General features: G+C 39.3%; 1 non-coding gene across 1 annotated transcript; it reads right to left on the reverse strand.

Moving 5' to 3' along the window:
- Positions 1-96,509: 96,509 nt before the first annotated feature.
- On the reverse strand, positions 96,510-96,615 carry LOC126025163 (U6 spliceosomal RNA). The gene has a single exon (XR_007501208.1). It is a non-coding gene; the product is annotated as a U6 spliceosomal RNA (small nuclear RNA).
- Positions 96,616-144,179: the final 47,564 nt, after the last annotated feature.

Raw genomic sequence — 144,179 nt, forward strand, 5'->3', positions numbered from 1 at the left:
TCTCAATAACCATGTAACTAGCTTCGACTGATGCAACATTCTTTTTTTTTTTTTTTTTTTTTTTTTTTTTTTTTTTTTTTTTTTGTGGTTTTTGGGTCACACCCGGCAGTGCTCAGGGGTTACTCCTGGCTCCATGCTCAGAAATTGCTCCTGGCAGGCACAGGGGACCATATGGGACGCCGGGATTCGAACCGATGACCTTCTGCATGAAAGGCAAACACCTTACCTCCATGCTATCTCTCCGGCCCCGCAACATTCTTTTTGGTTGCTTTCTTGAAGAAATCTTGTTGCCTCATTAGACATGCTTTAAGACTGGCAACCCGCTTGGCTCTCTCATTTCCTTGACATTTTGCACATTCCTCAGCATGTTTATTTGAATAATGGCATTTCAAGTTGTATTCCTGTGCACTGCAACTTTCTCTGAGCAAATAGGACATGTGGCGATGCCCCTGCACTCAACAAAGAAATACTGCATCTCCCACTTTTCCTGAAATTGTCTATGCTCATCATCAATCTTTCTCTTCACTGCAGGCTTTGATGAAGTCATGATGAAGGTATGACAAAATCTAATTCTGTAATAAACTTCTCTCCCTTCTCTCCCTTAGGCCTCAGATAATGCAAGGGACAGCAGGAAGGAGCAGCGAAAATGACGTCTGCACTAGGTACAAAGTATTCGCGATTATTCGCTTACTGAATATTTGCAATAAAAAATCGCATTAGTAAGAAAAAATCGCAAAATATTGCATTAAACATTTGCATACCCTGAACGTAACTGCTCAGGGTATGCAAATGTTTAATGCGATATTTTGTGATTTTTTTCTTATTAATGTGATTTTTATTGTGATTATTCGGTAAGCGGCCCTCAGGCCACCGAGTTTGAGACCCCTGCTTTAAGTCAGTCATTCAGACTGTCCCCCTCATTCTTCCTAGGTAACTTGACCTTACCTGCAAGACCCCACGCATTTCCTGGGAGGGGTCTTGGAAAGGGTAGATAAGGATTTGACCAGAGAGGATTAAGCCCTTTTGTCTTTTGCCAGCATGGAGGTCAAAGGGAAGATGGCTAAAAGGAGTTAAGATGCAGGGCTAGCTAAGAATGGCTGAATGCTTAAAAGGTTATGATATAGGCCACACATGTGGTGGATAGGGCATGAATAAAGTTGATGCTTCCTGATGCCTGTCTCTGGATGAGTCTGATTCCGCTGTTCACCTAAACCTGGGACCCGCCAGCTGAATGGGGATTGCGGAGCCACGTGGCCTGGGATGGCAGAGAAAAATCCCTCCATCCATCCACCTCAATCCAGCAACAATCACTAATTATTTAATTCTACAACCAACAATTGTTAATTATTTAATTCTACACTACTCCTCTGACATAAACCTTGCCAAGTGTGGATTACTTTAGGAATCTTTCTCATCCTCACATGTCTGAACACCATCTACTTTAGTCATGAATAAAATTAATCTAAGATTTGAACAGAAAACAGTTTGTATTAGGGTATCCTCAGAACTTTTCCTACCCCCCATTATGACTTCTCAATGCTATCATATGTGGGGGTGGATGGGAACAGTGAGGGACCAGGGAGAAAGCTCATAAGGTTGGTGGCTAGGTTCAAAGTTTGATCTGTGGCACTGCATGTCCATCTCAAGTACTACTGACTTAGTCCACGGTCCCAAGTAGTGCTTGTGGCCTCCGAATCACTGGAATTAAGCAATGCAGCACCACAGGACTCAGTCACTGAACTATAAACCTTTGCAGAAAAGTAGCACATAGACATGAGCAGACCTAAGACCCTGAGCACCACTTAAGAGTGCCCCAGAATATAAAAAATATAGTAAGATGCCACTGCAACTCTCTGAGCATGACCTAATTCAGAAAAGACAACACTGTACAGATGTGGCAATAATTGCACTCATTTATCACTAGTGTAAATGCAAATTAAAATAGACACATTGCACTTGTGGTCCCTTATAAAAGATATGTTATTATTACCATGTAAGCCAGCAACCTGGGTCTATAATATTTATGTAAAGAGATTAACACAATGGCAACATAAACCTGCAAACATGTTTATGATGTTTTATTCATAAATGCCCAAACTTGGAAGAATCTAAAGTGTGCTTGTTAGCATGCAACTGTAGAATTAAACTATTGTACACCTAAACAATAGGATATTGATGAATATCACAAACTAAATGAGTTTTAAGTTATGAAAATACACAAATGAAACTCAGATGCATATTAGCAAAAGAAGGTAATCTGAACAGGTTATAGGCTATATATTTCCCTCCTTTTCCCCTGGGACATTCCTTCTACTTACCAGATGGGCTGCATTCAGGTGGAATGGATGAGAGGCTCCATCTAGAACAACTTCTCATTCAATCTTTGTTCATATTTCTCCATCAAAAATGCCTTCTGTCACAAATAGTTCTTAAGATATTGGAGATCATAGTGTGCAGTGAAGGTCATTGTAGCTTCAAATAGGGAAAAGTTACCACAACAACACCAGGAAGAAAAGAGTGGAAAGCTTACAGATTTTGGAGCCCAAATAAATTAGGTTGATGTAAGGGTTAATCCACAGAGATGCAGGAGCTAGAATGGGTTTAAGAGGGGTTCCCAAAGATATGACATCAGCAATTGATGCAGAATGCAATGCTAAGTGAAATGAGGAAGCATCAGGTACATAATGATAAGCCCCAGTGCCCCACTATATCAACGTTTCTTCATTCAAGTGGATGTCACAGAAACTGAAAAGCCAGCATGAGTTCATAGCCCTGGCCCCTTCCCAAGTGCTGTGATATACAAGAAGAATCCTTCTCCATGAACTTCTTACTCTGCCATTTTAGAGGAATCAAGTATCATGAGTGTGGGTGGCCAGGGTTCCCCATGAAAGGAGGAAGCAGAAGAGAGCTACAGTGGAGGTCTCTCTTTAAGAGGTCTCTACTTTAAGAGGAGACCCATTTCCACTCCAGAGCTCAGCCTACGGGTAAAGCTTCCTTCCCCCAATGGCATCTGCCATAAAAGAAGAACAAAGGAGTCCTCTACAGGGTCCAGGACAGGACCCCACAGGACAATTTGAAGCCTCACATCTTACTCAGGAGAAGATTAATATCCCCAGGCAGCTGTCATTGTGATCCTGATGCTAGAATTCTGTTCTCCTGGGCCCTTTACTGCCTTCATGGATGTACTTCTAACTCCAACTTTACTTTCTGGTTCTCAAGGACACACTTTTCAACAGTAACTCTGTACAGAGATCTATAGAGATGTGTCAGAACTTGGGGGTCAACAATGTGCAGAACATAAAAGAAATTCAAGCACCACTCTGAAAGTACCACAAGTAGTGTGTTAAGCAGGATGAAATGGAGTCAGTGAACTCAGTAAGAAGTCTCCAGGAGGAATGCAAAGGAGATGCTTGGGAAAGGGGCTGGAAAGAGAAGAGAGATTGAGATTTCAGGGCTGCCCACCCAAACATGTTGTCGAGAGAGTACCCACAGCTACAGAAGGCTTGCATAAACATATATAGAGAGACATATTGTATAGATAATAGAAATGTATCCCTTACACTTTGGGAAGCTGAATACCCAAGGGCAAGGCCAGCAGGGTTCACTGCTGGTGAAGAGACCCTCTCTTTGGCCATCTCTAACTAAGACCTCACACCTCTCCTTGGGGAGACTGTGGGGAGGAAGGAGGCACTCATGGGTTTCTCTTTAAAGTTTCTTAATTCTGGCACCACCCATCACCAGATTTCACCTAACTATCTCCATATTTATAAACTGTAGTGCTAAAACAGCTTCAGAATTTAGGTTAACACATGAATGTAGGGGGCACGGGCAGAATAAGAGGCTGACAATTCAGTCCACAGCAGGCAGGTGGGTCTGTGCATCTACCCACATAAGATAGGGGATATTTCCCTAAAATTCAGGCCTTCCCAGACTTTTCCCATCACACCCATAGAACCCATGGTCCCTGTTAGCTCACTAGTCACTAGTCACAAATTACTGTCCCAGTATTGACCCTGTTTTCCCTGTTTATTGTGAGGTCAGTTTGCCATCTAGTGGTTGTTCTGTTATATATCAACATAAACTATTTTATGTTTTTGATCCCTTAACACCAATCTTTCACCAATATCTAAAGCTGTTACTATGAATTCATCACTAGAACAGAATCTATAGAAGAAAAAACTATTCTCCTCAATAAGTTTGTCAAAACACTAAGAAAAAAGACTTGAGGGGCCGGGCGGTGGCGCTAAAGGTAAGGTGCGCCTGCCTTGCCTGCGCTAGCCTTGGATGGACCGCGGTTCGATCCCCCGGTGTCCCATATGGTCCCCCAAGCCAGGAGCAACTTCTGAGCGCATAGCCAGGAGTAACCCCTGAGCGTTACCGGGTGTGGCCCAAAAACCAAAAAAAAAAAAAAAAAAAGAAAAAAGACTTGAAAATCAGAAGAATAGACAAGCCTCTGTGATCCACATAAAATAACCAAGAAGTATTCTTTGAAAAAGATATTTGAGTAAAAATAAGGCTGGAAAACTTATGGGCATAAGAGTAGTAAGAGTGTAAGAGGGGGTTAGCTGGAAATGTCTGGAAGTGGCAGAAATCAAAGGGCTCATGAATCATCTTCTAAATTTGTAATCCCAGCCTCATTCCTCTTTGCATCAAAATTCCACACATCTGGACCAGTAGTGATGAGATCTCTAGGGCTATCAGCACTCAAGATCATGGCTTGGTAAGGTTTGTAGTCTGAAATATAACCCCATGACTGATCAAGTAATTTTTTACCGGGTGCAAGGCAAAAGCCCTACGCCTGCGCCACCACTCTGGCCCTGTGTAACCAAGTAATTTTGAATATTACTGACTAGTAGTGCCCTTTGTTACTAATTTTGGAACTAATAATCAAAACTGGGCCCTCTCTATATTTAAATATCCTTTAAAATCTGCTATAAGACAAGACTGCCCTCTCTTTTCACTCCTATTTAACATAATACTGGAAGTACTTGTCATAGCAATTAGGCAAGAAAAAGATATCAAGGGCATCCAGATACAAAAGGAATTAGTCAAGCTTTCTCTATTTTCAGATGATGTGATGATACTATATACATATATATATACTATATATACTATGATACAGCCCTAAAGATCGGGCTGGAGAGGTGGCACAAGCCATAAGGAGTCTACCTTGCATGTGTTAGCCTAGGACAGACCACGGTTCCATCCCTCGGCGTCCCATATGGTCCCCCAAGCCAGGAGCAATTTCTGAGTGTATAGACAGGATTAACCCGTGAGCATCACTGGATTTGGCCCAAAATAAAAAAAAAACTTAAAGACTCTAGAAAGAATAGACTTGTATAGTAAAGTGGCAGGATACAAGTTAATATACAAAAATCCATGGCTTTTCTTTACACAAATAATGAAAGAGAAGAAAAAGATATATTAAAAAATTCCATTCACTACCATGCCTCAGAAAATAAGGTACCTTGTCAACTACCTAGTCAATGTACTTAAAGAGGTGAAAAGGCTATATAAAGAAAACTACAAAACACTGCTTCAAAATATAAAACAGGACACAAGGAAATGGAGACATATACCCTACTCGTGGATTGGGAGGATTAATATAATTAAAATGTCAATAGTTTTTTATAAAACAATGTGGACATTCCTCAAAAAGCTAGACATTGAGCTCCCATATGATTCATCAAAACCCTTCCTAGGGATATACCCCAGGAGCACAAAAACACAATGTAAAAAATGCTCTCTTCATTGTTATGTTCAGCACAACACTATTTACAATAGCCAGAATCTTGAAACATTCCAGGTGCCTGACATCAGATGAGTGACGAAAGAAACTGTGGTATATCTATACAATGGAATACAATGCAGTGATTAAGAAAAATGGCATCATGAAAATTTCCTATACATTCATAAACTCAGAGACTATTTTGCTGAATGAAATGAGCCAGTGGGAAAGGGATAGACATAGAATAATCTCAATCATTTGTGGGACATAAGAAAAACAAGATATAATATGGTAATAATACTCAGAGACAATAGAGACAAAGGTCAGGAGGTCCAGCCAGGGTAGAATGCTCACCACAAAGAGCAGTAAGCGTAGCTAGAGTAGAGAAAATTCTATTAGGACAGTGATAGGTGGAACTGTTCTCTCTGGACAAGAACATGAAGCTGAAAGTAGAGAAATTAATGGGCAAGGCACTCCTCCATTAACAATAGTGCAAACTACAGTGCTAAGAAAGGAAAGAAGGAAAGAGAGAGATAGAGTGATAGAGAAGCAATTTGCCTGCCATATCACAAGCCAGGAATGGAGGGAGGGGAAATGGGAGGCATCGGTAATGGTGACAGGAAGGGTGCATTGGTGTATTATTGTATGTCTTAAATCCAGCAATGAACAATTTTGTAACCACAGTGCTTCAATAAAGAAATTTTTAAAAATAGCCAAAATTGCAAAATAAAATAAAAATAACCCAAACTCTGCTTGTTCACTACTATATGTTCCTCAAAACCTAAACTAGTTCCATATCAGCAGGAAGCTAATAGAATAGTCCTAAATCTTAATGCCTCAAATGGAGGAATAGTTTAAAATTAAGTGGGGAATGAGCCTTTGGTTCTAAGAAGACATTTTTCATGACTGATCAGTTGGGTTAGATAAAAATCATTCTTATTTCATGTTTGGTTTTACAAAAACAACTTTGTGGAAGCACCAAAAGTTTTTAAATAATAAAATATACTAGAAAGCAGTTTTGTAAAAGTCAAGTTTTAGTAGAAGTAATCAAGAACTAGAAATTTATTCTTCTATGTTCTCTACAATTCCAGGTCATTTTTATAAAAAAAAAGAGAGACTATATGACCTGTTACAAGTAGGGTTCATGTGGAAATGCACATAATAGATAGAATCATACATTTTCTACTCAATACTGGCTTTTATTTTTACTCCACATTTTGTTTGCCAGAAACTCACCACCTATTGATGTTCTTTGGGGGTGGAGGGAGAACAGAGCTCAGGATTTGCTCTTGGCTATGTGCTCAGGATTAACTCATGGCAGTGCTCAGACAACCATAGGCGATAGTAGAGATCAAAACAAGTCAGTCCTGGATAATGCAAGTGACTTATACCCACTGTACTATCTCTTAGAGTTATCACTGTCTATTTTTTAAGAAAGATACAAGATTTAAGTGCAAGTCCAAACTACTGCCTGTATAAAAATTCCAGGGGGGGTAAGGGGGAGAGATGGGCAATGAGGTATATTGGATCATTGTTCTCTTTCTAATTTGCACACCATATGGTAATAGAAGCTTTTCACTTACAGCAAAAGCAAATATGAAGTTTTGTCTATTTAAATCATTCCATTGTGACCCTTATTTGACTTCACTGCAGCCTCTTTCTGAACAAGTAAAATGAAGAGGCTTAATGTGGTTTGTCCAGGTGCAGAAGACCCTAAGAACTTGAGCCATCATCAGTCTATCCCAAAGCCTCTTATGTCTACCTCTTACAAGTTCAAAGACAGCGTTTGCTTGCCAAGATAAGATAGTAGCTGTGTCAGCCAAGAGTGAAGTTTTTGCTCAGAGCTCAATCACTGTGGGAGGTCATTCTAAAGTTTGCTTACAGTCATAAATACTGACATTCCTCAGCTTCCACAGTGCTGATGCTCGGTGTGAAGTCCATACCTGGCCCACTGCAACTAAACCAATCTGGGGGGTGGGGGGGGAGCTGGTTAAAAGCAAAACTGATCAGAAACCTTAGTGACTAGCCTGGCTTCTGCAGGTACCAAAACAAATAGCTCTTCCCATTACTCAACAAGAGGTTCTTACTAGACCAACAGGAGAGAGGGAGCCAAATGCTCCAGGGCCTTTAGGGAGAGCAGAATCTGGGCCACCACAACATCCCCAGTGGCTCCTAAATTAATGAGAAAATAACAAGGTATGCACAAACTTTATCAGACACTTTCTATAAACTTACTCTTGGTAACTATTTTGAAGATAATACTTTGAATATTTTTGGTTAGGATGTTGGGATCGGGGTTCTGGACTCTAGCAAGTACCCCCAAATACTCTATTTGCACCAAAAGAATTGAAAAATGTATATTGGGATCTAGAACACCCACATTCCGGTCCCTTGCTGAATCACATTTGACACCAGAGAACATTCAATCCCTATCTCTTCTGGGTTCCTCTTAGTTCTCATAGATCCAACACCACATGCCCTTTTTCCAGAGAGCCAGAGGTCTTTGAAAAAAAAAATGCATGAATACAGATATTCCTGAAACATTAGCCTCCATCTCCTGCATGTTTAGTAAGAGCCTCTGTCTAGTAAAGAGAAGGCCTATTTGTTTGGGTACCAAGAGAAGTGATGTCCCACACTCACCCTCCGTGCCCCATTCTCCTTTCTCCTCTGTCCTCTGCCCCGTACCCAGGATGCAGAGCACCAGCAGCCTCAGAAACTAAGCAGGGAACCTCATTTTGAGAAACTGAGTTGATGCTTCCCAGGAATTCTAAACTTAAGAATTGGCCTGTTATCTTTGACTTGCAAAGGAAAAGGGGAGGGTTCTCCCCAGAAGTCACTATGCAAATTGCCTGTGGGTACAGCTGTGTGGAGAGAGCCCAGGGGAGAGAGCAGGTTCTCCTGAGAACAGTTAGATAAATGTTTCTGCACAAAGGAAGCTGGTATGACTTAATCTACGCTGCCTAAATTCAGGACCTGAAAGTAATAGCAGTTAGGTACTGCAGAGGTCATCAAAAAGGAGATACTGATATAATTAAGGGAAATAGCCAAGCAAAATCATAGCTAGGAAAATTGCCCTTAATTCTTGGCCAATTAGGGAACTTATACCCTAGCTATTCTACCAAGCAGAATACTCTGAGGAAGAGGAACAAAAGCACTGCAGCAAGGTTTTCAAAAGAAAACTAGTAATTTAATCTAGCCTATCTAATCGGTGATAGAAGGCTCCCCACAGTTTTCTAGGTGTTTAGAATTTTAATAACCAGTATCTTTATACTGAGCATTAGTGGGAATGAGTTTCCCATGAAATTAAAAAGGAATTTCAAGTTCCCATGAAATTAAAAAGGAAGGTATCATTTTTGTTTAAAATTTGGCTTTTTTGCTTGTCTAGATACAGGTGGGGGTGGGGTGAGGTGGAGGGAGATTTGGGACATTGGTGGTGGGAATGTTGCACTGGTGAAGGGGGGTGTGCTTTACATGACTGAAACCTAATCACAATTATGTTTGTAATCAAGGTGTTTAAATAAAAATATTATTAAAAAAGTTGGCTTTTTAACTTTTTTATTTCAATGAGATAAAACATGTAAAAGACAGGTGTGCTATTTAGAAACTGAATAATTTTAAGCCTTTTTAGTAGGTTCATAGACTCATTTTATTCTTGAAAGATATAAACTAAATCATGAACTATCATGGGCATACTGGCCTCAGAGCTGAAAATTGGCAAAATCTGCTGTAGATCTGAAAGTTGCACCCACAGTCTACAATTTCTATTCCCTCATTGGCCCAACTTTATCTATTTACTACTGATCTCTGCAGGGATGCGTGGCATTTGGGCTGAGACCACCAGGACTTTGTCAGAGTGAGTGCAGAAACCCTCCCCCTCTACCACCTTCTTATACTTCAGAAGACCTGGCCGTTGTAACCATGTCTCAAAACTGCAGCCATATCAGCCAAAGAAACAAGGCAGCCTCATTTGTGGCTGTCAAAACGTCCAAATTTTTCAATACTGTTGTCTAGAAAAATGTAAAATTTAAATGTCAAAGTAGAATAAAAGGCACCTAAGGTTAATAAGCAAAACCAATAATAGAATGATAAACTAGCAACCACAGCTTACTAAACCTTCAGACAATGAATGACTCAACGACCCCCATTGTTAGATATAATAATTTTCACAAATTTTTTCCTTTAGGTTTCTTAATCCTTTCATTACCACTTAACTGTAAACAAGCAATATAAATTATTTCATACCTGCAAAGGAGACAGGGGTAGGTGTGAATCAGAGAACAATGGTGGAGGGAATTTAACATTGATAGTGGGATTGGTATTAGAATATGAAATGGCAGAAACAAATGTATTATGTAGTCATGAGCAATTATGTAAACCATGTGTTTAAATACAGTATTTGGAAAAAAGTTAAATACAACTTAGAAACTCTTGACTTACAGAAGGTGCAGTGACAGTTTGGTGACTAGTGATTTCTTTTTGTAGTTACTTGCCCTTTTCTGTCCTTCAAATCCAAGACCGAAAGGGTCCTGTGCTGAAGAGCTTGTTGTCAGAGAAACCCAGACATCAAACTGTAAACTTATCAGCAACCAGGAAACAATGGGATTAGATATACAGAAGAAACTTAGTCTTGAAATACATGAATATATGGAGCTTGGTCGTTCCATATATCATTAGAAAATCAGAGCCAGTTGACGTCAAACAAGTTGATGGCTCTGAAGATTTAAATTTCTTCATTTTTTTGTTTCTTGTATGCAGGTAGCTTTCCATTCAAATATCAAAAAGTATAAAGAGCAACTGGGCTTACAATAGTTCCTGTTGTTCCAGTAAAAACACTAAGGGAGGTGGTTTACTCAGGTCCACAAAGCAAGATCTCCGGAGATACTGACACTGCCTTCACACACCAGCACACACAAGACCCTGCCATAAGAGCACATTGCAAGCTCGTGCACTTATGGCAAGGAGAACAAAGGGTAATTCTTTGAAACCATGCGAGGTTGTGGACAGATGGCATTATGGAGCCCTCTGTAAACAATCATCATCACATAATATCAACAGGGATTTTTGATTGAGAAGACTCTGAGCTTACCTATATAATGGATATCTCTTCCTTTTCCCACTTACCAATGGCAACACACCATTCCTACCCAGTACATCTTGATCTTCTCCTAGGGGAGAAGCTGCTCTAACACATGTACACTGAAGGAAGATTCTTCCTATTCAAGAAGGGTTGAGTTCATAAAGAGGTATGTACCCATCCTACAGAACTAACCAAGATATCCCCTGTGTTCCCCTGAAATTCTCAAGTCCAAGTTATACTGTCCAATCAGGAAAGAACATCCAATATTCATGCTGGCATCCCTAGGCAAAGGATCATATCTGGATCTGGTCCTGATTTTCCAGCTCCACTGAGCTCAGTAGTACTTATTCTTTTAAAAATACATATCTAGAGGCCGGAGAGATAGCATGGAGGAAGGACATTTGCCTTTCATGCAGAAGGATGGTGGTTCAAATCCCATCATCCCATATGATTCCCTGAGCCAGGAGCGATTTCTGAGCATAGAGCCAGGAGGAACCCCTGAGCACTGCCTGGTGTGACCCAAAAACCAAAAAAAAAAAATACATATATGACTATGAATTACTATCCAAAATATATAAAAGTGCTTTCAACTTAACATTAATAAAGCAAACTGATTTAAGTTGGTACCAAATATTTATAGACATGGGTCCAGAGTGATAATACAGTAGGTAGGGTGCCTTCCTTGCAATGGCCAACCTGGGTTCAATTCTCCAGGATCCTAGATGGTTCTCTTGCCCTGCCAGGAGTGATTCCTAAGTGCAGAAACAGGAGTGAGTGAGCCCAGAGCACTGCTAGATGTGACCTAAAAACAAAATAAAAAAGAAAATGTAAATTAAAGCAGCAATTAGCTACCACTACAAATCTATTATGGTATCTGACTCGAAACATGAAAACACCCTATTCATACTGGCAGCAGAAAGCTTGTACATCTTTAATGGGAATGCAAATTATTACCTCACCCTTTAACCACAGACAGGTGGAGTCAAAGAAAATTATTCATGGTCCATTACATGGCCCATACCAGTTCCTTGGTATGTATTAATCCATACTAAAAATTAGGTTTATATATATATATAAGCTTGCACATGGTGTTTATTTTGTCAAAAAATAGTCAAAATTAAAAGCATTTTAGGTTTATTGAATAACTAACTGGATATGGAACCTTCACTAGTTTTTGCTACCATCAAAATAAATTAAAGCTAACTTTTTTACTGGCTCTTTCTTGCACCTAAAATAACATTTAGAACCTTAGCTCTTAATCAATTACATCAGCCTTAAAGTATGAGAATAGTATAAGTATAATTATTACTACACACATAATTATTAAAGGCTTATCAAGTTATATTCACATTCCACATATTCTTTCATTCCAAGACATCTAAAACACAGGAACTGTGAACTTTACAGTGAAATTATTTTGTTGTTTTGAGTGATTGGATGCTTATCTCTAGTTCTATGAAAAGGTATTTTCTGTAGATTATTAAAGAGAAAACAATGACAGTTGAATGGTTTGGGCTTCAGAAGCATATTCAAGTTTACACAGGTCAGTTATAACTGTGCCTGCTATTCTAGAATAATCTTAAATAACATGCTTCTCAGTTCTAGTGTGCCCAGGTGTGACAAGTATCATTGTCATCCCATATATCTTGCATAAATGACTTAAATTTTTGAGCAGTGCATACATATTCTCTTCCAAAACAATAATTTATTCACATCAAAGTAAAAAACAAACAAAACAACCCCACTCTTTTCTAAATACCTAAAACATAGTAAACAGCATGACTTCAGAAAACATTGAAATGGAAAGGAAACTAGATAATAGAGCAAATTTCAAGTTTCTTCATACAGTATTCAAGGCAGTGATTTTTATATTATTTAACTTGGAACACAGTTATTCACAACACTATTGATGACAGGGTTTTTGTGCACTGAACCATCCATTCAGGTGGATTTTTTTTTTAGACTAAAGAAATATCTCTCATCAGGATGATTCAGAGATAAACAATCAGCCATCATCCATACCTTAGGTTCTAACTTGAGACTTTACTAAGTAAATGTTAAATTTTAAAAATTCTGGGTCTGAAGACAGCAACTACAGGTCTCCATTTCATACTAATTCTAATATACTTTAAGGTTTTACTTTCCCTTTCACCTCCATCTTAACTTATTTTTGTCTCTTTCTTAATTCTGTTTTATTATACATTTTATAATAACCTACTGTGACATAAATATTTTTAAAATATTTTTAAACATTTTTTTAAAAATATAATTTTTGTTCCTTATTAGTTTGGGGGCCACACTAGCTGATGCACATAGGTTATCTTCAAGTATGTACCTGCACACATACCTAATGCTTACAAGACTTTGTGGTTCTAGCTATTAAACCCAGATTTCCCTCATGCAAAATACATAAATCTTATTTGTTTGGTTTTTCTAATCTTTGTTTCAGCCTAAAAGAATTGGAAGAAATGCTCCTGTAAAGACTCAGTGGTCATATTCAATTGATTCTCTCAGATTTATTGATATAGTGATTTCAGTTGTGTTCTCATAAACCTCTCAACTTTGAGAAGCTACTAGATTCTAATTAATATTATTTTCATTATGATAGGCCATGAATACTAGATCAACCAAATCCAGCATGGGTTCAATTAAAATACTGTGTATTTTAAGAGGTGAAATTTAAAAAAGGCAGATATGGAAATCAATTCTCACTCAAAGCAATAGGGTCCCAGGTCTCAGGAGCCCAATCTCCCCTCCTCATTCTCCTTGTTTGTCTGTCCTCTACCTTTCTCAAGAATCCATAGACTTAGAAGACTCAGAAACAGAGCAGGTACATAATTTTGATAAACTGAGCAGAGAGCTCTGATTAATCAAAGCAAGAGAGCTAAACTGCTAACTAGCACAATGGAAGTTTCTCCTCCAGTTTGCAAATCACTTGATTGGGCAACCATGTGGAAAGTGTCATAATAAAGGTAAGATTTAGTGGCTTTTTAATATTTCACTACTTAAAAATAATTTGTGCTGCTCAATCTACTTTGCAATATGTGTGTTTATTTGACCTTTTTAGTATACTAATTTTGGAACTTACGTTGGCTTTGGTAGTCCTAGTTAATTATACCAGGAGAGAGAAACATAACTAGATAAATAGAAAAAATTAGTTAAACATTTTAAAATTCAAATAAAAATAGCACATTATAACAAAGTTAAATCAATGCTTAAAGAACTATTCTGAAAAGTGGGATTTTTTTTGTACTGTGAGTATGGTAATTTATTTCTGGATAAATAATTAACAGATATCTGTAATTTTTAAAGAAAGAAATTATTAGAACATTCTTTTACAGAAATTTTAAGATTTTATTTTAGAGAATATTTCTCTCTCTGAAAACCAATGATAAATCCTTTTTAAAGTCTGGATTTTCAATTGGTTACCTCATAATCTGTTGCCCTTAGGAGTGCAGCAACTAAAAAAGCTTGTCAAATTATTTCTTCACCAGTAAAGGCTTTAAAGTTTTTCACACTATCTATAGCATGGAAGTATAATTTCCTAATTTGTAATAGGAATCAATCTCATGTAGAACAATGTACATGCTAACGCTTAAATATTATGTCAAATGTAAAAACTGAACACATGGATTCAGGCTGAGTTTAAGTATATAAGAATAATTGTCATTTGAATTTATCTGGGTAGTGGGTATTAAATCATGACCTTTATTAACCAAATGTAACGGACTTTTATAGATATTTTTTGCTCGCTTCTTTTAGAAAAGTCTTTCTGACTTCTCTATTGCCAAATATTGTGTGGGGTCTGTTGAACTGGAAGCAGTGTGTGAACTTTATGACTCTGGAAAAGACTTTTTAATTTTATTTAATGTATTTGTTTGTACCCATATTGGTGGAGTCTGTAAATGGGGTGAAAGTATGACAGATTCTTTGGATGGGGGTTGAGGAATTTGGGGACCACCAAAGGAAAATGACCACAAGGCAGCAGAAGAATGTCCAACCTTTATGAGATGAAGCTTTGACAAGCTTATTGAAGGAAGTCTCTCAGCAGAGGAGGAATTGCTATAGAAGAAGGAAAATAAGAATAGTTTGGGGAAAAACAGCACTGGAAAGGTGGATTCTGTGTACAGGTGAGGCAATAAAGAATACATGGGGATCCACTGGATTAGCATCCAAAAGGCAACCAGTTTGGTTTTTCAACGCCTAGAGCTTATCACAACTATTCCTGACAGATAGGGATAACATTTTCTGAGTATGAAAAGCAAATATCTACAAAAGGTTAAAATTGTGTGAGGTTTTGGTTTTCTTTGGAAAAATTAAATGATAGTTAAAGGGGCCGGAGAGATAGCGTTTGCCTTGCTTAAGAAGGACAGTGGTTCGAATCCCTGCATCCCATATGGTCTCCTGAGCCTGCAGGGGGCGATTTCTGAGCGTAGAGCCCCTGAACGCTGCCGGGTGTGACTCCCCCCCTCCAAAAAAAATGATGTTTAAAGCTTTATTTTTCTTACCACGGTTTAAAAAAAAGCACTTAGGAATAAACAACATAGAGGTCAAAACACAAAGGTTATCTTTTCTTCACTTTTGGGGTTTTGTTTGGGGGCCACACCAGGCATGAGCTCAGGGATTGCTCTTGATTCTGCTCTCAGAGATCAGTCCTGGTGGGCTTAGAGAGAATCCTATATGGTGCCAAGGATCCAACCTAGGTTGGATGCAAGGCAAGTGCCCTACCCGCTCTCAGACCGCGCGGATTTTTGTGACAATGTTCCATTTCTGAGACTTTATAAATCCAAACACTATATGCTAAACTGTTTTGGGCTAGAATTATATATACATAAAAAATCTCTTCCCTTTCTAATTCCAAATGGAGATTTTGACCAAAGATGACTTTATATTTGTGTGAAAATTGAAAACGAATGATCCAGCAGAGGGTGCACTCCTGTCGCAAGATGACCTGAGAGGATTGAAACAAATCAACTTACTTTTTTTTTTTTTAAACAAGTCAACTTTCTAAAAATAACAAAAGTGAAAACTGTCATAAATCAGAGAATAAAGCTTATAAATAAAAGTTTGGTTTCCCTGAATCAGAGATCTTTTGACTTGTGTTTCTCTTCTGAGTTTGCCTGGTCCTTCAATACTATCCTGAGAAATAAATTTTATATGTTCAACTGTTCTGGATTCACAAATCTTACTTTCAATGCCCCTAACATTAAATTATAGTCAATGTTTTAAATACTTTTCTTTCAACTTTCTTAGAATGAATACAAAGTTTATATATTTACATTACTGAAACATAGACTTAGTGGAAATATATTACTGGAAATGAAGGTTCTTTATATTTCTAAATGTTAGTTTATTTTATAAAAATAGGAAAGAATGTTCTTTAAAAACTCAAGAGTCCAGGAAACCCCACCTGCAATTCTTAATCATCTAGACCAGAGGTTCTGTTTTTGTTGGTTTGGTTTGGTTTGGTTTATGATCAAAATCCCACAAGGGCTCAGTGCTTACTTTTGGCTCACTCTCAGGAATCACTACTGGCAGGTTTGGGGAATCATAAGGAATGCGTAGATCAAACTCAGGTTGGTTGCATGCAAGGAAAATGCCATACCCACTGTACTATTGCTCTGGTCCCAGACTAGAGGTTCAATGCAAGGGCTTAAAGATGTCTTTTTTTTTCCTTCCAAGTGCTGTGAAGTACCTGGATCACCTAAGTGGTGCTGAGGACTACCAGACCACATCTGGGGACAGTATGGGGACCAAGTGGTGCCAGGAATCAATTAGGCCTGATACATACCTAATATAGTATTATCTCCTGGCTCCAAAAAGTAAACTGTGTACTCAACCCATTCTATCCATTTACATTTGACACAAAGCAAAAACAATTGCTTGTTGTCTCAAACAATTAAAATAACCAAAATGACTGTCTGAAATTTAGTCTAAAAATAAGTGAGATGGAGATTTGAGGCCATTTTAAATTGAAAGAAAACATGGCGCATAACATTTTGGAGTAGATGAGGCATATTTGTTTTGCTAATCATATATATGACTTTATCTGTAAAAGTCACACTATACACACCTCTGCTTATATGCTATAAAATATTAAAAATATTTATTTTCCACAAAATGTCATTACAAAAATTGAGTCAGGTGTCTTTTTAGGAATGAACTTTTTTTTCATTAGTGTGATATGAAAAGCAATGAGCTTGTTTACTCTTTCATTTGTTTCTTTACTTGGCAATATAGTACAAAGACCATCATCTCCAAGTCATTAATTAGATGCAAAGGAACCTCATTGCCCAGCAAGAATATTGGAGGTAAAATCATATTAAAGAGTAATAGGAAGAAAAAGACGATTATATGATCTTAAATTAAAAACTAAAAAAAGCATTTTCACACACAAATATTCACCTAATTTTTAATTATTTTCTAAAATTAAAATTCTGTGTTATTTCCAAATTATTTTTGTGTAATTTTGTGAGATTATAAATTGTGACTTTTCCAGAGAGAACAAAATAGGAAAAGAATCAGAAGAGCTTTGATTCCAAGAACAACCTTTAAAATATGATCACTTTCTAAAGGGCAACATGCTGAAATCTGAGTCAGTGGACAGAAAAAGAATGATGGTAAAATTCTCCTACCCAGTGTTACTTCCCTCAACATATGCCTGATGCTACACAGACAATCCTACATATGTTTCAACTGTGACAATTTACCATGAGCTCCTCTGTTGATTTGAGCCCTATAAACTTCTGGATGATAGAATGTTAGTTGTCTGCTGGATATCTCCTAGACCCAACCACAGGATCATTGCTGGATTGCCTCTAGGCAAGTAAGGTTGTAGAAGTTTTCATTAACTGCATACGTTTAAACTGGATCTACAGCCACAGATGCACCTGCTGCTCCAGGTCAGTCACCCTTCTCCCCAACTCCACCCCCTGACTGCACTTTGATCTGGGCTCATTCACCTCAATTCAGTTTAAAATGACTTCTTTTTTTGACATTAGACTAACTGTGAAAACTGTGGTAAGTTGATTATGTGGCATGACCTATACAGGAGAGTCATGATGACTTGGAGAATTTCAGAATAAAAATCCTGTTTGTTTTACCATTTGTCGGTATGTTTTGGGCCACAGCCAATGGATCTCAGGTCTTACTCCTGGCTCTGTACTCAGGAATCACTTCTGGTGGTCTCAGGGAACCAATGGAGTACAATTCTTCAAACCAAAGTCAAGTCATATCCAAGACATATACCTAATCTGCTGTACTATTGCTCTACCCCACTATACACCACTTTTCTAAGAAATGTTCAGCAACCCAAGCAATATATGGTGACTTGACAGAAGTTTCCTTAACTATGTGATTGTACAGGGAAAAAGCATTTTACCTTCTCTCTGCATTATTAACACCAGCTTCCACAAAAATTTTCAACCCAAGTGTAATCCCAAAAATGTTAATGCTCAACCAGTTGGGGATATCTGATGTGTTCTTTCACATTCCCATTCCTGTAATTTTCCACAACTTCAAAAGCCTTGCATTTTGAGAAAGAACAAAGTTCATTTTATATTCTTCCAGAGTGCTATGTGGAAATTCTAGTTCCTATTATTCAGACATATCTTTTTTATCCTATTATTTTATTTTATTATATACTATTATTCTTTATTATTTATATTTAGTTATTAAGATTATATTTATTTATTATAATACATAATTTATTATTATAATAATTTATTGTATCATTTATTAACATCCTATTGTTTATCTTATTATTTTTTATCCTATTATTTAGACAGAATTTTTGTTTGTTTGTTTGTTTGTTTGAGGGTCAAACAGTACTATTCAAGGGTTTCTATTGACTGCACTCAGAAAAAAATTTTAGTGCCCTTAGGGGTCCATATTTGATGTCTGGAATCAAATCCCAGTTGGTCACAAGTAAGGCAAGTACCCTACCATTTATACTATCTCTCCAGCCTCACTTTTTTTTGTCTTTAAACTCATTTTTTGCAAGTTGGAATGTTCAGTTTCTTCCTGCAACATAGTTTTTTTTAAATATACATTTAAAATATAAATAATTTTAAATTATGTTTTTAAAATATAATTTATCAACTATGAATTGACAAGACTCTATGGACACTCATAAACCAAACATTTAATGGATTACTCTGCTATCTACAATTGAGAACATTTATGTAGATATTTTCCAGAGAAGGTTAGTGAAGAAGTTCAATATTTTTACAAAAGAAGTAGGATGCTAGAAAAGTGAGGGATGACCATTTAGAATATTATAAAAATAGTTTCTTCTTTAAAATATATTCCAAATTTCTGAATCCAGCATGTATTTAACTTGTGACAAATTAGCCTCACTTGTGTGCCTGTTGTGCTAACTAGTTTGACATTTGTTTAAGAGGCAGAAGTAGGAGGAGCTTCCATTCACTTCTTCCCTTCCCTTTGACTGTTGCTTGGCAACTGTGAATGTTCTCCCATCCTGGCTCTGTCAGAACAAGACCAGGCAGCTGATGGGGCCTTAAAAGGTGATGCAGAGGTGGAGCACTGTCACTCATGAGCTATAAACTATAACCAAATACTCCAACCTTTTTCTCAGTCATACAGTGATAAATGCCTGAATGCTCCCAAATAATCACCACTCATGACAGTTGGGTCACACAAGAGGGGCTTTAGGTGGACAGAGCTGCATCCCTGAGAGAGAAAGGTATAGTCTACTGGCAATAATAACTCCAACATCCTCAGATGTCACTTGATTGATTTTAAAGTTAAAATCAGTGTTTAATTCATTCTCACTGTTTGGAACCCCAGATATCTGCAAATCAATTCACTCACCATAGGTCAGGAGGCTTGGGGACTGGCCTGGCTTTTTGAAAAAGTCTGTTGAAAGAGATAGATCCATTCCTGACTCTGGGTCATCACACCCCTTTTCAGAGGGTAGATGTCCATCTAAGACTGATGGAAAGATATAGATTCTTGTGGAAGGAAGTGATGACTTCACAGCTCGCATTCCTGGCCCCCTTCTCCTTTCTCATCTCCCATTTAATCTCCCCTGGGCCACAGAATTAGCAGCACTAAGAGATGGGCAGGGAACCTCATTTTGAGGAGTTGTACTGTATTGAGTTTTATTGATAATTTGTATTTTCAGATTAGAACTGACTTGAATCTCAGACCTGCAGGGGAAGGTCCTCCCCAAAGAAACAATATGCAAATACCCTAGTGGTAGAAGCTAGTCACTACCTAAGTAACAAAGCTGTAAGTATAGATATAATGCTGCACAAAGTTAAAACCAGAGATGAAATCTGTGTGACCTAATGGGCAAAGACATACAGTCCAATGTATCCTCTATTACTTTTTTAGCTTTTCTAGAACTTTTTAAATAGTACACTTCACACTTTTTAAATAGAGTTAAATTTATATATATGTATATTATATATATATATATATTTGATCATATTTTTAATGAGTTTTGAGTCACATCTGGCTGTGCTTAGGGTTTATTCATTTCTCTGTGCTCAGTTCTCACTCCTGGCTGGCCATAGCAGACCTACGAGGTCCCAGGGATCATACCCAGGTAGGCTAGATGCAAGGCAAATGCCATAACTACTATACAATCTCTGCCACATTTTACCTTATATTTCCTTTTACTTAAACACCAAGGTTACAAAGATGTTCATGATTGAGTTTCAGTCTTAGAATGTACATCACCCTTCATCCATGAACATTTACCCCCACCAATTTTCCCAGTTTCCCTCTCGCCCTTACCCCTCTAAGACAGGCATTTTACTCCTTTCTCTCCACTCTCCCTCTCTCTCCTCATCTCTCTCTCCCTCCCTCCCCTCCCAAGACTGAGGTATATATGTGCTCATCAGTGATGCTGTCTCACTCTTTCCCTATTTCTCTATTTTTCTTTCTTTGCTTTGCTTTTTTTTGTTTGTTTGTTTTATTTGTTTTGTTTTGTTTTGAGGCCTCACTTAGTGGTGCTCAGAGGTTACTCCTGACTCCGCACTCAGAAATTATTCCTGGCTGACACAGGGGACCATATAGAATGTCAGGGAGTCAACATGGGTTGCAAACACCCTCTTCACTGTACTATATCATTCTGATCCTCTTATTTTTTACTTTCAATAAATATTTTAATAAATGAATATGAGATAAACAGTTACAATGTTGTACTTGATTGAATTTCATTCATAAAATATTCCTTTCCGCCTGTCACGTCTGTGAGGTTTCCAGAGGCGGCACCAGGTGGGATACTGTCCTTTGCCTCCGCCCCCCCCACATTGTGTCTGTGAGGTTCCAGAGACAGCACCAGGTGGGAGACCATCCTTTATCCCCCGCCCTTCTCCCCTGTCCCCTCCGTGAGGTTTCCAGAGGTGGCACCAGGTGGGAGACCGTCCTTCGCCTCTGCCCCTCCCTCCTGTTGCAGCTGTGAGGTCTCCCGGGGCAGCAGTTGCCAGGGGACTTTCTTCTGCCTCCGCCCCGCCCCCGACCGTGTTTCTGAGGACTTCAATGCCCCCAGCTAGAATGAGCTAGGACCCATAGATGAGAGGGTTTTCCAACAGAAGCCTGGAAGAGGAGGAGCTCCGCTGACTTCCAGGTAGGGGAGGAGAGCAAAGGAGCCAGGCTCAACAGTGCCCCCTACCATTGTGGCTTGGAGCGGTACTACACTGGCTGGCATCAAGAGCAGAACACTAACCAGGCTCCCACTAGAGGGCCCGGTAGAGGCCAAACTTCAGCCAGCCCACCCAACAGTCCCACCCAGAGCTGCAATCCAGAGAAGGGACCCAGCCCCACATCTCAGGGAGCAAAAGCAAGCTGAAATCGGAAGACACTGCTCTCCAAGCCACACCAATAAATATATAAAAACATGGGTAAACTGAGGAGGAACCTAACAGCTGGAGATACAGAGAGAATTCCTACTAAGTTCCCAAGTCCACCAAAACTCACAGATCCAAGAGATGAAGATTTAAAAGCAGCCATGAGAAAGGAAATGCAAACCATGGTACAGGAAATGAGAATCTCTAGCCACCGAGTACAAGAAATCCATGGAGGAACAAATTAGCCAAATTAAAGAAGATCTGATACAGAATATGAGAGACCCCATACAAAAGCAATTAAAGGAGTTAACAGACACCGTAAAAAGCCAGACAAGCAGAATCACAGAGATGGAGAAGCACATAGTAGTACTTGAAGAAAAACTGCAAACCAAAAATGACCAGGAAACCAACAAGGAATTAAGAGGCAAGGCACGGTAAGGAATGAACTTAATGAACAAAGACAAAAGAAATAATCTAAGAATTGTAGGTATACCAGAAGGTAAGGAAACAAGGAAAGGGGACAAACAAGTAGTTAAGGGAAATAATAGCAGAAAACTTCCCCACCCTTTGGAAAGAGGACTCTGTGCAAATCCAGGAAGTGAAAAGAGTTCCTAATAAAATAGACCCTAATAAACCAACACCAAGACATATTATAATCCAAATGGCAAAGAAAAAAAGAAAAAGATGAACTCCTTAAAGCAATAAGGGGAAAAAACTCAAGTACAAAGGAAGGGACATAAGAATCAAACCAGATCTCCCATTTGAAACAATTTAAGCAAGAAGACAGTGGAATGAAATATTTAAATGACTGAATGAAAGAAATTTCCAGCCTAGGGTACAATATCCAGTAAAACTGTCATTCATATGGGATGGTAGCCTAAAGACATTCTCAAACAAAAACAAGCTCACAGTATTTGTGCAAACAAAACCGATCCTAAACGACCGATTCAGAGACGAACTACACAATCCAAACCCCCAATTATAACAACAACCACCCTACACAACACAACTGCACAACAGCACTCTCTGTCAATAATCTCCCTAAATGTTAACGGACTAAACTCCCCCATTAAAAGACACATAGTAGAGAAATGGATAAAAAAAGATAAACTGGACTTCTGCTGCCTGCAAGAAACACACCTAAAAGTACAGGACAGGCATAGGCTTAAAATAAAAGGATGAAAATCAAGCCTTCAAGCCAATGGAAAACAAAAAAGAGCAGGGACAGCCATTCTTATATCAGACCAAATTCCATTCAACCTCGAGAAAGTGATTAGAGACAAAGAAAGTCACTACATACTAATCAGGGGAGCAATAGATCAAGAGGTACTAACCCTGATCAATATTTATGCACCTAATGTAGAGTCAGCAAAATATGTGGGGCAGTTGCTCACTAACCTAGAGAAACACATGAAGGGAAATGTGATAATAGTAGGAGATTTTAATACTCCACTATCACCACTGGACAGATCCAGCAGACAGAAAAATAGCAAAGAAATAAGAGTAGCCCTAAATGAAAAATTAGAAGATCTAGGGCTAATAGACATAATTATATAGGGCCCTCCACCCGAGAAAACAGAATACACATTCTTCTCAAGCCCTTATGGAACCTTCTCCAGAATAGATAATGTCTTAGGATACAAATCAAACCTATATAAGACCACAAATGTAAGGATTATTAGAAGCACCCTATCAGATCACTATGCAACAAAGGTCAAATTTAATTGTAAGAAGTAGCAATGGAGAAAAATTAATACCTGGAGATTAAACAACACACTGCTCAAAAACAGCTGGATCAAAGAGAAAACCAAGGAAGAAATAAAAAGATTCCTTGAGACAAATGATAATGAAGAAACAACATGTCAAAATTTGTGGGAAACAGCAAAAGCAGTAATTAGAGGGAAACTCATAGCAATACAGGCCTATGTCAAGAAACAGGAAAATGAAAAAATCAACAGTTTAAAGGATCATCTCATGGAATTGGAGCAACAGCAGCAAAGAAATCCAACCACAACCAGAAGGCAAGAAATAGTAAAAACCAGAGCAGAAATAAACAACATAGAAACTAAGAAAACAATACAAAATCAATGAGTCCAAGAGTTGGTTTTTCGAAAAAATAAACAATATAGACAAACCACTGGCAAAACTCACCAAAAAAAGAGGGAAAAATTTCAAATCAGAATCACAAATGAAAGGGGAGAGATTACAACAGAACCCCAAGAAATACAATGTATTATGATAGCATATTATGAACAACTATACTCAATTAGGCTAGAGAACCCAGTAGAAACCGACAGATTCCTGGAAAATTACCATCTTCTGACACTGGAAAAGGAAGACCTAGAAAGCCTAAACAGACCAATCACTTCAGAGGAAATTGATGATGTAATTAAGAAATTCCCTAAGAACAAAAGTCCAGGCTCAGATGGATTTACAGGTGAATTCTATCAAACATTCCGAGAAGACTTACTGCCACTTTTCCACAGGCTCTTCCAAACCATTGAAAAAACAGGAATTCTTCCCAACTCCTTTTATGAGGCTAATATCACACTCATTCCCAAAGATGGCAAAGACACCACCAAGAAAGAAAACTACAGACCAATCTCTCTAATGGACATAGATGCAGAGATACTCAACAAAATCTTATCAAACCGAATCCAGTACTTCATCAAAAAGATCATACACCATGACCAAGTGGGTTTTATCCCAGGAATGCAAGGTTGGTTCAACATACGCAAACCAATCAACATCATACATCACATCAACAACAAGAAAATCAAAAACCACATGATCATATCAATCGATGCAGAGAAGACGTTTGACACAATCCAACACCCTTTCATGTTGAAGACACTTAGCAAAATAGGGTTAGAAGGAACATTCCTCAAGATAGTTACAGCAATTTATGAAAAGCCCACAGACAACATTATCCTTAATGGCGAAAAACTAGAAGCATTTCCACTAAGGTCAGGAATTAGACAAGACTGTCCACTCTCTCCACTCTTATTCAATATAATCTTAGAAGTCCTTGCAATAGCAATCAGACAAGAGAAGGCAATCAAAGGGATCCAAATTGGAAAAGAGGAACTCAAACTATCTCTTTTTGCAGACGATATGATGATATATATGGAAAACCCTAAAGAGTCCACAGTAAAACTCCTAGAAACAACCAATACAGCAAAGTGGCTGGATACAAAGTCAATACACAAAAGACAGTAGCGTTTTTCTATACAAATAACGAAGCTGAGGAGAGAGAGATTAAAAATATAGTTCCATTTAAAATAGTTTCAAAAGATATCAAGTACCTAGGAATCAACCTTACAAAGGAAGTGAAGGATTTATACCAGGGAAATTTCAAAACACTTCAGAAAGAAATTGAAGAGGATCTAAGGAAATGGAAGAACATCCCATGGTCATGGGTAGGTAGAATCAACATAATCAAAATGACGATCCTACCCAAACTTCTATATACATTTAATGCAATCCCCATCCAAATCCATGCATCATTCTTTCAAGACTTAGAACAATCAATCATAAAATTCATCTGTAACCACAAAAGACCCAGGATAGCCAAACAGATACTGAAAAACAAGAAGTTGGGTGGCATTTCTTTACTTAATCTCAAGCTATACTATAAAGCATCAAAACAGCATGGTACTGGAACAAAAACAGAGCCTCAGACCAGTGAGTTAGAACAGAATTTCCAGACATAAATCCCCAGATATACAGTCAACTAATATTTGACAATAGAGCCAAGAACTTGAAATGGAACAAAGAAAGTCTCTTCAACAAATGGTGTTGGTACAACTGGAAAACCATCTGTAAGAAACTGAAAATTGGCCCATACATCACTCCTTATAAAAAACTCAACTCAAAATGGATTAAAGACCTTGAAATTAGATCAAAATCTATAAAGTTTATTGAGGAAAAAATAGGCAGAACACTCGAAGACCTATATATTAAAAAAGTTTTCGAGGATGGAACACCAATGGAAAGGATTTTAGCATCAAACATAAACAAATTGGATTACATCAAACTAAGAAGCTTCTGCATGGTGAAGGAAACCCAACTTAAGGAAAGAAGACAGCTAACTGAATGGGAAAAAATTTTTCGCACTCAACACATCAGATAAAGGGTTGATAACCAGAATATACAAAGCACTCAGAAAGCTGAGTCCCGTAAAACCAAATAAAGCCATAGAAAAATGGGGAGATGAAATGAATAGACACTTCTCCAAGGAAGACCAAAAGATGGCCAGCAAACACATGAAAACATGCCCACCTTCACTCATCATTAGGGAAATTCAAATGAAGACAACAATGAGGTACCACCTTACACCAGTGAGGATGGCTCACATCAAAAATAATGGGAACAATCTGTGTTGATGGGGATGCAGTATGAAAGGAACTCTCATCCACTGCTGGTGGGAATGCCCCCTAGTCCAACACCTATGGAGAACAGTCTGGAGAGTGCTCAAGGAACTAAGAATTGAGCTCCCATTTGACCCAGCAATCGCTCTCCTAGGTATCTACCCCCAAGTCGGAGGGACATTCATCCCAAAGTTTGTGTGCACCCACTATTTATTGCAGCACTAAGTATAATAGCCAAGTCTTTGAACCAACCTCGATGTCCAACCGCAGATGAGTGGATCATTAAAATGTGGTATCTATACACAATGGAATACTACATGGCAGTCAGAAATGATACAATCACAGACTTTGCAGCAACGTGGATGGACCTAGAACATATTATGTTAAATGAAGCAAGCCAGAAGACAAAAGATAAACACAGAATGATACCACTATTCTGAAGTACCTAGAATATACATCAGATATACATACAATACCCCATGATTAAGTAACAGGGTATAACAGGATAGGAACCTCAAACACAGTAATAATCACCATATACTGGGGAGTATAGCCCAAAACAAAGGGAAGAGAAACAACACAAAGCCTGACTACACATTATATCATAAAGAAATGAGCAACAACAGAAACAGCAGCATAGAGAGAACACGTATGTAATTAAAGGTCCATAATAATTTACTAGGGATTATATACAGGATTACAGGTAAAGATTATGACGGGAACTTACTGAATCCAATGGAAACACTTCAAAACTTTATATTTGAATGCCTTAACCTTACCACATTTAAAATAACCTCTCAGTTTTTCTGTCCTTAGGGGTTCCTGGATAAAAAATGTGAACACCCTATGGTGGTACCTCGGTGCTCAGTCACACGAGGCACCATACTCTGCTTGAAGCATGAAAATGGCCAGATAAAACTCTTTAACATACCCTTTATCTCTAGATTATGCCTTCTTTTAGGACCTGAAGCACAGGACCAGCCAGATCACTGAAGCAACAACAGAGAACTACAGATTTTTACCTCAGGGCCCAAGCATCAAATCCTTTCAACCATACTAACTTGCTCTTGCTCTTATAGCCTCTCTTCTCATTACTTTGCATTTTTGTTGTTTTTGGTGTTTGACTGTTGGTTTGTTTTGTTTTATCTTGTTTTTCCTATTCTCTCTTCTTGTCTCCCTCTTCTTCCGCCTTCTCCTCTTCACTATCATCAACTCAATCTATGTCAAATAAAAACCACATGGTTACCTCCTCTACAGGAAAGGAAAGCTGACATATAGGGTGCTGTGGACAAAACTGAAAAGGGTAAACACCTATATAGATAGACCTCACTAACATAATGGTCAGTACTCGAGACACGAAACCTATACATACCCAAAAGTTGATCTATTAGTTTCCTTTCCTTACAAGTACTATACTTATAAGTGTACTCAGTGCACCTCTAGCACTCCACACCTCTCTACATTAATATACACCTAAGCTAACTTCTATATGTTTATATATGTGCAGAAGCACACAGAGATAGGAATTCTCCTTAAGGGACAAACCTAAACCACAAACAACTCATACCTATACCCTATATAACCCCTCCTATATATTATTCCCTCTCCCTCCTCCAGAAATCCGACTATTCCTTCACCCCTTAATCCTACCCTCGATATCCCCACCACACTCTAACTCTTCACCCTCAGCTCTTAATCCACTAGGCACCAAGAAAGACCTCCTACCACAACGAGCCATTACCCACTAACCAAGTGAAGAGACACCCACTCAAGCTCTCACCTCGTTCCCGGAAGAAAATACAACCAACACCTCGACAGACTCATGCAGTGTGGCCCTCCTAATCACCTCTCCCTAATGTGGACTGTGGCTTGATACCGGAACTAGCTCCAAAGGACCCCCATTGCAAGAACTCTACCCAAGACCTCCCTGCCTGGACCCCACACCTCACAAGGAAATCTCAAAAGACAAGGGGGGACCCTATTCTTTCATCTTAAGTATAGACCTATATAACACTACCTCTTATCCTGTTTCTCCCCAAATGTAAAGTGATCTCCTGTATCACTTTCTCCCCTTTTCCTTTGGTTTTTTTTTTTTTTTTCGTTTTTCTTTTCTTTTTTATTCTTGTTAGTTTCTTTTGTTTTTATGTTTTGTCTTGTTTTAGTTTTTTATTTGATTTGATTGGTTTTTTTCTTCTTTTGGGTCACTCCTGGTGGTGCTCGGAGGGTGCTCCTGGCTCTATGCTTGGAGAACGTCCCTGGTGGGCATGGGGGACCATGTTATGCCGGGTTCTGAGCCACCGCCCTTCTACAGGAAGGACAGGCGCCTGATCTTTATGCTATCTCTCTTGGCCCCACTTTTTCCCTTTAATTACATCTTTTATTTAATCTTCTTTTTTTTTAAGAAACTGTTTTTCCTTTAGATATGTGTGAGCATATATATTCTTAGTTTTTGTCGGGAGTCTGTTTTCTTTTCTCTCCACACCCCCAAATCCACCAGCAATATAATGTAACACCACTTCCTCCTGCAAAGACATATTAAACAAAGGGGAAATTGTACATATAAAAACAAGCTCTTATCTACTAGGGATAGGAACTCATACTTGTTTACAACACAGAGACATCTCCCACCCTGAATATATGTCCTGTGGAAACAACTTAGGTTCCAGGAAACTAGACACTGACCGTTCAGCCTTAACTCCTGGATCCCAGACATAGATATGACAGAGCTCTCCACAACAGGTCCAGGAACCAAATCCCCTCCACGGCATTTACAATGCTGCTCTAACACCAACATGAGCCAGCTCTAAATTGATAACCTGACAATGAGGAAATGGGAACAACTTGATCTAAATGTAAGTTGTCCTTCCTCATCAGCTATCAATAAGACAAAATCAGAAAACATGTCACCCTTTGATCTGTGCAAAAGCCAAGATCGCTATATACAGACGACTGGTTGTTGCAACCAAGACTGGACAGTACACATCCAGGGACTACCACCACCACCAACAACAACAGCAACAAAAAGCTCTAGCCTAGCTTTTGGTCTACGATTTGTTCAACAAACAAGAGCTCCAATTTCAGAAGTCTGACTGAGACAACCGCAACTGAATGGGTCTTCCGGAAACATAACAAAAGACTTTATCCCAGGCTCCATTCTAGGAGCAACATAACGACCAAGAACACCAACTACAGAAGATGGATTAAAACGACATTGAAGAAGCATAACTGCTAGAACCACAAAGAAAGACTTCATAAACTCCATTCCCTGAGCTGCACAGCCACCAAGATCTCTAGATACAGAGGTCTGATTTTACCATCCAAGACAAAGCAGAAGTCTTCCACACACCACGAGAGCAGCAAGGGGAGAGTAAATGTTCATACAAGGAGTCTAGAGTTAATCCCATGACAGTATACTTCAGGGGCGGAGAAATCCTGTATCTCCTAGGTCAAGGGAATTCTCTCTACAATATCCCCAATAGTTACTGTGCCAATGCAGGGGGATAAAGAAAAGGAGGGGAAAAAAAGCACAAAACCATCATTTTTCCACATGTTTATTTATCAATTGATCAGTTTTTTGATGTCTTTAATTTGATGTAGAGATAACGGTTGATATCTCCAATATTATTTTATTTTATTTTGTCTTGTCTTTCTCTTTCTTTTTGCACTCGAGTATGATTTGATTTCAGAACCGAGACTATTGTGTGGTGCCTGTCTTTATTGCTGTAGTGCTCACCAGTTATTTAATTCGATATTTCTTTCTGTATTGTTGTGGTATTTCAATTACCTTTTTCATATCCTCTCTCAAACTGAGGTTGGAAGCCTCTAGAGGGACTCAGCCCATTTTCAGCATATTTGACTTTTGACTTCTTTTTTTTTTTTTCCTCTTATTTTGTATCCGAATCTACTGCTTTTCTTTCCTTCAAACAAAACCACATACCTCGATTTTTCTAGCTCTGCCTCTTAAGTAGAGGGGGAAGCTAGGGAGGGTTCCAGGACCAAACAGATATGTGATCACTAATAGTAAGCCAGACAAAGAGGGGTCCACCTAAACTAGCAGCCCGGGGGGTGATGGTGGAGTATATGGATTATAGAAAGGGAACTGGAATGGGGGGAGGACATATTTGGTGATGGGTATTCCCCTGATTCAATGTTAATATGTACCTAAAATACTATTGTGAAAGATATGTAAGCCATTATGGAAAAAAATTGAGTTTTTAATCAGAAACTTTCTTTGACTTACATGTATTATTATATCAATTATGTTATATGTTATGTTATGTCACTATATTATGTTATGTTAGTTTACCTCATTATGTTAATCAATCTTGTCTCTTGAATAAATTCTTACAATAAAAGTCAATAAAATATTCCTTTCCAACACCCATCCCTTCACCAGTGCATATTTCCTTTCAACAATGCCGCATCACTTGCCCACCCTCTTTGCCACTACTTGCTTCTATGACATATATTTTTATGCCCTCTCACATGCGCTCTCTCTCTCATTCTCTCTCCCTTCACCTTTTTTTTTCTTTTTAGGCACTGTGTTTTGTACTAGTGCTACTGAAAGGGTACTGTGCATAGTAATTTATCCCATTTCATCCCCAGTGCTTGTCCAGAGTGATCAGTTCTAACTATCATTGTCAGTGATAATAGGATAGTGGTCCTTTCTTTACCCTAACTGCACTGCTCCACTATTTATGACAGGCTTCCTATCATGGACTTACTCCTGCCTGGAAGAGTAGTTTTCATAGCCCCAATTGCTTGCATAAACGGCACCAACAGCAAAGTTCACTGTCCAAGACCCGCCCCTATATACTCTGCTCAGCACCATGACCAATGAAGAAATTAAAGAATTCGCCTTTATCAGTGGAAAGGCCCAGGGAGATTTTTATTTACATATATATGATCCTACATCAAAACTCTAAACTGCTAAATGCCACTCCTGGCCATCTATTTCAAGGGCTCAAAAACTTCAGAAAAGGTATTTGCTCTTTTATATTCATTACATTACTATTCACAACTATCAAAATGTGAAAATAAACCAGTAACTAAATCCAGATGAGCACAATAAAGACTTTTCATATGGATACACAATGGGATAAGACTCCACTGTAAGAAATCATGCAATTTGCTACTACGTGATGGAACCAGAGAATTTCGTGTTATGTTAAAATCAGCCAAAAAGAAAGGGAGAGATACTGAATGATTTCTCCCATGTGTGGAATATCTCTAATATTTATAATACAGAGAAACATAATAAAGACATATAATAAACTTTTAATAATAAACATAATAAATTTTTCTGTGGCCAAACAAACAGAAATTAAGTACTGGTTTACAGAATGAAGCTTACTATGGTAGTGAGTCATTGGATACAGGGATTGTGAGGCTGGGAGGGAGGAATGCTGAAAGGTGGATACTGGACAATGATGAAGGAAAACAGAAACTCTGGTGTGAGGGTGTATGTTGGAACACTAGGTGCATCAAACCCTACTATTGACACTATATTAAAATTATATAGTATGATCACTAAATTAAAATAAATAAATAAAACATTAAAAATCAAAACTTTCTGTAATAGACTTTAGAGCAAGATTCCATCAAGTTTTAATGATCTAAAAAATTAGACAGAGATCAATAAACTTGCAAAAAAATCTTATGAAAAACAGTGAAAGAACTCATTCAAGTAGAAATAAAGTAGCTAAAAAAGTGTGGTAAATCCCAGGTGCAGAATGGTAAAACTGAAGTTTGAACCGGTGTCTTTGAAGACAAGGTACTCAACTTCAATCATACGATGTACTGAAAAGAAAGTGAGGAAAAAATAATGAAAGGTACTTAAGAGACAGCCAATAAACTATCAGAAGGAGCAATCATAGAACCACAGACATTTCAGAAGAAGAGGACAGAAGGAGAAGAAAGGCTGTTTGAAAAGATACTAGCTAATAATTCCCCTATTATGAATAGAGATTGATGCTCTTTAAAAGAAAACCACATTTTTCTCCAAATGTCTAAGACTATATCTAGTAAAGTTTGATTGGTCCTTCATAAACATGAGAAATAATTACTCCTAAAAATAACTTGTATTAACCACTTGTTCTTCAACAGGGATCCACAATCTCAGGTTTTCATAAATAATGTTTCCAATGTGTGTATGTGGATGCAGCACCAATATAATCTTAAGCTATTAAGATAGAAATGTCCACTGCTTGCTGCCACTAGGTTTCTGGAAGAGTGATGGTAGAAACTTATTTTCCTTTACCTATGAATTGATTTTAATTATAGACACTCATTGGCTATCTTTATTATGTTTTAATAAATTAAATTCTTTTTTATTTTCTGCAGGTTTTCAACAACCCATTAGCAAATGGTTATCAGAGACTTATTTGCCACTTAAGAGACATGACTTGGGGCTGGAGTGGTGGCACAAGCAGTAAGGCATCTGCGTGGCCAGCGCTAGCCTAGGACGGACCAAGGTTCGATCCCCTAGCATCTCTTATGGTCCCCCTAGGCCAGGAGCAATTTTTGAGCGCATAGCCAGGAGTAACCCCTGAGCGTCACCGGGTGTGGCCCAAAAACCATAAAAGAGAGAGAGAGAGAGAGAGAGATGACTTACATTACAATGTATTGCATTGTATAAAAGTCTTCATAAGTACTAAGTACTATGGTCTGACAAAAATTGATAAATGACAAATAAGAGAGTAGAAAGAAACCAGAAATGAAACATACTTTCATTGTTTGTTTGTTTTTTATTATACTGAGAATTTATTTTCTGGCTCCCTCAACTGCAGATCTCCTCGCTGTACCAACAATGTGACCTCGCTTCCCTTTGGACATTCGATCAGCATTAGATAAAATTCAAGACAGGTAAAGTCTAAACTCCCATGATAGACATTATACTGATCCTTACCTTGGTTGGGGAGGTTTTAAACCGCTAAGTGTTGGAGGTAAAAAATTGGAGTATTTAACTTTATTCCAACACTGAGTCAAAATAAACCTATTCAGTCGTATAAGAAAAGAAATTTTGTCAGTTCTGTATTTGTCATAATTCAATTATCAAAATAGAAACCAATTCTTTTTAGTAAGCAAAACTCTATAAACATTTTCAAATAAATATGGAAACTCCATACTACTAAGTACAGTGTAGTTGTACTAGCTGATAAGATTTCAAATGTAAAACTGGTAGCAGAAATACTGAATTTGGGTGTCTTCACACATCAGGCAGCATAGATTATAGATTAAATCATACAAGCTTCCTTTGTGCAGAAACATTTTTTCTAACTGCTCACAAGAGAACTTGCTCTCTCTCCTGGGCTCTCTTCACACAGCTGCAGCCACAGGCAATTCGCATAGTAACTCTGGGGAAGACCCTCCCCTTCCCCTTGCAAGATTGAGATAAAAGTCCAGTTCTTATTCTGGTTTAGACTTCCTGGGAAGCATCAACTCAGTTTCTTAAAATGAGGTTCCCTGCTGGTGCTCTGCATACCAGGAAAGGGCAGAGGGGAAAGGTGAATGGGGTACAGAGAATGAGTTCTGGGGCACCACTTCTCTTGACTTTACTTGACAGGATGCTCTTAGTAGACATGTAGGAAGGAGATGGAGGCCAGTGCTCTAGGAATAGCTGTACTCGTGCACTTGTTCAGAGACCTCTGGCCCTCTGGAAAGGGCATGCGGTGTTGGATCTATGAGACATAAGAGGAACCCAGAAGAGAAAGGAATTGAGTGTTCTCTGGTGATTCAGCAAGGGACCTGCAGTGTGGGAGCTCTAGATGACATTTTTACATTTTTTCAATTCTTCAGGTGCAAATGGAACATTTTAGAGTACTAACCAAAAATATCCAAAGCTTTACCTTCAAAAACAGTTACCAAGAGTAAATTTATGGGAAAAGTCTAATAAAGTTTACTCAAACAGTGTTATTCTTTCACTAGTTTAAAATATACTGGGGATGATGTGGTGACCCATACTCTCCTCTTCCTGACAGTTGTCTCTGAGAGACAGTTGTCTCTCCTGTAGGTCTAGTAAGAGCCTCCTGTTGAATAATGGTTGACTCATTTGTTTTGGTGTCTGCAGAAGCCAGGCCAGTTACCAAGGTCTAGGATGACCATAAATATATCAGGTAATATAAAGTTCAATTTTTAATATATCATAAAAGATAGGATTAACAGTATATAAGGATCAAAATCTCTATGCAACAGTAATTACTGAGTTAACACTCATTAGAATATATGCATAATGAGTGAGAGAAGTAGAATGCTTGTCTCAAGTACAGGCAGTGGGAAGGAAGGAGAGAAAGGAGCCTTTGGTGGTGGGGATATTGCACTGGTGAAGGGGGATGTTCTTTTTATGAATGAAACACAACTACTAACCTGTTTGTAATCATGGTGCTTACATAAAGGTATTATTTTAAATAAAAGGATATCTGTACCAAATAAGTGACCATCAAAATATGTAAAAAAATTAAATATGTAAAAAATGTAAAAAATGTGAGGCTCTTGCCTTGCAGGAAGTTTACTGGGTTCAATCTCTAGCACAATGTTTAAGTCCCTTGAGTACTGCCTTGAGAATCCCTTGAGTGATTTTTGAACACAAAACCAGGAGTAAGCCATAAGCAAGCACTGCTAGGTGTGACCCCAAAACAAACAAAAATATGCAAAAACAACTACTAGCAGGCCTGAAGAAAAATATTAATAGCTACAAAAGCAGTAGTAAGAGGTTTTATTTTAACTTTTATAGTTTAGGTAGTTACAATAGTACTTACAATAGTATTTATGGGAAGCATAAATAAGTTTATGACATCTATGTATAAACTTTCTTCACCCCACCAACAAAAATGCCAACAACCATCTACCACTTTCCCTACAGTACCACAAGTTTGGTCTTCTCCCCCTCCCTGTCTCCAGATCTTACCATTATCACCAGATAATCAGTTTTGTATTCCAAGGCCAATAGTTTGTCATGATTCTACACTATCTATTCCTTTATTGATGAGATTGTTTGATATTTGTCCTTCTCCCTCTTACTTATTTGATCAAGGTGAAATCCTTTATGTCTATTCATGTTGCAATAAACTGCATTTCATCATTTTTGTAATAATAATTTTATTTAGCCACTGTAAATTGCAAATTCACTTATGATTGAGTTTCAGGTAAATAATATTTCCACTCCAATCTCTTCACCGGTGTCCACTTTCCTCCACCAATGGTCCACTTTTTTTTCTTTTTTTGGTTTTTGAGTCACACCCGGCCATGCTCCTGGCTCTGAGCTCAGAACTTGCTCCTAGCAGGCACGGAGGACCATAAGGGATGCTAGGATTCGAACCACCATCTGTCCTGGATCAGCTGCATGCAAGACAAATGTGCTATCTCTCTGGCCCCAACAACCAGTCTGCCTCTATAAAATGCACTTATCTCTATAACTTTTGGCATTCTTCTTTAGAATACTATTGCTAATATGGTTTCATGAATAACACTTTACCACTTTTCAGCTCCTTCTGCGTATCATATTTTAATAAAGTTAGAATAAGTATTCTGTTGTATATATATGTGTATGTATACCACATATATATATAACTTTATCCATATATCTGTAGTTGGACTATGGAGTTGCACTCATATCTTAGCTACTGTGTATAAAATTGCAAATAGATAGACAAACGCAGTCACCATGTCTACACAGGGCCAGCTCCATAGATTCACTTTGTTCTCAAAAGAGATATAAATCAAGCAGTGAAAAATCATGGATACACTGACCATAGAGTTCAGGAGGAGAGGGCTGGCCAAGCCCACATTCTGCAGAAGCCATCCCTGCTGCACCCATCATCCATTATCACTGCTTAGCCCAATGCTTCTCAAATAGTGGAGCATGCCATGTACAAGGCAAACATGTTTTTGCTATCCTACCCATTGTGCTATAGCTATGCCCCTTATAAAATATTTTAAAATAAGAATCCTTTATAGCACCTTCTTTGAAGCCAAAAGAACCCTATTAGCAAAATCAGAGAAAATATTACTAACAAAATGTTACATACTAGTAGCCATGATGAACATGAATGCAAAGATCTTCAGCAAAATCTTATTAACAGTATAGTGAATCATAGAACTTTAACAATCATAGAATTTTAATGAAATTCTGTTAAAGGATGCAAAGAAATTTTATTACAAGTAAATAAATTAATGTACTATAGCATATCAACAACAAACAACACACTCAATGTCAAAAACTTAAAACCTTTTTTAATATCAGTTCAAAGGATAAGAATATCCACTTTATCCACTATTATTCTATATAATTTTGAAAGTTTTTCCATATTAATGAGGCAAGTAAAAAGAAAATATACCCTTATTGGAAAAATGTTAACTATTAATATTTGCATATGACATGATCTTATACATAAAAACCCTAATAATTCCACTACAAAACTTTATCAAACAACAAAGCAATAGAGCAAAGGAGCAGGCTACAATACTGGTAAAAAGAAATTAGTTGCATTTATATATGCAAGCAACAAATGAAGAGAAAGAAATAGAAGAGATAACTCAATCTAAAATAGCACCTAGAAGCATCAACTCTCTAAGAATAAATTTAACAAAGGATGTGAAAGTCATACATAGAAAACTATAATTCAGTATTGAGATAAACAGAAGAGAACACTAGAAAATAGAAAATTGTTTTATGTTCATGGATTGAAAGAAATAACATTGTCAACATGACCATCCAATCCAAGGCATTATATAGATTCAATCCAATTCCCATCAAAATTCCAATGATGTTCTCTAATGTCTTAGAACAAATGCTACTAAAGTCTGTATGGAATCATAAATCTCCCTAAATAACCAAAGCAATTCTAAGGGGGGAAAAGAAGATAGGGGTATTATATTTAATGACTTTAAATTGTACAATAAAGCTATGGTAATCAAAACTGTGGCACTTAAATAAAGACAAACTCTGAGACAAGTGGAAAAGAATTGAGAGCTGAAAAAAGCCCTCAGATTTATGGACAGTTAATTTATGACAAAGGAATTTCAGTGCAACAAGTGAAGCAAAAAGAGCTTCTTCAACAAATTGTGTTGTGAAAACTGGACAGTCACATGATATGAAAGAAGAAAATAAATAAAGAAGATATGGGAAAATAAAGAAATTGAGTAGGGTAGTAAAAAAAATGACAGAAGGTCATTCAGAGAAGGGAGGTGTGGTATATCTATATAAATAACACCAGATCTAAAAGCATTAGAGCCAAATTACAGCAACTAAACTTAAAAATATGCTTATCAAGCAGGTAGGTTGGGGTGGGGGGGGTAAGTGTGGAAACTGGTGACACTGATGGAGAGAAGTTGACTCTTGGGCCGGGAAGGTGGCACTAGAGGTAAGGTGTCTGCCTTGCAAGTGCTAGCGTAGGATGGACCGTGGTTCGATCCCCCGGTGTCCCATATGGTCCCCGCAAGCCAGGGGCGATTTCTGAGCACATAGCCAGGAGTAACCCCTGAGCATCACCGGGTGTGGCCCAAAAACCAAAAAAAAAAAAAAAAGAGAGAAGTTGACTCTGATGGGATTGGTGTTGAAATATTGTATACCTGAAACTCAACTATGAATAACTGTAAATAAATAAAAAGAAAGAGAAGGAAAGAATCAAAAAGGAGAAGGAGGATGGAAGGAAGGGACAGAGGGAGGGAGGGAAGGAAGGGACAGAGGGAGGGAGGGAAGGAGGAAGGAAGGGAGGGAGGGAAGGAGGAAGGAAGGAAGGGAGGGAAGGAGGAAGGGAGGAAGGGAGGGAAGGAGGAAGGGAGGGAGGGAGGGAGGAAGGGAGGGAGGGAGGAAGGAAGGGAGGGAGGGAGGAAGGAAGGGAGGGAGGGAGGAAGGAAGGGAGGGAGGGAGGGAGGGAGGGAGGGAGGAAGGAAGGGAGGGAGGGAGGGAGGAAGGGAGGGAGGGAGGGAGGAAGGAAGGGAGGGAGGAAGGAAGGAAGGAAGGAAGGAAGGAAGGAAGGAAGGAAGGAAGGAAGGAAGGGAGGAAGGGAGGGAGGGAGGGAGGAAGGAAGGAAGGGAGGGAGGGAGGGAGGGAGGGAGGGAGGAAGGAAGGGAGGGAGGGAGGGAGGGAGGAAGGGAGGGAGGGAGGGAGGAAGGAAGGAAGGAAGGAAGGAAGGAAGGAAGGAAGGAAGGAAGGAAGGAAGGAAGGGAGGAAGGGAGGGAGGGAGGGAGGAAGGAAGGGAGGGAGGAAGGAAGGGAGGAAGAAAGGAAGGAAGGAAGGAAGGAAGGAAGGAAGGAAGGGAGGGAGGGAGGGAGGGAGGGAGGGAGGGAGGAGGAAAGGGAGGAAGGAAGGGAGGGAGGGAGGGAGGAAGGGAGGGAGGAAGGAAGGAAGGAAGGAAGGGAGGGAGGAAGGAAGGAAGGGAGGAAGGAAGGGAGGAAGGAAGGGAGGGAGGAAGGAAGGGAGGGAGGAAGGAAGGAAGGGAGGAAGGAAGGAAGGAAGGGAGGGAGGGAGGGAGGGAGGAAGGGACGGAGGAAGGGAGGAAGGGACGGAGGAAGGGAGGAAGGAAGGAAGGGAGGGAGGAAGGAAGGAAGGAAGGAAGGGAGGGAGGGAGGAAGGGAGGGAGGGAGGGAGGGAGGAAGGAAGGGAGGAAGGAAGGAAGGGAGGGAGGGAGGAAGGAAGGGAGGGAGGGAGGGAGGAAGGAAGGAAGGAAGGAAGGGAGGGAGGAAGGAAGGAAGGAAGGAAGGAAGGAAGGAAGGAAGGAAGGAAGGGAAGGGAGGGAGGGAGGGAGGGAGGAGGAGGGAGGGAGGGAGGAAGGAAGGGAGGGAGGGAGGAAGGAAGGGGAGGAAGGAGGGAGGGAGGAGGAAGGGAGGGAGGGAGGGAGGAAGGGAGGAAGGGAGGGAGGGAGGAAGGGAGGGAGGGAGGGAGGGAGGAAGGGAGGGAGGGAGGGAGGGAGGGAGGGAGGGAGGAAGGGAGGGAGGGAGGGAGGAAGGAAGGGAGGGAGGAGGAAGGAAGGAAGGAAGGAAGGAAGGAAGGAAGGAAGGAAGGAAGGAAGGAAGGAAGGAAGGAAGGAAGGGAGGGAGGGAGGGAGGGAGGGAGGGAGGGAGGAAGGGAGGAAGGAAGGAAGGAAGGAAGGAAGGAAGGAAGGAAGGTTTTTTCCCCAAATCCATGCCAGCTCTGTTGTTTTTGTTCTTTTGTTGTTTTTGTTCTTTTGTTGTTTTTGTTCTTTTGTTGTTTTTGTTCTTTCGTTGTTTTTGTTCTTTTTGATGAGGACAGTTCTTACTGGTATGTGGCGATTTGGAGCAGAACAGATACAAGGTGACATCTCTCATCTGTGGGATATAAAAAGCAAAATAAGAGAGTAAGAAATGGCTCAAACCCACAGAGTCTGACATCTAGTCTACAGAACTGAATCTACTGACCTTACCAAGATGGACAACTTCTTACTCTTTGACCTCTTGTTTTTAAGCTTCCTGTGTCTGACTTCCATTTCTCAAGAGGGGAGACAAAGGTGGAGTGAGGTAGACACTGGTGTTTGTGGGGAGGGGGGTGGAATGTTGTATTCACAAAACCCTCCATTATGATATTGTGAATCACAATGCCTAAAATAAAAGAGAAGGAGATATTTTTAAGAAAATAATACAAACTTAAGACTAATACAGTACATTCAGAGAATGATTTCTTTGCCTAGCTAACCCAACAGAAGCCTGAAGAGTAGAGTGTGAACTGTTTATGCCTTTGTGGACTCAGGCTGGGCAGGGGTTATCCTTAGACCAAAACAGCACAAATACCTGCTCTCAGCCCTGCATAAAGCAGGAGATTATGAAGATAACAGAGGAGGAAATACCCCAGTTACTCCCGTTTCTCAGAGAAAACTCTCCCACCTTTGCTTTTTAGGTCTCTCCCAGCCATTGTCACTCTACTCATGACTTTGTCAATCTTCTTCTCATTGATTCCTTTACATAAACCAACAAATATGATGAAATATCATCCTGCCTGCCTTTGACATTGATTCCCTCTGTCTCCCTGAATATTCTCAGATTTCTTTTTCTTCTGGTTTAGAACAATTGCTTGGAGATTTGTCCTCATTGACTTCCCTTACTTTCTTGACAACTCTGCAACTTTCTTGACTTCCCTTACTTTCTTGACAACTGCAATTCATGCATCTGACTGCCACCTCCCCAATTCACGGAAACTGCAAAAAATGTCACTGCTAAATGATCTGTCAGTATGCTATTGTCCACTCCCGTGTCTTCTCCCTTCTCTACATTTAGTTCTTGAATTCTATTATTTTACTCATTGATTTTTCTCGTTGAAATATACATATTATATATATATATGAATATATATAAAATATATATATAAAATATATATAAAATATATTTTTACTCAATGAAATGTGTATTTACTCTTATAACTATTTGTTTTTGCTCCTTTTAATATAAGGAAATTGAACGATACATTCTCTATGGTTTCCCCTACTTCATCTCATTCTATTTACAAATAATGTAGGGTTTGTTTGACAAGCTGCATTTCTTCACTAACGCCACTAGATGGCAAAATAAGACCGTTATAAAGCTGCGTACTTAACTCTTTTGGTATTTCCTATTTGGTCGCTAGGAGGCACTCGAACTTGTGCTTAAAGCTGACTTGCTGACTTATTTTATTTTTTTGGTTTTGGTTTTAAGTTTGGGGACTTAGGAGTCATTCCTGGTGGTGTTCAGGGAACAATATGAAATGCTGAATATTGAACCCTGGTCGACAGCATGCAAGTCAAGCCGCGTGCAAGGCAAATGCCCTACTGGCTGTGCTATCACTCTGGATCAAAGCTGACTTCTTTAAAGCAAAGCAAAGAAGCCTTAAATTTTTCTCCATTTTCTTCATCGTCAGGGATTTCAGAAAAAGTAAAAAATTTTCCAATTTATTATGTAGACAGAACCTTACATTATATTCAAAATTAAAAAAAAAACTAGCATGAGCTAATTGTGACTAAAACCTTTTTAAAGTGTTACATATATGATGTTCATTTTACTTCTATGACTAGAGATAAACTACTTGTTTCTCAGAAGTAGTTGTGTTAGGATATTGTTCCCAAGTCCCAGAATAGAACAGTAGAAGAAAGTATGTTTCTATAAATATAAATAATAAGTCACTATAATAATAATAATAACAAAAATGAAGACATAAGAGAAACTTACAGATCACTTAGTGAAAAAAATAAGTTAGCTTTAAGATCATTATATTTCATTATGTACCGAAACCTACCTCCTGCCCCAATAAGCCACCACCCAGCTCCCAAAGCTAAAGAACACCCTCAGTCCCACATCTGCACCCCAGCAAGAGATTGCAACCACCACTTCAGCTGACTCATTCTATGTGGCCCTTCTTCTCACACTCCCACTAAATGGCTTCATCTTTGGATCTGTGCAAACACCAAGATCACTAATTAGAAGAGACTGACTATAACAACCATGACAAAGCAAAACGTCTAGAACCATAAAGAAAGACTCGTTCCTAGACTTTGTCCTATGATCTGTGCAAATACCAAGATCTCTAATTACAGAGAACTGATTTTGTCAACCACAACTGAGCAAAACATATCCTGGCACCATAAAAAGACCTTGGGGTTCTGCGGAGCAGTGGTATGAAGTGGAAAGGCATCTTTCTTGCCGATGCTAGCCTAGGACGGATTGTGGTTCGACCACCGGTGTCTCATATAGTCCCCCAAGTCAGGAGCAATTTCTGAGTGTATAGCCAGGTGTAACCATAGAGTGGCCCAAAACAAACAAAAAAAGGCCTTGGGGTTCTATAATAAGCATGTCTGGAGTATGTAGTTGTTCCCACGACAGTATGCCTCAAAGGTAGAGAAACCCTGTATCTCTTAGGCCAAGGTAATTCCTTTCTAATTTTCTCAATAACTACTGTGCCTATATAAAACACACACACACACACATACACACACACACACACACACACACACACACACACACACACAACCTTGCCACACCAGCCCTCTTCCTTTTTGTTCTTTCTTGTTTTTGCCATTGTTTTTTTATTGCTTGTTTTGTGTTATTCCCCTTTCTTATTTTAAATTTATATTGATAGTTTCTAGATGAACTCCTCCCAGCTTCCTTTTTTTACTCCAACAGAATTTGAATTATCTTGTTCTGCTCATAAATTGAGGGAGAAAAAAGTGGATGGTACCAGGTGCAAACAGTAGCATTGAGTGAAAATAAAAAATAATCAGACCTAAACACCAAACCCAAAGTCAATGACAACAGAATCAAGATACACAATTTGCAACAAGCTACACACAAAGAGGAACTGTTACACTAGCAGTCCAGGGGTTATTGGGGTGGTATATGATGCATGCTGGGAACAGGGGAGGAGGGAGGTCAACACTGGTGGTGGGAATTGCCCTAATTCACTGTCAATATGTACCTTAAATATAACTGTGAAAGACTTGTAATTCACATTGGTCACAAAAAATTATTTAAAAATCATTATATTTTATTATTTTGTTTGTTTGTTTTTTGGTCACACTCGGCAGCACTCAGGGGTTACTCCTGGCTCTATGCTCAGAAATCGCCCCTGGCAGGCTCAGGGGACCGTATGGGATGCCAGGATTCGAACCACCATCCTTCTGCATGCAAGGCAAATACCTTACCTCCATGCTAACTCTCCAGCCCCTGTATTTCAGTCTTGACTATAGATATATAGTGATAACATTTTAAAGTTTAATCCTTCGTGATGGTATTGTTTGCTACCTTGCAATGTTACTTTATTATGTGCTTTTTCAAATTCACCAATATTAAATTTTATTTTATTAAATTAAATTAATATTATTTTTGTATTTTAAGAAAATAGTTGGAGTAGGGAGGAACTTGTGATGTATGTCCAAGGATATTTGATAGATGATTCTCCTCTGTTTTTCTGAAATCAACAAATACTAAATACACAGTTAGTACCACTCATTGTTGGGCTCTTTCTCTAAAACACCTATGAGAAAGAAGGACTTCTTTAAGGGGCATTTGATATCAATGCAAATTTCTGATTAAATATCCATTTAAATATAAATGTAATATAAATATTTGTAATATTTGTAATTTTAAATAATATTTAAAATAAATGTTTGTCTAATTACTAGAATTCTAAATAGCATATTATAAGTCAATGATTTTCAGTGTCTTGCAGAAAGTAAAAGCTTTCCTTGTCATATAAAAGCCAATACTAACACCAACAGATGTGCAATTAAGAGAAAATAGAGCCTAGGAGCAGAAAATAGAAAGAATAGTGCATATGACCTTGCATATAACCAATCCAGGTTGGGACCCTGGCACTGCATATAGTAAATCTGATATAGTAAACACAGTAATATGTGCCTGGCCCCTTTTAATGATAAAAATCTATAACAAAGTCTAGAAAGAGGTAATATAGCCAACAAAAAAGAAAAATACCACAAATAACCTATTTGCAAAAGTTGAAATTGTTTCCTTCTAAGATCCATAGCAGAGTAAATGCTCACTTTTCACATTTCTTTTCAACACAGTGCTCAGAGTCCTAACTAAAATAAATATGCACTAAAACAGAATGGAAATAAATTTTTTATGTGATCATATGATCTTATGTCTGGAAAACTCTTCAAATCCCACAGTTTAACTTTGTTAAACCTAGTACCATAAAGATAGCACAGTGGGTAAGGCACTTGCCCTGCAACTGAAGACCAGGGCTCTATCCCCAGCATCATATATGGTCTTCCAAGACCCACCATGAATGATCTGTGAACAGAGCCAAGACTAACAAATCACAGCTAGATATAGGCCAAAATAACAAAAAAAATTACAAATAATATTGTAACAGTACAATATTGCTTTTGTAAACAAAAGCAATGGAATACTAAATAATAAAGAGAAATAACTTTATACTTAGACTATAAAATACTGATAAAAGAAATTTTAGAATATATGAATAAATTAAAAATATCCTAAATTCACAAGCCAGGAAATTATTTTGCACAAAGGTCATATTCGCCAAATATAAAGATTGAGTGAAATCTTTCAAGATCCAATGGCATTCTTTATCAAGATAGAAAACACAACCCTAGAAGTCATGTCGAGTCAAAAGCAAGATCTAAAACTGTCAAAGCAGCTTGAAAGAAAGAAACAAAAATTAATATATCATATATCCTGACATTATTATATATCCTGTCTTTATTGTCATTATAAAGTCACAGTAATCAAGAGTGTGGCATTGGTATAACAAGGCACAAAGGCAAATGTAAGAAAATACTGAGCCTAGAAATAAGCTCATAGGTAGTCAAGTGGACTGAAGTTCAGCATGAGTGGAAAGGTAGAAGTAGGAGAGTAGATAGGGCATTTGTCTTATGTGCAGCTGACCCAGGTTAGATGATTCCTGAGTACAGAGAAAGGAGTCAACCTTCAGCACCACAAAATGTGGCTCAAATCCTCTTCCGCCCCCAGCAACACACATATGCCAACACACATCAACGCACTCAAATGGATTGAAGATTTAAATATAAATCTCATTACTCTTAGGAGAAAACATAGTGAAAAAAAACTTAAAGCAATTATCCTTGGAGATAATTGCTAGAATGTGACACGGGAGGAAATCACTAGGCAACAAAAGTAGAAACAAGCAGAAGGACTTGCACAGAACTAAAAAGATGCTTTCACAACAAACAGAATGATGAACAGAGGGAAAGGCATTCTATGGAATGGAAGTAAATATTTGTAAAACATTTGTCTGATAAAAATTAATATAAGATGCAGAAGCAACACTACAACTTGATGACAAAAACAAACAAAAACAAACAAAAACAAAACAATAAAAAACACCACTATCTTGGGGCTGGAGCAGTGGCGCAGTGGTAAGGTGACTGCCTTGCTTGTGCTAGCCTAGGACAGACCAAGGTTTGATACCCTGGCGTCCCATATGGTCCCCCAAGCCAGGAGCAATTTCTGAGCACATAGCCAGGAGTAGCCCCTGAGTGTCACCCTATGTGCCCCCTCCCAAAACGAACCCTATCTTATAAGGATAAATGATCTGAAAAGAAAAAGAATTTTAAGAAAGGGGAATTCTTGTAGTCTGTGGATTGGAATGCAAATTCGTCTAGTCATTATGAAAAATAATATGTAGTTTTCTCGAATTAAAACAAAAAAGAGCTACTTTATAGTTTAACAAATCTATGAATGAATCCAGAGGAATTAAATTGAGTATCTAGAAGAGATGCCTGCATTATTTTATACACTGTAGCTTTATTCACAAGACCATGGCTTAGAAGTAACCTAAATATCACGGATATATGAAGGAGTAAAGGAGATGTGTAATTCACATCCTGTAAAATAATGAAATCCTGTAATATATGTATATATATGAACAATATATATGTGCATACAATAATTATGCTAAGTCAGTCAAAAAATAACAAATACAATATGCTCTAACTTACAGAAGAAAGCTCAACTAGTCAAACTAGAAAAACACAGTTGCTGTGTTTGCAATTCTTTCAGCTCCATAGGCTCACTCATTTTGTTCTCAAAATGGATTTAAATCAAACTGTAAAAAATTGTGGTTACAATGGCCAGACGGCTGAGAGCTGGTAATATTGGGTGGAGAGGTAGAGCCTGCTGATGCCATATCTTCTGCACCCCTCACCCACCCAATTGCAGCTTTACCAATGGCCCTGCTTCACCCCTATTCTAAAGCTCTCTGCAGACACCAATCTGACCAAAACTCCTGGTATTCCAGTATTTGTGCTGATATCACCAGGACTCTTTAGAGTGAGTGCGAGCACCTTACCCTACCCCTCCCGCTATCTTGTGCTTCCAGAAACCCTGGCATCTAAAAACAAGCTTTACAAAATCCACAGTATTAGCAAGAGCGTTTGGAATTCCTGGACCATGATACCATGATATCTTCTATTTTTCTAATACTGTTATCCCCATAGGAAACACTACTTTAGACATCAACAAGTATCTGTAGTCACCTAATGTTTAGAAACAAAAAGAAATGACAGAATTATCAACTACCAGCAAGAGATTAATAAATCTTCCAACAATGAACTAATGACCTAAATGCAAAATACAAAAATTTTTATAAACTTTCTTTTGTTATATCTTTTTCCTTTCTTTTTTCTTATGATTTTTTAAATTTTTAATAATTTCACTCCCACTTACCTGAAAACTAACGTATTATGATTGACTATGTCAATTATATGATGCATGGTCTTTAAATAAAGCATATTTTAATAATAATAATAATAAATAGCCAAACTAAAGAAGAAAAAAGTATAAAGGTTTCAGTTAGGTAAAATAATTATCTTAGAAATATGGCATATAAAAATTATAGTTGCAGTTATATGTCACCATAAACAAAAGGTGTTGGGCATTCACTTTATGTTGCATTTTATTTATTTTGTATTTTATTCAAATCATTGTGATTTTCAAAGTTCTTCATATTCTGATTTCAGACAAACAATTAATCAGGACCAATCCCACCATCAGTGTTGCTCTCCCTCCACTATGTTCCCAGAGTATAACCCAATCCCCAAACTTTGCCCACAACCTGCCAGTAAAATTTAGATTTTTAGAATTTGGGTCTCTTCAACCTCTGGGTCCCCGTTCTCATGCATCAGCAGAGAACTACAACCAGCATGCCTGCTGATTCATGCTTGATGGCCCCTCTCACCCCCACCAAATTGTGGACTGTTGCACGATATAGGAATCGGCCTCAGCAAAACTCCCAGATCAAAGACACTATATGGTCTCCTAATGCAGCAAAGCATCTCTCAAACTCAATCCCAAGGCCTGTAAATCGAAAAGTACCTTGGCTTTTACTCCGCACAAGAATATATCAAAAGACTTAATTGGGAGTCTTATATTGCCTATGGAAGCTCAATACCTGTATAACAATACATCTTTTTTTATAACAATACATCTTAAGATGTGTATTACTAAATATACAAGTAGCCTCCTCCACCATTTGTTTTATTTGAATACCTTTTCTTTTTAACTCAGTTTTATTTATTTGTTCCATTTTAATATATACATTTTTCTCTATCCTTACCATTTTTAGTGGTGCTTGGTACTAAAAGCCTTGACTGGGATAAAAGCTCAGAACAAAACCAGATGACCAAGACTGTGTGTGCAGCCTATCATCCTTACCCAGAATAGCACCAGCAACATAGTATGACACCATACGTTTTTGTATGGGCACAGTAAAAAAGGGGGTAACCATAGACACAGAAACAAGATCTTATCTTCTAGGGATAAGAACTCACTTTTTATAGCAGAAGGGTGCCTCCCATCCTGAACATGTGTCATGTGGATACAATCATCCCCAGGAGGTTGGACAGTGTTAGTCCAATCCGAAACCCCAGATCCCCGACGTAGAAATGATACAGCTCCAGGCAACACCACCAGAAACTAAGCTCCATTGGGAGATTTATAACATTACTCTGGCACCAACTTGTGCCAGTTTTGATATGACAATGAGGAAAGGAAAACTTGACCTAAGACCAGGCTGTCCTATCACATCATCTAACACTAAATGGAAATCAGAAGAGATAACGCCCTTTGAACTGTGAAAAATAATAGCACCAACAACAGAAAACTGACTTTGACAACCGTGACTGAACAGAGCCTACCTTGGGACTAATAAGGAAAACCATACCCTAGATTGTAGCCCAGGACACATAAACAACAACAAGATGTCTTACTGCAGAAGTCCAACTTGGACAACAGAGACTGAGCAAAACTTTTGGAACCATAATATCCTAGGCTTCAGCTTAGAGACTGAACAAAAAAAGAGAACAAGTGTTACAGAAGACTGAACACAACAACAATGATGGATAGGAACCTCTAGAACCTAGAGACTCTATCCTAGACCCTGACCTATAACCTGTGTAAATACCAAGATTGTTAGCTACAGTGGCTTGATATTCTCACACACAACCAAGAGGAAACTTTCCTGGCATCACAAAAAAGCCTTTGGGATGGGGTAATGAGTATATATGGAGCCAGGGGTTGATCCCATGATGGTATGCTTCAAGGATGGAGAAACCCTAAATCTCTTAGGCCACGGGAAATAATAATAAATTGCAAAACATACTCAATGAATGAGCACTGTAGCAAGAGTCTATGACATGCATTATTCCAATGGTTCCTATTCCAATGATAAATGTGTACATAACATTAGATCGTAGTATGAGACATAATCAAATGATAAATGAATAGATTAGAATAGGTATTTGTGAAAACATGATCAAAAAAGTACACTATATTTGAATTTAATATAGCACTGTAATACAAAACTGAGGCAATCGGGGCCGGGCAGTGGCGCTGGAGGTAAGGTGCCTGCCTTGCCTGCGCTAACCTAGGACGGACCGCGGTTCGATCCCCCGGCGTCCCATATGGTCCCCCAAGAAGCCAGGAGCAACTTCTGAGCGCATAGCCAGGAGTAACCCCTGAGCCTCACAGGGTGTGGCCCAAAAACCAAAAAAAAAAAAAAAAAAAACTGAGGCAATCAACCTGTATCTCCAAGAACCACTATGAACAAAAAGATTAAAGAGTTATTATAAACATATTAAAATAAAGACACTAAAACTTTTTATTTGGTTTTTGGGCCACACCCGACGTTGCTCAGGGTTACTCCTGGCTGTCTGCTCAGAAATAGCTCCTAGCAGGCACGGGGGACCATATGGGACACCGGGATTCGAACCCATCACCTTTGGTCCTGGATCAGCTGCTTGCAAGGCAAACACTGCTGTGCTATCTCTCCGGGCCCACTAAAACATTCTTTTTTTTTTTTTTGCAATTTTTTAAATATATTTTATTTAAACACCTTGATTACATACATGATTGTGTTTGGGTTTCAGTCATGTAAAGAACACCACCCATCACCAGTGCAACGTTCCATCACCAATGTCCCAAATCTCCCTCCTCCCCACCCGACCCCCGCCTGTTCTCTAGACAGGCTTTCCGTTTCCCTCATACATTCTCATTATTAAGACAGTTCAAAATGTAGTTATTTCTCTAACTAAACTCATCACTCTTTGTGGTGAGCTTCCTGAGGTGAGCTGGAACTTCCAGCTCTTTTCTCTTTTGTGTCTGAAAATTATTATTGCAAGAATGTCTTTCATTTTTCTTAAAACCCATAGATGAGTGAGATCATTCTGCGTTTTTCTCTCTCTCTGACTTATTTCACTCAGCATAATAGATTCCGTGTACATCCATGTATAGGGAAATTTCATGACTTTATCTCTCCTGACAGCTGCATAATATTCCATTGTGTATATGTACCACAGTTTCTTTAGTCATTCGTCTGTTGAAGGGCATCTTGGTTGTTTCCAGAGTCTTGCTATGGTAAATAGTTCTGCAATGAATATAGATGTAAGGAAGGGGTTTTTGTATTGTATTTTTGTGTTCCTAGGGTATATTCCTAGGAGTGGTATAGCTGGATAATATGTGAGCTCGATTTCCAGTTTTTGGAGGAATCTCCATATTGCTTTCCATAAAGGTTGAACTAGACGGCATTCCCACCAGCAGTGGATAAGAGTTCCTTTCTCTCCACATCCCTGCCAACACTGTTGATTCTCATTCTTTGTGATGTCTGCCATTCTCTGTGGTGTGAGGTGGTACCTCATAGTTGTTTTGATTTGTATCTCCCTGATGATTAGTGATGTGGAGCATTTTTTCATGTGTCTTTTGGCCATTTGTATTTCTTTTTTGTCAAAGTGTCTGTTTATTTCTTCTCCCCATTTTTTGATGGGATTAGATGTTTTTTCCTTGTAAATTTCTGTCAGTGCCTTGTATATTTTGGAGATTAGCCCCTTATCTGATGGGTATTGGGTGAATAGTTTCTCCCACTCAGTGGGTGGCTCTTGTATCCTGGGAGCTATTTCCTTTGAGGTGCAGAAGCTTCTCAGCTTAATATATTCCCATCTGTTAATCTCTGCTTTCACTTGCTTGGAGACAGCAGTTTCCTCCTACTAAAACATTCTTATAGTGAGCAGTGGGAGCCCATGGCTTCCAAGCACATTCTGTGCCTGTTTCTGTAGATAAAAGCATTAGAATTTATTATAGACACCTATAAAAAGCAGATAATTGAATACTTACTCAATCTAAACAGCTGTGTCCATTACTGCAGTTCTCTTTGAAATATAAAAGAGAATATAAGCTTTTATATTTCTCCTGCTCCACTCAGTTATATTCCTTCTCCTCACTATACTCTGAAGCCAATGGTGTTCAAAACAACTACCATTTAGACCATTGTATTTCTTTATGCAGTTATTCTAAAATAACATATGTAAGTTATATCATTCTCTATTTGTCCTTCTGCTTACTTCGCTTAACATAATATCTTCACATTCCATATGTTGCTGCAACTTGCATGATTACATCATTCCTTACAGCTCTGTAGTATTCCATTGTATATATGTACCACATCTTCATGATCCACTTGTCTATTGTTAGGCATCTGGTTGATTCCAAGTGTTAACTATTGTACTGAGTGCTGCAATGAATAGTGGCATTTATACATTATTTTGGATAAATTTTTTCTGTCCTGGGTATAAATACCCAAAAGAACTATTTGATAGGGATTTTAAGTTTTGTAGAGTTGCCCTTTGTGAATAATTTGTATATCCTAGATATCAAACCTTTATCTGATGGTTGAGTGCAAAAATTTTCTCCTATTCAATTAGCAGCCTTCTAATTTTAGCCCATGCTTTTTTGCCATACAGAAATATTTTAATTTTATGTAGTCCCATTTATTCAGGCTTGATGCTATAACTCTTGTCATTGGTGTTCTATTATTGAAAACTTCTTTGAGGTCTAAGTCTTGGAGTATTCTGCTTATGTTTTCCTCTATGAACTTTATGGATTTGGGTCTAATCTCAAGGTCTTTTTTTCCTAAATCCTTGAAGAATGTTGTCCGAATTTGAATAGGGATTGCATTTAATCAATATAGTAGTTTAGGTAAAATGGTCATTTTAATGATATTGATTCTTCCAATCGATGAGCATAGAATGTTCTTTCATTTTCTTAGGCCTTCTTATATTTCTTTCTGAAATGTTTTGAAGTTTTCATAGTTAGGTCTCTCAACTCTCTTGTTAGGTTGATTCCTAGGTACTTGATAGATTTGTATGTTATTTTAACTGGGATAGATTCTTTTATTTCCTCTTCTGAGTCATTATTTTATAAAGGAATGAAAGTGTCTTTTGTGTATTGACTTTGTAGCTGGCCACTTTGCTGTATTATTATTTCTAGGAGCTTCTCTATGGTCGCTTAGCGTCTTTGATGTATATCATCATGTCATCTGCAAATAAGGTAGTTGAAACTACTCTTTTCTAATTTGTATTCCTTTAATTTCCTTCTCTTGTTTTATTGCTATTGCTAGGACATATAATGCTATGTTGAATAAGAGTAGAGACGGTGGAAATCCTTGCCTAGTGCCTGACCTTACTAAAAATGCTTTCAGTTTTTTGCCATTAAAAGTAATGTTGGCTGTGACGTTTTTATAGATAGCTGTTACTATCTTGAGGAAGGTTCCTTCCACACTTACTGAGTGTTTTCATCATAAATGGGTAATGGATTTTGTCTATTGCTTGCTCTGCATAGATTGATATGATCATGTGTTTTTTGACTTTTTTTTGTTGATATGGTGTATGATGTTGATTGATTTGCATATATTGAAACACCTTGCATCCCTGGAATAAAACCTACTGGTCATAATGTGTAATCTTTTGGAGGTGTTGTTGGATATCGTTTGCTAAGATTATGTTAAGGATTTTTGCATCCATATTCATTAGTGAGATTAGTCTGTAGTTTTTTTTCTTGGTAGTATCTCTGTCAGTTTTGGAAATGAGCATGATATAAGCTTCATAAGGTATTAGGGAGGATTCTCATCTTTTTGTTATTTTGGAAGTGTCTAAGGATCAATGGTAGTAACTCTTCTCTAAATGTTTGATATACCCATAAACCCATATATCCTGGACCTTTATTCTTGAGGAGTTTCTTAATTACTGTTTCAATTTCTTACTGTTAGTCTGTTTAGGCTTTCTACTTCCTCCTCACTCAATATTGGGAGATGTAATTTTTCTAGAAATCTGTCCATTTCTTCTAGGTTCTCTAGCTTAAGTAAGTACAGTTGTTCATAATAAGCTCTCATGATGTCTTGAATTGCTTAGGGTTCTGTTGTAATCTTTCCACCTTTCATTTATGATCTGATTTATTTTAGTTTTTTCCTGTGAGTCTTGCCAGTGGTTTTTCTATCATTTTTATTCTTTCAAAAAGCCAGCTCCTGGTCTCATCAATTCTTTGCATTGTTTTCTTTGTTTCTATATAGTTGATTTTTGCTCTAGATATTTTTTATCATTTTTTTTCTTCTGCTTGTGATTGGGTTTCTTTGCTTTTGGTTTTCCAGATATTTAAGGTGTCCCTTTAGGTTGTAGATTTTGTCTTTTTCTTTTTTCCTATCACAGGCCTGTATTGCTATAAATTTTCACCTAATTGTGACTTTTGATATGTCCTAAACATTTTTGACAATTTGATTTTATTATTATTATTACAGCTTGTTATAGGTTGGGTATCTATTCTGTTTGGTGTTCCAGTCTGGTCATTTATGATATGTCCTAAACATTTTTGACAATTTGATTTTATTATTATTATTACAGCTTGTTATAGGTTGGGTATCTATTCTGTTTGGTGTTCCAGTCTGGTCATTTTTTACTTACACTACGTGTTCATATGACTGGTCCTGGTATCATTCTTTCCCCCCTTCAATTTATGAAGCTGAATGATTCAAAATATGCTATTCTGTCAGAGATAAAAAGGTTAAGGAAAAGAGAAGAAAAAAACTTGGTATCAAATACTAAAATAAAAAGAAAAAAAATCACCAAATAATATCCACAAAAGTGAAAAAGAAAGAAAAAAGTGGAAGAAAAAAAGAGAAGTGAAATAATATCAAAAACCAAAAAAATAAACCAAAACAAAACCAGAAAAAGTGGTGCAGTGGCAGGGCTTGGTGTTACCCCTTCATTTTTTTTTTTTTGTATAGGCACAGTAAGTATTGGGGAAGGAAGGAAATTTCCCGTGGCCTAAGAGATTCAGGGTTTCTCCACTCTTGAAGCATATTGTTATGGGAACAACCACTGGCTCCATACATTCTCATTGCCATATCTCAGGGTTTTTTGTTGTTGTTGTTGTTGTTGTTGTTGTTGTTGTTGTTGTTGTTGTTGTTTTGTGGTGTCAGGAACCTTTCCTTTCGGTTGTGGATGAGAAAATCAGGCCACTGTAGCAAACAATCTTGGTATTTGCGCAGGTCCTAGGACAAGGCCTAGGATAGAGTCTTTATGGTTCTAGAGGTACTGTTCCAACATTGTTGGTGTGTTCAGTTTTTTGTATCATGTGCTCCATGTTTTTGCTCGTTCCCTAAGCTGAAGTCTAGAAGATTATGGTTCCAAAGGTTCTGCTCAGTCTCTGTTGTCAGAATTGGGCCTCTGCACTAAGAAATCTTGATTATTGTAGGAGACCTGGGCTATAGCCTAGGGTAGGGTTTTCCTTAATGGTTTCAAGGTACGTTCTGCCCAGTCATGGTTGTCAAAGTCAGTTTTCTGTAGTTAGTGTTCTTATTTTTCATAGTTCAAAGGACGATACATCTTCTGATTTCCACTTAGTGTTAGGTGATGTGATAGGACCTCCTGGTCTTAGGTCAAGTTGTCATTTCCTTGCTGTCCTCGTTGTCATATTAACACTGGCACATGTATATCTCCCAACGGAGCTTATTTTCTGGTGTTGTTGCAGGGGTTGTTTCAGTTCTACGTCTGGGATCTGAGATTTGAGAATGAACTAACACTGTCCAATCTCGTGAAGACTGAGTTGTATTCACATGACATATGTCCAGGATGGGAGGCACCCTTGTATAAAAAGTGTGAGTTCTTATCCTTAAAGTATAAGATCTTGTGCCTGAGTCCATGATTTCCCCTTATTTACTGTGCCTATACAAAAACATATGGTATCCTTTTGTATTGCTGGTGCTATTCTGGGTAAGGATGACAGGCTACACATACAGTATCTGTGGTGTGGTCTGAGCTTTTGTCCCAGGCAAAACATTTTCTTAGATTTTGTACTAAGCAGCACCAAAACTGGTGAGGGTAGAGAAAATATGTATAAATATATTTTGTGACTTTTGATAGTAGAATTTACTCCATTGACATTTAAGAAGAATACTGACAGAAAGGGTTGCTGTGCCATTGTATTGTGTAGGCTTGTTGCTGTTACAATTCGGTATTTGGTTTCTATAATTGATCTTTGAGTAGCTCATTTAGAGTCAAATTTGTTAGTGCAGATATTGTGAGTTCTTTCTTGTGAGTTTTATTTTTACCATATTTCTTTGTTTATATAAAGTCTTCATTTAATATCTTTAAACATGATTGTGGTTGGGTTTCAGTCATAAACAGAACACCCCCCTTCACCAGTGCAACATTCCCACTACAAATGCCCCCTTCCTCCTTCCCAACCCTTGCCTGTATTTGAGACAGACATTCTACTTCTCTCACTCATTAAGATTGTCATGATAGTTGTTAGTCTATTTAGTTCCCTATCTGCACCACTACTCTTTGTGGTGAGCTTCACTTTGTGAGTCGGTCCCAGAGACAATAAAGATGAGGGCTGGAAGGACTGACTCACAATCTGAAAATGTTTTTAACTTTCCCTTCCATGTAAATGAGAGGTTTGCTGGGTAGTGGACTCTTAGGTTAAAAGTTTCTTTCATTTAGTAGTTTGAATATGTCATTTCACTCTTTTCTTGCTTGGATTGTTTCAAACAGAAGATATGGCTATGTTTTTCCTTAATACTTGGGATTTTTCTTCTCTCTTACTGCTTTAAAGAGTCCATCTCTCTCTGACCCAGGACAGACATGGGTTCAATCCCCAACATCCTCTGGTCCCCTGAGCCAGGAGAGATTTCTGAGCACAGAGCCAGGAGTAAACATCTCCCCCCAGGAAAAACAGAAAACAAAGAAAAAGAAGTCTATCTCTTCCTTTGTTTTTGTTTTTGTTTTTTTTTTTTTTTTTTTTTTTTTGTCATTTGGATTACTATATGCCTTAGCGTTGTTTTGTTAGTGTCTATTTTCTTTGGCACTTTTTTTTTTTTTTGCCTCTTTTATATGTACAGCAGCCCTCTTCTAGAGAGTGGAAAATTTCTTGCTATTATTTCCCTCACTACTTGTTCTTCCTCTTTCTCTTTTTCCTCCCCTCTGATATTTCTATAATTGGAGGGATTTTTTATCTTTGTTCATTAAGTACCTTAAATTTTCTTTCATTGTTCTGTCTCTCCTTTCTTTATTTTACTTCACTATCAATGTTCACTAGTAATTTGTATTCTAGTTCATGTATGCATTCTCCACCTGTGTAATTCTGCTACTGTGGCTTGCTAACATGGCTTGTAGTTCCTTCAGTTCCATTTGTATGGATCCTCTCAACTTCTAAAGAGTTCTTTGAGTTGGTTAAATTGTTCATCTATAGATTGCTTAATTTCACATGCTAGTGACTTCTTGATTTCTGTTGCTAAAACCTGAAGTGTTGATTTTATCTATAAGATCATTGGGGGCCAGAGAGATAGCATGGAGGTAGGGTGTTTGCCTTGCATGCCTTGCATGCAGAAGGACAGTGGTTTGAATCCCAGCATCCCATATGGTCCCCCGAGCCTGCCGGGAGCAATTTCTGAGTGTAGAGCCAGGAGTAATCCCTGAGCAATGCCAGATGTGACCCCCAAAAAAAAGACTATACGACTCAGGCATTTGAATGAATTTAGAAATTTGTCAGTATTTCTCTCCATACTCCTGACTGCAGGTGTTTTGCTTGGTTTCCCATTGTTCTTTGCATTAAGTGGGTTAGAATGCTGGATTTTCAGGATGTTTAAGAAAGTGATCTATTGAACTGGTTGTATAAAAGGAAGCTAGAGGTATATCTACTTTAGAGGTTATTTTCCTATACAAGTGATGTTATCTAAGTATGATAAAAAAATATTTGAAACTAATTCATTGGTGTATTCAACTGAGTTTAGAGCTGTATATTTCTAGGAGAAGAAAGTGCAAGGCACAATATGCCTGGAAATATTTGATATACCATATTTTCCGGCATATAAGATGACTTTTGAAACAAAAAACAGTCAACCGAAAATCGGGGGTCATCTTATACGCCGAGTATATCCCGAAAAATGTTTCAATATGCCGCTAAATGAAAATTGTCTGAATATTGCCACAAAACGAATTTTCCAACTCGATCCTGCACCAATCACTGCAAGGCTGCTCAGGCTGCCTCTCTAACTCAGCCAATCCAAGCAGGCTTTTTATGCATGCAAATTAGACAATGTTCTGGACCCGAATATACACTGTAAAAAGTTTGTTTATATTGACCAGAGTCAGAGAGGAAGTCTATTACAGTATAACCTTTGAACCTTTGCTTGTTGTGATTGGCTCACTGTGGTACATACAGTTGCAGCACAGGAACGTTCTGTCTGATACAGAGAATATAGGCCTAAAACCTATGTTTTAACTGCAAAATTAGGGGGTCGTCTTATATGCCGGAAAATACGGTAAGTTGAAATTTCCTTGTGTGGACATTCTAGTGTCCTTGCAGTTTGGGAAGAGTAAGGTTTATTGGAGAGGTCAGAGGGTTCCTCTCTGCCCACACACAAACCTTCAATGAGGTGCAGGACTGCAGGGGGGACCTGGGCAGGGTCAGGATGCAGAAGGGGCTGAGAGAATATACTGTAAGCAGCACCAGCTATGTGTGTATCTATGTTGTATTTTTATTACAAAAAAAAAAGCAGGAAGAAAGATAACTTTGGAAGTATTTATGATATTTATGATGCTGATATGAGCAAGATTCTTTTTCTTTCAGCCACAGACATGTACTTAGGTAGGACTTACTTTTGTCTCTGTGCTTATGTATTGCACTTGGTGGTCCTGGAGGACCATTATGCAGTGCCAGGGTTCAAACACAAGTTAGTTCAATGCTAGTCAAGCACCTTCTTCACTGCATCATCTTTTTGTCCATATGGTCATGATTTCCTAGATGCACAGTTATCTCTAATCTCATCAGCTTATACAAATTAAATAAGTACAGCTCTGTATACCTTAACCATAAATTAGTGTAGTAAAATATTAAGGGTTGCTATTATCCAATATACAAATAGTTTTTTAAGTTGATTGGGAAATAGATCAACAAAAAATATTAAATATGTGCGAAGAGTTCATTGAGAAATCATTGAAAATAAATTTTCAACAGACTCCAATCTCTTCTTATTGGTATGTGCAGCATCAATGAACACTGGTGGAGCAGGCCAGGGATGGGTCATCAGGTCATTAATGATGAGGTCTGCAGGTCATTAATGATGAGGTCTGCAGGCATCATGATGAGGCATAAAATTTAAATATGTAGGCTTCTGTGAAAAAAATTCACTTTCAACAACTAACCATGGAAACTATGCAAGTCAACCCACCACTCACAGTACAGAGTGTTTGAGCTGGAAACTCTGAAGCATTCATAGAAGGAGACAGGCCAAGTCCCTGCTCTCCCACAGCCTTGATAGCTGCTTCCACACCCTAGAGCCACTACTATGAAAATAGCCCAACTTCAATGTTTCACTACTATTCTCTGAAGAGATGCCAAATAGATGAAACTTCCAGGTAACTCAAACTTTCAGGTACACTGGTATCTTCTCAAGTGAGAACAGGCAGCTTACTCCTAATCCCCAGCAACCATACAACATTACACAGCCACCATGTAAAAATGCCCAGTTTCACAGTTTCATAACTAATCTTGGAAGAGATGCAAGCTAAGCTGTCAAAACTCATGGGAATATCTGGTATACTGATTGTCAAGCTAAAAACCTGGGCCTCATCATAAAGGTGGTGGGCTGAAAAATCATCCCAGTTGTACAAAATCCTAGAGCTCCAGGAGTGTGTGGCCACCTATGCCGATTCATGACACTTTAATTTCCACAATATTGACTGCCTAATAGGAACACAATAAGGTGGGAAAGTAGAATAGAATCAAACTAAGTTTAGTAACAAAATTAATAATACAGAAGGCTCAGCTAGCAGCAAACATTTCAGTAAGCCTTCAGACTTTAATGATCCCTTTGTAAGATATAATAATATTTTTCAAAACTTTTATTTAATGAAGTATTTTTCAATAATTTCATTACTATTTTGTTGTAATAAGTAATAAAAATAAATTAATGTGTGCCTGCTAAAATGATAAATAAGAGAAGGTGAATAATAGTGAAGGGAAGGTAGAATTGATGTTAGAACATTGAATGCAGGAAAGATTTATGTTATGAATTATTTTGTAAACTGCAGTATTTAAACAACGTTTAAAAATAGATCAGCAATATTGGAAAGTTGTTCAACATTTTTATAATTTGGGTCTGGAGCAATAGCACAGCAGGTAGGGCAATTGTCTTGCATGTGGCCCACCTGGGTTCGATTGCTGGCATCCCATATGGTCCCCCGAGCCTGCCACGAGTGATTTGTAAGTGCAAAGCCAGGAGTAGCCCCTGAATGCCACCAAGTGTGGCCCCCAAAAAAACATTTTCATAATTTGATTTTAAGTTGAATAAATAATGTATACTCATATAAGTAAACAAAATAAAATTTATTTTATGAATAAATTAGTAAATAAAATCAAAATCATGACTTTAAGTTAAAATCAACTCAAGATGTTACATTACATCTTCCCTATAAAAGTTTCACAACATTTTTCTATTGATTAGCCTGCAAGGAAATACATATTTCATATACTTTATATATTCTAGAAGCAATACAAAGGTGAAAGTACAATGCAAAGGGAAAATATTTTGACAATGTCTAAAAATATTACATACACATGTTTTATTCTGTCTCTACATAGCAAATTCATTATTTTCTTAGTCAATTTTTGGGGATGAGTCACACTCTGTGATGCTCAGGGGTTACTCCTGTCTATGGGCTCAGAAATCGCTCATGGCTTGGGGGACCATATGGGACACCGGGGGGTCAAACTGTGGTGCATCCGTGGTCAGACATGTGCAAGGCAAATGCCTTACCACTGAGCCACCACTCCAGCCCCTGTCAATTTATTTTAATCAATTGTTTTTCTCAATGTTTTTGATGCTTATGCTTTTCTATTTGGATTTGATATCAACCTGGTATAAAATGGCTAGAATAGAAAGAGACTTTCATGTGTATTTTTTTTATAATTGCCACTGGTCTTATATAATTTCCTAGCTTTCTGATATGAAAAGTATCTCAGAGTAGTTTAAATATTATCTTGCTTCTGACTGGCAGTTAGCAATTTTTTTTAAACATTTTCATTTCTTAGTGGAGACTGGTATTAAGAAGACCACATGCTGGTTCTGGACTCACTCATTGTTATTGGATTGTTACTATTTCTCAGCTTTGTGCAGAAAAAGAGGAAAAATGGAAACAATTCACTGGATAACAAAGAAAGTAACTGGCATACCAACTAGTTAGTAAGAAAATTGGCAATTCAATGAGAAAAATAAGCTTTTATCCTTTTCGTGTGAATTACATGAACAAAAGAGTTCTAGATGATGAGGAAAACTGTTATGACAAGAATGAACAGACTAAAAGATACCATTTTCAAAGTCAGTAAAGAAAATTTCTCGGCAATAATTGTTCATTGCCTAAGGCAATGATTCTCCTTAGCACCACTAAAACTAGTACTACAGCTATTGAAGTTCTCTCTCTCTCTCTCTCTCTCTCTCTCTCTCTCTCTCTCTCTCTCTCTCTCTCTCTCTCTCTCTCAGCACCTGGGCTGGTCAGAAGCATAGTATTCTTACAAAAGAACTTAAACATAAATTTAGTAAGACTGTACATATGACTTCATTTTAGAAGAACCAAAGAAAACCGGAAAGATGTAAAAGGGCATTAGGAAAAAACTAAGTAGACAAATCCTTGTAAAATCCTTGTAGAAAGACATCAACCTACTTAGGACAATAAACCTGATGTCTGCAACGAGTGGATGAGAAGGGGAATAGGAAAGAAAAGACTTGGACTTAGAAACGGGGAGCCATGGCAACCAACTTTAATTTGTTCACCTCATTTGGGTCCTTATGCTTACAAGCCAAGTGTAAAACAATTTTATATGATTGGGGAAATTCAATTATGAGCAAGGTAATAAATTACAGTAATAAAATAATGTCTATTTCATTCAGAGTGAAAACTCAGAGTCACTTTATTGCTCCTGTGAGTTCAAAGGACTTTTATCTCTGCAGACCCCTTTTCCACAGAAAAAAAATATTAGATAGTCAGATATTTACCGTATTTTCTGGAGTATGAGAGGACTTTTTAACCCATGAAAAACTTCTTAAAAGTCTGGGGTCGTCTTATACGCCAGTACATGGCATGATGAAACTTACTCTAGCTTCAGGGACAGTGATTCTTCACCCCTCCCCCTTACCGCAGCATCCCATCCAGCTGCCAGGCGTCATCACACAGTCCTCTGCTTGTCCTGATTCATCTTTCAGGTCACACAGAGGAGCTGTGTTATAGATCGCCGCATCTCATCCAGCCACTTGGTATGTGGCTTCCGGTGCTCAGTCCTCTGTTCAGCTTTATGGGACACAGAGGAGGCACTCTGTCTTTTGCTAGCTGTCCTACTAATCACTGCACCCCAGCCAGCTGCTCTTGGAGGAGCCCCTTCTCCCTGCTTTCAATTTGGAACACAACTAAAAAATCAGAGTCACTCACTACAAATGACAAATGTAAAATTATTGTTGGCACTCCAAAGTCTAGCTTTAGTAAACATTTACTGTTAACCTTTGAGGGTTCTACTCTTTTTCTCTTACATTTTTTAATTTCTATTTGGTGTGCATTAAAAGAAAGGTAGTCTTATATGGCAAATATAGCCCAAACCCTATATTTTAACAGGAAAATTAGGGGATTATCACATACGTCATATTATATGCTGGAAAATATGGTAGATGCTTTCCTTGCATATGGCCAGCTCACTATTTCCTGGAAGCCCTTTCTAGTTTCTTTAGTTTCCACTTGTTCTCTTAAATCTCTTTGGACATGAGGACGAAAGAAATAACTTGGACAGTTTGTTCCTGGCCTTTTATTGGTAATTCTTTCTTGGACTGAATTGTCTACAGTTCAAGTAAGACTAGTTTTATACTTCCTACTTTATAATGTCTTTTATGACAGTATAAATATATTCATGTTGTTTATTACTTTATTTATATTGTTAGAAAAATATGATTTACTTTCAGAGAATTGTTAGAACATCGTGAGCTACTATACCCTTCTCTATTTCAATTCTTTCCTAGCTATACATCTGTGATCCAAGAAATTTATAACTTCCATTAAATATATACATTTCTAAGTCGATCCTAAAAGGTAAAGAAGACCTTATTTAATTACTACATCTTTAATTCAAATTTCTTTGATTCCTCTGATCAGAATCTACCTCAAAACTCCCAAATAATTTGTGATCTAATTAATTTGGGTTACATTTGAGTTATTGCTAATTCAAATGCACTTGAGTTATATTTTATTGTTCTGTATATGTATTTTGGGTTTTTTTGGGGGGTCACCCCCTGCAGGACTCAGGGGTTACTCATGGCTCTACACTCAGAAATCACTACTGGCAGGAAACAGCACTCTCCAAACAAGTGGAAGCACACATAAACAGATGGGAGTATATTAAGCTGAGAAGCTTCTGCACCTCAAAGAAAATAGTGCCCAGGATACAAGAACCACCCACTGAGTGAGAGAAACTATTCATCCAATAACCATCAGATAAGAGGCTAATATCCAAAATATACAAGGCACTAACAGAACTTTACATAAAAAGTCTAATCCCATAAAAAAAAATGGGGAGAAGAAATGTACACTTTGTTAAAGAAGAAATACAAATGGCCAAAAGGCACATCAAAAAATGCTCCACATCACAAATTATCAGGGAGATGCAAATCAAAACAACCATGAGATACCATCTCATGCCACAGAGATTGGCACATATCACAAAGAATGAGAACAAGCAGTGCTGGCTGGAATGTGGAGAGAAAGGAACTCTTATTCACTGCTGGTAGGAATGCCATCTAGTCGCTTTATGGAAAGCGATATGGAGATTCTTCCAAAAACTGGAAATTGAGCTCCCATATGATCCAGTTATACCACTCCTAGGGATATACCCTAGGAACACAAAAATACAATACAAAAATCCCTTCCTCACACCGATATTCATTGCAGTGCTATTTACAGTAGCCAGACTTTGGAAACAACCAAGATGCCCTTCAACAGATGAATGGCTAAAGAAACTGTGGCATATATACACAATGGAATATTATGCAGCCATGAGGAGAGAGAGTTATGAAATTTTCCTATACATGGATGTACATGGAATCTATTATGCTGAGTGAAATAAGTCAGAGGGAGAGAGATAGACACAGAATAGTATCACTCATCTATGGATTTTAAGAAAAATAAAACATTTTTACAGTAATTTTCAGAGATAAAAGAGAGGAGTGCTGGAAGGTCCAGCTCAAGACATGTAGTTCACCACAAAGATTGATGAGTTCAGTTAGAGAAATAACTACATTGAGAACTATCATAACAATGTGAATGAATGAGGGAAGTAGGAAGCCTGTCTAGAGTACAGGCGGGGGTGGGGTGGAGAAGAGGGAGATTTGGGACTTTGGTGATGGGAATGTTGCACTGGTGAAGGGGGATGTTCTTTACATGACTGAAACCCAACTACAATTATATTTGTAATCAAGGTATTTAAATAAAGATATTAATTTAAAAAAATTGCTCCTGGCAGACTAGAGGAACTATATGGGATGCTGGGATTCAAACTACTGTCTTTCTACATGCAAGGCAAACTCCCTACCTCCATGCTATCTCTCTGGCCCCTTTGTATATGTATTTTACACCTTTGTAGGACCCAAATATTACAGTATTTTCTTTTCTGGCATCAAAAGATCCTAAAACAAAGGGACTGAAAAGAAATCATATATATTTTAAGTCTGAGGCAATTAATTCTGTGGGCTGATCAGAAGCAACATATGTGATATAAGTGAAAAGGGTTTGCAACAAAAACCCTCAGGTATCAGGCCTATGTCTGGAAGTGATAGAAGAGAGGGGCAGGAAAGTAGCTTCTAATAACGGTGATATTTGCATAGGGGTGAGTATTAGGGGCCTAATAGATTTTCTTTTGTTGTTGTTGTTTTGTTTGGATTCACACACACCTGGCTTGCTCTAGACTTACATCTAGCTCTATACTCAAGGACCATCTGGAGACCTGGGGATTGAACCTACCTATTGTACTATCACTTTGGCCCTCAAGATTGGTCAGAAAGTATAGAGTCTCAGTGATTTGGTAGTAATGGGCACAATCTTTTGTAGCAGTTACATGGTATATAACATGAGAGAAAAATATGGCTTTCCATAATGATGCTTCACTTTCTCTACTTTTTATATTGAATCACCATGAGATACACAGTAACAAAGTTGTTGATTGTTGAGTTTCAGTCATACAATGTTCTAGCATCCAACCTCACTTTTTAAAATATGATAATCACCTTTTAATATGAGTTAATATTCTCATAATAGTCCTTCTCTCTTTTTGTTGGTTGGTGAGCCAAGCTAATTTTGTCATAGTTTTAAATAAAGAATCAAATCATGGTTTCACCCTTGGGTTAATATATGTCTCTTTTAATATATTACACATATTAAATATATTAAAATATATATTTCTCTTTTATTTCTTTTCTTGTTTTTCCCTCACTGTTACAATTAGTTTCTTGTAAGGGCTGAATGATTTGTTGATTTTCTAACTATCTTAAGTACTTCGTTCAGTGTTCCATGGAGAATTATATCTTTCTTTTTAAAGTCCATTTGAAAGTTACACATTTCATACTCCTCTATTTCATGTATAGCACTGGCTTTTATCTCTTATATATAGATCATCTCCACATAGTTATTTAAGGTCTTTCCCTCTTTACTTGTGACTATGGTATTATTGGGTAGGTGTTTTCACTCTTTGTGTTATGAATATTTTGAGAAGGATGGAGCTTGAAGTATAATACTGCTCAGTGACCACATGTGAAATTATCCTCCTACCCTCTCTATATTCTTTTTTGGGGGGTGGGCAGCTTAATTTAAACCAGTTAGTAAGAGAAAAGAGCAAGCCTAATATCCATGCTGTGAAGCTACAAAGTCATTTTGGATAAAATAATGGTGTATACTCTGAGCTAAGGAAGGGAATAAAGACCTGGCACTTTAAGAACAGAAGAAGGGGACTATTGTTAAAAATTTACCTCTATAAAGTTAATAGGACTGGTACTTTAGGTCCCCACCCAGTGAGCATTCTGACCAGAGAATGAGACAAACACATGGAGACAAACACACAGGACTGTCCAAGTTCTAGGACTTCCTGAATAGCCATGAGCAAGCCCACACTCTGATTATATATTCAATATAATATCACTCCCCCACCCAGGTTCCTAACATGTGACTATAGTTTAACTTGACAGAGATATTCAGCACATTAAAATTCAATAGGTGATAAGAGGTACATCCCTACCCACTCCATTGTTACTGCACCCTGTGCCACTTCTCCCTGACTCCATGCACCAGGAAATCCCATGCCTGCTCTTGAACACAGGACATGCACCAAGGAACCCATAATGCAGATGTCAACTTCTTGTGTCATATAAGTGCATCAAAATCCTGATCCCAGCCTGCCCCACTGTTCCAGCACCATGTGCCACTCCTCCCTGGTGCCCCTGCCTATGCCACAATTTCATCTCTTCCACTCCACTAACTCTAAATGTTCCTGATTTTTATATCTTGCCTCAACTGCCTCCACAATTGACCACTATGCAAGTAGGATTATTAGTTATTATTAGGATTACATTATTATTAGGATTTTATTGTTAGTATTATTATTAGAATTAATGAGGAAAGGAGAGGAAGGGAGGGGGAAGGACGAAAGGAGAGGAGAGGAGAAGAGAAAGACTAATGCTGTCAAATTATCAACCTTAAACAATGCCTCAACCTTCATCAATGAGAAAGTTAGAGCAATGTTTAATGTAATGGCTATGAAAATAAGACAATTGTTTGAAGAGCAATTCAACCAACTGAAAGATGAACTCATCCACAATTTCAAATAGTCCATACAAAGGAAACCGAAAGCGTTAATATATACAGTAAAATACAGTAGTCAGCCATAACAAGAGAATGCAACATGTGGAGGACCATATTAGATATTGAAAACAAATACCAGTCATTACCAAGAATGAAGTATCAAAAGAAAAGTCAGAAAAAGAAATAGAAGAGAACTAAGATTTGTGATAGATAATAGCAAGATAAATAGCCTTTAAGTCATAGGAATATCAAAAAAAGAGGAGAAAGGGAAAGAAAAGATTGGCTGGCAAAAGAAATAATCACAGAGAACTTTCCTGCTCTCTGGAGAGAAGCTCCTGCACATTCAAGTGGCCCAAAGATTATCACAGAGAATAACCTCAAACAAAACAACACAAGACACATAGTATTCAAAAATGGTAAAATCAAAAGACAGAGGTAGATTACTTAAAACAACAAGAGAGGAAAAATCTCTCAAATATAAAGGAAATAATTTAGAACGAGCAATAGTCCTTCCATATAGTATCTTACAAGCCAAATAAGAGTGTAATGACAAATTCAAATTATTGGATAAAATAAAATTCCAGTCTAGACTCCACTACACTGTGAAACTATCCTTTAGGTTTGAGAGAAGGATAGGAAACATTCAGACAAATAAGAACTGCCAACAACTGCAACAACTAAACCAATTCTCCAAGAATTACTGAAAGACCACTTATAAAAATAAATTCTTACATAAACAGCTAGATTCCACAGACACGTACACAAAGATGCCAACACAGAATTACATATCATTAATCTGTTTCTCAATGCCAATGGACTAGCTCCTCTGTATAGAAACACAAAATAGCTGGATGGGTCAGGAAAGAAAATCCATTTATTTGCTACCTACAAGAAACACATCTAAACTCAATACAGAGTCAGAGTGAAAGGATATAAAACGATCATACAAGCCAATAGAAGGAAAAAAACTGGGACAACTATACTTATATGAGACAAAAGTAGAGACAGTAATAGATGCTACATTGTTTAGGAACAATCAAGAAATACTACCATCAAAATTTATGCACCAGGGGCCGGAGCGATAGCATTGGTGTAGGGTGTTTGCCTTGCACATGGCTGACCCAGGACAGACCTGGGTTCGATCCCTGGCATCCCATATGATCCCCCAAGCCAGGAGCGATTTCTGAGCCCATAATCAGGAGTAGCCCCTGAGCGTCACTGGGTGTGTTTCAAAAAACAAATGTATATATATATGCACCAAATAAAGACCCAGTTAAAATTCATAAAGCTTCTTCTATCAAACCTAAAGAAACAAATTGACAGAAGCATAATGGTAGTGGGAGATTTTGACACTCCACTTTCTCCACTAGACAGATAAGCCAAACAGAATATCAGTAAAGAGACAAGAGCCCTAAAAGAGAAGCTAGAAAAACTGGAATTGTTAAACATATATGGGGCTCTTCACCCACCGAAGAAGAATACACATTCTTTTCTATGCAGATGGAACATTCTCTAAGACTGATCATATATTGGGGCATAACTCAAATTAGTGAAAATTTACAAATATAAAAATTGAACAAAGTATCTTCTCAGACCATAATGGCAGGACAGTAGAAATTAATCAAATAAAGAAAATGATAAAAAAAAAAACTTCTAACATGTTTAAGTTGAACAAAACACTATTAAAGTGCAACTGGATCAAAAAGGAAATAAATTAAGAAATAAAAAATGTCATTGAAACTAATAACAATGTGATGGTGTCAGAATCTATGGGATAGAACAAAATTTGTACTATGGTGAAAATTCATAGCAGGTCTACATTAAAAAAGAAGAAAAAGCCAAATCAATAACCTAAACACTTATCTCTAAAATCTGGAAAATGGGGCCCAGAGAGAGAGCACAGCAGTATTTGCCTTGCAAGCAGCCGATCCAGGACCAAAGGTGGTTGGTTTGAATCCCGGTGTCCCATATGGTCCCCCGTGCCTGCCAGGAGCTATTTCTGAGCACAGCCAGGAGTAACCCCTGAGCACCGCCGGGTGTGGCCCAAAACCCAAAATAAATAAATAAATAAATAAATAAAATCTGGGAAATGAACAGCAAATAAACACAAAAGGTAGTAGAACAAGGATAATTATAAAAATGAGAACAAAAATTAACAATAGAAACCAAGAAAGCAATTTAAAGAATAAGTGAAACAAGAAGTTGGTTCTTCAAAAGAATAAATAAGATAAACTCTCAGCTAGATTCATAAGGGGAAAAAAAGATAAAATGTTTGAATAAACAGGATCAGGGATGAAGGGGAAGAAATTATAATGAAACTTTTGGCAATTCAAAATATTATGAATCTTTTTAAGATCTTAAGCAAGAGAACCTAGAAGAAATGGATAGATTCTTAGAGTAATATAATCTCTCAAAGCTGACTGAAGAGGAAATAGAAAGCCTAACCAGGTCAATAAAAAGTAAGTAAATTAAAACAGTAATTAACTGAACAAAAGTCTTAGTCCAGATGGTGATAGAACTGGTGAGTTCTTTCAAACCTTCAGAGAAAATTCACTACCTTTACTTTTTAAGCCTTTCAAAATATCAAAGATACAGGAATCCTTCCTAACGTTTTCTATAAAGCTAACAATGCATTAATACCCAGAGATTTCTGGAAAAGAAAATATGAAGCTAACATTACACTAATACCCATACAGAAACATTTCGAGAAAAAGAAATTTTCAAAAAAAATTTCCCAGATGAACCTCAATGCTAAATGATCCTTAATAGGATCTTAGCTAACCATATCCAACAACATAACATAAAAGTCATACCTCACTCAAAGATGATTAAGCCCAGGGATGCCAAGATGGTTCAATACACTCAAACCAACTAACAAAATACACTACATGAGTAAAAGAAAAGTTAAGGACATATGATCATATTCATTGATGATTCATGAAAAGAAAGCTTTTGGCAAAAAATCTAACATTCATTTATGATTAAAATCCTCAATAAAATAGGATGGACGAAACTTTCCTCAAAATAGTAAGGGCCATTTATAAACAAACCCGTAGACAGTATCTTTCTTAATGGTGAAAAAATGAAAGCATTTCCTCTAAGATCAGGCATAAAGCAAGGATGTCCACTGTCTCCACTTCTATTCAGTATAGAATATGAAATCCTGACTGCAGCAATCAGGCAAGAAAAACAAATGAAAAGAATACAAATTAGTAAAAATGAAGTCAAATTGTCACTATTTGCAGATGACATGAAATAGCCCACTGAAAAACTCCTAGAAACACTAAATCAATAAGTAAAGTAGCTAATTTTAAAGTCAATACAGGAAAATTGCTTACATTCTTATATACAAAAGATAAATCAGAAGAGAAAGAGATCAAGGAATCCATTCTATTTAAAGTAGTATCCAAAAACATCAAGTATCTAGGAATCAAATGATAAAAGACATAGTAGATATGCACCATAGACAGCCTCTTTAACAAATGCTTCTGGGAAAAATGAATACGTACATGTAAAAAATTAAAACTTATTTATATTTCATGCCCAACACAAATGTAAATTCAAAGTGGATTAAGGACCTAGAGATATGACCAGAAATTATAATGTACCCTACAAAAAATATTAGAGTCAATACATTCCAAGATTTAGGCCTCAAATGTGACTTCAACAACAAAATCAAAAAACAAACAAATAGGTTTGCCTTGCATGTGGCTGACCCAGGATGGACCTCAGTTCAATCCCCGGTGTCCCATATGGTCTCCAAGCCAGGAGCAATTTCTGAGCACATAGCCAGGAGTAACCCCTGAGCATCACCTGGTATGGCCCAAAACAAAAACAAAAATAAAAAAAACAAAAAACAAACAAAAATAATTGGATCGAATTCAAGAATTTCTGCATGGCATAAGAAACATGGGCTAGGCGCCAGAGCGGTGACACTAGAGGTAAGGCATCTGCCTTGCAAATGCTAGCCTATGACAGACCATGGTTTGATCCCCTGGCATCCCATATGGTCCCCCCAAGCCAGGAGCGATTTCTGAGCACATAGCCATCAACAGGTGTGCCCCCCCAAAGGAAAAATGGGCGAAAACTAAAGACAACTAACTTATTGGGAAAAGTATTTGTATTACTAACTTCCCATAATTGTTTAATATCCAGAATATATAAAGTTCAAAAACAAATTCAAAAGTCCTATCAATAAATAGGAGAGGAACAGACACTTTTCAGAGAAAGATAAGCAAATCTTGCCTGTGGCATAAAATTGTATTAGGATAGTAATATAGTAAAGGGGGGATGCCTAAATTACCCTGGACTCCGGAATTTAGGAAGAAGAACAAATAAGAAAGCAAATCAGGAAGGAAGGTGAGAAAGAGAATAGGCATTTGGGCTTCAGTTACATTGGGGATTAAGTAGAGTGGTATATCTATATATACAAAGCACATACTCAGCAACACTGAAAACATGAGATCTAAGCTGAAACCATAGAACAGAACTTTAATGTACCTGCCAATATGGTAGGTAGGGATAAGAGAGGTTGTTTGGGGAGGTAGTATAACAAAGAATGGGAGCACTAGTGATGGGAGTTAACTGGTCGTGCAATTAGTGTTACCTGAAGTTCAAATATTAAATAAGACAATTTTTGAAAACTGAAAAAAAATCTAATACATACATTAAGACCAAGACAGAGGCTAGCTGTTATTGGAATTTGTATGAGTGAAACTCAAGCATCAACAGCTTTTAAATCTATATCTCACTATATTCAATTAAAAAAAGAAAAGAAAGAAACAAAGAGAGGTAAAGAGAATGAGAAAGAGATTGGGAGAAAGAAAAAGGAAGGAATGAAGGAAGGAAGGAAGGAAGGAAGGAAGGAAGGAAGGAAGGAAGGAAGGAAGGAAGGAAGGAAGGAAGGAAGGAAGGGAGGAAGGGAGGGAGGGAGGGAGGGAGGGAAGGAGGGAGGGAGGGAGGAAGGAAGGAAGGAAGGAAGGAAGGAAGGAAGGAAGGAAGGAAGGAAGGAAGGAAGGAAGGAAGGAAGGAAGGAAGGGAGGAAGGGAGGGAGGGAGGGAGGGAGGGAGGGAGGGAGGGAGGGAGGGAGGGAAGGAAGGAGGGAGGGAGGGAGGGAAGGAAGGAAGATTAAAAAACACCAGAGACTATTATTTTTCACATAACCAATCAGCAGACACCCTCAAAGTATGGAATAAAATTATAATAACTTCCTGTTCCATTTTTGCTTATGTTGCAAATGAATATAAGCACCTATTCACCTAAAAGATCATAAAGTGTATTATTCTATACTTTTTTGGGCACATATTTGCTGCCCGGTTATCTTTTGTATTCTTTACTAAGCCCATGTTTTCTGCCCTATTATATTCTAAAATACTGAAAATATATTTTCCAAAGGACCATCCCAACCTTGGAAGTTTTTTCAGGGAATTGTTTCCCATATCATCAAACAAAGGTCAGAAGCTATGTGATTAGAAGTTTGTGCTGCCATGTAGATAGATTTCCCCCATTTCTAGGGCTGAAATAATAATCATACAGCATGAAAGGTATTGACTTGCATGCAGCCAACCTATCTTCAAACTCTGACATCCCATATCATCCCAGGAACCCTGCCATAAGTGATTGCTGAGCATAAACCCAGGAGTTAACTTGAGTAATGCTGGTTACCCGAAAGCAGAAACAACAATTAGAAATGTTATATCTAGTAAGAATCCAAATTCTGGGTAAAACCTCCCAATTTTTATTTTTGAAAAGTGATTAAAATGTTTGTCTTGAACCTAAATGAATCTGTTTATCTTCAAAGTGATACATCTTGGGTGACCTACTTGACCTTCTTGGGGAGGCCTCTTCTTCATAACCCAACATAAACATTATCCCATCTCCTGTCCAGGAATTCTCAATCTTAATAGTTTGCCCTCCCGTCAAAACAAAGACTCCTTTGTGGTAGACTAAAACTCCCTACACATCTTCAAGCAACCTCTCAGAAAACTCCACCAAAGTTCCTGAATTTTAGCAACGATGACTTAAAAATCAAATAAACAAACAAAAACCCACCAGATCTCCTAGAACATAAATACTTTTTCACCTAGAACCTGATAACTTTTTCACCATCCACACAGATTAGAATGTTGAAAAGATTAGCTAGCACCTGGGCCACACCATGGAGCATCCAATCAGATCTCAGGGGCAGGGGTCAGCTCTCAGATTTGCTGTCAGTTAAACCAACCAGAGTTGAGAATCGGAGCAGGTTATCTAAAGTGGGAAAAGACTATATAAGAGCCCAGCGAATGAATGAAAAGTATGGTTGAGGGAGGGCGTTTGAAGCCACTATAATGACATTTCACCCACTCAGATGCTGTGGGTCAGCATAACGGCCTCCTTTATATGACAATTTCTTCAGGACAATCATTTTATCAACCTGATTATTTTGAAAATAAAAAGAAAAAAACAATGAACTTCCTTTAAAAATAAAAACAATGTTAATTTTGTTGTCCTTTTTCCTCTGTAGTTCTTATAACTTGGAGGTTAATTCTCTTTGATAAATGTTGAAGGCTGCCAATCCAGTGAGGAAATTGCACTTGTATGACTTATGGAAATTATATTTCTTGCTTTCTGCTTGGTCTCTTTCCCTAATGCTCTAAGTGTATTCTCTGTTACCCTTGCTTGGCTGTTAATAACTTCCAGTTTGTGTTTGAGGTTCTAACTTTATCACGTTTTTCAAGTACAGAAACCAATTATTCAGAACTTTTATGTAAAAGTGAGAACACAAATACCCTGGGCTAGCTTTGTGGTCATGGACAACACTGCCAAACTCCAAGGGCCTCTTTTCCTTTCCTAAGCAAGTGGGTGAGTGGTAGATTGACTTTAGTAAGCCAGTGGGTAGTGAGGACTTAAGGAGGAGGGTTCTCCAAGTCTCGTGTTGTGCTTACCAACAAAGCACAATACCAGTATCATTGCTGCTAGAAAACCTTTTGATATGTCTTTCTATCTGTCTTTCTGCCTTGCTTGATTTACTCCCTCTATCCTTTCATTTCTTTTATTTCTACCTCTTATTCTTTCTTCCCTCCTTTTTTCATCCTCCTCATTCACCACTATCTCTTCTTCCTCTTCTCTTTCTCTCAGTATTCTATCTGTTCACTCTTTTTCTTTTCCTTACTTTGTGGCATTTTACTCTCTCTGCCTTTTTCACTTGACTTTAAAATCTAGGCTAAAAAATACAACTGCATGTTTGGTCATCACAAGCTGTAAGTTGAATCTTTCACTACTGATAGCTTCCTTGATCTTAGTTCTGCATTTCTAGATGTTAGTAAAAGAAATTTAGATATTTTCTTCTAAAATCAGATAGATCCCAGTAACAATAGGTTAGTTGACAATGATGTTTTGCATACTTGCAGGTGCTAAGGCCTCTTTTTACCTCTAAACCCAGACACTGCCTAGCTAATTCCTCAATATTTCCACCTTCATCAGTTATTTTTGCTCATAAACCTAAGCTTGAAAACTTGTGCTTTCCGTTTGAGGACTCTGGTTGCTATTGTTAAACTGAGTCTTGCTTCCCTTTTCTCAAACCTTTGAGTAATTCCCCTGCTAAACAGCTAGTTTCTAGTTTGATTTTAATGCCCATGACTGCATCATATCCTCATCACCATCTATAATATGGCATTGTCCCAATTTAAATAAGTTGAGACACCTATACACCACTATGACCATATTTCAGGGAGGATTTATTCTTCCTCCTCCTCCTTGTTACTGTGGATAGTCATTTACCCAGAAAACCTTGTATTGGACTTAAAACTGAGGAAGTGAACAAGAGAGCCAATCCAGCTCCAGTGTATATCTAATCTGAAACCAGGCAGTCAAGTTGTCTGTCATTCAATGACATGGACACTTATCATCCCTCAATTAATGGGGTATTATACTCTCAGTGCATCTCAAACTATTTAAGATCAGCACAAGGTTACCCAACCTGATCACCAAGACAAGGGAAGTGGCAAACTCCACATTTTCTACCATGACAAAACATGATTAGTCTAATTGCACATGAATCCATCATCCCTGGTTTAGAAATAATTACTTGTAGTGAACGCTTCTCAGAACAGAACCAGGACTCAGACCTATCCAACCAGAGTCTTACTTGTCCCTGGCCAGAGTAATTAACTCTGGGATTCAGGCATATATAAAGCTACATCCCTAATCACCCCTCCATTATGTAAACCTATAAATTTCCTCTTTGTTTTAGTAGTTCTGGGTTGGGTGTTCTGCCACTGCATCCATATGAGTCCTGATAATCCATGAAATTTTGGTGCCCACAAAAGTATGCCAGGAGCAAGGAAAACTTTACCTAGCCAAGTAGTCAGAGAAGCTGCTTTGACAGAAGACGTGTAGCAGAGGATGCAGCTATGGACACATAGCTTCTTAGTGAGGCCAAGGCTGGTGTCGGGCTGGGGTGTCAGAAGCAGCTATCAGAGGATGCCTCCAAATCTTCCCAAGACCATTTAGTTGGTTCTCTGTGCTGATTCCATTTACATCTGTGTGTGTGCACCTCTATCCCCTTTGCTGTGATAAATCAACCATGCAGATGTTTGTGCCCCCTTTGAGTCCCATTCAGATTCAGCCCGGCTCTTCTCATCAATACCCAGTGTCACAAAACCAGTTTCTTTCTCCTCTTTCACCAAGTTCCCCATATCACAATTCTCACCCCCCCACACACACACACACCACATGAGCCTCCTGGAGCCCAACTGTGCATCCAGTCTGCTGTCAACCAGCCTTTTCCCTCACTGAGGCAGCAAGTCTCAGCACACAGTAGGTCTCAGTCCTGATAAAATAGAGGTGTCTTAGAAGAGATCAGATGGAATACAGGACCCAGAACCCAGCTACGGGGATAAGGAATGTTTTTGTTATTTTATTTTATTTTATTTTATATTACTTATTTATTTCCACCCTACCCCTGTTGATTTTTAATGCAATATTTTAAGATTCATTGAGAAGCATTTCCACAGACCTTCATACCACTTGCTCAATTCAATGAAAAATTCAGGCACAGACCAGAGGTACGTGCCCTGAATCTCATTGGGAAGTTTCTCTCTCTGTTCTATACATACAATCAGTTAGTCTCATCATGCCTGGGAGATCTTTTCACAGGTCTGATTTCTGCTGTCATCAATATACTTTCAAACTTTTGTTCCAGGATTACAAGATATCAACTTATAACACACGGTGGCAGCACACAACCATTCAACTGAAGTTTCTCCTTGAACTCGAAAACTGCAGTGAGAAATAAATTGTAAGTGCATTTTAGAGCAATTACCAGGCCACTGAAAAGGCCTCCGTCTTCAAAAGCATCCTACCCTGCCTCAATTATTCAGTCCTTAGAGTGTGCACGCCACCCTTAGATATGATGTTTATGTATCACACATCTATAGTGCAAGTATAATGTTTTCCCAAAATTTGGCATAACTTAAAAATGATTAAGAAATAACTTAGCCCAGAATATAGTGGCGTGAAGAAAATAAAGTGTGAAATAAAGGGACTTTCAAGACTTTTAAAGGTGAGAAAGTGAAACTTTCTGGAACGTTTAGACTTTCTAATTCACTGATATTGATTGCTCAACTCTACTAAACCTACCTTGCAGACATAGTTAAGGGGTATAAGCCAGATTCACACATTTATTACCACAATAGATAATAATAATGATATCTTTGATAGTTTTATATCTCCCCCTTTTTTCCAGGCCAACAAGTTCACACAGTTAGAAACTGAGCTTGCCTTGTAAAAAGGGAAAAGTAGAAACGGCTTGGGGAAAAAAGCTGAGTTTAATCTTGCTGGACAAATATTTGTCCATCTCTGCATATCAAGCTTCAGCTGTGACTGGTACTCCCTAGTTGTCTGTTGAATAAATAAACATGTTTGTAAAGCAGAAGGAGTACCAGTGATCACATGGATTAAGTGAGGTCATAAATTACAAAAGAGGGATTGGAGAGATAGCACAGCAGTAGGGCGTTTGCCTTGCACATGGACAACCCAAGAGGGACCTGGGTTCAATTCAATTGCAGGCATTCCCATATGGTCCCCCAAGGCTGCCAGGAGAGATTTCTGAGCACAGAGTCAGAAGTAAGCCCTGAGCCCCGCTGGGTGTGCCCCCCAAAATAAACCAAAATAAGTAAATAAATAAATAAATAACTTACAAAAGAGTTTTGTAATTCAAAAAATGCTGTGATATTGGGTGTGTTATGATTGGAAGCTACTTGCATGACCAAGCAATCCTTAAGAAAAAAAGGAGGGGTTTTGGACCCTGGTGATCCCAGGGATCAAAAGGGAGGGGAACTGATGATTAGGACCACTCCCCCCAAAACAACCAGAAAATCTGCTTCCAGGAACCATCTCCCAGGGGAAGGACAGATGTGGGCCCTTGTGAAGGAAATTTCTGTGTGAAGAAACAAAGTCCAGATACTTACTTGTGGTTGGATTGGATCCTCTCCACATGGCTGAGAGATGCTTTCCAATAAATTGGATCTAATCATTTTTCTAGTAGAGTTCCTTGAATCGCCCACCCCCATACATATTAGCATCCTTAGAAGAAAAGCTCATGATCCATTTAGAATCTTATTATTCCCTCTATAATTATTACAGTTATGACAATCATTATAGGAAAATCATCCCCATGCAGTAAAGTGGAGGAAGGAGGAGACGCTGTCTCAGAGCAAAGACCACAAAGCTGATAAACAGGGACAGAACTATTAGGGGCTCTGTTCCCTCTCCAGAAACACTTTGTGAGAGCCACAAGATCGAAGAAAAATTAAGACAATGGTACCTGGTCAGAGGTACACTTTGCTTCTGCTCCTACTCACAGTTCAGTCCATTTTCCTCCCATACCAGTCACCTAACAACAATCAACTGCTCTTTATTTCCTTTCCTTTTCTGTGGAGAACACTCTGTAGGACTCTTGCCTGAATTATCACAATACACCTATACTCTATCTCCCAGCCTGGGGACTCCTGAGACCCTATAGTGTACATCACAGAGCATTTCCACTAAGTAAAATGTGTCATTTCTCTCCCCTGTTGAAATCGGCAGAAACTACTCATTGCTTAGAAGATAGAAACAGATGCACATACCTTGTGCTCTATAACTCTATTTCTGTCAGAACGCAAGTGAATTTTTCAGTCTGAATTCAGGAGACATCTCACTGTCCTTCCTCCTGCCTTTCAATGTGCCCTAGTTCAGATCTTCACCTCCCAAGATTTTCAGATGTTTTCAGGATCTCCTTTGCTAAATCTTTTTATTTGCAATTAGGATAACCCTGGCTTGGATCTAAGCAACCAAATTTCCACTGAGAATTTCTTCAATTATATTATTCCTGGGAGCCTGAAATGTTGCCTGGTGGTTATGCCTCACAAGTGTGTGAGGTCCTGGGTTTGATCCTGGCATCAAAAACCAAAACCAATGACAAAACAGCACTACAATTTTTGAAGGTCAGTCTCAGTACCTAAGCTACCCTTGCTTTAGTATTTAAAGCTCACAGGAGCTGAGTAAAGATCTGGCATATGGAAAACCTTTTTATCACCCTCCCGTTATGTGTCCTTGCAGAGACACTGGGAGATGCATGCATCAGGATAATGGCCATGAACCAGACAGCAAGTGATAGAATGGGGCATGGAGACAGGCTCTAAAAGCAAAGGTGGATCCATCCATAGTGGCAGATCTTGTACATGGAAATGTGCAGAGTGATACCAATGAGTCACAGCAATGTGACCAAGTGATTAAGAATCCAGACACTGTCTGGTTCTTTCATTTTTTCTCTCTATGACCCTGGAGAAGGTTCTTGTCCTCTGTTAACCTGTTTTCTCATATAACAATGTCCTCATAGATTCCAGAGGAGAAATTATTTTGCATCAAATGTCTCTAACTAAACCAGGGGCATACTGGTATGAACCTTGTTCTTGCTACATATGCACTCTAAAAGCATTGAGAAAAAAAAACTCAGCAGGCTTGAATTTTTCTCTTGTACCCAGGAATAACAGTGAGGAGTCCAAAGCACAATCCCAGAAAAAGGGAGGAGAAGGAGAGGATGGAAAAACATCCCCTGGTTGTTTGAGCACATTCTCAAGATACCAGGCCACACAGCAGTATTTCCCAAGCCATAGTTACCCTGAGAAAGTGAGCAGATTGAGTTTATTCCATGAGCTAATGTTTCTTTTTTCAGACCACATCAGACCCTCATCAGGTGTTTGACACTCAGAGAGCTGAGTACCAGTCATGCTGGATACTTTTTGGCACTCAAGTGAGGGAGGCTCAGGAAGTGTTAGCATCTATGTACGGATAAGATGCTTCCTTGCTCCTCTGAATGCTGTCAACTAAAAGGAAGTGAGGACACAGAAAGAGAAAGTTAAACCAGAGAGGGCAAATCAGGAGAGCATGGCTCCTCTGTGGCAGTGACACAGACTTAAAAAGTTCCTACCCTAAAGTTTATTCTGCCTTTCAAAGATCAATCAAGTCTGTCTGAGCCTGACAGCAGGACCTGTTCACCTTTCATGTCTCTCTCTTTAGCTGGGAAAAGTTTGGATTCCCATCACATTCATGTGAGCCACATTCTCAGCTGTCCACACTCCAGTCACCTCAAGTACCTGAGTTTAGCTGGCTTCCATTCTGCAGGTGACTTTGCTGCTCTGCTTCCAACTGTTTACCACCCCAAGTAAGAACTTGTCTACATCCCACCTGGAAGAACATGGGAACTCATGGTACAGCTGTGAAGCAAGTAAGAGAAGAGGGGGGTGGGAAGCAGTATAGACATGATACCAGAAAAGTGGGACTGAGTGCAGGTCCACTGACTCACTGATCAGAGTCCTTGAGTTTAGAGACCTGGTGTCCAGCCTGGCAACACATAGCAGCTCAGTACGCATCCACTTACGCATGCCCTGTATTGATTTTGGCTAGATATTTTTTTATTGTTCTCAAAACCACCCTGAGAATACTGATGTTTAAGATTAAGGAGCTCACATTTCTGCCATCTTTCTCTGCTTTGGGCAGAACTTTGGACAAGGACTGAAGAAGGGAGAGACCTCTCTAGAGCCCCAGTCAGACAAATTTGTGTTGAAAAGATAAGGCATTTGGGAAGCTCAGTTCATTCTGACTCTCAGAAAAAGTGATCTCAGAATCAAACTTCCAACACCTAAGACCAACCAGGACCATTGGATTTCAGGCCTGGAGCTCTGGAGTTTGTGCCCTAGAGACTCTTGACCACCACCACCTCATTTTCTGTGGGCTGGGATGTGGAGTGGGAAGCAGGCAGTGGAACTGCTGTGTGAAGGAGTTAACCCAAAGGTCAGCAGAGGAGTGGAGGGCAGCAGTGGGGGCAGGATGGAGTCTGAGAACCAACTTCTCAAATGGGCTCCACAGCTGACTGTGTGGGAGGCAAAAAGTCGGAGCCACTCCTAGCCATCCTCAGACTTCAGTTAGAAAATTGACCAGATGAGTAGTCTCAAACTTGAGCAGGTATCAGAACTATCATCTGGATGATTACAATATGGAATGACTGGGTGCTGCCACCTTACCTCATACACACACACACACACACACACACACACACACACACACACACACACACACACACACAGCATTCATTGAGAGGCACAGGTCTGGAGTAATGCTGAGACTGCATTTCTAACAAGTTCCCTCATGGGGCTGCTACTGCCCCAGAGAACATGCTTTGAGAACCATTGGCCTAAAAGGTGACAGCTAGAACCTGCTCTAGATTTTATTAGTTTTTGCTTGTTTGTTTGTTTGCTTGTTTGGAATTCACTCAGGTGATGCTTAGAGGTTACTCCTGTCTTTGCACTCAGGAATTACACCTGGGAGTTCATGGGGGACCATATGGGATGCCAGGGATTAAACTAGGCCAATCTTCTGTACTACCACTCTGGCCCCAAGTTCTAAGAAATCTATTTCTATTACAGGAAAGAAAAAAACTAAGAAATTCAAGAGAATTCTAAAGAAGAAAGAAAGGAACATTTCAAACATCTCCCTAAGCTATGGCAGAGGGCAGGACTTGCCCAAGTCTGGAAAAAATGGGGTCATAGGCTGAGGGACTGGAGCCACTTTCCTTGTTCAGTTCTGGTCCTACTGGTCCTAGTGGAGAATGGATTCCATAAGAGCAGCTGTTTGAATGTAATGAAATACTTTATGAGTCTGCATTGTGGAAAATACACAGTGGAAGTGGTATTTTTTAACTTGTTTATCTTTTCTGCTTTATCTCCTTTAAAAGAGCCTATTATGGTTCTCAATAAAGGAAGAGATGTGGTTGCTGGGAGAGAGTTGAGTGGGCTGGAATGGAACTGAAAAGAAGTAAGTAAGAGTTGCATTATTCCTTCTCATAATAAGCAAACACTGAAAGAGGGTAGAGGGAGGTGGAGAAGACTTGTTCTAAGGACAGGGAGTGGACAAGGTGTAGAGGTTTGTTTCCAAAGAACCAGGAGGTGTATGGAGCCAAGTTCTTCATTTCTTGGACTAGTTCTGGCTGGATACAATGCCTTGGGGCCTGTAGTCAGACTGTTCTAGGAGGGGCCTGGTCTCAAATGATAGCTCCAGCTCCTTGACCTCTGGCTAGAGTCTTTCCCAACTTCTCCATGTCTTTCCCTGGTCCTACCTAGGACTACAGAGCTCCTTAAATGTGCATCCACCCATTTTAAACAGTCATCATTTATTTGTTTTTATTATAGCATTTTGTCTTTTCTTTATATGTCCTCTATATATCTGTTTGTTCCAGTTATCCTTCCACACCCAGAAGATTTGTAGGAACTAGAAAGCAATTCTTACTTGAGCCCCTAGAATAGCCAAGGTCTCCATGACTATGAGGGTTCTGCTCAGGCCACTGAAGCTATGCTATGATAAGGAGTCTCAGGGTTTGGGGGCACAATACCACCTCCATTTAGATGGTACATACCTGAATTTGGAAGGCCAAGGACAGCAGTTGTGAGAAGCTCAGTGGAAGTAGCAGAAGTCCCATAATCAACTCTTCTTTTCCAGTATTCAGATTAGGGCTGGGACTTGGGGGCAGGGTAATCCTTAGAGCAGCCTAAAGAAAACTCACTCAAGTATCAACTCCACAAAGGAACCACCTTCTCTTGTATTCGAAGAGATGCCAAAGGGAAGCAAAGAAAGCCAGGATCCTGGCCAAGCCTCGTGGTCTGCCTCCAAGTCTGGCAGAGTTGCTCAGCCAGGTGGGTAAAAGGCTACAGAACCCAGAAGCCTCCAAGAAGGCATCATTCAAGGATCTTTCTCAGACAATCCAGCCTCACTCTTCACCAGAGTTGTTTCAAGCCAAGATCCTGGTGGCTCCTGAGAACCCTCCTAAGTGGACTTTCCGGCCAGGGTGGCGCCAGGCTTCTCAGAGTCCAGGAGCTCATGACCTTCTCCTGACCTCTGCCTAGAAACAGGTTGAGCAGAAGGCCCAGATTGAGCCCACTGAGCATCAGAAGGGGGGGTACACTTAAGGCACAGAATTATTTCTGTGGGCATGGCTAGTATTTAGACAGACAGAGGCTGATTTTTTTAATGACCCATCACACAAACTGGTCTTGAATTCTGGCACCCAAACACCTTTGAACAACTATGGAAGAGCCCAGTAGACCAGATCGTTAAGACCTTATACTATCTGCGTACCACAGTTTGTGATTGTCAACAGGCTGCTAAAATAGAAACAGAAAAAAAAAAGGCAATCTAAGATTGCATTAACAGAAGTATAGGTTTCAAAATAAAGGAGAAAAATAGGTGAGGCCACATTTAACATATTGGGTTCTATTTCAGGTACCATTTAAGCAATTTTTAATTGCATTATAGCAATTGCATTGTAGTATAGCACTTACATGGGTTTCAGGTTTACATGCTTATAAATCAGTATTTTTATATATTAAGGCAAACACTTTCAGGACCCTAATTACAAGTCAGAATATGCTCTAATTGGTAGGATGGGTTTGGTGAGTTTCTGAAAAAGTGACTTGTAGGGGACAAATGAATATAGTACATTGGTGATGTTAAGTAATGACAGTTAAATATCAAAACCACAGAATCAATAACATTGAAACCATGAGCTATAACAAACCGAGCTATAACAACCAAACTTAAAAATGTGACTATCAAGATGTGAGGCTGGGAGAGGAAGGTATGGAAAAAAATCTGGGAACATTTTTGGAGAGAGGTTGACACTGGTATTGTGATTGTTGCTAGTACATTGTCGCCTGTCACTCAATTATGAATATTGTAAATAACATTGTTTTGATTAAAAAAAGTAAAAGAGTAAAGAGACTACACAGACACACACACACACACACACACACACACAAATAACATGCCAGCTGGTTCTCTGGTGGTTCCATGTGTGTGTAAGTCTGTGCAAAACATGGGATCAAACCTGTTTTTTTTTTTTACTGATGAGTAAAGATTTATGATGAAAAGACTGAGGCATAAGCACAGAGTCAGAAAGCAACATTTTTTACAATGAATCTTTTTAGATACCTGTCAAGGGCTGGTGGGTAGTGGGTTATAGGAGAGAACCTGGGAACAATGGGGGAGGGAAGTTGACACTGGAGGTGGGATCAATCTTGGAACATTATATGTCTGAGACTCAATTATCAATAACTTTGTACATCATAGTGTGTTAATGAAAAAAATGTGTCTATGAGGAATAGAGAGATTATATTGTAGGTAGGGCATTTGCTTTGCATGTGGCCAATCTTGGTTCAATTCCTGGAACTCCATATGTTTCCCAGGGCCCCACCAGGAGTGATTCCTGAGGACAGAGCCAGGAGCAAAACTAAGCTCCACTGGGTGTGCCCCTCTCCCCGTCAAAATTAAGGTAACTGTGGCAATGGGGAGTTAGCTTTGTGAACAGGAGAGTATGCACCTCAAACCTCAGAACCACACGGCATCCCCAGCACTGCCTGGTAGAACTAGGATGACACAGAGTTCCACCAGGTGGTACTTGTGGCCCCCAGTACTGCAGCATCCAAGCGTTTTCATATCCTCAAGTTCTAGCTTTGTGAGGATCTCCAGGAGTAGCTCTGAACCCCTTGAGCACTGTTAGAACTTCCAGCACACAAAAATACAGCTTTGGAAGAATGTTTTAGAAACTGCCTATTTAGCTCATAGGAAGTATGAATCCATAGAATTGAGAGCTACCTCCAAACTTAGGTTCATCCTATGTAAACAAGTTTTTTTTTTTTTTTGCATCAAACTAAGTATAACAGTGTTAAGCTAAGAAATACCATCCTCCTCTTCCACTGGACACGTACACAGCCTCCTGAAGTGGGCTGCACAAGCCTTTCCCAGTGGATGTGAACAGACACCCCCAATGAACATGTATAAACACTCCCAGTGGACTGTACAGTCTTCTTGTAGACCAGCAGATTTCTCAAGGTAAAGGCCCTAAAAAAGTCTCCCATACTTTGGTCTAGAACTCTATGGCAAATGATTTCCCAAAGAAGTAAATTCAAATGTGGTAAAGTCCTTTCTTCAGTGATATTTACTGCTCTATTGTTTTTAAGACCAGGAAGTTAGAAGCAGTCTAACTGTCCAATGTTAAGAAAATAATTGCTCACAGTATAAGGCATCTAACTCTTTTCCTCCTTCCCTCACTTCCTCCCTTCTTCCCTCCATCTCTCGCTCTCTTTCAGTCTTTCTCTCTCTCTCTCTCTCACTCACACACACACACAAGACTCACACACATACACACAACTCACTTTTACAAATACAATTTCATTGGGTTGAGCACACACTTTGCAAACAAGGAGCTCTAGATTTTATTCCTTTTGATGTTCCCCTGAGCACTGTCAAGAGCAACCCTAAGCACTAAGTCAAAAGTAATTCTTTTCTTTTCTTTTCTTTTCTTTTTTGAGGGGCCACACCAGGTGATGCTCAGGAGTTACTCCTGGCTATGTGCTCAGAAATTGCTCCTGGCTTGGGGGGCCATATGAGACTCTAGGGAACCAGCGCATGCAAGGCAAATGCCCTACCACTTTACCATCACTCAGGCCTGGGGTAGTTCTTAAGGACCTCTGAGTTTGCCTAAAAATGAAAAAGAAACAAAAGTTTTCAACAGCAATTTAATTGAGAGAGTTTCTTAATGTTAGAGAAAAGGAAAAATCAGGGCTTAGACTTTGGTTGGAAAGTAGAGGACTCATGCATGTGTGAAGTCATGAGCCTTCATCCCTAGCATCAAAAGTAAGAAAAACAAACATACACAAAAAAGGATACAAACCCTGAAGTCATTAAGATTCAAATCCCAGAAACACAAATGATACTTATCACAACATTAGTTCTCAGTGCTCACTTTTCTATGGTCTTTGCATTTTTGGCAATGCATATATGTATGTAGCATCCTTGTAACCAAAAAAAAAATTGTGAAAATTGTTTGAAGAGAAGCAATATGCCTAGCAGGTCTGTGTAGCAGGGCTGGGAAGAGGTAGAGCCAGCAGCTTCTAAGAGTGAAAGTCAGGGCTGGAGTGACAGCATGGAGATAGGGCATTTGCCTTGAATGCAGAAGGTTGGTGGTTCAAATCCGGGCATCCCATATGGTCCCCCGAGCCTGCCAGGAACGATTTCTGAGCGCAGAGCCAGGAATAACCCTTGAGCGCTGCCAGGTCTGACCCAGAAAAACAAAAACAAACAAACAAACAAACAAACAAAAACAAAAGTGAAAGTCGATGGGTGAAAGGGGGCAATGCATGTCCCACTAGGAACCAGTTTCTGTGTTCTCTGTGTGACATTTAGAGCTTGGCAGCCTCGATAATGACCTAAAGTTGCTGTGAACTGAGTTGGAGATGCGATCTGATATAGTCTACTCTGCTCTCTAGGTCATATTTGAATGAATCTCTTTCTGCAGGGGTCAGGCTGCCTTGATTACCTGTTTGTAAATGTAGCTGTAGCCTGTCTTGCAAAAAAAAAAGAAAAGTGGGAAATCTCCTAATTTGTCACAGAGGCTTGTCCCGTGAAAGCATGAAAGACTGATGACATTTTAGAATGGAGACCTATCAGAGTAAGAGATGCTTAGCAAATGGCTAGGACTTGGCACCCTTAGGTTCTTGTGTTCTCCTGTCTCCAGGTATTTTGGATGACCACATTATATGGACTGAAGCCCCAGCTGATGAACACCTTCTAAGTATGTAGAATAGGGTCTCTTTTAGGCCTAGAAACTCTTCAACTATAATGATCCCATTCTCCCTTCATATTTACCAGTTTACTCATCTGAAATCTACTTGGCAAAGGTATCAAAGACGTATATAGCTCTTCTCTTTTCACAGAAGGCAAAACTAAACTTGCCAAGAAGACCTAGAGATCAAGAAGCATAACGTAACATGGGGTACCTTTGAGAGGTCAGATATCAAACCTAGGACAATGATATGTTTGTTCCTCTCTAATACTTTAGACTTGCAGAGAGTTACTTAAGTAAGCGGGGGGGGGGGGGAATCTTGCAAATAGTGACTGTTTCCAGGAAATGTCTTGTTCAACAGTGAGAGGTGAATGTCCTCAATGGCCAAGCCCCTCTAGGAGAACACCATTGCCCTAGGAAGGAAGGTATATGATTTCTGTTTGTAGACACCTCAGTGTGTCAAAGGACTGTGGCTCTGAGGTTAAGGTCACCTGCATAGTTTATAGTTTACTCCAGAACTCAACTGCTCTTCCTTCTCAAAACAGTGACAGTAGTGGGAGAGGGTAAGAGGGAGCATTGTTTCTTTGGTTTGAGATTCTAGAAATTTTAAAGAATTCCTTTGTTTTCTTAAAGTAAGCCATTTCCCCAATATCCTCATACATTTTGAAATATTTTCTAAGAAAAATCAATGTTTGACCATCAAAACAAATTTATGAGTCAGAAAGTCAAATCAGACCATTTCATGCTACAGAGAATTCTTCATTGCCAACCTCTATAATATTATCTCCAGAGAATCAAAACATTACACTTGAACAACCGAACAACCTGAGAGCCTAAGATGGGTTCTAGATGCCATTATCTTGCTTCTTAGAATGAAACTATTCTTTCAGCAAGATATATATATATATATATATATATATATATATATATATATATATATATATATATATATATATATAGTTATGAGGATTGTTTCTACTGCTTTAGGCCAGGACTACATCCAGTTGTTCTGGGTGATCAAACCCAGGTCTTTACGCATATAGAACATGTGCTTTATCACTTGAGCCATAATCCCAGCTTCCCAAATTTTTCAATTTTAAGCAGTGTGATTCAACTCAACTACAAATTATTCTAGACATGATTTGGTAAGTGATAATTTAATGTCTAAATTATCTCTCTGCCTGTTTTTATAAACAAACTCTGATTAGAACACAATCATGCTCACTCGTACAGATTGTCCTTGGTTGCTATGCACTATATGCTTGTGATGAGTAATTGCCGTATTGTTCACGAGCCAAAAATATTCACACTTGTCTCTATTACAAGAAAAAATGTTTGCAAACTTCTAGTTAGTACTGCTAGAAACTGGGGTAGTTGAGTTAGATCATGAAAAGTTGGGTGTAAGGCAATACATTCATAGGCCAGGGACCTATTTATATTTTTAGCCTATGCCACCACTTGGGAGCACACAGCAGGCAGCAAACTTATGGAACGTGTTAAATAGAACTCTCTTGTCATTGTCCTAAAACTGCTGCTTCTAAGCTCCAGTAAGTTCCTCCTTGGCAGCCACACCACCCCCTCCTTCACGCTTTCCTCTACCATCCCAGACTTCCATCACACCCTGTTTGTCCTTCCTCTCTCTAGACTTGACTGTGGTTGTTTTTTAAAAGTCTCTCCTCAAACAGAAGTCTTCCCCTCCCCTTGAGTGTTTTAATTGATCTTCTCTGGACCATGTCCAGGTTCACCGTGTCTCACAGGAGCCTTCAGGCAGCTCTGCACACTGAACAGCAGACTGAGTTCAGGCGAGGAGGGACATTCTAGCTGTGGCATTTAGGAGCAGAGGGCCAAACTCCTCAGTGGTCGCCTGGGTTTACATTCTGCCTCTTGAAATGTACTTAGCTGACCTGCAGCACCAGAAACTAGATCACCTCCAAAAACACTAAGGTGAATGCACAGGGTCAGTGATGAGTCACTGGTGAGATATGAGGCACAAAAGAGAACAACCTGCACAAATGCTCACTCCAGATACATAATTGGCTGCCACTGATTTCTGTATGGACTCCAGACCTAGTACCTGCACATACGTGTGTGCCTTACAATCACAGTCAACTTCTCATACCTATATTTGTATAGAAACAGATATTTTATCTGATATATATGTATTTAGATACATAAAATATATGTTAATATGTTACAATAACAAGACAAAACTCCAACTACATGTATTTGTGTTAGATATTATTTATACACACGTGTACAATGTACATAAACTCTATGTATCCATATACTACCTTATATTTGTAAGTACCTCATTGCTATAATTAAAGTTTTTATAAAGTTTTTCCTGTTTTCCTCCTAAGCACTGATCTTTATGTAGGAATTCAGCTTTTCCATCTTTATACACATGCAAGGCCGAGTATATCGTATGACTGATCAGACTGCTTAATAGAAAGGCTCCTGAAAACCACCACAAAGTGCAGAAAAAAATGAATTCCAACTATAGCTGTTCCTTGAGTATTTGTGAAACCATGTTTTAGGTTTGATTAGTGCTCAGAAGCCTTGTTTCAAAAGTGATCAACTAACACTTATGGAATAATTAACATTAACTCCACACCTTGGATAGAACATGTCCACTGCACCCCCTAAGTATCAAGTTACAGTCCATTAACCACTTGAATGGACAGCTGAGAGAAAAGAGATGGGTGAGAAGGTAACCTGGAGAGGCCTGAAACAGTTTCCCTTGAAGACAGCAACTTTATGCACTCTAACGTTTTGGAAAGAGGAAATATCCCAACATGCCTTGGCCTCTTCTCTGGATGTCCAGCATCTGGTGAGAATGATTGGACTGATTTCCCCTCAACCTTTCACCAGAGATGACCTTAAAAAGGGCTCATTCCTCCCTCAGCTGCCTGTTCCACCAGAGCAACAGATATTGGCCCTAAGAGGCATTTACCCTAGTCTGAGTCAACCTCAGATACAGACGGGATCATCATTTGACTGCTGAGAGGAGCCCAAAACATCTCCTTGCCTCAACCTGAATTTATCCTGACTTTCCCCAAGTGTTTTAAAAAGCAAAGTTCCAAAAGGCCTCTGCTCTCAGCTCCCATTACCCCTGAGCAGAGCCCTATCTCTAACAGGGATCATGCATTAATGACAGAGACAAGTCCTCAGGAAGATTAAAGGCCTTGTATAATTAAAAAGATAAGAGCTAGGCCTGGAAGAAGGAAATTGGGATTCAATTAACACAAGCGCTCTCCCCCCAGCGCTCCCCCGCTATCAAATGTTCCACTCAGAAGTGCCCTCTCTGCTTGCTGAGAGTGAAAGGCTGAAGGGCTCTTATTTATGGCCTGCTTGGAGTTGGGCCTGAGGCCTTCCTTGGCTGGGGAGTTTGTTTACTTTGAGCTGCAGAGGGGCCATGAGGTGGGGTGGCGGGGTAGCAACACAAATCCTGCAAGAGGAGGCTGTGAGGTGCTTTTGACTCTTTTTCTTTCCTCCTCTCCATTCCTCTGATCTTCTTGACAGGGCAAGAAAAATACTCAATAGAAGGTCTATTTCCTTCCTCCTTCAGCCTGAGGCTGACACAACAGGCTAAGGGTCACTGCTGAGAAAGCTCTGTGGGGTTATTTGTGTTGGGAAACCAACCCACTTCCCCCTTTCCGTCTTTCTCAGGTTTCTATGGAGGCAGAAGGAAGATAAGGTTGGGGAAACAGCTGCTCAAAGGGCTGGTGGGACCAAACTTATGGGGTGCCCAGCCTCAGGGCAGATCTTCCAGAGGGATCTGAAGCTGAGCAAAGAGTAGAGTGGACTGGTGTCCATACTACAAGGAGTCAGAAAAAAATGAATGTAGCTTAGTGGATTCCAGCAAATGGCTGAAACTGATATCAGGTCTGTGGGCACTGGTTACCAGGTATCTTTACTTGCAAACATTTTAGGTCATGGTTATCTAGTGAACATATGCTGCAGGACTTGCGGAATTATAGTAGGGAGCTCCATTTAGACAAATGGGCTGTGTTAGAAAGACTCTTGCTGCTGGATGTATAACTGATACTTCTGTGGCTTCTTTCCACTTTTCTTCACAGAAAATTATAAAATCTTCAGTCAGGACTTTCCCTCAAGAAGGCAAGCCCTTGACAGCATAGAAGATCCTCGAGTTGTATGCAAACAGGAAAGTCAGGTCCATGGGGCTAAGGAGGAAGGCCATGAGAAAATGACGCAAGACATCTGGAATTAAGAAGAAAGAAAACAACACAACAGCTGGAAGGAGGGGCAAAATGTGCAGATAAAGCATAATAATCAGGATATTAGATCTTGTTCCATGCCCAGTTAATCATCTGGAAACTCCATTCAAGGTTGTACATTAACCTCACTTAATATGCCACAGACACCTCAAGCTCAAGATGTTGAAAGCCAAACGCAACATTTTAACCAGCCAATGTCTTTTCCTTCATGATCTTATTCCAGGAATTTCCTGCCTTGCTTAGAACTTCTTTTGAGTTTTCATTATTCAGTTCACACCATGGAAGAAACAATGCCAATTATGTCTCCCTCGATGTCAATGGAGTCAAACATATTTAGGAAAATATAAAATTCAAAGCAGATTGTCAAAGCTGGAGACCTTGATTCTTCTCTTGCTGACTGCCCCAGTCAGTTGCCTCCTTACTGGCTCTCAGAGCAGGGACTCTATCAAACATGAAATGAGGAGGTAATGGGACTGTGTAAACTGGAGCTCGCTGCACCTGTGTCTGCTTGGCAAACCAGTGGAGCCCGGCATGATAAGAGAGCAGCTCCAAAGACCACTCGCACGAGGAGGGCAGAACCATTTCCACAGAGCCCCACTGAAGTCTGAAATGGGATTTTTAATATGGAACAAGGGGTTGACAATGATCACAGGAATTTTCAGCAGATGGGCAAGGAGAGCACCTGCATAGTAAGCTTGAGGAAGAGAAATTGGAAGCAATGTGGTTACAGAGTGAAGACCTTAGAGACAAACAGCTATAGCTTTCATTTCCCAAAGGACCTGTCCCATCTTAGATGGGATTTGGAGTCAGCCTCTAAGATGATCTGGAAATTACACCCTTCCAGACAGCTGGTGATTGATGTGTATACATAGTAGGAGAGTGCAGAAATCATGATTTGTGACTTCTGAGCCTAGATCATAAAGCATATTCTGACTTCTGCCTTGGATCACTCAGTGCCAGAAGAAAGCTTCTATGTGATGAGCCAGCCAACCACTCCTCTGAAGTGGCACAAGTGAGAAAGAGTTGCAACTTCCTGCCACTAGACAGCAAGAAATTGAGGTCTCCTTCCAGCAACCACATGAGTTCACATTCTTAGAAACAGATTATTTCACCTCTGTCAAGACTTCAGATGATGTAAGGCCCAACCAATACCCAGAAAGACTGATTCAAAACCTACCACTTATGCCATGTTCATATTTTTGACCTAAAAAGAGTATAAGATAATAAATGTTCATTGAATAAACTAAGTTTATGAGTTACTTATTACATAGCAGTAGATAACCAATACAAATGTTATAAAAAACTAAAATATGTTCTGTATTTTCACTATACATTGACAGTCATGATCTCAATTTACTATACTTATTGGTTCAAAGAAAGGGAGGCTGTAGCTTGAATAGTTTAAGTAACATTTTCACATCATGTATAGTGGCAGGAAGAAAAGCCAAGATTTCTCACTGCCAAAATTTTCTCTGCACAAATCCAGCTGCTGAAATCACATTATGTGAACATCTGCAAACTTAGCCATCATCTGTTTTGTTCTGCAATAACTTCTTCCTTTATGGTTACTCTAGGTATAAAATGGAATAGCACCAGAGATAGATTAAAGAGTCACCTCAACTTTAACACCACCTGCTAAGCTAGCCTGAATATGCCTAGCTATCACTCAACAAGCCTCAATTGAGTGCCTGCCTATGACAAGTGTCAAAGAAGCCACATCTACAGGATGCATTTCCTAGAGGCACAGTTCAATAGAGAGCCAGAGGGTGAAAAAAAAGAGAAAAGAAAAAATAAGAAAGCTATAACATTTGAGCTTGAAATGTCACAGGGAGCCAAGGAAGTTGTCTGATGGATTGCCCTGTCATCTCCAAGCCAAAAGAAAAAAATTTCAGATCCATCAATTTGTTCCTGCCCTTTTAATCCAAACAATATTTTACAACATCATAACATAAAGAAATTATTTTCTTAGACATTCAGCTCTGTGTGTAGATTGCTGAGCACTTAACCAGAAAGCAGCTAGTGAGAACTGTAGGTTGTTCAAATGTCTACACATCTCATTGATCCAGATTATGTGTAATAATACACCATAGCATATATGAGAGCATACAGGGTTCAACTTCTCATTCATGGAAAACCCACTCTTTACATAATTGTTTTAGTCAAAGAAATGGAGAAATTTCCAGTACATACATACCCCATCATTCCCACTCAAGTACCACTCCTGCTCTGGACCTGATCCTCTTTCTGACCATCTCTCTGGTCAGTGACATGTTTCATTCATTGTCTCCTAAAGCCATACACCAAATTCCACTATCTGCCCTTGTATCAAATGCTTGACTCAACCTCAAATTCTTTTGGGGTATATTAGTCATTACTTAGTAGACTAAAGAAATACTTATCCTGAGACAAGAAAATTATTGACAGGATGAGGTATATGATACAAAAAGAAGAAAAGCAGTTGAGGGTGATTTCATAGCAACAGCTTCCAAGTGAAATGTGATTTTTTTTTTTAGGATTACTTGACAAATTGCAGATAAGCCTCCTGTTTCTCCAGCTTTTAACTTACAGAACTTCTGGTTCCTCCACGAAATTTCTACTGAAGTGCCAGTCAGTGTGCCCCTTTATTTCCCCATTATATTTGATTTCTTTATCTCAGGGATCTTCCTTCTATTTGAGTTACCCATGTGTATATCTACATCTCCCATTAGATCATAAAGTCATCATTGAGCATGACTTGGTCTATATCACTTTACAATGTCTAATAGAGAATATAAAGAAACTTTATTACAATGACTAGCATTATCTATCCTCATTTTACAGAGGGTGTCATGAGGGCACAGATGAGATAGCTTGCTCAGGGTCCTAGAGATAACAAGTGACCGGGACAAAAAAGATGGTATAGCACTTTATCAATCCAGATTTGATCCTCAGCACCCCCAGCATAGATTAATCCCTGAGTGCAGAGACAAGAGTAAGCCCTGAGTACCACAGTAAGTCCTTGCCATCCCCTCCAAAAATATAAGAAGTGGTGGGATTGGAATTTGAATCCATGTCAGCTAAATGAGAGACTGAATTTTAATACCATGATCTAATTGAAAGATATTGCTTGCCAGTGATTTTATATCTATCTGTCTGTAATTTATAATTCTATTTTCTGTAGGAATCCAAGTCAATATATAAAACTCTCTTCATAACCTTTCAAATGTTTTAAAAGAAAAAATGATATATTTTCTTTACCTTGTATGATAAAATACATGCATTCTCTCAAATGTTCTATTAGATGCACCCTTCCACCCTTCCTTGTTTTCTCAAACTCTTCACCCTCTCTGCACTGTTCTGGAGTACATAATATTCGTATAATAAGTGAAACCTAAAGTCTAAATTGGACAGGGGTTAAAGTGATTGCCTGGCATGTGACTGACACCAGTTAGATCTCAGGCACCAAGGAATCACCCAGCACAAAACAGAAAATAGCCCCCAAGCATTACCACTGGGAATTGCCCCAAAGTTCCCATTAGAGTAAGAGAGACAGAGAGACAGAGACAGAGAGACAGAGAAACCTAAAAGTAAATACATTTTCTTGATGTGATTCAGTCAGCATGAAGAGAGTTTATAGAAGCAATATGAGACTTTGTAATGAGATTAAGAAAGGTAAGAACTGAGAAGATTGAGAATCTGGTACTTTGTAAAGAGGAGAGAAAAAAATGCAGGGTTTACAGTTATAGAAGCAAAGGGGCTATATATTGCCCTATGTTACAAAAAGAAGAAAAGAGAACAGTGGCTCATGGGAAGTAGAATAGGCAGCAAGGGTCAAGTACAAGTTTGTGATAAGGAGATGAATGCACTGTGTCTTTGAAGGAAGAGGAAAGAATGAAAGACAAGGGAAAAGCTGAATCTGTTGGGACCAGTGTAAAATAAAGGGAAAAGAGAGAGAGAGAACTGAAAGTTTGCTAACATTCACATAGGGCTAGATGGTATGCCAAGTTTCCAAATTTATTATTACTGATTTGTAAACAAGTCATGAGAGGTAACTTTCCAATTCATGAGTTAATGTAAAGAAAATAAGACTCCAAGAAGGAAGTAACTTTCCCAAAGCCTGAAAAGCACAAGACTTTGTGACTAACTAGTCACTTTTTTATGATGCTATGACATGCACAATCTACCCAGAGAGGTCACTAAAATATGACTGAAGGTCATATCCTAATAAGGTTGTTGAGAGAGATCAGAGGCTGAAGGGAATTGAGAAAATTAAGCATATGATTGTAGAAAAGGTTCGATGAGAAATGACTAGAATATTGGTCTGGCAACTTCAAAAGCTAAAGGGAGAAAGAGGCTGAAGATTACATTGATCCACAGGAGCCCAGCTCCAATAATTTCCTTTCTCCTGAGAAATAATTCAACCATTAATTTCACTATTACACTAAGCTTAGTGAGCACTACTAAGTTAAAGAACCAGTAGGTAACTCAGAACAAGATTTTTCTGTGGCTTCAAAACAGAATAGAAGATATAAACTGTTCATAAATCAAGTCAGTGGTCATGCATGGCAGAGTGTGACCAAAAACTAAAGTATCTAATAGGAAATGAAGGGGATCCCATGGAAATAAATGGTTTGAAAAAGCTGTTCTGGAGTATTTAGCCCAGACATCTACACATGCTTTAACATGGTGAAAAAAAACATCTACAGAAACTTCTAATCCTTGATACTAATAAAATTAAGGTATGTTACCAAGAGGGTTGGAAAAACATCCTTCCTAAAGGGCTAGAAAAGGAAGCCTAATGTTGAGAAAGGGCACATCAAAAGTCCACAAAGCAATAAAATTCTCTATGCAAAACCAGGTCAAAACTACTAGAATAAGATTCTGGCAGCTTAGGCTAGGATCCTGGCAATAAAGATGAGATTCCATGAAAAAAAAAAAAAAAAACGGATAAAATTTGAGTCTCGAATATGGGAGAATGAAAAAAGATAGGAGAGCTCAAGGAGGTAACTTTGATGGGTAAATAAAAATGGGAAGGGTGTTAATTCACAAAAGCAGATGAGTTTAGAGAACACATGACACTACAGTGAAATTGCAGGTTTCTGGAGGTTAAGAATAAAGTTTATGGATATAACTGTGTCTAAGTAACTGATATTCAGTTTAGCTACCAAAAAAGAGACATAGAACTCCTTAAGTATGGATTGCAAGGGATAGAAGTGGAAAATAGCTGCGTTTTGTGTTCACTCCACAGAGAAAATGAGCCATAGAACCAAAATGAGAGGAAGAAACAGCTTAAATGAAATGGAGATAGTAGGAAATGATACTGAAGAAAGATGCTAAAGGCAGTGAAAGTAAAAGACATAGGAAGATCCTTGGGTGCAGGGCCCAGTGACTAAAATTGGAGATTGAAAAGTATAATATTTTTGTGGTTGTGAAGGGTAGTTTATAGTAGTTAGACTCAGACTTGGTATGGAAGTCTACACAAGAAAGTATTTTGAATTATTATTCCAGTAAAAAATAATTTTCTTCAGAAGGAGAATTCTAAACCATTCTAAATTTCTCCAAATTTTCTAAAGAATTATAAAGGCAATTATGAAGAAAATTATCGGAAATTCTGTTTTCTTTGAGGAAACTGCCAAATACCCTTTGATCTTAGACTGTTGCTCACTGATGCTGTTAAGTACACAAAGACCCAAGCTATACCTCTGGAGTTACTAAAACAGAGCCTGTATCTTTCTGGTGCCATCTTAACTTACCTAGAGAGTCTCACTATTTTCTTAAAACCAGTGTATCTGTGGAGGTGTCATTGTAATGTTACAGAAAACACATGAGGAAAAATAATTAGAAAATAATTTCCATATGTTCAAATATTATTTTAGTGGAAAATTGTTTGAAACTCTAAGAGCTGAAAATATGATTACAAATATGTTTGTAGTTGGGTTTCATTTATAAATAATGAACACCCCCCCCTTCACCAGTGCAACCTTCCCACCACCAATGCCCCCCATCTTCCTCCTCCTCCACCCCTTGCCTATATTTGAGACAGGCATACTACTTCTCTCACCCACTATCATTGTCATGATAGTTGTTAGTGTAGTTATTACTCAAAACTCTTTGAGGTAAGCTTCGTATCATGGTCCGTCCTCCCAGCTCTCATCTCTATTGTCTTTAAGTGTTATAGCAATAATGTCTTTTGTTTTTCTTAAAACCCATAGATGAGTGAGACTATTCTGTGTCTATTTTTCTCCTTCTGACTTTTTTTACTCAGCATAAGAGTTTCCATGTCCATTCGTGTATAGGAAAATTTCATGACTTCATTTTTCCTGATGGCTGCATAGTATTCCATTGTGTATATTTGCCACAGTTTCTCTAGCCATTCATCTGTTGTTGGGCATCTGGATTGTTTCCAAATTCTGGCTGTTGTTAATAACACTGCAATGAATATAGGTGTGCAGAAGGCATTTTTGTATTGTTTTAAGTTCCTACGGCATATCCCTATGAGTGCCAAAAGACACATGAAAAAAATGCTCCACATCAGTAATCATCAGGGAGATGCAAATCAAAACAACAATGAGGTACCATCTCATGCCTCAAAGACTGGCACATATCACAAAGAATAAGAACAAACAGTGCTGGCAGGGGTGTGGCGAGAAAGGAACTCTCATTCACTGCTGGTGAGAATGCCATCTAGTCCAGCCTTTATAGAAAACAATATAGAGATTCCTCAAAAAACTGGAAATTGAGCTTCCATATAATGCTTTAAATGTTGGCTCAGTGACAATGTCTTCTAAATCCCAAATCAACTTAACCCCAAAAACTTAGTTTTTGGGTTGCTAACCATCTCATTTACCTGATCTGTGAGCTTAAAACTGATTCAGTTTCCCAAAACCAACATCCCCAAAAATCAACTAAAATACACATTTTAATTTTTAACTATTGTTTAAATCATTATATTTTATGTACATTGAATTTTTAATAATATCTTTATTTAAACACCAAACATGACTGTATTTGGGTTTCAGTCACAAAAAGAACACCCCCTTCACCAGTGCAACATTCCCACTACCAATGCCCCCATCTTCCTCCTCTGACACCCTCTGCCTGTATTCAAGACAGGCATTCTACTTCTCTCACTAACGTTGTCCTGGTAGTCATTAGTGTATTATTTCTCTAACTGCACTCACCCCTCATTGAGGTGAGCTTCATGTCATGAGCCAGTCCTTCCGGCCCTCATCTCTGGGCATTATTACAATAATGTCTTTTTTTCTTAAAATCTATAGATGAGTGAGATTATTCTATGCCTCTTTCTCTTTCTCTGACTTATTTTACTCAGTGTAATAGTTTCCATGTCCATCCATGTATAGAAAAATGTCATGACTTCATCTCTCCTGATGGCTGATTAATATTCCTTTGTGTATATATACCACTGTTTCTTTAACCATTCATCTATTGAAGGACATCTAATTTGATTACAGAGTCTGGCTATTGTGAATAGTGTTGTGATGAATGTAGGTGTGAGGAAGGGATTTTTGTACTGCATTTTTGTGTTTCTAAGGTATATCCCTAGTAGTGGTATAGCTAGCTGCTAGGTCATATGGGAGCTCAATTTCCAGTTTTTTTGAGGAATCTCCATATTGTTTTCCATAAGGGCTGGACTAGACAGCATTCCCACTAGCAGTGAATGAGAGTTCCTTTCTCCTCACATCTCTGCAAGCACTGATTGTTCTTGTTCTTTGTGGTGCGTTTTGGTCCCTGTGGCTTGAGATGGTACCTCATTGTTGTTTTTATTTGCATCTCCCTGATAATTAGTAATATGAAACATTTTTATGTGTATTTTTGGTGATTTGTAGTTCTTCTTTGAGAAATTGTTCATTTCTTCTTCCCATTTTTGATGGGATTATATGTTTTTCTTGTTAAGTTCTACCAGTAACTTGTATATCTTAGATATTAATTAACCCCTTGTCTGATGGGTATTGGATGAATAGTTTCTCTCATTTTGTGGGTGGCTTTGTTTTTGTTGTTTTGTTGTTTTTAAATATGGAATGCTTCACAAATTTGCATGTCACCTTGCACAGGGGCCATGCTAATCTTCTCTGTATAGTTTCAATTTTAGTATATGTGCTGCTGAAGCGAGCACTGTGGGTGGCTTTTGTATCCTAGGCACTATTTTGTTTGAGTTGCAGAAGCTTCTCAGCCTAATATAGTCTTACCTGTTTATCTCTGTTTCTGTACATTGAATTTTTATCTAATATATATTTAAAAACATTTTGTCCAGGGGCACAGCAGTAGGGCATTTGCCTTGCATGCGGCTGACCTAGGACAGACCACGGCTCAATCCCCTGGTGTCCCATATGGTCCCCCAAACCAGGAGCAGTTTCTGAGAAAAGAGCCAGGAGTAACCCCTGAGTGTCAGTGGGTGTGGCCCATAAGACCAAAAAATGTTTTGTCCATTTATATTGAAGTATTACCTTGTGGTGATACAAGAATAAAATAGGATAGGGGTTAGAAAGAGACAGTGTAGCTGGAGGATTGCTGTCCTTGCTTGCAGGGTCCCCAGAGACATTGCCAGGTGTAGTGCTCCCCACACCCAAAGAATAAAATAATCCTATGAGCTAAATAGACTGAAACCTAAGTGCTTTCTTTTTCCCTTTCTTTATATCTTCTCCCATTCTTTTGTCCACACTTTGCAGTGCTCAGGACTTACTCTTGACTCTTTTCGGGGATCACTTCTAAGGACCATATGGGGGTTCAAACCTGAATGAGCTGTATGAAAAGCAAACACCCTACCAGCTGTACTATCTCTCCTGCTATATCTTCCTTTAAGTTAGACTCTAGAGCCTAGAGTTTAAGCATTTGGTGACGACTTTACCCTTGTGCTGTTTTTCTCCTCTGTCATTCTTTTTTTTTTATCATTATCTTTTTTTTATTTAAACACCTTGATTACATACATGATTGTGTTTGGGTTTCAGTCATGTAAAGAACACCACCCATCACCAGTGCAACATTCCCATCACCAATGTCCCAAGTCTCCCTCCTCCCCACCCAACCCCTGCCTGTACTCTAAACAGGCTCTCAATTTCCCTCATACATTCTAATTATTAGGACAGTTCAAAATGTAGTTATTTCTCTAACTAAACTCATCACTCTTTGTGGTGAGCTTCCTGAGGTGAGCTGGAACTTCCAGCTCTTTTCTCTTTTGTGTCTGAAAATTATTATTGCAAGAATGTCTTTCATTTTTCTTAAAACCCATAGATGAGTGAGACCATTCTGCGTTTCTCTCTCTCTCTCTCTCTCTCTCTGACTTATTTCACTCAGCATAATAGATTCCGTGTACATCCATGTATAGGAAAATGTCATGACTTCATCTCTCCTGACAGCTGCATAATATTCCATTGTGTATATGTACCACAGTTTCTTTAACCATTCGTCTGTTGAAGGGCATCTTGGTTGTTTCCTCCAAAAACTGGAAATCGAGCTCCCATACGATCCAGCTATACCACTCCTAGAAATATACCCTAGGAACACAAAAATACAATACAAAAACCCCTTCCTTACACCTATATTCATTGCAGCACTATTTACCATAGCAAGACTCTGGAAACAATCCTCTGTCATTCTTAACTCAGTAATATAGCAACAAGTCTCCCGCTTAAGTCTCTTTTTGCCAGTGATCTTCAATCATTTTTTGAAGAGAAATGTCACAGCCCCATGCTCTCTAAAATGAGTTTGGAACTTAGTAGTTTGGAAAAACCAGTTTTCTAAACTAAAATTTATCATTCATTTGAGGATCTGCATTATTTTCTTGTGGAGTAATTCCCCAATAATGTCTTGACTTTGGACACATTAGAGCTATTTAAAACATCATATCCATGTGACCTTAGTTCGGAAATTTAACAAAACACATCCTTTGGGTCCATTCTTGTGCCAGGACATTTCACACTCTTTAAAATGTGAAGCATATGGATGAGAATGTGGCTCAAGTTGCAGAGCACATGCCTTTCATGTAAGAGGCTTTGAGCTGGATCCTGAGTGCTGCAAACCCATCCCAGGCTCTGAACACTGTTGGGAGTGGTCCCCAAAACAATAGTAATTAAAAACTTAAATGAGTTACAAAATTAAAATTTAATATTGCATAAATAATTTTATGTGTATGGAATTTTTTTGTTTGTTTTTAGGTCACACCCAGCAGCGCTCAGGATTTACTCCTGGCTTTATGCTCAGAAATCGCTCCTGACAGGCTCGGGGGACCATATGGGATGCAGGGATTCGAACCACCCTCCTCCTGCATCTAAGGCAAATGCCTTACTGCTGTGCTATCTCTCTGGCTCCTATGTATGAAATTTTTTATCTAATATAAATCTTCAAAATTTTCTTCTACTTTATTCATGTACCATGATTTATAATACTGTTAATGACAAATATTCATACATTATTTCATCATCCACATTCATCATCAGATGCTCACTTCACTTTACTAATGTCCCAAGATCTCTCATCAATGAAATTTCAGGGGTTGAAGTTACTGTTTCCACTTAAAAAGGAGAAAATTAAGATGCAGAGAAAGGTTTGAATACTTGCAAAGTTACACCAATATGAGCCAGAGCTAGTATTTTACCCTTTTCAAGTCCAATGTTAATTTTAATATTCCACCTCAATAAAGAAAAATCTGTGAATTGAACGAATTATTTTGAGATATGCCTGAAGAACTTCAATGAATTTTCTCATTTACATAACCTTAGAGACACATTATTCAGCAGAAGGACTAAAGGAACCCAGTCAGATCCACTGCTTAATATAGAGCACAACTGTTGTTTCAGATCAATAAAGAAAGAATAGACTATTCGACAAATCTTCTTGAGACAATTGGTTAGCCATAAAGAAATGCTAGATTGGTATTTTACTTCACAGGCATATGCAAAATAAATTTAATAAAACTTAAATGGGAAGAGTTAAATGTGAACCCTTAAAAGAATATGTGGGGAATATCATTATAAACTCAGGAAAAGAAATATTTTATTTTAAAACAATAAAAAATAAAGCTCATAAAGAAAACCTTGCTTATCTTAAAGTTAAAAATGGAACTTTGGGGGTCAGAGTGATGCACCGCTGTAGGGCATTTGCCTTGCACATGGCTAACTCAGGACAGACCTGGGTTCAATCCATTGGTCCCCCAAGCCAGGAGCGATTTCTGAACACATAGCCAGGAATGTCACCCTGAGTGTCACTGGGTGTGGCCGAAAAAGAAACAAACAAAAAAAGGACCTTGTTAAAAACTCACTCTAAATTTGGGGTGGAGTGATAGTACAACAGGTAAGGTACTTTCCTTGTACCATATTGTACCATATAGTTCCCCTGAGCATTTCCAGTGGTAATTCCTGAGTGCAAAACCAGGAGTAATTTCTGAGCATAGCTAGGTGTGACTCAAAACAAACAAACAAAAAGCACTATAAAGAAAATAAAAAATGATAAAAGGATCAACCAATGTTATAGCTTGTGGTAGAATCCAGGTTATGTGTCTATGAGACTCTATATTAGATCACTGGCATGTGCAACAAAATGAAAGAAATAAAATAAAAAACATGAGCCACAAACAAGAAACAAATATTTGTAACACATAACCAATCATGTTTTTCAGACTTATAAATCCATAAATTGGTACTTAATTTTTAAAAATTGGGGGATTGTTAGACCACATCCAGAAGTGCTCAGAGATTTCCTCTGGATGTGTACTCAGAAATCATTGTTGGTAGGGACCATATAGAATTCTGGGAATCAAATCCAGCCTTGATGCATGTTTACTATCACTCTAATTCAATATATTGGTGTTAAAAATAAAAGTAACAAAGATAGTAAAAACTTATGAATATCAGTTTAAAGAAGTTATTTCAAGAAACTCAAGCTGCCGATAAACATTCCAAAATTTGCTCAACCTCACAAGCAATGAAGAAAATTAAAATCAAGCTAGAAACAATTTTTACACGGAATCTACTATGCTGAGTAAAATAAGTCAGAGAGAGAGAGAGAAAAACGCAGAATGGTCTCACTCATCTATGGGTTTTAAGAAAAATGAAAGACATTCTTGCAATAATAATTTTCAGACACAAAAGAGAAAAGAGCTGGAAGTTCCAGCTCACCTCAGGAAGCTCACCACAAAGAGTGATGAGTTTAGTTAGAGAAATAACTACATTTTGAACTGTCCTAATAATGAGAATGTATGAGGGAAATGAAAAGCCTGTCTAGAGTACAGGTGGGAGTCGGGTGGGGAGGAGGAAGATTTGGGACATTGGTGATGGGAATGTTGCACTGGTGATGGGTGATGTTCTTTACATGACTGAAACCCAAACACAATCATGTATGTAATCAAGGTGTTTAAAATCTATGGAGAAAAGTCTGGAGAGTGCTCAAAGAACTCAGAATTGAGCTGCCATTTGACCCAGCAATTGCTCTCCTAGGCATATACCCCCAAGATGGAAGGGCATTCATTCCAAAATATGTATGCACCCCACTATTTATCGCAGCACTCAGTATAATAGCCAAATCGTGGAACCAACCTCGATGTCCAACAACAGATGAATGGATCATTAAGATGTGGTACATATACACAATGGAATATTACATGGCAGTCAGAAACGATACAATCACAGACTTTGCAGCAACATGGATGGACTTAGATCATGTTATGTTAAACGAAGTAAGTCAGAAGACAAAAGATAAACACAGAATGGTGGCACTATTCTGAAACACCTAGAACATATAGTTTAAACACAACTAATACCTAACAATCAAATAACAGGGTTTAACAGGGTAGAAACTTCGAACACTGTAACACTCAACATATATGTGGGAGCAGTGTCCAAAATTCATGAAAAAGGAGCAACACAAACACTTGACAACACATTATACCACAAAGAAAACAGCAACAACAGAAACAACAGCATTAAGAGAACAGGTATGTAATCAGACTTCCAAAACAAAGGCCCACAAAAATCCCTTAGAGTTCGTATACAGGAACACAAGTATAGAACACCAAGGGAAATCACGACTGCAATGGCAACATACCATAACACTATGTTTTAATGCCTTTATCTTACTATATTTTAAATAACCTCTCAGCTTTTCTGCCCACAGGTGCCCTTGGATACAAAGGGCGGACAAACTAAGATGGCAACTCGGGATACCACACGAGATACCATACATAGCATGCACTACGAGAGGGCCACGAGAAAACTCTCTAACATATACTTTATCTCTAGGTTATACCTTCTTTTAGGAATTGAAGCACGTGACCAGTCAGACCACCGAAGCAGTGCCTGCGATGTACAGACTTAAACTACAGGCTCTATTCTTCGAACACATTCAACCTAACCAGCATTCCCTTGCTATTCTCTCCTCTCTTCTCACTACATTTTTTTTTAATTCTATTCTTCTCTTTACTTTTTCCTCTTTCTCTTCTCCTTTTCTTTCTAAGGTATTTTCTCTTTTCTCTCCCTGCATACCCCTCCCATATACCTTCCCCTGTCTCCCCTCTGGAAATCCAACTTTCCCTTCACCCCTCAATTCCATCCAGATCTCCCACCATATTAAAACTCTTCACCCTCAATCCTCAATCTATTAGGCATCAAGACCAACCTCCTACCCAACGAAACAGTACCCAGCACCCAGGCGAGGGGACACCCAGTCAAACCCACACCTCGTCTCCTGCAAGAAAAGACAGCCAACTCCCTGCGGACTCATGCTGTGCGGCCTTCCCTACCAACTCCCCCTAACGTGGACTGTTTCTTGAAACCGGACCTAGGTCCAAAAGTATCCCCAACGCAAGAACTCTTCCAAGACCTCCCTGCCGCAAATTTTTACCAATCTGAAGAAGGTCAGGGGGTGGGATAGGAAGATGCCTGGGAACCCACACACCACAAGAAACACCCAAAAGACAATGGGAAAAACTGTACCTCCAACATTGGCATAAGACTGGTAATACACCACCTCTTTACCTACTCTCCCCCAAATGTAAGGTAGTCTTTTGCACCACTTTGGTCCTTTAAAAACCTCACTAACTCACCTTAAATTTTTTTTTAATTTTTTTAATTAATTAATTTATTTTTTAAATGTTTGTCCTACATATACATTTGTGAGCGCATACATTTTTGTTTCCTTTTTTTTTTCTCCTCGCTTTTGGGTATGTGACCTGTTTCTGTTATCCCCTCTGTCCACCCACAAATACACAGACATTATAATGTAGCACCACTTCCCCCTGCAAAGGCACACCAAATAAAGGGGAAATCTTTTTTTTGTTTTTGTTTTTTTTGTTTGTTTGTTTTTTTTTTTTGGGCCACACCCGGTAACGCTCAGGGGTTACTCCTGGCTATGTGCGCAGAAGATGCTCCTGGCTTTGGGGACCATATGGGGCACCGGGGGATCGAACCGCGGTCCGTCCAAGGCTAGCGCAGGCAAGGCAGGCACCTTACCTTTAGCGCCACCGCCCGGCCCCTAAAGGGGAAATCTTACATATAAAAAAAAGAGCTCTTGTCTACTAGAGATGGGAACTCATAGTTGTTTACAATACAGGGATATCTCCTACCTTGAAAATATGTCATGTGGAATCAACTTAGACCTCAGGTGATTAGATACCATTCATCCAGCCTTGAACCCTGGATCCCAGACATAGAAACGGCACAGTTCCTCACAACAGAAGCAAGAAACAAATCCCAGCCGGGACAGCCTTAATACTGCGGGGTCAACAACAAGGGCCAACTCTAACATGATTTCCTGACAATGAGGAAAATCCGAGCATCCTGACCTTAGAGCAGATTAACCTACCTTACCAGCTAACGACAAGACAAAACCAGAAGTCTTGGCACCCTTTGGTAGGTCCAAAAGCCAAGATCGTGATTTATAGTTGACTGGCTGCTAGAACTACGACCAGACGGTATACATCTTGGGACCAAAAAAAAAAAAAAAAGCCCTAGTTTAGGGTTTGAACTATAACCTGCACAATAATCAGGATCCCCAGTCCCAAAGGTCCGGCAGAGAAAATTGTAACGGAACGGGACTTTTGGAAGCACAAAGAAAGACGCTATCCTAGGTGCCACCCTAGGATCAGTGCAAAGACCAAGATCACCAACCACAGAAGATGGATTAAAATGACACGGAGGTAACAGAACCTCTAGAACCACAAAGACTGACTTCATCATAAGTCCCACCTCAGGATCTGTGCAGATACTGAGACCTCTAAACACAGAACAGAAGTCTTCCACACACACACAAACAAAAAAAAAAAAAAAAAAAAAAAAAAAAAAAAAAAAAAAAACATCACCGGGAGAGTAAAGGTTCCTGAGCAAAGTCTAGTGTTGATCCCATGACAGTATGCTCCAAGGATGGAGAAACCCCATATCTCTTAGGCCAAGTGAATTCCTTTTCGAATGACCCCAATATTTACTGTGCCTGGGCAGGAGGGAAAAAATAAAAATACAAAAAGCACAAAACCTTGGTTATTATCTATATATTTTTTTACCTCCATTTATTATTGTTATTATTATTTTTATTCACCTATCTATTTTGGTCGATTTCTCTGTTTGGGAGTGATTATTGAAATTGTCCCCAATCATACTTATATTTTCTCTTCCTTTCTTTTCTTTCGTTATGTGCTATGCCATGTTTCTCATTTCAAGACCATGGCGTGTTTTTTTTGTTTGTTTGTTTTTGTTTGTTTTTTGTTTGTTTTGCTTTTTGTTGTTTGTTTGCCTGTTTTTTTTTTGTGGTGCTTATCGATATAGCTCAAGCCCTCACTGGATATTTGACACTTCTTTTGGTACTGATGGAGTGTTTCACCTTCTTTTTCTCCATCTCTCAAATCGATGATGAGAGCCTCTAGAAGGATTCCACCCAGTTTCGGGGTATTAGACCCTTACCCCAGTTTATTACTTTTCTCTTTTTCAAACAAAACCACGCAACTTGAACTAGCTAGTCCTGCCTCCAGTTAGAGGGGGAACTAAGGGAGGCATCAAGACCAAACAGGTGCAAGACTACTAAGTTGTGGGTTAGATACAGAGGGGACCACATATTCTAGCCGACCTGGGGTGAGGGAAGAGGAAATGGGAGGTAGGACAGAAACGGAGGTGTAGGGAGGACAATTTGGTGATGGGAATCCCCCCTGATTTTATGTAAATATGTACCTAAAATATTATTGTCAACACTATGTAAACCACTATGATCAAAATAAAAATTAAAAAAAAGAAACAATTTTGCAATTAAAAATATAGAAGTCTAATAATGCCAACTATTGGTAAGGATGTGAAGCAATAAAATTCATTGCTATTGGAAGTGTCACTTGCTGCTGCAACCACATTGGAAAACAATTCAATGTCATTTAATCCATTTAAAGATATGCATATTCTGTGATCATGAATTTACAACCTGGAGTTCAGTCTTTTGCTGCTAATGAGGGTTCACTCAACAACAGAGGGCAAATACAGAGGTGGTTCCAACAGACTCTGCCATTTAGATTAGGTATCTAAATATCTAGATGTGTGTAATTGCACACCACGACATTTATATTACAACAAATTGCTTAAGAATATGTCTCTCAGAATGTAACCCTTCCTTCAAGCAATTCGTAACTGTGAAAAGCAATACTTGGTCCATACAACAAAAAACATTAAGAAAAATTACTGCAATATAAAGCATCTTTTTTGTTTGGGGGGGAAAATTGAGTTAATGGGAAAATAAATGATGTTTTATAAGGTCATGTATTGAAATAATATACTGTCATGGGAAGGAAATACAGATGTAACTGTTTATTAGAAACCTCACATACTGGGGCCGGCAAGGTGGCGCTAGAGGTAAGGTGTCTGCCTTGCAAGCGCTAGACAAGGAAGGACCGCTGTTCAATCCCCAACGTCCCATATGGTCCCCCCAATCCAGGGACAATTTCTGAGTGCTTAGCCAGGAGTAACCCCTGAGCATCAAACAGGTGTGGCTCGAAAAACCAAAAAAAAAAAAAACAAAAAAAAAAAACACCTCACATACTATTGATCAAAATGAGGATAAACTCAGATGAATAAGAATACATGGTGTAACACCACTCACATACCATTAAAAACATAAAATAAAAAACAATACACTATTTGCACTACAACTTGCCATTTGTTTACAACCTCAAATAAAGTTGAGAGCTATGTAAATAAAAGTAAAGTAATGAAACCAAAATGTAGCATAGTAAATAGCCTTGCTGGATGAAAGGAACCCTCCAATTAGAACCTTCCAATTCTACAAGGGTTGTGTGTCTAAGTGATATTTATATTTGTACTTATTTTATCAGTCTTTAGACTTTCTATACCAGTTATCCAGACTATGAGTTTGACAGAGAACTCAGGAAAAATATAAACATTCATAATCAAGTGTGATTAAGAATTCAGTTTAGAAATCAGGACACAACTCATACCAGAGCCAACACTTCTTTTGAAAAATCTACATAAACAATTAGGCCCTGGTGCAGCTGTAATATTAAAACACTACAGATGTATAGTTATTTGATGATGGAATAAATAGTGGAAGTTTGATTTGATGGATAGATGAATACAACAATGGCTAAGTGAAGAACCCTGCTCAATCCCTAAAAGCATAAAGAAATTTCAAGAAAACTCAAGGATAACTGAGCAAGATAGCAGCTAGTTAAGATTCGGATTTGCAACCAGAACTTCCTTTGTCCTCCAATCTCCAAAATGCTTTCAATTAGATAGAATTAGGATCATCTAGTTTACCATAAACTTAATTGAATCCTTCTTTATTAAATGGAAAAAAGACTATAAGTGTGTTAATTCAGCACAGCCCTCCTGCCCTCTATACTACCAGGTGGTATGAAGAACAGTCTCTTCTTTCTTTACCCCCATGATGCTTTACTTTGACTTTTATTTCCCAAACCACATAGATTTAATCTTTTGAACACATTCTGGTTACTATCACTGTTTACTGAGTTGAAAAATTGATGCCCTCATGGGTCCATCTAGACTGTAATCTTGATTAAAGAACTTGTGTCTTATTCATCTGTTTATCCTGTACATTTTATAGTACTTGGAAGTCAGGTGTGTTTGAAACACAATTCTCTCAAAACTATTAAGAAACATAAGCTCACCACAAAGAGTGGTGAGTGCAGTTAGAGAAATAACTACACTGACAACTAACATAACAATGTGAAAGAATGAGGGATATAGAAGGCATGTCTCAAATACAGGTGGAGGGAGGGGGAGGGGAAGGAGGTGGGAGAGTTGGGGCACTGATGATGGGAATGTCACACTGGTGAAAGGGGGTGTTCTTTATATGACTAAAACCCAACTACAACCATGTTTGTAATCAAATTGTATAAATAAAGACATTAATAAAGAAAAAAGAAAATGTATTATTCAATTATATACATTAAAATTGTGAAAATAACAGATTTTATTTTAGGTAAATTTTACCTAAAACTAAAGGCATACATCAATGAAAAAACAGGACTATAAACTAAAGACTCAGTATTTTAATGTTATTAATCCTCTGTACATAAATCTAAAACTAGAATAATTTAAAATAATTTTCTAGCAGGGCTTTTCTATACAAATGAATAGATTCATGCTATGAGGAAGTAGAAAAGAGCAAAAATAATCAGGAGTAATCTCAAAAATAAACAAACAAAAAGAAACATACCACTAAAAGAAGTAAATCTAAAGTCAACCACTTAAAAACTCAAGTATTAATATATTGGCAGAGTAGATGTCTACTCTACCAAAAAAGAAAGAAACAAAAATACAAAAATACAAAGCAAAAATACAAAGACACCAGATCAACTATGGCTAGGGCTTAAAAAAAAAAAAGACAATTTAAACCAAGACATAAAGTCTTACTAAGTTTTCTGTTAAGCCAAACAAGTGTGGTATACATAAAACACCTGGCAGGTCACACACAGCTCATCATCAAAGGACAAAATTGCTGCAGAAGATTTGGTCTGGTGTATGCTTTGGAATACTGAATAAAAAAAAAAAAAACATCTAATCCCATCAAAAAATGGGGAGAAGAAATGAACAGACACTTTGATAAAAAAGAAATACAAATGGCCAAAAGACACATGAAAAAATGCTCCTTGTCACTAATCATCAGAGAGATGCAAATCAAAACAATGATGAGATACCACCTCACACCACAGAGATTGGCACACATCACAAAGAATGAGAACAATCAGTGCTGGCGGGGATGTGGAGAGAAAGGAACTCTTATCCACTACTGGTGGGAATGCCGTCTAGTACAGCCTCTATGGAAAGCGATATGGAGGTTCTTTCAAAATCTGGAAATTGAGCTCCCATTCTACCCAGCTATTACACTCCTAGGGATATACCCTAGGAACACAAGAATACAATACAAAAATCCCTTCCTCACACCTATATTTATTGCAGCACTATTCACAATAGCCAGGCTCTGGAAACAACCAAGATGCCCTTCAACAGACGAATGGCTAAAGAAACTGTGGTACATATACACAATGGAATATTATGCAGCCGTCAGGAGAGATGAAGTCATGAAATTTTCCTATACATGGATGTACATGGAATCTATCATGCTCAGTGAAATAAGTCAGAAGGAGAGAGAGAGACGCAGAATAGTCTCACTCATCTATGGGTTTTAAGAAAAATAAAAGTCATTTTTGTAACAATCCTCAGAGACAATGAGAGGAGGGCTGGAACACCAGTTCACTCCATGAAGCTCACCACAAAGAGTGGTGAGTGCAGTTATAGAAATAACTACACTGAGAACTACCATAATCAAGTGAATGAATGAGGGAACTGGAAAGCCTGTCTAGAGTACAGGTGGGGGTGGGGTGGGATGGAGGGAGATTTGGGACATTGGTGGCGGGAATGTTGCACTGGTGAAGAGGGGTGTTCTTTATATGACTGACTTATCACAATCATTTATGTAATCAAAATATTCAAATAAAGAGAAAAATTTTTTTAAAAAAATGAATGGCAAAAAAAAAAGTCAACTTTGAAAATAGGGTTTTCCAGATGAAAATTTCCTCTTGTATGTATTTCAGGAAGACATTGCAGTGCACACTGAAGGAAGAGAAAAGATAAAAGTAAAAGATGGGGGCCAGAGAGAAAGCAGTAGGGCGTTTGCCTTGCATGCAGCTAACCCAGCATAGACGATGGTTTGAATCCCAGCATCCCATATGGTTCCCCGAGCCTGCCAGGAGTGATTTCTGAGTGCAGAACCAGGACTAATTCCTGAGTGCCACTGGCCTGGGTGTGACCTCTCCCCACAAATTGCAAAAGTAAAGGTTGGATGAGTAGGGTAGAGATGCTACCTTCAGAGAAGTATGACCCTTGGATTAATACTTTCTAATCATCATTCACTCTACACTACATCTGTTCTGATCAAATACTAATTCTGAAGCAGAGGCCAAATTCTTCTGATACATCTATAAATGCCTCTTATAAAAATCAAAGATTCTTTACTTTTCTTGATATATTCAATGTTGGTTTTTTTTTTTTTTGCTTCATAAATATGTGGTACATATTAGATGAAATACTACACAGCTGGGACCGGTGAGGTGGCACTAAAGGTAAGGGGTCTGCCTTGCAAGCGCTAGCCAAGGAAGGACCACGGTTCGATTTCCCCGGCGTCCCATACAGTCACTCCAAGTCAGGGGCTATTTCTTTTTTTATTTATAATATCTTTATTTAAGCATCTTGATTACAAATATGATTGTGATTAGGTTTCAGTCATGTAAAGAACACCCCCCTTCATCAGTGCAACATTCCCACCACCAATATCCTAAATCTCCCTCCATCCCACCCCACTCCCACCTGTACTCTAGACAGGCTTTCCAATTCCCTCATTCATTCACATGGTTATGGTAGTTCTCAGTGTAGTTATTTCTATAACTGCACTCACCACTCTTTGTGGTGAGCTTCATGAGGGAGCTGGAAGTTCCAGCCCTCCTCTCATTGTCTCTGAGGATTGTTGCAAAAATGACTTTTATTTTTCTTTTTTTTTTTTTTTTTTTGGTTTTTGGGTCACACCTGGCAGTGCTCAGGGGTTATTCCTGGCTCCAGGCTCAGAAATTGCTCCTGGCAGGCACAGGAACCATATGGGGCGCCAGGATTCGAACCGATGACCTCCTGCATGAAAGGCAAACACCTTACCTCCACGCTATCTCTCCGGCCCCAGACTTTTATTTTTCTTAAAACCCAGAGATGAGTGAGACTATTCTGCATCTATCTCCCTCCCTCTGACATAGTTCATTCAGCATGATAGATTCCATGTACATCCATGTATAGGAAAATTTCATGACCTCATCTCTCCTAATGGCTGCATAATATTCCATTGTGTATATGTACCACTGTTTCTTTAGCCATTTGTTTGTTGAAGGGCATCTTGGTTGTTTTCAGAACCTGGCTATTATGAATAGTGCTGCAATAAATATAGGCGTGAGGAAGGGATTTTTGTATTGTATTCTTGTGTTCCTAGGGTATATCCCTAGGAGTGGAATAGCTGTGTCGAATGGGAGCTCAATTTCCAGTTTTTGGAGGAATCTCCATATCACTTTCCATAGAGGTTGGACTAGAGGGCATTCCCACCAACAGTGGATAAGAGTTCCTTTGTCTCCACATTCCCGCCAGCACTGATTGTTCTCATTCTTTGTGATGTGTGCCAATCTCTGTGGTGTGAGGTGGTACCTCATAGTTGTTTTGACTTGCATCTCCCTGATGATTAGTGATAAGGAGCATTTTTTCATGTGCCTTTTGGCCATTTGTATTTCTTTTTTATCAAAGTGTCTGTTCATTTCTTCTCCCCATTTTTTGATGGGATTAGATGTTTTTTTCTTGTAAAGTTCTGTCAGTGCCCTGTATATTTTGGATATTAGCCCCTTATCTGATGGGTATTGGGTGAATAGTTTCTCCCACTCAGTGAGTGGCTCTTGTATCCTGGGCACTATTTCTTTTGAGGTGCAGAAGCTTCTCAGCTTAATGTATTCCCATCTGTTTATCTCTTCCTCTACTTGTTTGGAAAATGTAGTTTTCTCTTTGAAGATGCCTTTAGTCTCAATGTCATAGAGTGTTTTACCGACATGTTTTTCTATATACTTTATTGTATCAGTCTGATATAAAGGTCTTTAAGCCATTTGGATTTCACCTTTGTACATGGTGTTAACTGGGGGTCTATATTCGCTTTTTTGCAAGTGGCTAACCAGTTCTGCCAGTACCACTTGTTGAAGAGGTTTTCCCTGCTCCACTTAGAATTTCTTGCTCCTTTGTCAAAAATTAGGTGTTTGTATGTCTGGGGAATGTTCTCTGAGAACTCAAGCCTATTCCACTGATCTGAGGGTCTGTCTTTATTCCAATACCATGCTGTTTTTGATAACTATTGCTTTGTAGTTCAGTTTAAAGTTGGGAAAAGTAATGCCTCCCATACTCCTTTTCCCTAGGAGTTCTTTAGTTAGTCGAGGGTGTTTATTGTTCCAGATGAACTTTATAAGTGTTTGATCCACTTCTTTGAAGAATGTCATGGGTGTCTCTAGAGGGATCGCATTAAATCTGTATAATGCTTTGGGGAGTATTGCCATTTTAATGATGTTAATCCTGCCAATCCATGAGCAGGGTATGTGTTTCCATTTCCGTGTGTCCTCTCTTATTTCTTGAAGCAGGGCTTTATAGTTTTCTTTGTATAGGTCCTTCACGTCTTTGGCCAATTTGACTCCAAGATATTTGAGTTTGTGTGGCACTAATGTGAATGGGAGTGCCTTCTTAACGTCCATCTCTTCCCTATCACTATTGGTGTATAAAAAGGCCATTGATTTCTGTGTGTTAATTTTGTAGCCTGACACCTTGCTATATGCATCTATTGTTTCTAGAAGCTTTTTGGTAGAGTCTTTAGGGTTTTCTAAGTAGAGTATCATGTCATCCGCAAACAGTGAGAGCTTGACTTCTTCCTTTCCTCTCTGGATGCCCTTGATATCTTTTTCTTGCCTGATCAAGTACTTCCAGTGCTATGTTGAAGAGTAGTGGTGAGAGCAAACAGCCTTTTCTTGTACCAGAATTTAGAGGAAAGGCTTTTAGTTTTTCTCCATTGAGGATAATATTTGCCATTGACTTGTGGTAGATGACTTCAACTAGATTGAGAAAGATTCCTTTCATTCTCATCTTGCTGAGAGTTTTGATCAAGAATGGGTGCTGGACCTTATCAAATGCTTTCTCAGCATCTATTGATATGATCATGTGATTTTTATTTTTCTTCTTGTTGATGTTGTGTATGATGTTGATAGATTTACGGATGTTAAACCATCCTTGCATTCCTGGAATGAAACCTACTTGGTCATAGTGTATGATCTTCTTGATGATGCATTGGATCCTATTTGCCAGGATTTTGTTGAAAATCTTTGTATCTGCATTCATCAGGGATATTGGTCTGTAATTTTCTTTTTTGGCAGCATCTCTGTCTGGTTTTGGTATCAAGGTGATGTTGGCTTCATAAAAGCTGTGTGGGAGTGTTCCTGTTTTTTCAATTTCATGGAAGAGCCTGGCTAGGATTGGTAGTAGCTCCTCTTGAAAGGTTTGAAAAAATTCATTAGTAAATCCATCTGGGCCTGGGCTTTTCTTTTTAGGCAGATGTTTGATTACAGTTTTAATTTCCTTCATAGTGACGGGGGTGTTTAGATATGCTACATCCTCCTTACTTAACCGTGGAAGATTATAAGTGTCCAGGAATTTATCCATTTCTTCTAGGTTCTCATGTTTAGTAGCATAAAGTTTCTCAAAGTAGTCTCTGATTACCCTTTGGATCTCTGAAATATCTGTCGTGATCTCCCCCTTTTCATTTCTAATACGGGTTATCAGGTTTCTCTCTCTCTCTTTCTTTGTGAATTTTGCCAATGGTCTATCAATCTTTATTTTTTCAAAGAACCAACTTCTGCTTTCGTTGATCTTTCGAATTGTTTTTTTGGGTTTCCACTTCATTGATTTCTGCTTTCAGCTTTGTTATTTCCTTCTGTCTCCCTATTTTTGGTTCCTTTTGTTGGTCATTTTCTAATTTTGTGAGCTGCATCATTAAGTTATTCAGGTATGTCCCTTCTTCCTTCCTGATGTGTGCTTGCAAAGCTATAAATTTTCCTCTTAGGACCGCTTTTGCTGTGTCCCATAGATTCTGGCAGTTTGTGTCTTCATTATCATTTGTTTCCAGGAAAGTTTTGATTTCCTCTTTGATTTCATCTCGGACTCACTGGTTGTTCAGTAGCAGGCTATTTCTATTTAATTTCCAATTGTTAAATTTTTTTTCTGTGTCAGGGGCGATTTCTGAGCGCTTAGCCAGGAGTAACTTCTGAGCATCAAACGGGTGTGGCCCAAAAAACAAAACAAAAAAAAAAAGAAAGAAAGAAATATTACACAGCTATAAGGAAGAAAGTAATCATGCAATTTGCTGCAACATGGATAAAAGTGGGAGACAATATGTTAAATGAAGTAAGCTAGAAGAAAGGCAAGATAATATTACTTATAGACAGTATTTAGAATAACTGCATGAAATAATGCAATTTAAATGGGTGATGCTTAGATCACCCTTGGCCCTAGAGTACAGATAGGAGACAGAAAAAATGGAGTAGAGGTTTGGAGGAGAAAGGCAGATGAGAATTAATAGGGAACAGGGTAGAAGGGTATTCAGGTACATTGGTGGTATTAAGGTATGATAGAGAAAAATATTTGAACCACAGAGTCAACAACACTGAGATCATGAGACCTAATCTTTAACAAGAAAAAATATTTTCAAAGCATTTATAATTTGTTGGCCATTCATTATATATTGGCTCTATCTGCATCCATGAATGTCCTCTATCCTTATAAGAGTCACAATAGTACCCTCATATTAGGATTATAACACCATTTTCTATGTGGCAAAACTGAGTTTTAAGAAAGTAGCCCACCTACATGGCAACCCAGAGATTCATCTTAGCCCCATTCAGTTTAATCTTCTAGTTGCTCTTCATAGGGTGATATCTCTAAGGAACATTGTGTTCTCTGCAAGTCTTGTCAGATATTTCTACCCACTCAAGGGCAAAGACCAACAACCTTTAAACCATGGGAAACTTGTGGGCAGGAATTAGCCCAAAGCAGGGCCTCTTGCAGCTCAGTGTGTCTGCTGATTGGATTTGGCTTGAAGGCATCATGGAGCCTCAGGGCTTTGAGAAAGTCAGTCAAGGAAGACTTGCTTTTTTTTTTTTTCCCTTTTCTCCTTTCCTTCTTTGCCTTTTTATACATTCTGCCTGCCTTCCATTAAACAAACATTTCTTAAGCACCCATTAGGTTAGAGCTTTACTATAAGATCTAGGGTACAGAAATATACTGGTCAAGGATGCTCATTCAGGCACCCTGGAGAATAGATGGGGGAACACATTCCAACCCACTGAGGTAAAGGTTTCCTAGAATACAGGGGATAGAAGACAACAGAGTCAAATATGTCCCCTTGTCTGTTTGTTCACTAATAGACTACAGGACCTTGCTGCCAAGTAGGAAATGACTTTCTGTCTGCTGAGTATGCGAGAACAGATCTGTGAGTGACCAAGCCATAGGTTGCATGGGGGAAGGACAATGGATCTTTATAAAAGAAGAGCCACTGAGCCACTGACGGGATTAGATAGAGGGGCAATAGCCTTCCCAAGCCCCAGAAAAAGGGGAAATCAGCAAAATCCCTTCCTGTCCAGTCTCTCCAATGCTGCTTCACTCAGTTCTAGTATCTCTCAAGGAGGTAGTGTGACTTTTCTGTCCTTAATCTTGTCAGTAAAAAACAGAAAATGTAAATCTCATCTGCCCTGGAGAGCAGGAGAGGGCTGAGCCTGCCTGTTGGTAAAGGGGAAGATCCATTCTAATATTTATTTATTATTATTATTTCGAGGATGGGGAAAGTCAGAAATATTTTCAAAATGTCAACACTATTAAGGAAATCTGAACACCTTAATCCATTTAAATGTCAGCAAGAACCAGGCCTGGGTTTTCAGCAGGGAGAATGAGGAAGTAAGGAGGGGTGAAGGGAATTAATGCCAGATTCCACATAATCTATCAAAGTTTCTTTCTTTTCTTAATATATTAAATATTAAATGCTTCTTTGCATCTGAGTGAGAGAGAAGAGAGAGAGAGGGACCAGGGTGGAACTCATAAATGCCTAGATAATTGGTTTTGAGGTTTTTTTTTCTTCTTTCTTTCTTTCTTCTTGGCGGATTCTCAATTTCCCTATAAAAGAGAAAATTCATTTCCAGCCGCTAATGTAATGTCAGCGTGCTGTTTACTAAGCATGGATGATGTATAGGGGGACACTACTTTCAGAGGACTACTTAATGATGCATAGAATTAAATCCTGAGCTCCTCAGCTGAGCCTCCTCCCTCCCTCCTGGTTCCCAGGCTCCCAGTGCATCTTGGGAAAAGCAGGGTTGGCATAACCTGTCTCTAACTGCTACAATTTTGAGGTCTTTGCAGAAGGAGCTTAGCCTCTGCAGATACTGTGGCCCCTGGCAAAGCCTGAGATGAGCTCCAGGGCAGTAAACACTGATGGACAGAAGAGAGATGTGCTGGAGGGGACAAGCTGTTCCTTAGTAGAATCAGGTGTGGGGCATGAAATGGGAACAGGGGTTCAGGGTGAAGTTGGTGAGCCTGACAGAGATGATAGGGTGGAGCTTCTCTGCACTCACCTTCTGCCCTCTGGAAATCACAACATTCAAACGTCAAAGAAAATAGATGTGGGCAGTTCAACTGTGTCCCCAGGGGTGGTGAGCTGTCATTGTCTGAGCCTTACCTTAGCCCCCCCTGCACCAGCTCAGTGTTTATGTCAGCCAGGCGTGTGTTGCTGTCAAGGCAGGGTAGGATCTTAGCAGCTTGGAATGACCTCTTCTCCCCCCAGAGCCAATACCCTACAGTGAGACTGCTTGTCAGTGTTCTAGATACTTTGGAGTTGGCTCATGAAACTGAGGTTGCTAAAAAGGAAGCACCTATGAGACACAAAGCATGTACAGGCTGCAGTAGATGAAGGTGGCGGGAACTGACACTTTAGGCAGAGTTTAAGTGATAGATTACTTTGGAAGAGGTATAAGTTTTCCTTCCCAAAACATGTACATGATTAAACCAATGTTTCTTCAATAAACAAAGATCTCTATTTTTAAAAAGAAATCGCTCTGACTTACTACCCTGGGAAGTAAACCATTTGTGCCACCTGAGGAGACCACAAACTTGAATAGTTGTGGCCCCTGACACTCTGGGATACTGGGAGGAAACGTGGAAGGTAGACATCAGGACGGTGAACTGAAAGCATTAGGAGAGGTTGTTTATCAAAAACGTGGGAAGCAAACTGAGAACATTGGTGGTGGGAAATGTGTGCTGGTGAAGGGATGGATGTTGGACTTTATACAACTGAAACTCAATCATGTACTCAATCATGACTTAGTAACTGAATCTCACGGTGATTCAAAATTTTTTCAAGAAAAGGAAAAAGAAAAACCACCAAAAATGAGGGACTGTGGGCACAATGAGGAAATGTGAATTCTGGAATCCAGAAACCTATTCCTTATAATCTCCCAAGGGTTGTCTTAGCTGCCCCCATCCTACTGAAGCTGGCTGCCTTCTTCTCTGTTGAAGTGGCATGGCCTCATTTTCTTCGTCCTACAGTGCACTTGTTTTCACTGACTGACCACTCACTCTTTCTGAAACTCTTTTTTTCTGGCATCATTCTGATATCTTACTGGTTGATACCTTCCATGGGCATCTTTAATGCTTCTGACCTTCGCACTATAGACTGCCTTTCTGAGTGGCTTCCTCCTTCTCTGTGTATCTTCAGTCTTCTAAGGATTCTGTCTTTCATGGGTCTCAGTAGAGAACTGTAAGTCAATCATCTTCCCAGGTTCTGAGACAATTGGTGGCAAGCAGAGTCACTTTTCCTAACTCTCTTGATTAATTCAGCATCATTTTCTACTGCCCACTAGCTGTATCCCACCATTTCTTCCCATGCAAACACATTTCTTTCTTCATGCTCATTTATCAAAGTTTTGAAAACTCTCCTGGCTTTATTCTTAATGATTTATCTCATGACCCAACATCACCCCCTGATTCAGGTCTTATGATGGGACTCCTACTAATGTCTCCAGCTTACATCTGTCCCCATAGTACCCATATCAATCCTCCCTGAGCCCTGTGATCTAACTCACCCTCACAAATATTGTGTGCACCAAGTTATTTTTACACTTAGGCTGGTCATCATCTATTCATTTACACCCAGACTTTACAGTACCTAGCAGACCCCACTTCAAAGGACAGTCAAGGCCTAATAAAGCACCAAAAGCCCCAGCCACAAATAGAAGGCAACCTCAGACTACAGATTCCTTATGGAATAAAAATTGAGAAAACTGAAAATATTTACCAGGAAAAAAAATTAGACTGATTTATTTTTTAACCAGAAGAGCAACTTTCTAGCAAAGTGACTACCACTAAGAAATGTTTCCAGAATTAGTGGACAAAGAAATAATGACCTCAATTTTAGAAAACTTTTCCAACAGTCTGAGAAATATAAAGCTGAAATTTTATGTTTTTCACAGAGCAACACAATATACTCAGTCTTATATATGTTTATGTATATACGCACATATATAAAGTCATCTAATACTGATGATCACATGTAGGAATACTATAGAAGAAATACACACATGAGAATAAGGCGTTTTTCTAGAAGGCCTTCAAAATTTCTTTCCACCCAGTAGTCCACTGATAATCTACTGGTTTTCAAGGTGCAAATGATACAATCTCTTCTCTAATTTGATCATCTTTCTTTGCTTCCCTAGCATGTGTTCTGGTAGGTTAACTTGTTTAGGTCCACACTCATTTAGTAAAAATATTTTCCCATGTGTCTTTCCTTTGAAGAAAAAGCCTTGGCTGGTCATTCACATCCATCTATGTGGAAAGTCAACTTAGCCTCCTTCATTTTTACTCATCTTTGACTCACAGCTACTCACCACAAGATCATCTATATTTTTTTCTTTTTTTTTTTTTTTTGGTTTTTCAGGTCACACCCATTTGATGCTCAGGGGTTTCTCCTGGCTAAGTGCTCAGAAATTGTCCCTGGGTTGGGGGGAACATATGGGACGCTGGGGGATCAAACTACGGTCCTGATCCTTGGCTAGCGCTTGCAAGGCAGACACCTTACCTCTAGTGCCACCTCACCGGCCCCTAGATCATCTATATTTTCTATCTATATTTTCTACTCTAAACTTCTTCTAAGTGCAAATCATTCTGTCCCCTCCCCTGAAATATATAAATTAAAATGCTCCTTTTGAGATGTTCCTTGAGGCAAGTAACAAAGACCTTGGCATGTTCTGGCCATTAATAAATCTTGCATCATTTTTATTAATTAAACATAATTTTCAGTAACATTTATACTGACCACCTCAAATTTAACTCAATTAGTCCTAATAGTCAAAAATGTTTTCCAAAGGAAGATGCCATGTGTGGGTTTCATCACATATTGTATAAAAAGAGTCTGTCCTTATGCATAATACTTACATACCATCACATCCTATTTATAAACAATCTTTGCAAAATATGACTACATCCCTCGCTACCAATCTATATTTTCTATGTTGTTCCTATCAGACATTGTCACCCCAAGCTAGGGTGCCCTTCCCATCTTTGTTCATCTGGAAAATTCTTTTTCAGTCTTCAAAACCAACTCAGAAATCACCTTCTCAGTGAAGATTTTCCTGGTGACCTTTATGGCAACTCCTTCACTCCTCCTCTGTGCTCTCATGACACTTTGGGCAATCTCCATTATATTGCTCACCATATTTTATTATAGTTAATTGTGTACACATCTGCCTTCCCCCACTGCATGATGCACTTGCTCTTCAAGGGCAAAGACAATGTCTTACTCATCTCTCATCCTTCTAGTATCCATCAGAGTGTGAGGCATCTAATATTTGTTTAATAGAAAGGGAAGCAATGGACAAAATGGAAGAGAAAGAGTTAAAGAAAAAAGAAAATGAAAAGAATGGAAATAATGGACACTAAAGAATTAAAATATGAATATGATAAAGTACACTTTCCTGCTTCGGTAATAAATGACTAAGAATAAAGCCTTTCATGAAACTTCATGGGTTTATAATGGGGAGCTTTGACTTCTTTCAAGAGCACCTACTGTGGTATATATTTAAAACTTCCTTGCATTAAGGTTCAGATTAATTAAGGTAAATAATTCTCTCTGCTCTTATATTTTCTACCCCCCTTTCTACACAAAGAAAGCAACTCTGTCCATGAATGTTTGAGCTCTTGGATGTCTAAATAACTCTATGCAGGGATTTAGGAGCATACCATGCCATGAAATTGTAGTTTATTCATCCCGTATAATGGGAAGGAGAAGCCAAAGCAGGTCTGCATGATGCCAGTTCTCTACAGAGTTGTTCTCTGGAAAGCTCTGACTCAGAGTTCCCTGTACAGCGAGTACTACTAATGGGAATAACACAATGTCCCAACTGGATAGAGATAGGATAAAATATGTAAATAAAGCTGAGAACAATAACTCTTTCCCAATAATTTATCAGAATCCTTGGTTAGAGCAGAGCTGAGATACCATCCAGAAAACCTTGAACATAGCTTGTAGGCATTAGGTGTTTGTCCATAAGGAATCAAATCTAGGGGCCAGAGTGATACACAGTTATAGAGCTTTTGCCTTGCACTTGTCTGACCCAGGAAGGACCCAGGTTTGTTTCTTGGCATCCCATATAGTCCCCCAAACCTGCCAGGAGCCATTTCTGAGCACAGAGCCAGGAGTAACCCCTAAGCACCACTGAGTGTGGCCCAAAATACAAACAAACAAAAATAAGTCTGGTCAGCTATTTGGTAGTTTCTCAAGGAGGTTTGCTTTTAGGAAGAAATGCCAGAGACACTGTGTGATAACTCACCTTAAGGAAGAAAGTCTTTCCAATAGAGACGAGGGCCAAAAGCACTGCTCTATGGTAGAAAGCTTGCTACAAAGGGTAGGAAAAGGGAGTACAGTTAGGACAGAGAAGGCCTACCTATGCTACCAGGCCACTATGACAATGGCAGTAGGAAAGAATCACTCTGAACAAAGACTGGGCACTGAAGGAAGATATAATTATATTGTTATATGATATATATTCAGTAACAATATTGCAAGCCACAGTGCCTAAAAGGGATTAAGATAGAAACAGAGTGGATGAGTGAGTGAGAGACAGAAGGAAAATGTCTGTCATAGAGGGAGGCTGGAGAGATGTAGGAGGGAAACCAGGGGCATTGGTAGTGAGAATGCACTAGTGAAGGGTGTTAGAATATTGTATGAACTGGAATAAATCATGAAAAGCTTGTTAACTGCATTTTACAGTGATTCAATTAAAACATTAAAGGAAGAAAGTTTTTCAATAGCAGTACCTAGTATAAAGGGGTCATAATAGTAAAATAGAAGGTTTTGAGTTACCTTAGGGATTTGTCTCAGTCTAGGTATTCTGAGGAGATGTTTCTGTTTGTATATTAAAAATGTGCTTTAATAAATTATGATTCTTTACAGCAATACTACTGTGAGGTCTTTGCTTGCCCACCACTAAATCCAGAAGGACAATGTTCTTTCTACCTAAGAGCATCAGACAATGAGCTACTGCAGTGGCTTCAGATGAAAAAGTGAACTTCCCAGTATTTCTGGAAAGGAAAATACCTTCTTCGTGCATGGTGGAGGTAAATATTTGAGGTAAAGTCAGCACCAGATCATACTCTATATAAAAAATGTATGCATCAAGAGGCCGAAGCGGTGTTGCAAGTGGTAAGGTGTCTACCTTGCTGATACTAGCTTAGGATGGGCTGCGGTTCGATCCCCCGGCCCCAGAGCCAGGAGCAATTTCTGAGCACATAGCCAGGAGTAACCCCTGAGCGTCACCAGGTGTGGCCCAAAAACAAACTAACAAAATATATGCGTCAACACCCCCTGGAGTAGTTCAAAAATGATTCCAATAAGAGCCTTCATGGATAAGTAAGAGCTTACAGAGAGCTGGTTTCGTACATGATTGAAGTATTATCACCTGAACCCACAAACTGGTGAGATTCAAAATATTGACACCTCACTGATGTTGTCATTACTGTTTAATTGTTTTATCTTAATTGGGGTTGGGGATTTCAACCAGTAACCAGGAGGCATGGTACTCCTGGTGGCAAGTCTCAGTCAACTGTGCTGCTGCTGTTGCAATGCAAAAACCGGAGGTTGCAATGCTTCTTGGGATTCTATGGTGCTTGGAATTACTCTGAACAACACTGGCGACTCCAAGCTGCACCTAGCAGTGCTGAGAAATTGAACCAAATTGAGAAGCATGCTAGATATGTACCCTACTACATACTGCATTTTCTCTCAGTTCTTCTTAATTCTTCTTTTTAATGGAAGGGATTGTTTTTAGGTCACACTTGAGGGCTTACTCAACTCTAAGCTCAGGGATTACTCCTGGCAGGACTCAAAAATGGTCCATCCTCATAACTTACCTTAATTTTTGAACTTTTTAGTCTTTGTTTAGTATAGAGAGTAATCATTCAGTCCAATAAAAGAGACCCTAAAATATCCCTTGTAGAAATTCACACCTTAGATCAAGTCCTAACACCTCAGCTGCTTTGTTCTCTGAGTGTAAGTTTTACATGTGAGATGGGCACACATTTAGGAAAAGAAGTCAAGTCAGAAAGTGTGGGCTTTATCCCTAAAAGGAGCACACAAAGGATAATATGATGAGTATAGAAAAGAGTTTATTGCATGATGTAAGATCACCAGAACAGCCTTTGTTTTTAGTGACCCCCACATTCATAGAAATGCTATCCAGGAAGTCTTAGGAAGGCTGTCATCCACTCACCCTGTCAAGAGTTCTGGTTGGCACAAACTTGAAGGGTCTGAGCATATCTAACTATGACTTAGGCACAGTCAACATTTATTCATATTTATGGAATTTTCTGATCTCATTGATCTTCCCCCCCTCCAAATTATGTTCTCCAGATTTCACCATTCACCTTGTGAATAATTGCTGATTTGGGAGCCAGAGAAATAGTAAAGAAACCACATGGGGGCCCGGAGAGATAGCACAGCAGCGTTTGCCTTGCAAGCAGCCGATCCAGGACCAAAGGTGGTTGGTTCAAATCCCGGTGTCCCATATGGTCCCCTGTGCCTGCCAGGAGCTATTTCTGAGCAGACAGCCAGGAGTAACCCCTGAGCATCACCGGGTGTGACCCAAAAAAACAAAAAAAAAAAAGAAAGAAAGAAAGAAAGAAAGAAAGAAAGAAAGAAAGAAAGAAAGAAAGAAAGAAAGAAAGAAAGAAAGAAAGAAAGAAAGAAAGAAAGAAAGAAAGAAAGAAAGAAAGAAAGAAAGAAAGAAAGAAAGAAAGAAACCACATGGTATTTGCCTTGCACATAGTTGATTCCCGTTCTATTCCCCAGCACTGTCTACATATTGCCAGAAATAATGCCTAAGCACAGATCCAGGAGGAGCACCAGCAGATGAGGCCCCTCAAGTAACCAAAACTGGAGTAATTATTGATTTTTGCTACCATCCTCACCATGTCTTCAAGTCAGCCCACCTTCATTTCCAGGCTCTTTATCTTGATACCATTGATCTGGCCCAAATCATAAAACCTTTCTGCCTAATTGTTTTTGTTTCTCTTTAATAACTGATGTGTAGTTGACAATGTCCCCACACCTGGCCCAGCAGGCTGAGCTCATTTCTACTCTAAGTTCCACCTGCCAATCGAAGAATATAGTGACTTGGGTCTTGTCAATCCAGAGTTGATCTCAGACTTCTCTGGGTCTAATGGTTAATGGTTAATATGAGTAAATGGACTACAGTTCCCTGGGGTCTTTTCAAGTTAGCATGACAGGAAATTTCCACTCAAATATTTTACAGTGGGAGTTTCCTGAGATACATACATTTCAGGTCTTTGTAAAGCACAATGACCAAAACTGAGAGACACAACACTACCCAGAGAGCACTTCTCATGAATTGCCTTGCTCAGTCTCACTGCTCCTGAAGTATCTCCACATTGGGATCAATCCCCAATCCCAATGAGCAACATGGTAGATCCCTGTATTCAGTAGATTCCTGTAATCACAGTAGATACCTATAATATCTACAATCAGAACTGAGAAAGAAGTTCATTTCATCTCCCTCTCTCTCTTTCTTGGTCTCTCCCTTCCTCCCCCTCCTCTGTATCTTTCTCTATTTCTCTTCCCCCTTGATATGTATGTATGTATGTATGGAGAGAGAGAGAGAGAGAGAGAGAGAGAGAGAGAGAGAGAGAGAGAGAGAGAGAGAGAGAGAGAGAGAGAGAGAGAGAGAGAGAGAGAGAGAGAATAGTGGCCATAGAGAGTTCAGCAGTAGAGTGTTTGCCTTGTATGAGGCTGACTCTGTACAGACTCAGATTCGATTCTCGGCATCCCATATTGTCTCCCAAGCCTGCCAGGAATGATTTCTGAGTTCAAAGCTAGGAGTAAGCCCTGAGCATTGCTGAGTGTGGCTCAAAAATAAACAAACAAAATAATAAATTTATATTCCTAATCATTTATGCTTACTTGCCTCTAAAATAGCTTGCAAAGCTACAGGGAAAATAGTTTTTGAAAAAAAATTGCGTCTTTACAAAATAAGGAAAGTTTCATCCCTGTGTATAATTCTTGAGACAGTTATAAATGACAAAAATTAGGAATTTGGGGGTGGAAAGATTTTCCCAGCTGTTACTTTCCATGCCAAGAGTAGAAACAGGCTCTCATGATGTGCAGGGATGCAGGGAGGCAGATCTGACTGGGAAAAGTTGGGAGTTGAATAAACCTTGCTAGAAGCTGAAAGGAAGCCTGGGAGCAAGAAACACAACTCCAAACCTCCTCTGGTCATAAAGATTCACCCATATGCCAACGTTGGCAGCTCCTGTGCCTTTTTTAAATGACAGACACTATTAATTTTTTATATGCCTTATCCTCACAAAAGTCCATGGCATGGTTCCTGCTCTACCTCCCACTTAATAGATGGGAAAACTAGGCTTGGGGAAACTAAGTAATCAGCCAGAGGTTATGTAGTTCATCTCACTTTAAAATCGAAATCTACTTACATTTCTCTGTTGCTTATGTGAAAGTTTCTACAGCCTTAAAGTTTATAATCCCATGGAATACAAATATTATCCTGGTCCTTGTACCCAATATTGTTCATTCTGCTAACAAAGAGGATAGGAGAGTGAGTGCCCTTGACTATAAGGTTGTCTGAAGAGGTCAACCAGGAATAACCACCCATGCATTTGAACTACCCTGCAAAGTCATGCATTTCTCCTGTATGTGTTCTCTTCTGACTTTCATAGATACCTTAAAATAGAAACAAACAAGTTTTCCTCATCTATAAAATAAGCATAAAATTGCCTGCCATGAAAAATTAATATGAAAATTAAATGATTACAGAAGAGCACCTGGAACAATGTCAGGCAGAGAATTTATTCTTTTAACATCTCAGTGAAAGCATGAGTAGGTAGCTAGGATTGTAGTCTACTGGGACGTATCACTTCTGTTGAAATAAATGTGTCCTAATACTAAGGGCGTAGGGGTTGTAGAGAGAGGACAGCAGATTAGGGCCTTGTACTGGATCAACCCAGATTTGATCCCCAGCATCCCATATGGTCCCCTCAAACCCATTAAAAGTGATTCCTGAGTGCAGAGCGAGGAGTAACCTCTGTATAGCACCAGATGTGGCCCCCAAACAAATAGAAAACAAACTAAAAATCCCAAAGGCCTCTTCTCTGGCCTACCTTTCTCCATTTTCATTTCTCCTCCTCTGTTTCTACTTCAAATGCCTCAAATCTACAAAATTGAAATGAACTTAGAGAACACTAGTATGGTTCAGGGAAAACCTAAAAGCTGCTCCAGATTTAGAATATTTGGATCAGAAAGACCATATAGCAGGTAAAGATTTTGCCTTGTATGCAGCCAACCCTGATTCAGTCCCGAGTGCTACAGTTGCCTCACACCCTGCACTGCCAAAAATAATCTTTGAGTACAGTCAGGTGTGGCTTAACACCTCCACTTTACCAAAATAATCACATGGTTAAAGGACTTTTGAGATGACAGGATGCAGAGGTCTTCAGAGAAGGAAGGCCTCAAGTCACTCAAGTACACAGAAGTGGGGATACTTACATGTGCTAAGTCAGTGAATCTGTGCATATACATTACTGGTTGGTCACATGTACTCCAGACAACTAACCAGGAAGCTGGGTTAAAGGCCCAGTTGACAGTAGCAGTCTCAACTAATGAGTCCTATCTCATTCTGAAACAGATCTATTCAGATAACTTTGCTCTCCAAGAAATATTTCTGATTTTCTTCAGGGAATATTTAAATATGTGTAATCACACACAGGTACCCCTTAAATTTTGAAAGTGTGAATCACGCCACTATTTTTTCCTTGAGGAAAAAAAAACTATATTTGTAACTGTTTTTATAAACTAAAAGAAATCTACAGAATACTTTTGTTTTTAACAAAAATTCACAGCAAGCATAGCATTCATTCTGTGTTTCAGTAGAGTGATACAGCCAAGCTCTTTCCCTGGGAACAACTTTTCATGGGATGAATATGTAAGTCTTCCTATGAAGTGATACTGTTTTAGCTTATATGTACTATATGGCATAATATATAGAGCAAGTATTCTACCTTATATAATACAAATGGCAGATTATTTGGAGGGATTTCAAATGCTCAAATGTTTGTTATATAAAGAATGTATATTGTTAATTCACTTTAAGTCATTTTTGCTTTTGAAATTTTCATCAGAATGCTTTGTGTGAAAACTAATAGTTTATGCAATTTAGAGTGCCTGAGGCTCCTTGGCCTGACCTTCACCCTCTCAGCTCCCTCTGAGGTAATTCCTCAAGTTTTTTAAACTGTATAGAATATACTGTTACATTGCTTAAAGAAATGGGAACACAGGCTTTGCCTTGTGGAGCTCTAGGTTCAATTTTGGCACCACAAGTGACCCTCCTGTACTGAGTTCAATCAGGAGTAGCCTCTGAAAATCTCTGTGTCTACTCAAACAGAAACAGAAAAATCAATAAAATGGAAAATTAGAATGCATGACAAACATCCGTTAGCTAGAAAAGATAAAACTAAAAGCTGGAAATGAGAGATGGCAGGGCTGTGGCCAAACTGGAGGGCACCTCTAAACAGTTGCCAATGCAGTTCTGGAGTCATAGGTTGTTTGGATCTTTAGAGACGTAATATAGTCCCTGTACCAGAGCTGGGCTGTTTCCATCAACAAGTTTTTCTTTGAAAAAGACTAATAAGTCTTTGTTCCCCTATATTTCCCATAACATGCAAATCAACAGGGGTTCTCACTGACCCATTATGCTATCTATTCCTCTCCAGGCATCTCATATCCCCAGCTGACCTTCCAGCCTATTTTCTCTCCAGCCCAATCATGATTCATCTCCTGTTCTCTTCCTCTGCACAAATCATTCAAGACATCTTCCCTGCCTGACTCATCAAAGAATCCTAGGTCTTAGATCTTTGCTTGGCACATAGTAGGCACTTAATGACTATTTCTTAAGCAAATAAGTGATCTCACCAGCCCTGTCTTCTTCCCATTATCCAATTGTAGCTCAATCTATATTTCGAACCCTGACCCCTTGGCCCTCTCCTATCTCACATTTCTTATTGTCTATGGAAGATCTCTATTTGGTTGACCTCCTAACCCCTGCAACAAAATTTGTCTAGAGCACAGCTTGTTATCTTTGCCTCCTAACTTGAGTTCCTTCCCACCTTCCTTGTATTGCTAGTAGCACAATTAGCCTTTTGACCACACAGTCATTGCTCTTCATTTTTCTCTTTCCTTGGCATTTTACTCCCTCTTTGGATTTTGCCTGCTCTTTTTTTGGCAAGACCTTTCAAACTCAGAATCCTCTGGTCTCAGCTCCTCCTAACCCAACTCACACTCCATGTTATGCATACAGGGAGGATAAGAGATAGCCCTACCTGCTTTGCAGTGCCATAGTCAAATACAGTTACTGCCAGTTTCTTGACACAGGTTTATAAATATAAGCCTTGGGTGCATGCAATGTTCATGGAGCATTAAGCAAATGATGATGAAATATATAATGAAAGGACACAGGATGAAGATGTAATACCTGCACTGGCTTCTTTTATTTTCTTTTTTAGTTTTTGGGCCACATAGGGTGACACTCGGGTTACTCCTGGCTATGCATTCAGAAATTGCTTGGAGGACCATATGGGATGTTGGGGGATTGAACTGTAGTCCATCCTAGGCTAGCACAGGCAAGGCAGACACCTTACCGCTTGGAGTGCAGTGCTTCAGCTCCTGCACTGGCTTCTTGAGGTGAAACATAAACTGTAGCCTATCTTTACAATGTCAAAGCATTTCTGATGACTGACAGAAAGCCCTTCTTAAAAATTGCATTGATTGAACATTGGTTTACAATGCTATATGAGTTCAGGAAACAGAGATTCACACCTCCCTATATATATGTGTGTGTGTGTGTATTTTTTTACCTTATTCCCCCCACCAAAGCTCTGATGCCATTATCATTATTGGAGTTTTATGACTTCAAGCTTTATCCTTATCAAATCTAATCTAGAATTCTTTCTCTTCTCCCCCACCTCTACAGTCCATTCTCTTCATTTTTCTTCCTGGTTCTGACCCACAGCCCCCTCTAAGTCACTTATACATGGGACATACACAAGTACATCTTCTGACATGGAGGCTGAGGGAGCTGTTTATCAGCCAAAATAAAAGGAGAAATATCAGGGCATAGATACCAAAGAAAGTGGCACTATGAATCAAGATATAAGGATACAAGGCCTGAGCAGCAAATAAAAGAGGCCCTACTCAGAAAGAGGCCAACACTCCTAGACCTCATTCATCTGGGACATTTGAGTGGCCTGGATATTTTTCTGCATAGAAAAGTCTTTGAATATAAATTTTATATAGCTGTAGCTATTGGAGTTCAAGCAGTTGTACTTGCCACCTTGTTAATGAGTCATGGAGAAAAAGAAGAGCTTTTTCCTCGCCAATTCTGAAGATATTTAGCAAACAGTCATCTAGAGCAAAAAGTGATTGTCTCACCTCTAAGAGGCAGCCTGACTGGTGAGGCTGGACCCCTGGCTAAGAAGAGGGGAGCAAAGCCCTTTATGAATGCATGCTGATGTGTCACGCACTGGCTGAGATGGATGGTAGGAGTCAAGGAGAAATGAAAAGTGAGGAGTAGGGTGCTCAAGTTCCCAACATCAAACTCAAATGTCAGGAGCCAGGCAAAATGACCACTGTGACCTCTTGTACCCGTAGGTGGTGAGGTGAAGGAGCAATCAGATTGCGTAAGGAACTCTCCAGGTCAAGGTACAGCAAATAGTCCAAAGGATGAAGTAGGAAGAAAAGAAAAACAAGTTTGCAGACTTCCAAAGGTTGAGCACATTTGAGAAAGCTGATTCTCAACAGAGCTGAGAGAGAGGCTGGATCTGGTGAGTGCTGAGTGGTGGAGGGAGAAATGCCACTTCTCTTCACTCACTTGCCCTAAACCAATACTCCTTTATTCCTTGGAACTGGACTGGCAGAAGGATAGGTATCCCAAATAGTGCAACCCTTGGATATTCACCACTCCAATTCTTCCTTTTCCAGTAAGCAACTGGATTTGTCATTGAAGAAAATAATTAAAACTGGCATGTGAATATCAAGCCACACAAGGTTCACACATGCTTTAATCCACAAAATCCCTATAGCATCCTTCCACAATATAGCTGTCCATCTTTAAAAGTAAAAGTCCAGCAACATTAAATCATAGCCAAGGGATCTCAGTTCTACGCTTTGCTCTGCTCAAAGGGGAAAAGGTAGTGACAGAAGCACCACAATGTGATGAGCCATTCAATAAATATAATATGTATTAAAACATGTGCAATGTTGAGCAATAGCATCAAATACAAATTGGATCAGTTTTATAATAAATGAGAAATTTCATGAAAGAATGAGGAAATATGAAACAAAGGAACTCTAAAAGCCAGGTTTTGTGTACTTCAGAATTAATTAAAAAGATGTGTGCAAAATCCATAACCCACTGAATAAAAATTTCTGTGATGGGACGAGAAAGGTAGTTTAGTGAGTTAAGGCACTTGCTTTGCATGCAGTAGAAACAGGTTCTATCCCCAGCATTCCATATGGTCTCCTGAGGCCCTCCAGGAGTGATCCCTGAGCTCAGAGTCAGGAATAAGCACTTAGCACCACAAGGTTGACCCCAAACCCAAATAAATAAATAAACCCAGAATTTTTTGGATCTTCCTATATTCAATCTTTCCAAGTAATTCAGCTACAGAGCAAAATTTAAGAACTTGTAATATAGACTTTTTTACATAACCTATAATCATCAAAACAAATGATTAGTCTATAAATATTTACAATTCTGTCAGCTTTATTCAACAGTAGTGAATCTTCATGAGCTCATCCTCTGCTATACATATTTTCTCAGTTAATAGATATTAATTATTAATAGATTGGACCTAAATGGCCGCTTTGGTGGTAGTGGTTGGACTGTTGTGTGCATGAAACCCTACCATGAATAGTATTACATAATTGTGAATCACGATGACTAAAATAAAAAATATCAAACAACACAATAGATTAATGGTTTAATTACATATGGGTTTTTTTAAAGACATGTCTTATAAGAGATATAGTATTGCAAAGAGGGGCCAGAGCATTAGCATAATGAGTAGACTAATTGCCTTGCATGCAGCCAACCAAGGTTCAATCCCTAGCAACCCCTGAGCCTTACAGGAGTGAGTTCTATGTGAAGAGTCAGGAGTAACTACTGAGCACTGCCAGGTATGTCCTAAAAAGCAAAAAAAGAAAGGAAGGAAGGAAGGAAGGAAGGAAGGAAGGAAGGAAGGAAGGAAGGAAGGAAGGAAGGAAGGAAGGAAGGAAGGGAGGGAGGGAGGGAGGGAGGGAGGGAGGGGAGGGAGGGAGGGAGGGAGGGAGGGAGGGAGGGAGGGAGGGAGGGAGGGAGGAAGAGAGGGAGAAAGGAAGGAAGAGAGGGAGGGAGGAAGGAAGGAAGGAAGGAAGGAAGGAAGGAAGGAAGGAAGGAAGGAAGGAAGGAAGGAAGGAAGGAAGGAAGGAAGGAAGGAAGGAAGGAAGGAAGGAAGGAAGGAAGGAAGGAAAAAATATATATATTACTACAAAGAAAAAACTTAAATTTATTAACAGTTAAAGTATGGTTTAAAGTTCAGAATGAGTGAGTTGGTTGAAGCAGTCCTGTGACTATGTGGCAAAGTGGAGCTCTGGCCCAGAGGTGCCTGTCTCCATGCCCGTATTCCCTCCATTTTGTCCACAGGCTTTCTCTTCCTTTGTATGAGCCTGGACCCAAGGTTGGGAAGATCAAAAGGAATCTGATGTAAGTCCTAACAGATGAGCTCAATTCTCAGCACATCTCTCTGCAGCACAAATGAAGATTCTGAGAAGGGGAGTGTGGATGCTAGAATGCTAGAAGAAACAGAAAGCCTGTCTGAGAATTATGAGAGATTAGAGAGGGAGTGTGGGGTTAAAAAGATAAGAGCAGATGAAGAAATAGAAACTGGTTTAAAGAATGTAAGAAGTTTGGAGCTGAATTCTGTGGAAACTGAGGGAGTGAGGTGCAGTGAAAGAGAAGGCAAATAGAAGGGAGAGAGAGGAAGGAAACTTCCAGATTGTAAAGAGGGTTCAAGGATAAGGCTGTTGTGAATGTGGTGGGAGGGTAATATAAAGGAAGAGGGAGAGAGACAGAGGTGTGGGGGAGAAAGAAAGATGGGGAAGGCAAGAAGTGAACCCATATTTTTCTAAGTCTAACTCAATCAAACATGTAACTTTCTTTTAATAACAGTCCTGTGGAAACATTATAAAAAATAATAGTCTTGTGCCCACAGTTCTCAAAATGTAGGTATTGGGATCTTCTTTAAGCAGCCAGATAATTTATTTATATAGGTTAAGATAAATGGCCTTTACTTTTTGTTTGTTTTGGGGTTCTACCTGACTGCTTTCAGACCCACTTCTGGCTCTGCATGCAGAGCCATAAATATATTTCTAAAAAGAATGAGTTAAGTACATTATTATAATGCTTGCACATCTCAAAGATCTGACTTACTAGAAGACATCTGAATTCTCATATCTCATAGTTGAGGTGCTTTTTTGTTGAGATATATTGAACAAATTTTGGGCTGACATGGGTACATGAAGTTAGGGAAAGGAATAAATCATCTTTTCATAATTTTGGATTATTATTTTTTGGATACCACTTCAAAATTCAACAAATGGTAGTTTCTTAAAGTCAGTTGCAATGTGGTATCTGAAACCACATCAATATTAGAGGCTTTTGTGTACTTTTTATGTTAAATTCTATGGCTCGGCGGATGAAGGTTCCTACCTTATAAGTGTGAGAGAACGAATGTTATACCCAGTGTCATTCACATGCATGGAACCGAGTCTACACTGGCTTTACTTTTTGAGATTCCAGAATGTGTGACCTCTGGTATCCTGAGATTAGATGGACCTGAGTGCCACAAGAGCTTCAGACCCCCTGTGAATTATTCAACTAAAAAATACACTTGAGCCCCTTGACCAGAAATGCAGTGAGCACTGTGTGACCACCAGGAAACTCCTGGGAGAACTACAGCCAAATTATGCAAACCCTTGTCATCACAACAGGAACAAGTACAGGATTGTGCTGAGGTTTCTAAGTAGTCTGAGCTGCTTCAGTCAAACTAAATAACTATTTCTTACATATTTCCAATGAATTCCCAACCCCGTGCCTTTCTTTATTTTGTCTGAAATGTCCTCTTCTCTGTCCAGTTTCCTCCATTACCTCTCATCACACATCCTGAGAGGTCTAACTACCAAACCACCCCTTACAAAAGACCCTTTTGCGATGTTCCCTCAGCTAAACACATTTCTTCTCCTTGAATTTTCACCATCTTTGTTTGATCTCTCAGGAATCTTACCTCACTCAACCTGAGTGAAGATGACCAAAGTTACTCCAGCTTACCCTGTGCAAGCTACTTCACACTATTCCACTCTCATCACCACCTCCCAGCAGCTACAAGTGCTGAGTCTTCTTCCGATTGTGTCTCCTTGGGCTTCACACCTGACATGAAGTGGGTACTCTGTGGAAGTGAAATTAATTAGTTAGCATGTTTCAAAAATATCTAGCTGTAAGGCTGATTAGATATTTATGGGAGATGAATCTAAGAAGAGGTGACTTGGAGGTGAAGGAAGAAGAATGATAGTGAATGGAAATAATGGGAAAATTGATAGAAGGAGACAGAGAGCGGAGGTCAGAGTCTATATCTAGAGGCCACAGGGTAAGATAAAGATATGAGAGGTGGTGTGGGGAGAGTCAAAGAAAGGCGTTTTAGGGTGGACGAGATGCAATGGGCAGAGGGTTCAATCCTGACAGCTTGGGTGAGCGAGAAGCAAGCACAATGTGATAGGAAGCCAACCTGTGTGGCCATGTCTTCAACTGCCACACACACAACCATCAATGGCAAGGAATCTCCAGGCTGCTAGAACCCCAGAAATCCTGGTCAGCTCCCATACATTTGGTGAGGTATGAGCTTGCATGAAGCAGAAGTGTTAGAGAACAAGACGCTCAAAACCTCTTTTTTTTTCTCTTCAAATATTTGCAGAGAGGGAGTGTGGCATGGGCAGAGGGGATGCGGTGCTTATTGCTCACACAACATTAAAATTCAGATTGGCTTGTGCAATATCCCCAGCATAACCACTCTGTGCTGATATTTTTATAACTCTTAATATCAAACAAATTGCCTCTTCACTGAGACAGTTTAATGTGACGGGGGCTGTGCCCGCCAGCTTCTCATGCTGGCCCCATAAAGATCACCGTTCTGTTACTAGGGACAGAGCAGCCATGAATTTCTTATTAGAAATATGACTGGATTATGCAGAGTAAATCTGGGACCATATTAAAGGAATCATAGTGTTTTAATTTCCTTTCTTACCCCCCCAGTAACTTTCTTACTAATAAAATGAAGATGGAGGAAGCAGATTGAATTAACAATGAATTATCTTTTCTCTCATTATTAATGGGGCCTTCCAGCCCACCTACTCTTACCTCTCTGCCTATCTCTCTCCTTTCTAATGTAACAGAGAATGAGATTTGGATAAAATTTTCTAGTAAATTATCACCATATCAACTTTAGGATCCTGACAGTTGTCTTACTTGGACAGTCTTTGCTTCAATGGCAGTTGACAGTAAAGAAAATTAAAATGACATTATTCATCCCTTCCCAAGTCTATTCCATCAAAGGCCCCCTTTACTATCAAACCAAGAACTTCTAGACTCTAGGAGTCCTAGACTCCTAGGACTCTAGGACCTAGAGGATCAGAAAAAAAATAAACAGTGTTTATGAAACCAGGGGCTCTCCTTTTTACTTATTAACAAAAATATAGAAAATATCAATCAGCAATCTGTTTGAGATTATGAGTAATTCCAAACCTCTATTGGTATACATTAGTGCTAAGCATGGGTATTAATTTTTCCATTAGCCCTAGATGCTTTATAATAGTTAATCCCAGTATTTCCATAATATGGAAAACAATTTATGCGCCTCTCCCTCTATCCATGACTGCCTCAGAGAACCGCTGAGGATACAGAAGTTTCTATCAAGGCATGTAAGTTTTCCTTAGAGGCCTAAAGAAATAGATTGATTGGAAGGGTTGAATTCTTGGAAGTCTTAGCACACACATTTTAATTTGCTTACAATAAAAGTGCAGGTGACAGCACAAGCTCAAATGGAAATAATCAAATTGCTTTTCATCATTTTCCAAATCTTCCAGAGACCTACAGTAATATGCTGAAAACAAGTGGGTTTCCATCATTGAGCCTCATTTTTCCAAGTCACTCCTACTTGGGTCACTTGTATTGACGGAGTTCACTAAAATTTGAATTGTTTTCTCCAACATCTTTAAACTTCAAAAATTTCAGCTACCACTTACTTAGGTGCTATTTTTCATGTAAGACTCAGGAGCACTCTAACATTTTCAAGATTTAAATCTTAATTAACACCAATCAGCATTAACTTGACCCAGAATTATAACTGATTTGTATTTGATTTGTAAATATCTTACATCCAAGTTGAATAATCCTTTGTCTCTCTGGCTTCCAGAACATTCTAAAGTCAGCTGGGTGTTTGCAGATCCTGGTGGTCTTTGAAAACCTATAAAGTTCTACAATATCTGATATAAACTGTGCTCTCACACCAGGTCCAATGGCCTCACTAACTCTTAATATATCTCACCTCTTATTCTAGTGAAACCAGGAATCATTCCTTTTATGATTGACTATGATAAAATATTGAATGATTTTTTTTGTATAACACTAAAATTAGCACATCTTTACCGTCGTAAAAACTTTAAAAATAGTCACCACAAAACATATTTTGTTAAAAACACAGAAGACACGTGCATATAACAAAATATGCATTTGAAATTATATATTATAAGAATATTTAATATCACAAGAAGGAATGCACAATTTAACCCCGAGTGGATAAAATAAGTCAAAATATAAGTTATAACCCTGTTTTTTCCAGTATAATGTATTTTGAAAGTTAGGACAAATACCAAACTATAGACTAACAGGTGGATTTTACTATTTGGGAATCGATCTCTATTTTCTTGATGTGTGGCCAAACTGTAAGTGCCTTGTTATTAAAATTAAAATATAGGGTGCAGAGAGATAATACAGAGGGCAGACCGTTTGCCTTGCACTAGGTCAATCTGGGCTCTATCCTAGGCATTCCATGTGATAGAAGGAGCCACCAAGAGCCCACCCCAAAGTTCAAAACCGGGAATCAGCACTGTTTACCCACTTTGAGCCTGGTGTGGCCCAAAAACATAAAAACTCCCAAACACAAAGCAAAACAAATGTGTATATAAACAAATATATGTTTATATTATATTAATTATGTACATTATTTATATTATTTAATATAAACATATTATATATATAAACATTGAGAAAGTGGTTTCCAATGCACATCCCAATCGAGATATAAATGGAGTCTTAATCTTGCAAAATATTCTTGGGTTCTGGCAATCACTTCCCAAGGTGAGTAGGGGAAGTAAGTGATGGGCCAGTAGGAGGTAGCAATGGAAGCCTGGAATCGGAACACCTGGAGCGCAGGTAGCTTCTCAGCCCAAACCCAAAGAAGCACAGGAGAGAAACTAAAGGCTGGGTGGGCTCTTGCCTCTACCAAATCTTCCATCGCCTCTTGCCCCCGTCCCTGGCGGTCTGCTGTCAGAAGGAGAACCATTTTTGAGGCCCCAAGGGAACAGGCCCCCTACTCTACCTCTCCTTCCCATACCCACCCCTATTCTTCTCTTCCCACCCCCTTTCCCTTCCCGGGGTCCGGCCCCTCCTGGAGCCCTGCGCCCCCCAATCTGTTGCTCCCGCCGGGCTGTGAGCTTGCAGAGAGCAAAAGCTCGAGGCGGCAAGTCCTAGGTGGGGGGCGCAGGGGAGGGGTTCCCTGGCGTCGGCAGCAGATGGGGGAGGCCCCAGTGGGGCGCACGTGGATGAGTTTCGGGGAGGAAACCGGGGACCAGCCGCTCTCGCTCGCTGCCATCCAGGGTTTTCTTCCCCCAGTGAGTCTCTTAATTTTGCTCATTTATCTTAAAGAGCTCCGTAAGCGCCGTGGGCTCTGGCGGGGGTGCCGCACTGGGGCTCCGACACCCGACCCCCACGCCTGCCTCCCAGAGGAGCCATCCAGCGAGGACCGAATCTCATTTTCCTACAAATAGTTTGTCAGAAGCAGCAGGGCCAGTAATAAATCACCGAGCGGCAGCGCGCGCGGGAGGGGCCCAGGCGGGAGCGGGGGGGCGGGTCCGGGGATGGGGGGCGCAGATGGGGGAGCAGGGCTGGGAGGGGGAAGGAAACGGAGAAGGAGGGGAGGAGGTCGGGACAAAGAGAAGCCGGGAGCCCGGGAGGGAGGAAGGCAGGAGAGGTGGGGGAGGAGAGTGAGCGGAGGAAAGGGACTGAATGGGGGGAAAGGGACCTAGGGCAGGCAAGGTAGGGTCCGGGGCCAAAGGGGAACAAAAAGCTGGGAGAAGGGGATGCCTCCTTGGAGGCCCTCCTTGGCCCCCTTCTGTGTCCTGAGCTGTTGGGAACCTGTGTCCAGTTCCCTGCCTTCCTACTGATCAACCCCAACCTCACCCCTGAATCCCTTCTCCCTCCCATGGGTCCAAAGGTGTGGAGGTAAAAGGTTCATTTGCCAGGTTCACAAGCATAGATGTGTGTGTGTGTGTGTGTGTGTGTGTGTGTGTGTGTGTGTGTGTGTGTGTATTTCTTGTTGGAGTTGGTAGAATAGGGTGTTCACAAGCAAAGATGGGGCTGGTGTGTGTGTGGGGGGGGTTGGTAGAGTAGGGGGTTCACAGCAAAGATGGGGCTGGTGTGTGTGTGTGTGTGTGTGTGTGTCTTATTGGGGTTGGTAGAATAGGGGCTGTAACCCAACTGTGGCCTCAGTTTCCTGCTCTATAACAGGAACAATAATCCTTATGGCCAAGCTGGCCCAAGAAAGAGTACAAAGAATTAAGGCACTGGTGTTTGTGTGTGTGTGTGTGTGTGTGTGTGTGTGTGTGTGTGTGTGTGTGTGGTTTTTGGGTTACACCTGGCAGCACTCAGGGGTTACTCCTGGCTCTATGCTCAGAAATCGCTCCTGGCAGGCCCCGTGGACCATATGGGATGCTGAGATTCGAACCACCATCCTTCTGCATGCAAGGCAAATGCCCTACCCCATGCTATCTCTGGCCCCCAAGTCACTATTTTTGCAAGCAGCTGCCTGCCCTCAATTCAATACACACACACACACACACACACACACACTCATACAATATCAGAGCACAAAGTTAGTAGTAACCCTGACACAGCAGTGTGCCCCAGGAACTAAATAGACCTAAGAAAAAGTAGCCTGCAAACTGGACAAACTGATGGGTAGGAAAGAATCTTTGAGTCTGTGGTCAGTAAACTGGTCTGGGTCCAGGTCAGACTGCTGGGCAGGAGGTTCCACAGATCATCAGGGCCCTGAAACCCCTCTCCAACTGCCCCCCTGACTCCCACCACCCCTCTGGTCCTGTGACACCCCACCCCATGCCAGCCAGGAACTCTGATCCTTCAGCTGTCATCAGAGCACACTCCAGTGCTTTCTGTTTTGCCTATTCTCTCCCTAGGGGAAGCTTTGAACACTAGTGAGATCATTACTGTCAAGTTCTCTGGGCTGCAGGAACAAGGGATTCTGATAAGGAGAACCAGAGAAGTGCTCCCCCCCTACTTTTGATCCCCTCAACCTTCCACCCCACTCCCTTTAGACCTCTGGCTCTGACTTGGCTCAGGAACTGTGGACTCAGAACAAGGTTGAATTTCTGCTTCCTCTCCCTGTCAAGTCATGCACCATTTCTCCTCCTCCCTAGCAGCTGGGTTGGAGCCCAGTACTCCAGAGTAGAAATTGGCTACTTCTTACCTATGAGGGGCAAAGGGGAGTAAGTGTAATCTGTGGGTTCCATATTGTAATTATTGGCCTTGGTATGTTTGAGACTCAAAACAAACTCCAAGACTTAGCACAGCACTAGCACATCATGGGTTTGTAAATGGGGGGAAATTAGATGACAATCACAATCACACTTTATGACTGTTGAGAAGTGATTTTTGTTTCATTTTATGGATAAGGCAACTAAGACTAACTCACCAGCTAGGAAACCACCGAGTTCCCAGTCTGCAACCCACCTACTCCTTCCACTAAGCCCCAGGCTGAGTTCCTGCTGACCCCTCATCACTCCTTTCCTGCAGGCACTGCTGATCTAGAACCTTCAGGCCTTTGAGCACAGAGATGCAAGAAAGATCCACATTTTTTTATTTCTTGATAAAGAATAATTAAGACAGTATCACAATTTGTAATAAGAGTATCTAAGATTCTTATTTTGTGACCCAATTGGATTTTTTTAACTTTATTTAAACACCTGGATTGCAAATGTGATTGCAATTGGGTTTCAGTCATGTAAAGAATACCCCCCCCCTTCTCTAGTGCAACTTTCCCATCACCAATGTCCCAAATCTCCCTCCTCTCTACCCCATCCCTGCCTGTACTCTAGACAGGCTTTCTACTTGCCTCATTATTCACATTCTTATGATAGTTCTCAATGTAGTTATTTCTCTAACTGCCCTCATCACTCTTTGTGGTGAGCTTCATGTTGTGAGTTGAAGCTTCCAACCCTCATCTCTTTTGTCTCTGAGAATTACTGCAAAAATATCTTTTATTTTTCTTAAAAACCCATAGATGAGGGACAATATTCTGCATCAATCTCTCTCCCTCTGTCTTATTTCACTCAGCATAATAGATTCCATGTACATCCAGGGATAGGAAAATTTCATGACCATCTCTCCTGACAGCTGCGTAATATTCCATTGTGTCTATGTACTACAGTTTCTTTAGCCATTCATCTGTTGAAGGGCATCTTGATTGTTTCTAGAGTCTGGCTATTGTAAATAGCACTGCAATAAATATAGGGATTTTTTTGTGTTGTATTTTTGTGTTCCTCAGGTATATCCCTAAGAGTGGTATAGATAGATCATCTGGGAGCTCAATTTCCAGGTTTTGGAAGAATTTCCATACCACTTTCCATAAAGGTTGGACTAGAAGGCATTCCCATCAGCAGTGAGTAAAAGTCCCTTTCTCTCCACATCCCCACAGCACTGCTTGTTCTCATTCTTTGTGCTGTGTGCCAAACTCTGTGGCTTGAGATGAAGACCCACATTTTTAGTGCCTTCCCTGCCTTCTTCTTGCTTTCAGGTTCTTGAGTGGAGATACCACAGAACTCCATGTAGGGTGATTTCTTCATTTCTGAGCTATCTACTACCCACATTCTCCTCTTGTTCTGGGCATTATGCGGTGCTGCTCTCAACCCCTCATTCCCCAGGTTCCCAGAAGGAATCCATGGCCTCTGAGCCTCTGTCATCTTAGCTCAAGGGACCTCAAGTCTTGCTTGACTTTTCTTCATTCCAGCAAAGTGAGTGTGCTCTGAAAACCGTTGTCCAGCCCTTACTGGGGCTGAAATCAGGAGAGCCATCTGTTCTTATCCTGCCATCTGCCTACTAGGTGACCTTCTGCATTTTCTTTTCACTTCTCTAGGCCTTGGACTCCTCAACTAGAAAATGGGAATTTTAAAACCCCATGCCTAACTCCCAGGGCTGGCATGAGAATCAATTAAAGCAAGAGCTGTGAAAGCACTTCACACATGAGAAGACTCCTTTTGACAGCGGGTTCTTGGTCTCTGCCCTGATGTCTCTGCTCTCCAAGGCCTCCATGTCAACCCCAGGGTGTCAATCCCAGGTTGTCAGCCCTAAGAGCTGTAGACACCTCCCAATCTGGCCTCCTGAGGAGCCATGACACAGAGGCACTTGCTTTGCATTCAGCTGACCCTGAATTAATCCTTGGTGTCGCAAATGGTCCCCTAAGTCCTGCCAGGAACGATTCCTGATGAGTACAAAGTCAGGATAAGCCCCAAGCACTTGTTCTGATCCAAAAACAAACATCCAAGCAAACAAATAAACAAAGTCCCACAATTGAATGTGGGAGGATGGTGTAAAGGAATCTTGGGACATTCGTAGTAGGATACTGACACTGGTTGGAGCATTGTATGCCTGAAACCTTATCACTAGTAACATTGTAAATCATGGTGCCTAAACACAAATTTTAAATAAAGAAAAATAGGATAGGCATTGGTCTACTACTAATAATAACCATCTATAAGCTCAGCCAACTTTCCCTTTTCACACCTATGGGGATAGTGATTACTTTTAAAAAATTAAAGAAGACAATGAAGGACAAGCCTTTTGCATGGCAAAGACACAAAGAAATGGCTTAAATAATAACCTTTCACTGAAAAAGTAGCATAGATTCCTGGTTGAAGCAGAGTTTCTGGCCCAGACTGCTTTGGCTTAAGTCCTATTCTACCATTTTATTAGCTTACCTGGACTGGGGCCTCAGTTTCCCTTTGAGTAAAATATAACAACTGAAACTACTAAAACTTCTAAATAGGTTTATTAATTAATATTTGATCATCTGAGCATTGTATTTAATGTGCAAATAAAGTTTTGAAAAATAAGATAAAATCAACATTGAAAAAAAACACACCTGCTTAGGATATGAGCTGAGCTTATGCATGCATGAGGCACTGGTTTGATTCGTGATGAAGCTATGAGATCCACATCACAGCCTCCCATAAGATCTGCTGGTCCAATCATTGGCATACAATCACAATGACAAGAATGGAAAGGGAGAAAAAATGAAATCACTAAATAGGAACAATAACTTGAGGGGCCAGAATAATAGTACAGCAGGGAAAGGCATTTGCCTTGCATGCTGCCAACCTGGGTTTGATACCAGATCCCATATGATTCACCAAGCACATTGAGAAGTAATTCTTGAGAAGGGAGCTAGAGTAACCTCTGAACACAGCCAGATGTGGTTCCCAAACAAAACAAAATAAAGCAAACAAACAAAACAACCCAAATAATAGCTCCAGAGGCCAGAGCCCTGGACTACAAGAGACTCTCTCTGAATCTGTCTCCTCGGCCCTGCCATTTCTCTCACTTTCTCTTTATTTACTATCTCAACCTGCTTTGGGGGTTTCCTCACATACTCTTTGCTCATATGTGTCAGACCTCATTCAGGCTGCCTGTGACTCAGAAGCCACACAAAGTCTCTGTTCTCCACAGTAAACTTCACATCCAGCCTTCCATCCCAAGTCACTTCTTCCAGGCCCAGAGGCTCACTGTCCTCCCCAGGGCTCCCAAGATTGGGTGCATGCTGAAATATTGCTCCCTAAACCTCCACCTCCATTGTTCCTGCTCACTATCCAGTCACTTTCTGGAAACTATATGTATGAGGTATTTGTATCTCCTTTATGAAAATTGGACTTCTTTCTGTTGATGAGGTATATATGGCTAACATTTGAAAGTTTGTTTTTAACTCATATACTATCTTGTCTGTTTCCTGAATACATGCATCCACATTTTCTGTGTTCTGGTGACATTTTGAATCACTAGAGGAAAGAGCCTCAGTTCTTGTGACACTGAGTGCCATCAGCAGGCCTACAGTGAGGGGATGAAGAAGAGCACTCACAGAGCGGAGGTCAAGTATATACAGGCCATCAGAGGAGAGAAAGCACTGTGGACACTAAGAAGACAAAGACCTAGCACCCCCTGGATTTGAAGACTCCCTGGAGAAAAATACTTCCATTCTGCTCACTATGAATGAACCAGGTTTTCAAAGATCTGCTTTAATATCTCCACTCTGGCTTTTCTGATCCCCACTGCATTTGAGCTTCTTCTTTCATGGAAATTCTCTGTGAGTTTTCTGTGTGAAACTCCCAGTGGCACCTCAGGGTCTGCCTCTCTGAGAACTGACTTTCTCTCTCCAATCCCAATCTGCAGATTCTTCCCTAAGGAGGCCAGAATCAATCAACTTTTAACCATCCTTCTCCACAGCATTCTGCTGATAAAAGGACTGGGACTTTGTAAGTGTTTTTTAAAAAATAGAAAAGATGAGAAGGAAGAAGAAGGAGGAGGAGGAGGAGAAACAAGAAGGAGGAGAAGGAGGAACAAGAAGGAGGAGGAGGAGGAGGAACAAGAATAAGAAGGAGGAGGAGGAGGAGGAAGAAGAAGAAGGAAGAGAGTAGGAGGAACAAGAAGAAAAAGAAGGAGGAGGAGGAAGAGAAAGTGGAGGAAGAAGTAGGAGGAGGAGGAAGAAGAAGGAAGAGAGGAGGAGGAACAAGAAGAAAAAGAAGGAGGAGGAGGAAGAGAAAGTGGAGGAAGAAGAAGGAGGAGGAAGAAGAAGAAGAAAAGGAGGAGGAAGAAGAGGAAGAAGAAGAAGGAAGAGAGGAGGAGGAACAAGAAGGAGGAGGAGGAAGAGAAAGAGTAGGAAGAAGAAGAAGAAGAAGAAGAAGAAGAAGAAGAAGAAGAAGAAGAAGAAGAAGAAGAAGGAGGAGGAGAGGAGGAGGAGGAGGAGGAGGAGGAGGAGGAGGAGGAGGAGAAGGAGAAGGAAGAAGAAGAAGAAGAAGAAGAAGAAGAAGAAGAAGAGAGAAGAAGAAGAAGAAGAAGAGAAGAAGAAGAAGAAGAAGAAGAAGAAGAAGAAGAAAAGGAGGAGGGGAAGAAAAAGGAGGAAGAAGAGCAAAAACGGAGAGAGATGGAGGAGAGTAAGGAAAAATAAGGGATGGAGGGAAGAAGGGGCGTACACAGGGAGGGGAGCAAAGAATGCAGAAGTGCTATTGAGTGACAATAACTCTGTAAACAGGGCAGGGAGGCTCTCCCCCATGCTCCTCCAGGATGTCTCCTCCCTTCCAAAGTGCCAACAAGGAGCCTGGGGAGAAGATTTAAGTTTCTATTGTCGCCTAGGGACACAGACTGCCTCCTCTGCACCCTGTGTGGAAACCAGCACTTTATGTGTAGTACTGAATATGTGTCTCTGGTGAGAAGGAACAGCTGCAAACTCATTTGGATGATTAAGATTGCTCAGATAACAACCTTGAGCAGGATCCAGTAAAATAGTAGAAATTCATCAGCACTGCTACTCCCTTTAGGAACCAAAGGTGGCCAAGCAGGAGAGGGTGTCGGCAGCCAAGATCCTCTGGCCTAGAAGCAAGTAGAACTTCCAGGTGAGAACCCAGCTGCCAGATGGCAAACACATGCTGATGGCTAGGAGGAGAGCATGGAGCCTTCCAGCAGTAAACATGGAGTCCACTGGAGCAGAATTCAATGTATACCCATATGTCTTTTTCTTTCTCTGAGAAGTGGGGAATCTTAGGCTCCCAAGCTCTCATTCGTCCTTACCAGCAATGAAATAAGCCACAAAATGGAGAGCTGAGCCTGGCAAAGGAATGGACTGCAAGCAAAGCCAGACGCTTAGGTTCCTGTGCAGAGCTGGTCTTGGACCATTTGCTGTTTCAGCCCTTTCCTCAACTTTAAACCCTTCATTCTGCATCTTTCAAAGGTTCCCATCTTTCCATGATTAGCTTGAATGCCTTACATGATTGCTTCTCTGAGACCCAATTTTTCCCAAAGTAGCCCTATACATCCCAGCTTACCTTTTTATAGGTGTCTTTTTTGAGCTAAGAAGTAGAATTTAGAAAGAATTTCTTTTTTTCTTATATAAAAGGTTGCCATTATTATTTCTATTCAGTACAAATTCCTGGGGTTTTTGTTGTTTTTGTTGTTGTTGTTGTGTTGTTGTTCTTTTTTTTTTTTTTTTTTGTGCTTTTTGGGCACACCCAGTGATGCTCAAGAGTTTCTCCTGGCTATGCACTCAGAAATCGCGCCTGGCTTGGGACATCGGATTTTAGAATTGCTGTCCATCCTAGGTTAGAGCAGGCAAGGCAAACACCCTACCGCTTGTGCCATCACTCCAGCCCTAAATTCCTCTCCTAATCCACATATTTCTGGTCTTTCTCCATACATTGTCAACAAAATGTCAATCTATATTGTCCTCTGAAACTTACTCAAGTACTTGTTAGCTCTTTAACACATACTTCCTAATTATCTTTATACAGTCATTCATTAGTAGTTGTTTTATTTGATCTCAAATGAACACACACTAAGAAGTAAAGCTATAAGAGAGAAAGTTGAGAAGTCCAGCCTTGTCTTTGAGTAGTCTCTTTGCAGGAGGAAGTATGGAAGCAAGTAAGAAAATTATTACATATACAGCATCTTACATTTCATATAAAACAGTGTCCTAGAATGTCATTGTTAATCAAAATCTTACAGATCACCTCACTTTTAAATACCCAGCGCAGACAGAATAATGTAGTTTAGCAGTAAAGCATTTTCCTTACATGTGTGAGACCTTGTTCAATTATAAAATTGAATCCTGGCATTATAAAATAATTTATTAAACATTTATCCTGGAACCAGATCTGTGGCTCAAATAGCACAGCACATGGACATCTTGTGCAAGGCCATGAGCTTAATCTCTGGCACTGCAAGGACCCTGAGGCATAGCCAATGTATCCCTAATGACACCCAAGTACCTGGTAGTTGTCATTCCACAGACTGTTTGCTGAGTTGTCAAGGGCTGACTATACCACAGGCCAAGTAATACCAGGAGTGGCCTAGGGTTCTTAACACTTCTGTGTGTAGCCTTTTTAAAAATTAATTGAGTTTAAGAGCATATTTTAGGAGTAGAACACCTGCCTGCATGTGTGAATCTCTGGGAAACGTCCCTGACTTTACAACCAACCAAGCACATTAATAGAGAAGTAGAGTATTTAGGACTGAAGAGATAAGCCTACATGTTACAATACATGTTTTACTTGGAAAATGCCTGAGTTTGATTCTTGGTACCACATATTGTCCCCAGAGCACTGCCAGGAGCAACTCCCAAACAATAACCCAGCAGTAGTCTCTGAATACCACCAGATACCCAACCCAAGCCACATAGGTCCCATTCAGTTCCTCATACATTGGCTTAAAATTGCAATAATAACATTATCTTTAATTGGTATTTGTAAATCTTAATTTCTAAAAAGAAAATCAGGGCTGGAGAGATAGTATAGTCCTGCATGTAGCTAACCCCATTTTGATCCCTGACCCCACACAGTCCCCTGATTATCATCAGGAACAACCTGGAT

The sequence above is a fragment of the Suncus etruscus genome, chromosome 12 (genome assembly GCF_024139225.1).
Source record: "Suncus etruscus isolate mSunEtr1 chromosome 12, mSunEtr1.pri.cur, whole genome shotgun sequence".
NCBI classification, from domain to species: Eukaryota; Metazoa; Chordata; class Mammalia; order Eulipotyphla; family Soricidae; genus Suncus; species Suncus etruscus.